Source organism: Phoca vitulina, unplaced genomic scaffold (genome assembly GCF_004348235.1).
Source record: "Phoca vitulina isolate PV1807 unplaced genomic scaffold, GSC_HSeal_1.0 scaffold49, whole genome shotgun sequence".
Classification (NCBI taxonomy): domain Eukaryota; kingdom Metazoa; phylum Chordata; class Mammalia; order Carnivora; family Phocidae; genus Phoca; species Phoca vitulina.
Window position 1 is genome coordinate 4,968,189 of NW_022589752.1, and position 144,179 is coordinate 5,112,367.

The 144,179-nt window shown below is 37.4% G+C and overlaps 4 protein-coding genes and 1 pseudogene across 7 annotated transcripts; 3 read left to right on the forward strand and 2 right to left on the reverse strand.

The window, feature by feature from the left end:
- Positions 1-3,596: 3,596 nt before the first annotated feature.
- INTS13 (integrator complex subunit 13) lies at positions 3,597-30,553 on the reverse strand. 2 transcript variants are annotated; one of them, XM_032432779.1, is made up of 17 exons: positions 29,978-30,553; positions 28,773-29,008; positions 26,726-26,800; positions 22,640-22,842; positions 22,185-22,265; positions 20,916-21,006; positions 19,425-19,553; positions 17,814-17,898; positions 14,999-15,088; positions 14,704-14,793; positions 13,446-13,624; positions 12,177-12,347; positions 11,777-11,931; positions 11,183-11,413; positions 9,720-9,859; positions 4,713-4,848; positions 3,597-3,959 (listed from the first exon to the last, which is right to left on the reverse strand). In XM_032432779.1, exons 2-17 carry the CDS (start codon positions 28,995-28,997, stop codon positions 3,920-3,922), a joined length of 2,121 nt encoding a protein of 706 aa, XP_032288670.1. In that variant the 5' UTR covers positions 28,998-29,008; positions 29,978-30,553; the 3' UTR covers positions 3,597-3,919. The 2 variants fall into 2 exon arrangements, with proteins under 2 accessions (XP_032288670.1, XP_032288669.1); XM_032432778.1 differs by having other exon boundaries at positions 14,704-14,811; positions 29,978-30,526.
- A 74-nt stretch (positions 30,554-30,627) lies between these two features.
- FGFR1OP2 (FGFR1 oncogene partner 2) lies at positions 30,628-63,602 on the forward strand. 3 transcript variants are annotated; one of them, XM_032432726.1, is made up of 8 exons: positions 30,628-30,930; positions 47,681-47,717; positions 50,902-51,050; positions 53,559-53,676; positions 54,993-55,135; positions 57,487-57,600; positions 60,041-60,154; positions 61,579-63,602. In XM_032432726.1, the coding sequence occupies exons 3-8, from the start codon at positions 50,916-50,918 to the stop codon at positions 61,714-61,716; spliced, it is 762 nt and encodes a 253-aa protein (XP_032288617.1). In that variant the 5' UTR covers positions 30,628-30,930; positions 47,681-47,717; positions 50,902-50,915; the 3' UTR covers positions 61,717-63,602. The 3 variants fall into 3 exon arrangements, with proteins under 3 accessions (XP_032288617.1, XP_032288616.1, XP_032288618.1); XM_032432725.1 differs by lacking the exon at positions 47,681-47,717 and having other exon boundaries at positions 30,629-30,930; XM_032432727.1 differs by lacking the exons at positions 47,681-47,717; positions 57,487-57,600 and having other exon boundaries at positions 30,631-30,930.
- An 8,049-nt stretch (positions 63,603-71,651) lies between these two features.
- On the reverse strand, positions 71,652-105,937 carry TM7SF3 (transmembrane 7 superfamily member 3). The gene is made up of 12 exons (XM_032432728.1): positions 105,680-105,937; positions 95,872-96,026; positions 92,805-92,955; positions 90,158-90,278; positions 89,269-89,440; positions 84,892-85,069; positions 79,766-79,852; positions 77,677-77,757; positions 76,905-77,057; positions 74,148-74,245; positions 73,201-73,363; positions 71,652-71,914 (listed from the first exon to the last, which is right to left on the reverse strand). The coding sequence occupies exons 1-12, from the start codon at positions 105,768-105,770 to the stop codon at positions 71,652-71,654; spliced, it is 1,713 nt and encodes a 570-aa protein (XP_032288619.1). The 5' UTR covers positions 105,771-105,937.
- An 8,706-nt stretch (positions 105,938-114,643) lies between these two features.
- Positions 114,644-120,578, forward strand: MED21 (mediator complex subunit 21). Its single transcript, XM_032387465.1, has 4 exons — positions 114,644-114,715; positions 118,535-118,649; positions 119,204-119,304; positions 120,109-120,578. The coding sequence occupies exons 1-4, from the start codon at positions 114,674-114,676 to the stop codon at positions 120,283-120,285; spliced, it is 435 nt and encodes a 144-aa protein (XP_032243356.1). The 5' UTR covers positions 114,644-114,673; the 3' UTR covers positions 120,286-120,578.
- A 3,546-nt stretch (positions 120,579-124,124) lies between these two features.
- On the forward strand, positions 124,125-124,394 carry LOC116649647 (annotated as a pseudogene).
- The last annotated feature ends 19,785 nt before the right edge of the window (positions 124,395-144,179 follow it).

Genomic DNA, 144,179 nt, shown 5'->3' on the forward strand with positions numbered 1-144,179 from the left:
TTCATTTCAGCTTGAAGAACTCATTTCAGCCTTTCTCATAAGGCAAGTCTAGTGGTGATGAATTCCCTCAGCTTTTGCCTGAGAAAATTCTTTACCTCTCCTTCATTTCTGAAGGACAGCTTAGCCACAAAGTATTCCTGTTTGGCAGTTTTTTTGGGGTGGGGGAGTTTGTTTTGTTTTCTTTCAGCACTTTTGCCAGATCTCACTCTTCTGGCCTGTAAGGTTTCTGCTGAGAAATCTGCTAATAGCTTTATGGGGGTTAACTTGAAAGTTACAGTCCTTTTTTCTCTTGCTGCTTTTAAGTTTCCCTGGTTTTGATTTTTTTTAGAGTTTTAGTATAATGTATCTTGAAGAGGATCTCTTTAATTTTGTTTGGTGACTTATGAGCTTCATAAATTTGGATGTCCAAATTTTCCGCCAGGTTTGGGAAGTTCTCAGCCATTATTTCTTTAAATAAGCTTTCTGCTCCTTTCTGCCCCTTCTCCTACTCTTGTCTTTCTGGAATTCCAATAATTCACGAATTGGTTCTCTAGATGGCATTCCATAGAACACCTAGGCTTTCTTCACACTTTCATTCTTTTTCTTTGTTCTCCTCTGACCGGATAATTTCAAAGTCCCTGTCTTCTAACTCAGAGATTCTTTCTTCTGATTGATGTCCTATTGATGCTCTCTGTTGTTTTCCTTTTCATTCATTGTATTCATCTCCAGAATTTTTCATTCTTTGATTTTTTTGTTCTACTTTTCATTTTATTCATGTATTGTTTTTCAGATATTGTTGAATTGTCTGTGTTTTCTTACAGCTCATGGGAGTTTTCTTAAAAGTTATTTTGAATTCTTTATTGGGTAAATCATAGGTCTCCATGTCTTTGGGTTCAGTTACAGAAAGACTGTGATCCCTTGGTGAGGTTGTTACTTTGATTTTTCATATGCCTGGAAGTTTTGCATAGCTGACTTTGCTCTTCAAGTAGCAGTCAACTCTTCCAATCTTTACTAACTGCCTTTGGAGTGATAGATACTCTTAGCCCTCCTAGGTTCTGAGGCTATCTCAGACCATATATGGGTACATCTGTCCACACTTCTTACTCCCCCTTGTGGCAACATTTTTAGCTTTGTATGCCTTTTCTGGATCCTGCAATGCACTGGGCAGAGTGCTGTCAGCCTCTCTCATTTTCCCAAATGTGGCACTAAAGTTTGTGATCTCTCTTTGGCCTGCAGATTTGAGCCAGCTTTCTGCATGTGTTCACTAGCTAGCTATCAGATTTCTCACAACTGCCATCAGGAGTGTGCACAGCAAGGTGGCCAGAGTGGTAGGGGTGTGACTGAGGCATGTGGAATGCTGGGGGTTGCCCATGGGCCAGTTGGGGGGAGCCATGGGTGAGACATTCCCGACAGCTTGTGTTTCTTCCAAGAGTTTGAATGCAGTCAGTAGGATCCACATTTCTTCAAGGCCCTCCAAGAGTTCTGTTGCTCTCCCAGCTTTTTTCTGCCTCCCAGTCATGTACCTCACGATTCAGTACTCTGGATGGGTAGAGAAAGGAGACCTGTTGGCAGTGTCCTGCACAGCTGGGGAAGCCAGGTGCATACTCACACATTCTCCCTTTCACCTGTGGGACAAATAGGCTGAGGTCTCTCTCAGCCTTAGGCTGTGCTGCCTTGGAGGAAGGGTGATATAGGTAAAGTCAAGCTCTTTCTCACACCAACTTCAATGTGTCCAGACTTGTATATTTTTTTTTTTTTGCTCCGGTGAAACTTCTCTAGAAATCTGGACTTCCACAAAGGCTCTTTTGTCCATGGGTAATTGTCTCAGGTAGTATATTCTAGGGTTCCTGGACCATGGCTGAGAGAGACTGGATCCAGTTTATGGTCCATAGTTGGGACCAAGATCTGTCTACCTATTACCTGACACACAGGTAGGCGACACTCCTCCCAGGTTCTTTGGCATACGATGCTGGATCCCGCACTTCCCTCAAAGGCACTTTTGTCTTGGGTGAATGCCAAATTTTTGTTTTTGGGGGGTGGGAAGAGGCAAAAATGAGGGATGTCTTTTGCTACCATGATGCTATTGTCAGAATCTTTTAATTTAAAGTGCACCTGTTCTCTCCAGGGTAACTTTGATTCCTGCAATCATTAAGTCTGGACTTAATCTTAGATTCCAGTTTTGAATGGGTTACTTTTTAAAATTTAAATTCTACTTCTCTTGACTAGTAAGTCCTTAATATGGTTACTGTTTCAAAAGAACCAACAACTAACAGTCATTCTTCTATGTTTGTCCTAAAATGGTCGCTTTCATCAAAAGGCTGGAATGTGTATCTCCACATGAGTCCAAGTATAGCCTGACCCTCTGTAGGGGTGGTGAGTTGGGAGATGCTCAAAAGACATCGAGTTAAGCAGGTTGAATGAATTAGCTAGATAATGTTCACAACCAACAACATGGGATAATACAGAAGGCTACTGGCACAGTTCTAAATGCAGCCATAGAAATAGCTCCCCTATTCCTTGGTAGAGCACAGTAACAACCAGTTCATAAATAGTACTTAAAAATGGAGAGTGTGATGTAGATAAGACTGTCAACAAGTAGCATGGTCTTAGCACACTGGAAAGGGAAAAGCATAAGTCAAGAGTACAAAAGCATCCCAAGCCTTTGAAGATGCATTGTGAAGGAAAGATTTTGGATGAAGAAATAAACCAGGGACCCCAAGTGGGCACAAGCTGAAAACTGGGTATCAAGAATAAGACACAAAAGATCAGAACCCAAACAGAATTATATATAATGCATTAATTCAGGACTGGATTATAGCTCCTTAAATCTTCAAGGCGCTAACCCGGCCTGGTCATTCTTGTGCGTAGGTGTATATTTACACATGGCAGTAAGGATAAAAATGGCTCTAGCTTAGGGGAGAGGACAGATGCAAGGGCTGGGACCAAGACAGGAGTTGATATAAGAGCAATGTAAATTTCACTGGCTTGACAAGGGAGCCCACTGAACCCTTGTTTAAACACCAGTAGTTTTAATAGAAAATACTGAATCTCTATGTTTAGACAAAGCTTTCGTCCTTCTCTACTAAACACTCAAGGAAAAATGACAAGCCTAGAATTAGCATTTAACACTGAAACAACATGTTTCTTGTAGCATGTTATGAGCCTCCAGATGAAGAAGCACAAGAAGTCTCACCAAACATACACCATATAACCATGACATTTCTGACAGGTAAGGAGACCAAGATTCTATCCTGGGCTAAAAACAAACAACCTAGTAGCTTCCTTTCTTCTGAGTCTATGAAGTAATGTTTATGATTCTCTTCAATATGAAAAGTCAATGGACAGTACACTTTTAGCAGAAAAAAAACGCAACATTATTCAAATGGGTAAATTTAAATTCTGCTTTTAAATGGCCAACACCTACACAAAATAAAGTAAAATATAAAATAAACAAAAACAACATTCTTATTTGGGAAAGCACTGTATACGTTGCAGACTAAGAGAAAAGATTTTATATTAAATATTACAAATCTCACCTAAATCCTCATAGTTTTTTTTAATTTCTAAAAATTGTTAGTCATCAAATGAATTATTTCTTCTAAAAGAATACTCCAATATTTTGCATTTCAGAAATTTTAATAGTTTTATTTGGCAAAAGAGAAGCCTAAGAATTTTTTAAAAAACATTTCCGGAGGGAACATCCTTTTACCATAAAATAAATTTGTGTGATTTGGGAGGACAAATTTCAAATGTATATTTTTTGATATATGTGCCAATTTTACAATTAATACAAAAAAGATAAAGTTAGTTGAAATATTTTAAAAATGTAAAAACCAGTCCAGGCAACATAACTATACAATCTTGCTGTAAAAGTACTTATATCAAATTCTGCCCAAAATATGTATGCAATATAGTAAATTTTAGTTCCTCAAGTCATTCTTCACTGCCGGCTGGCTTTGCCATTTTCTGTTGTCTCCATTCTGAAAAACAGAAAGAAAAAATGAGTGGTAAAACAAAACATTCAGTAACTACCGTATTTTTTCTCCAACTTTCACATGAAATTAAACTCTATATATTCATAGGACAAAAGAACATCAGTCCTTTAGAAAAGGACTATAGTTAGGGTCCCTCTGGTTACTCTACCTTCGTTGTTTCACAGAGAGAAAACTGAAGCTCAGAGAAATAAAGTCACTTTCCCAAAGTTTCATTTCAAAAGTCACTTTTTTCATGATACCCACTCAAGCTTAAAACTAAGGAAAAAAACCTCTACCATTTAGTCAAAAATTTATTTCCTTTTCCCTTAAAGAAACTCCTTTACCAATACATTTTCAAGAGGATATTAAAAGGATATTAAAATAATCATACCTGAGACTTATTCAATTAAAATCAACATTCCTAATACTGTATTACTTAATAGAAAAGTATTTTCCCCCATTTTTTATAAGATTCAGTATTGTACATTAAGTGTTCCCCGATTTTTCCCTCTATGATGTTTACTGAGCAATGAAATCCTCTAAGGAGTAAATACTTTCAGGGTTACGATCAATATAATCAAGTCTTTTATAAGTACCAAGAATCAAAGCAGTTAATTTTTTCTCTTTATAAGTAACATGTATCAACTCATTATATTAGTAATAAAAAATTGCTGAACCCAACAAACAAGCAGAGTTTATTACTTTAAACTTATAATAAAGCAATTAAGAAAACCAATTTCTACAATAAATAATACAGACCCATTTTCCTCTTTAAGATGTTGATATAATTCAGCTCTGTTATTAACAGAGTTCAAACGTCCAGCAAACTCCTGATGTTTTCTAGAATTGGCAGTATTGATTCTATTACTCCACAGGGATAATAAGGACACTGGCCCTGGTGTTACATGTGAAAGAAGAGGAAAAAGGTAGAACAATTCATTACTTCAAATTTTCAAATTTAAAAATTTCACCTTTAATTCTATTGTTCATTTTATATAATTAAAGCAATATCATCTTTCCCTTATTCTAAATGTTTAGGGGTTCCCTAAGACCAGCTACTAGTTTGGTGATTTGCTGGAAGGATTCAAGTAACTAAACATAAAGTTACAGTCTGAGCTAAGAATCACTGCAGCAACAGAATAAGGATACACAGCCAGATCAGTGTAAGAGCAAAAGATACACTAAGCAAAGGACAGAAGAATCCACTTGCAGGCTTTCCATGCTCTCTCCCTACAGTGAGGGTTCACACCAAGTGCATAGTCCCTCCAGCAGCAAAAATGCAGCCATGTGTGTACAAAATTTCTGCCGGGAAAGCCGGTGTTAAGACTCAGAATCCTGGGTTTTTATTAAGAGCTGGACCCAAAAGCATTCTCTGCCAAACTAGAATTACCAAAAGTCCAGACTCTCAGGTGGAAGGCAAGTGTTCAGTTCAGATGTAAAACAAAATAACTTCATCATTTAGGGAATGTTTTAAAAGCCAAGTTCCCGGATGCCAACCAAGGGCCAAACTTGTAAGCAGGCTTTTATCTTAATGATAACAGTTTCAAGCTTGCTATGTTATCTCTTCCCTGCACAATGTGAAAAAAAGGCAAAGCACTAGCATAGCCAAAACAATTTTGAAAAGTAGAAAAAAGTTAGAAGACTCACTACCTGATTTTAAGACTCTGCTTATAGTGATCATGACAGTATTGTATTGGCAAAAGGGCAGACACATGGACCAAAGGAACAGAAAAGAAAACCCAGAAATAGATGCCCACGTATAAAATCAACTGATATCTGATAAAGGTACAAAGGCAATTCAGTGAAGAAAAAATAGTCTTTTCAACAAATGCTGCTGGAACAATTGGGACATTACATTAAAAAAAGAAAAAAAAAAAAAAGAACACTGACTCATATCTTACACCATATGGAAAAAATTAAAAAACAAACTCAAAATGGATCATGGCCTAAATGTAAAATCTAAGTATAAAAATATGTAGGAATAAACTTCTTTGACTTTGGGCAATGCAGAGATTTCTTATAGATAACACCAAAAGCATAACCATAAAAAAATTTTTGATATACTGGACTTAATCAAAATTAGAAATTCCAGCTCTGCAAAACTCACTGTTAGGAGAAAGACAAACCAGACTGGGAGAAAATATTTGCAAATCACATATCCAACAAAGCATGGTTTCCAGAAAAAATAAAAGAATTCTCAAAATCCAACAAAAAACTCTCGGACAACCCAATTTAAATATAACCACAATATCTGAATGAGCCCTTTATTAAAGAAATATATACAGATGGAAATCAAGCAAATGAAAAGAGGCTCACCAACATCAGTCATGAGGGAAATAGAAATGAAAACCACAACGAAATACCACTACATACCTATCAGAGGAGAAAAAAAAGAAATCCAACAAGTGCTCTCGAGGATGCAGAACAACCAGAACTCTCATTAATTGCTGGTGGGAATGCACAATGATACACCCAGTTTGGAAAAATGAGTTGGCAGATACTAATAAAGCTAGTTATATACAATGGGTTAAAAAAAAACCACTGACAAACACACAATACAGATGAATCTCAAATGCATTATGCTATTATCAAATAAACCAACCTCAACAGGCAGCATACTTTATGATTTCATTTATATGGCATTCTGAAAAAGGCACAATTATAGGAAGAGCAATATATCAATGGTTATGCGGGACTGGGGGTAAGGAGAGTATAAGATGATTACAAAGGGGCAGTCCCAGAGAATCTTCTACGTGGTGGAACTGTTTAACTCACAGAATTGCACACCAAAACGAGTTAAAATTACTGCATATACATTTTCCAAAACTAAATTAACAAAAGTCTTTTCTTTTTCTTATTATAAAACTAATACATGTTCATTAGATAAAATTTAGAAAACAACATATAAAGGAAGAAATAAAATCATCCATAATACCCCTGGCTCTAACAACTATAAATATTCTAGTCTTTCTTCAGTGCCAAGAAAATTACATTTTGGTTTTTCTGTTATTGCATCATACAAGGACAGCTAAAGAGATTTTCACCAAATCTAGATGGCCTGTTTGGAATAGCCCAACCTTATATGCAGAGTTTATGTCAAGCACAAAATTTACTTTGGAGAGTCTTGGGAAGTCATTTTCCAAAACAGATGAAACTGAAGTATATAATAAAGGCCCACATAAGTTGTTGATCAGAAGAGACATGTGACTTAGGTTGTAAAATAGAATGGAAGAAAAAACAAATTTCAAGTACCAGTCTTGAAAGGAAAGTTACAAGGGTTGAAGACAGCGATTTGCAACCAAGCTGCTTCTCATACTGGACACTCTATTTAGTGCTTCCAGTGTGTGAAGCATCAGGGATCTATTTAAAGTGACAAAAAAATAAAGTGACAAGCAGGTGTATGTGTGTATACAAACTTTTTAAAAATAAAATGGAGATCATGGTATATATGGTTTTGTAGCCTGCTTTTTTTTCTTTACCTTATATATTCATTCATTCACTCATTCAACAAGTAATAGTTAAACTTCTACTATGGGCCAGGAAATTGAGTGGTAGTGATATAACAGTAAATTTATTTTATTATTTTTTGTTATTTTTTAAAAGATTTTATTTATTTATTTGTCAGAGAGAGAGAGACAGAGGGAGCACAAGCACTGGGAGTGACAGGCAGAGGGAGAAGTAGGCTCCCCGCTGAGCAGGGAGCCAATGAGGGACTTGATCCCAGGACACTGGGATCATGACCTGAGCTGAAGGCAGACGCTTAACAGACTGAGCCACCCAGGTGTCCTGAACAGTAAATTTTAAAAAGCCCCAGCATTTTGGGCAGCCGGCTGGCTCAGTTGGTAGAGAATGAGACTCTGAGTCTCCAGGCCGTGAGTTCAATCCCCACATCGGGCATGAAGCCTACTTAAAAAATAAAAAGTCCAGTCTTTTAAAATGTTTCAGATTAGTAGTAGAGGCAAGATGTCAATAAGCAATGTCAACGCAGGACTCTATGTGTTACCCCAGTGTAATCCTGGGGTGCAATGGAAGCACCTAACTTAATTATGAATGGAGATCAGGTAAGTCCTTCCTGAAAAAGGACTTGCTTAAGTTGAAATCTGAATGATACCCATTAGCAAGAGGGAACAGTAATCATTATCCTTGGGCTATATAAATTCCAACCCATGGACACATAGTTATTTAGTTATTTTCTTACTAATAGGGTTTTGGTTGCTTGTAACTCTACCACTAATAAATAATTTTTAGAGTTCTATTTTCCAAGCAACATCGAAGCATTGTTTAGATTAAACCTAAATTTCTCATCCTAATCAATTGGCCTATTTTGGCCTGTGAGAAATAGAATAATGTATCAGATATTTATTTATTTTCCAGGCACTCTGGCAAATGCCTGAAAGGCAAATATGACAAGATCACCCTTATCTCTGACTTCAAAGAAATCAGTGAATGGAGAATATTTACATGTATCACATTATATATACGCTACAGGAAAAGTATATAAAAAACAAACAAGGCTTCTCCCTAGGATGAGCTGCAAAAATCATAATATGGCCAGCCCCCAGGTCTTATTGCCTTAGGGAGGCATAGTGACAAGAAAACAGACAGTCCTGGGCGCCTGGGTGGCTCAGTTGGTTAAGCGACTGCCTTCGGCTCAGGTCATGATCCTGGAGTCCCGGGATCGAGTCCCGCATCGGGCTCCCTGCTCGGCAGGGAGTCTGCTTCTCCCTCTGACCCTCCTCCCTCTCATGCTCTGTCTCTCATTCTCTCTCTCTCAAATAAATAAATAAAATCTTAAAAAAAAAAAAAAAAAAAGAAAAAAAAGAAAACAGACAGTCCTTTGTTACACCATTTGCCATTTATCCTAAAAGGACTAAATCTAATTTATCTTCAAGACAACTAAAGCCTACAATTTCAGGAGCTCCCAAACCCAATTCATATTTCTGATACCCAGAATTCCTTCAAGAAGAAATTAAGCATTTCAGTCTATAAATAAGAGATAAAATGAAATTAAAACATTGTGGCTTTTTTTTACAATGAAAAGGTATTACTTATAATACCTTTACTGAAACTCATCCACACCACATTGTACATGGGTAATATTAGATCTTTCCCTAAGTTAAGTAGGAGTTTAAGGAAAAGAGTTTGTGTTCAATAAACCTAGCATACCTAGTATAAAGTCAGACACATAAATGAATTCCAGTTTACATAATTAAAATTTCTTAAAACATAGACTTTATAATAAAAGTGCTTATTTCCAAAGGCTTCATTAATGAAGGTTTGACACTACTTTTCTTTTTTTTTATTATGTTAATCACCATACATTACATCATTAGTTTTTGATGTAGTGTTCCATGATTCCTTGTTTGCGTATAACACCCAGTGCTCCATTCAATACGTGCCCTACTTAATACCCATCACCAGGCTAACCCATCCCCCCACCCTCTCCCCTCTAGAACCCTCAGTTTGTTTCTCGGAGTCCATAGTCTCTCATGGTTCGTCTCCCCCTCCGATTTTCCCCCCTTCATTTTTCCCTTCCTTCTATCTTCTTTTTTTTTTTTAACATATTGACACTACTTTTCCTTTAATGCCAACAAATACATTTTCTGCCTGTATTTTCCAAGGCTATAAAGAGAATCTCCAAACAACATCTAGGAATAGTTAGCAGCTCTTCCTCACATATGCAACAATATTAAATGACACTGCAGAAAACAAACTAAATTGGAAAACTTTTTACAAACACAGTTACCACCACAATTCTTACCCTACCTTTTGATTTTTCTACTGGTGGAGTTTCATCCATCTCAACAAGGGGCTTTTTGTTTGGAGGTTCTGGGGAATCAGGTGAATCTTTTATAATCTCAGCTTCAGCCAACTCTTCTTTTCCACGTTCTAAGATTCCTTTTAATCTTTTAGAGGGACAAACAATAAAATTTAAAGTTTAAATTTTTAAAAATCTAACTGGTTCAATAATTAAACTAGACTCTACAAATTGGTTTTAATAAAAGATAGCTGCTCTCACAGAGGAAACCTAGAAACTAATCAAAAGATAAACCTCAACCTCAAATCAGGTAAGAGAACTTAATGAATTAAAGACAAGTTTCTCTTTTCCTTCATCATAATAATATAGTAATTCAGTAATATAGTTCGCTGTAAAGTAAGAAAAAATGGGAGGAAAATTTAAGAAGTTAAATTTTAAAATGTCAGAAATGTGATCTTCGGAAGAAATGTCACAATTTTAATTTTTACAAATATGGACAAAATACTTCAAATTACAAATAAGATTAAGAAATCTACTACCATTTGTGTCCTGGTTTATATACTGTGGAAATGTATTTACATTCCACAAATTAAGAACTAAACTCCAAGCTCATTTTGAGTTTCAACAGAGAACAGAAACACCTCAAAATATATAAAGATCAGTGGTGTCTGAACGAGAATACCTTTTCCCCCCATTCTTAAAATGAGTTAATTCTGTTTCAGAAGTTCAGTAGCCCAAAGAAAGAAATGAACTTCTATGGTCAAAGAGAATAAAATGTTCTACTTATTTTTGGATGAAATGATATGATTTCTAAATTATTTTCAAAATACTCCCATCTTCCACATTTTGCTATAATCAATAACTTACACGCCTATCTCTACCACAACACTGTCCCTTCTCCCAGGGCAAGAATCTTACACCAAATGCTTGACACATCCAAGGCATTCAGTATTTACTGAACAAAGAAATAAAACCATGTCTTTGATATTCATAACAGATAAAGCAAAGACTGATACCAAACATGGTATATTATGACTTTCAGAAGTTCATTAGGAAAAAATTAAACACTACCTTTGCCCCAACAGTAAAAAAAAATTACAACTCTTTTTTTTTTGAGAGAGAGAGAGAGCGCACATGTGAGTGCGCACGCGCACGGGGGTAGCATGGTAAGGGCAGAGGGAGAGGGAGAGAATCTTAAGCAGGCTCCCTGCCTAGCAAGGGCCTGACTTGGGGCTCCATCTCACAACCCTGAGATCATGACCTGAGCAGAAACCAAGTCAGATGCTTAACCAGCTGAGCCACCCAGGTGTCCCTACAACTCTTAACCCCAACAAGACATCTTAGATTTTAAAAATGATAAAATCACAGTTATAAAATGAAATAAACACATATTAAATGAATGTATGAATGTGCTTTATGCAGCATGTGATATGCCAAAAGACACCATGGTGCTATATTATCAACAGGTCACCTCTCTGAATCTTGCCAAGATTTCTCCTGTTCATAATCTTTCACTGCTTTCTCTGATTTGTCCTCTTTGTCCTCCCTCTTTCTTCCTCGTTTCTTTCGTTCTTCTTCTTCTGGGGGTTTGCTCCTACACGCCATCAGACATTCCAAAACTCTCTGATGTTTCTCCGAGTTGTTGATATGAGCTCTAACAAGGGTTTCTAATTCATTCCACATGATACGGTATTGTTCATCTCTGAAGTAAAGATTTAAAATAAGGTTCTTAGAAATACTCTTTAAATAATAATTGAAGTGTCACTAGCTACTGGTAAAATAAAGTAAAAAGGAATCATTAAACATGGACTTTTTCTTCCGAGACAGTTCATGGTGTAATCCTAAATTATAATATCCAATTCTGCTATTCTGTATTTTATATCGTCTCAATCATATCTATGTGTATACATGTGTGGGTGTATATATATATATATATATATATATATATATATATATACACCTATATATATACCTCCAACCATATAATTTACATATGAAATAAGTTAGCTTAAAAAACAGTATTATCAAGTGATGTGATATATAGAGAAAGTAAGAAAAAAACTACCTCTTAGGGCCTTTTCCTCTTGTACCAACTGTGGAAATAGGCAGAGGATCATTTTTCCTTTCCATATCAACTAAGTTGTATATTGTTTTTTGACAGTTTAACACATCTTCTTCTGTCAAAGATTCTTTCACAATAACACTGGCTAATGGAACTACCTGTTAGAATTTTTTTAAGAAATAAAAAGAAAATCTGTCTTGAAAATCAAGTATCAAAGCATCTAGGGAGAACATCAATTGATTTTAAACATCACCATGGTGACCTATAATCATCATTTCAATTTTCTATTAGTAATTCTTTATCTGTAGCAAACTCATGTATTTTATTCTTTGCTCAAGGAATGGTATCTGTAAAGAACATGTAACTAATCTAGAAGAAAGGTTGAAAACTATTTAATACTTACCGCTTGCATGTTAAAAATGGTGGTTTGTGAAATAATCATAGGCCAGTAACGGGTGTGTTTTTCTAACTGATCTTTTGCTCGTTCCAAGGGGATCTCAAGACTTCCATCGATTTTATATCTGGGGTCTAGAAAAGGAGTTAATCTGTTTTCCCTCATAAATTCACCAAAATCCTAATGATAACCAAATAAAATAAAATTAGAAACTATTTTCTAATGTTTCAGTATGGATTACATGTAATAGTCTGTTTCCCTGATGTCTTCTGTCCTGTGATATGCAACTAAGTATTTTCTCTAACAGTCCCCTTACTAATTTTTTCCCTTCTTTTTGAACATGAAGCCTATCAGCCTTTGTTACAGTGGAGATGAAGAAAGCCTCAAACATAAATGCATTCATGGTTCTTTCTACTTTTTAAAAACCAAGGAACACTCATTTTTCTTCACTTCTATAATTTAACTCTTTTATATCATGCACAGATAAAAGAAAGGATTAATCATATTAGAATACCAATGCTTACTTAAAAATTACCTTGACATAACATCAAAATGTTAACAACGGTTATCTTTAAATGATGGAATAACAGGTAATTTATAGTCTTTGTTTTTGACTAAAAAAAAGGTATCTATATTCCCTAAATTTTCTACAACAAATATTAGTTTTCTCCTTATTAAAAAAAGACAAAAAAATAATAAAGGAAAACCTAATCAAAAATAATTACCTGCAGTATGTAACATTTTCGTGATTTACAAAGTACAGTCCTATACAGTAATCACATTTAATTTTCACAACTACCTCAAAGTAAAAGACCATGAAGTACTGAATGTAAAAGAGGGGAGGGGGACTGAAAAATTAAAATCAGAACAGAATTTCTACCCAAAATAGACACAACTTCCTCGCATATGCCTTTAAATAACAAAAATTTAGTATTATTTCAAAATAGCAGCAACCAAATATTGAAATGTTTTTATTTGCCATTAAGTTACCAGAAAATAAACTTCCACCTGAAATACTAGTTCAAACCAATTTCCATTCTTTCCTACAATTCCAGGTGTCATTGCTATCCATACACTGAATACATAAGGAAGACTATATAGTGATAAGTAGCTCTTCTAAGTATTATAGAAAAGTCACCTAATCAAAATAAGAATATATCATCAACTTCTCCAAACCCCATTTTGTCACAGATCTTAGCAATGTAATAGGCATTCAATAACTACTTGCTGAATGGTGACAGAGTCAAAACATAAAATTTATAAATATTAGAATCTTACTGTGATCCGGTAGTCTGTAACTCTGCCTCCACATCCTTCACTAATTGAAGGTGGATCTTCTAGAATGGATCGAGAACTGCTAAGGACATGCAAAAAAATCTCTCCTCCATGGCTACTAAGCATATGACTAATGACTTTGGAACCTGACTTTCGTGGTTGTTCCAATAAAACAGAACGACCTGTCAAAAGCAAGATTATTCTATCAGTGATGAAGTTCAATTTAAATTCTTATTTTTTCCCTTAAAATTTATGTCTAGATTTTTCATTTCATTAAACCTCATATTTTAAGTAGCATTGGCTAATTCAGTATATCTGCATTTCAAGTCCCAAAAGTCTGAATTCTAGCCTTAGCTTTCTCTTGGTCACTCCAAGCTTACATAGTTATACAGTTTTCCAAAATAAGTACAGTGGTCTCTGGTATATATAATGTTTGGTTACATTCTTCATACATTACAAGTACATAAAATTTTTCTCCTGGAAATCAAGAAGAAAAGTGAGACAACTGTTGGGTAACTCTCCAATTATCAAAGCTACACAATATTGGGGGAGAAAGCAAAGTCTCCATTCACTTCCACAATACCTCCTATATATCAGCATGGTTATCATAACTACTTTCTATTTCACATGACTGAAGGTTATTTAATCTGGACTTTATACAGTCTGATTATCAAATTTTGTTTAATTTTGACCCATCACATCAGTGGTTTCAAACCTAGTTGATCACAAGAATCACTGGAGAAGCAATTAAGAATTTAAATCTAGTAAATGAACTCTAATAATTTTTTTTAAATTTTCACACAAGGAAACCATGGATTTGAAGTCCTATGTGTTAAGAATCATATGGTATAATGTTGAAAATATAATATTTATTTATGATTAAGGTAAACTGCGCAAAAAAGAAGTCCATATATACTTCGCAATTTAAAATTCAAGACTAAAATAGTCTGTATTATTTTACCAAAAAAATCAACTTAGACTCTAACAACCAAATTTTTAAATTAAAAATACTTAAATATATTAAATAACACTTTTTTTAGATACAACAATCCGAAAGGCATAAAATCATCTTATTTTTAAACATCAGTAAAACTGCTAAAAGAGTACTTACGATTACATAACTTTAGAAGAGTTTTGGGAGATAAAATATGTTTAGACTATCTTAAAGAAAAGAGCTTTCTAGAGTTCAGATTTTCAAGTTTCTTACTAATAATTTCACTTGTGATATTCTCAGACAAAACAACTAAATGTTGAAAATTACCATTTAGAAGAAAATTAGTAAGGCAGGAGGAAGGTCTACTATTTACGTCTACAGGTGAAATTCGATAAGCGCCAGTGCAATAGTGTAATTCTGAAATGGAAGAAAACACTGATTTGAAAGAATATAAAGGAATATTTCCACAATTAAAAGAGAAAAAAAAAATGTTCACTGACCCCCTAAAACAATGAAAAACAAAAATTCAAAAAGAAACAAACTAATGATCCCTATATATAAATATATACTTTAAGAACCTTTGATTTATTCTTTTCTCTTTTAATTTCTTTAAAATACCTACCAATGTTATTTGTCCTGGGTGTGCACCACTTTAATGTTATCGTTTCTTTAAATGAACCTTCTCTACTGCTGCCACCTATGTGGGTATCACCTTTAAGAATAAGCCAGAAAAACATTACTAAATAGGTCACAAACTTCAAATTGTTAACCCAAGACTTCCAAAACATTACTAAATAGGTCACAAACTTCAAACTGTTAACCCAAGACTTCCAAAACTCTAGAAAATACTTCTGGGAGAACATCATTTTTATACAGTCTCCTAGAAAAATACTAAATGGAATTTGGATATTAGCTCTGATTAAAATAAATATTCAATTATCTCCAAATTTCTCATTAATTAATCTTATCATTTCAGTCACTGCACTGAAAGTCGATAGCAAAAAATTTAAAAATCTACAACTGCTCCCCTCTGACACCATTAAATGATAAGATAAAATGGTTAAATACTGAAAGATGGCTTCAGGAATCTAAAATACACAACTGATCTTACTGAATCCTAATGAATTTATGAGAAGAAACATAAAATGAGGGGTCTAGAAAGTAAAAATATAAAAGGATATAACAGTGAGCATGTTTTGCCTTAATGAAGTCTACAGTAAAATAGAGTGAACAGATGTTAATAAAATAATAATGAACAAACACAAACTATAAAGTTGACAAAGCTTTGAAGAAGATGTATACAGTACCATGAGCATCTATATAAAGAGATCTGACCTAATCTAAGACATAAGGGGAAGGTTTCTTTGAGAAGTGAAAACTAGTTTCAGTCTAAAAGGATAAGTAGAAATTAACAAAGAAATGAAGGAAATTGAAGGAAATGAAGAGTATTTGAGCAAGAAAGAAAAACTGCAGATACCAAGATACTGTGACAGGAAGGAGAATGAAGAGTTTCAGGTCTGCATGGTTGAAATAAAGAAGTACATTGTGAGAAGAGAATGGAAAGGAGGATGGACCAGGCAATGCAGGGCCTGGTAAGACATTTAAACAGTTGGGTCTTTATCCTAAGGATAACAGAAAAGCAATAAAAAATTGTACGCTGAGGAGAACAGGGTCAGGATTAGCATTCTGAAAGCTATTCTAGCTAGCAGGTCAAGAGTAAACAGACCATTTAGGGGGCTACTATGGGATACTAGGTAAGAAAATAATAGGCTGGTAGTAGAGATGCAGTTATATAAATGTATTTTAGAGATACTTAGTAGATAAAATCAAGAAAATGTGATGATGGACTAGACATGAAGAATGTCAGATGTCTCAACAATGACTGAGGTTTCTGCCTTAAACAGCTGAGCAGACAATAGGGTCATTCACTGAGAGAGGGAACATTAGAAGACCAAGGGGCACCTGGCTGGCTCAGTAGGTTAAGCATCTGCCTGCGGTTCAGGTCATGATCTCAGGTCCTGGGATTGAGCTCAGCAGGGAGTCTGCTTCTCCCTCTCCCTCAGGGCTTCCCCCCCACTCATGCTGTCTCTCTCGCTCACTCTCTCTTAAGTAAATAAATAAATTTTAAGAAAGAAAGAAAAAAAAAAAGAAGACCACAATGACCACTTCAAGGGGCAGAGCTCCTTAGTTGTTTGGGGAATGTTGAGTTTTAGGTGTCTGAGAGACATCTAATAGATAAAATTAGGCTGGAGCTCAGGTAAGGTATGTGGGCTAAAGTGTAAGCTTAGTCATCAAAATCCAGCTCTAATGTCATCTCTGGAAAGCTTGCCTAACTCATGGAGGCATAATCACATGCAATCCCTGTGTTCCCACAGCACCCTGTTCCTACTGCCACTCTAGCATTTTTACACATGGTGTCCATGTGTCACATATACAACAGGTCAGTCAATAACTATCTTAGAGAATTATTTTGTGTTACAAAGAACACTCTTAACATTTTTTGTTTTAAAAATATATATTTCAAAAGCTGATAATACCTCACAGATTTTTAATAATTTCTAGGTACTATATTTTTAAAAACAAGTTCTTTACATTCCTTTGTTAAACATTAATATATCCATTTATCTTAATAGTTTTTCTCGTGTTAGAAATCTGTATTAGGTTAATTTCAAGATTTCTTATACATGTAACAAATGTTATGACTGGTTGAAATAGTATTAACTTCAGAAAAGATGCATACAACATGATCAAAGTCAACCATTTAATTCTCTAATAGCATCGACTTACATAGAAAACATTCTAAAGGATTTAACCAAATGTCAAAACTTAAAGGCAATGTCACTGAATTTTAGGAATGGATGGAATATTACAGTTCATCTAATCAGCATCTTTAATTCAGTGAAGTGTGCAAACTCAAGTCTAGAAACATGGGTCTTGTTAGCTGGTGGCAAAGATTTAGCTAAAACTTTTATCTATTATCTCCAGAGTCTTCTCCTCCAGACCATGCTGATACAGTTACAGAAATCATGATTTTGGTGATGAGACCTACTGACTCAAATAATTTTTAGAGGCAAGAAAACGAATTTAAATTTCAAAACAACTGGTTTTTATGCAGGCAAGCTGGGAGTCTATCACTTTTTCAAGTCAGTTCTCGTTTTTTTTGCTTTCCCAAAGTAGTTTGCTTGCAAAAGAGAAACTATGACATGACCGTCATGGCGATCTTTCTCAGTATTTGTTCCAGTAGCCTCGTTTTCCCAGAGGAAAATTCTACAGAATGCTAGTTCCGTGGTCATTAATAGATAATACTGCGGAACAAATTTGGAAAGAAATGAACTACTGTCCATCAGGTTTGTTTACTGACAAACTTCTCAAAGTTGTTAATATGCTTTCATATATTAGATCTTACAAAATATTAATTTCCAACGTCTCTTACTTACCACTTTTCAAGAAATCCACATGTGCATCTTTGTGATGAAGCAGCTCCACATCGTAATTGGCAGATGTATTAGCATGTTGTTCTTCCTTAAAGCAAAATTTAAAATAACTTGGTTTTATTTTCAAAATAATTAAGTTATTAATTATTCGTTTTGCTTTTGCTTAAAGTGAGGTAAAATATACCCAACAATAATTAGCTATAATGGGACAGTTTGCTCAGTAATTAATCTATTTAAAGATGCAATCGTTTTCCAAGGCAATATGAACTCTATTTAAAAACTACTAGCTATATGTAAATAATAAAGTATTTAATGATTTTTCTTACATTACATCAGAATTAACATAAATGACTCTTCCAGAACTTTAGATTTTTTACTCCAAATGCAGTCTTGCCAAAACATTTTATACATAAATATTATGTAATTGAAATAGTTTATACAAATTAAAAGTGAAATAGTTGTTTAAAGGAGGAAATAGCATCTTTAAATACCTATAGGAAATTAGCAAACACCAGTTATATAAAATAGAAAATACAGACTAATAAACAAGTTTAGTAACTTGTTTTCACTAATTATTAAATAAGAACTCCGATATTATCTATTTACAAGAAAAAGACAAAGACTGAAGAGTCACACCAGTCGCACACAAATATGGTCAAATTTAAAAAGCAAGGTATCTGTCACCCTCAGAGTATTTTTCTTCTAATTCATGAAATTACATATATTAAAATATATTATGCTAATTTACTTGATAATTGCTTCTGCATCCAAACCATTCTATTAGATAAGGCTACAATTTCTATTAAAGAGCCAGCCATTGGCATAAGGAGGAAATTAATAATGAACAGATCATATTTCTCATGAAATTTAGTGTTGATCATGTGGTGGCAAAACAATGAAACTGGATTTAAAGACAATCTGAATTTTTAGATATGGTGACTACTTCATATTTGCAAACATAACCAATAAAATTAAATTCAACTCCACTCAGTAAAAATTCACATGAAGCTTATTATGGGCCAGGCATTGTGCTGGTCCTAGGCAACTAAATGATAAAATAATGGAAATGAACAGATACCAACAGATTCCTAAGAAAATCCATTAGTAAAATCATACGACTTATATCTTCAGTTTTTCAGCTAGAATATAATAAACTTTTTAAAACTATGAGCTAGTTTTACCTGTCAGACCTATTTGTTACAAACACCTTCATACTAGATGAGAAAGAACAAAAATATAGGAAATAAAAAATCCACTAGGATGCAAAGTAAAATCTACTAACATAATTGTCAGGAAAAGAATCACAGAAAAAGTAATCATTTAAGATATAGATTATATTTTGATGAAAATAATGAGAACATAGGAAAAAACAAAAAAGCTGATATACAGTGCTTTTACTAAAAAGAAAAATACAGAATTTTGTTCTGTGATCCTTTCTTGTTGCTTTTCACTATGTACTGACCTGGTCAAAGACACTGAATGTGGGCTAGCAAAACAGAAAATATGATATGGGGAAAAAAAGTTAAGGTTCAATTAAAATAAATAATACATGTCAAACAAGTATTTAAAAAGCAAAGCAGAGCTTTCAAAATAGCAAGAAAAAGAGCTGCCTACCTTCATTGGAATATTTGTAATAGTAGTTGAAGCCAAGTCAAAATGTTGCTGTACTAAAATATTTAATTTGGTAGCAAGATGCCGTCCTGCACGAACACTATGAACTTCACTGGTTAAAACAGGAGATAACTACAAAAAAGTATTAAAAAAAAAACCCATAAAACATTAACATAGTGTGACCTAGTGCCAAAATGTTTATAGATTGAAATAAAATGTTTTTACTTTTTAGAATTTAGAAAAAATAAAAAAGCCCATAAGTTAACTATGATCGTTATTTTAGCAAAAAATTTTCATAAACTCATTCACTCAACAGATACATTTTAAGAACTTACTATATTACGTGCCAGAAACTATGTGAGCTATTAGAAGATACAGCAATAAACAGGCAAAGTCTTTGTCCTCTTGAAACTCAAGAGTGGAATAGTCTTTAAATATTTAGTTTATAATTTTTACTCCTATTTATCTATATGCAAAATGGATCTGAAATGGCCCAGAGAAATACTGTAGAAAAATTATTAATTTTGTGGAGAGGAAAAACTCCTGTAGATAAAACTACTTATTATAATAAGAAAGTGGAAATTGCCACAAACATCATATTTCGTCACCAATAAATGCGATTAGGCAGCCAAAAGTTACTTACAACAAGATAACATAAACCTTCACTCAGTCCAGGGTATAATATTTGGTTTAAATAAATTTTTAGTTATCACAAAATAAAGCCAACATGCAGCCACATTATCAAAAGAGGCAGAAAAAAATTAACCAAAAAAAGGGCTTACACTGGAAACCACCTAAAAACAATGATAGAGCTAATGACCTAAAAACACCACTTAACTATAAAACACTCAGACTAAAGTAATACTTCACATGTTTACATGAACTAAGGCTAAATGAAAAAACCAGAACATAAGAACATACACATTTAATATAATTATATAAATACATACATCTATATTTCTAAACACACCACTAATGAAGAATATTATGTTATGCAAATCCATTTAAAAGTCAAGAGACTCATCTTTTCCTTTAAAACTATTCGAATTTATTTAAAAAGTAAAACCAAGATTAGAAATTAGTTTTAGGCTTTTGTCCTCTGGGTAGGTAAAATTAATTCGTTATTGGAGTCTATTTTTGTTAAAAAGTGTATTGTCTTTCTAATGATGAAAAAAAGATTTTTATACAATAAAAAGTCATTAAAGCAACTGAAATCCATTACAGTAATTGAAATTTTAGGAACAATACAGACTATGCATGGTTTTGCAACACATTTAATTAAACTTCAACAGGCAAGCAAAACAGAAAACATTTTAACATCTACAATTATAACATAAAGAATCAACCTAGGTGTTTTGCCAGAGAGATTGCTTTGAAAACTCTAAACATCTTCTTGGCAGAAAATGTTGGCAATGTGATTTTTATGCTAACCCTTCTTAGCGCATATTATTAATAAATAACAGTGATCCTTCCTTCCATTACTTCTGCACTTACCTCCTTTTTAGGACGATCAGATACAAGGCTGTCTTCACCAACTGCGTAAGTATGGATCAAGACCAGCTCACACTTCTGAATCTGCATGAGACTTAAAGAGAAACTTTTTACTTAGAATATAGGAATACACTGTATTTAAAGAATCCAGGTAGGTAAACTATTAAAAGTTTAATATACCAAAACAGTGTATCTCTATAATCAGATATTACTGTTAACACAAAAGCTAAATATTTAGAAAAACTGTATAACCGCTGTACTAGGATGAACATTTAATGAATATATGAATTTAGTTCAAATGCAAAAATGATACTTTTTTGTGTGTTTGAAAATAAAATAAAGGAAAATCTTATAATCGGGAATAATTTTCAACAGATATCTGCCACAGAGACAATGAATATATTGTATATTGGTTTCCCTTTTACTAATGATTTTTTATTTTTATTTATTTATTTTTTTTATTCTGAGTGCTTTTATTTGTTCCCCAAACTAATCACCTCTGTGGAGATAAACAAAAGATCACCCACATGAGAACTGGAATCATTTCTTACTTAATGATTTTTAAGGACAAAATCAGGTAATAATTGAAAATAATCCTACTCATTAACAATACTAGTACTCCACTTAAAAAAATTAGTAAGAGCTCAATCTAATATAAACTCCACATTGCAACTGTCCTAACCTTGTCTTTAATAGCTTTATTTATTTATTTTTGAGTGGATGGGGGTGGGGGAAGGAGCAGAGGGAGAAAGAGAACCCCGAACCCTAAGCAGGCTCCATGCTCAGAGCCAAGACCAACACGGGGCTTGATCTCACGACCCTGAGATCATGACCGGAGCCAAAATCAAGAATCGGATACTCAACAAACTGAGCCACCCAGGCGCCCCAGCTTTATTCTTTCAAAAAAAATTCATACAATGCAATTGTTATGTTTTGATTTGGTACATATTAAATAATGCTACAAATAATCTGTTCATTTTACAAATTTGTAACACAAAGTATGAGAGCAAGCCATCAAAACAAATATGTTTTATAAACATATAGTATTATTTTATCCTTCTGATCACCTTTCCTGTCAAAAAAAAGTAAAATTTTAAAGTGAAAGAGAAAATGGAAAAATTTTCTGATCAAACATACAGTTTTTGGCTAATCTGTAGAGCCAGTGGAGAATTCAAGGGAATGCCACCCATTACTATTACAATTATTGGAATAATTATCATGAAATACATGACTATAAAATGGAATATTTATTTCACTTATGATTATACTCACTGATCTGAATTTGCAGCAAGCTTGTTATGCTCATGAATTGTTTCCTGGACACAGTCCTCAAGCATACGCACATGACTATCACTACGGCATAAAAAAGAACAAACTTGAATAAACAGTAAAAAAAACTAAATACACTATTCAGCTGTAGTATCTTTTTATAGGCACTTAAAATTACTTCAGTAAGGACTGTCTTTAGCATGTTCACTCACAATACCAAAGCATCAGCTGAAAAAATAAATGAGAAAAAAGTCAAATTAACCTATATGATGACAATCTAAACAGCTTTCACTGAAATGAGTCTTTATTTTAGAACTGGATAAATATGGCTTCAGTATTAGAAAGGCTACTTGAGATATGCTTAGATGCTAAGATACTGTCCCTGTTTTTTAAAATAAAAATTGTAATAAGACATTAAAATTCCCTCAGTGAAAGAATTACTGTGATTAATGTCTCACCTTTTTGCATTAGTAATGCAAATTATTCGTCCTCTATTACCAACACGTTCTGCATTTTCCATTAGTAGAGTACGAGCCTCATGTTGGTATTCTGTAATTTTACACAGGGTTTCCACTGCTGCAACGAGACCATGCAAAATGCTGCAGCATTCTGGATCTGCTCGTGGATTAGGAGGCCCAACAGCAGCTAATGCTGCCATTAGCTAAAGTAAAAGAGAAAATAATTATGTTGACAAGAGTATGCACAAGTCAGACAAAGACATCACAAGAAAACTACAGCCAGTATATCTCACAAATATGGACACAAATATCCTCAACGAAATACTAGCAAACCAAATCCAGCAACATATAAGAAGAATTATACACCATGACAAAGTGGGACTTATATCCCAGGAACGCGAAGTTGACTTAACATCTGAAAATCAACGTAAATACCAATAGAATTTTTCAAAAATCACATGATCATCTTCATAAACACAGAAAAAGCATTTCACGAAATCCAAGACCTTTCATGATAAAAACACTTAACAAACTAGATATAGAAGGGAACTTCCTCAAGCAGAAAATGGCACCTATGAAAAACCTACAGATGACAGCATGCTTAATAGTGAAGACTGGACATGTTCCCTCTAAGATCAGGAACAGAAGAAGGATGTCCTCTCTCATCACTTCTATTCCACATTATACTGGAGATCCTAGCCAGGGCAATTAAGAAAAAGAAATAAAAAGGAATCCAGATTGGAAAGGAAGAAGTAAAATTATCTCTATGTTGCAGATGACATGATCTTTTTTTTTTTTTTAAGTTTCTCGGTGTTTTGTTTTTGTTTTGATATTTTTATTTACTTGAAAGAGAGAGGGAGAGAGAGAGAGTGAGCACAAGTAGGGGGAGCTGCAGAAGCAGGTTCCCTGCAGCAGAGCAGGGAGCCCGATGCAGGGCTGGAGCCCGATGCAGGGCTCGATCCCAGGATCCTGGGATCATGACCTGGACCAAAGGCAGATGCTTAACCAACTGAGCTACCCAGGTGCCCCATGTGATCTTGTATGTAGAAAATCATAAGGAATCCACTAAAAAGCTATTAGAAATGATAAGCAAGTTCAGCAATTTGCAGGATACATAATACAAAAAACCAAATTGTACTGCTACACACTTGCAATGAACAAGCCGATGAAAACAATTCCACTTACAATAGCACCAAAAAGAATAAAATCAACAAGAGAAATGCAAATTTTTCAATCTGAGAACTAAAAAACGTTGTTGAAAGAAATTAAAGATCTAAATGAATGTAAAACATCCCATGTTCATGGGTTGGAAGACTTAATATTGTTAAAATGGTAACATTACTCAAACTGAACTGTAGATTAAACTTAATCCATGTCAGAATCCCAACTGATTTCTCTGTAGAAACTGACAAGGTGATTCTAAAATTCATATGGAATTGCAAGGGTCAGAGAACAGCCAAAACAATCTTGAAAGAGAACAAATTGGAAGCACTTTGCTTTGTATATGCATAAAGACACTCTGGAATGAGCCATAAAAAACTAATAGTGGTGGGGATAAACAGTGATTTGCTGGTAAATCAGCTCTACAAAGTCAGGGATGGGGGGAATCCCTAATTTGTGTTTGCCAATATCTATGGATAAATAAAATACTCCCACCATGGCAGATTTCAAGCTTCACTGAACACAAAGTTGATAGGAGTTGAACATATTCATCTCTCCCAAGTTGGTATAAGTGGGGTCTAGCACATCACTAATTGGGTCAGGGGATGAACTAGGAAGTTTTCAAGGTTTACCTTTTACCTCACATACACATATGTATAAGTGTACATAAGTACATGTGTATGTATATATGTAAACTTAATTTCTAAACTATACAGGTATTACCTATTCATAAAAAGTAATCAGAAAAGAAAGAAAAAATATAGATGTATAGATGACTATACGAAGTCCCTGGTACATAGGAGAAACTCAATAAAAGTTTTTAGGGATGTTGTGGTCCTGCGGAAAGCAAGAGAAAGCAAGCTTAACTTTTGGAGTCAGACAGAGAAGGAATGAAATTCTGGCTATGCCTCTTAATACTGTGTAACCCTGGTCAATCTCTCCTAACCTGAAAGTGAAAATAATCTAACCTGTCCCACATTAGTGCAATACTTTCAAACTGTATTTGAGCCTACAAAAACCAGACCCAAACTTCTGAACTCCAACAATTTTTGGTGATAAAATTTAAAATGTATAGAATAGAGTTATGTGCTATAACAGAAAGAGCCCTGGGCCCAGGTATATAAGTCAAACAACCTCTGGCTCCTGTGGGCCTCTGTTCCTTCACCTGCACATCGAAGGAGTCGAAGCAAGGATGTTTACAACCCTTCTAGCCCCAAAATTCGTCTTCAATCTACTTCACTTGTTACTCATGATTGTTCACAGTAACTAGGGAAAGGTGTGACATGGATAACCAAAGCTAAACATTAAATGTGTTAACCGAAACAAGATTATACACAACTTACACAAAATGTCAATGATTTTATATAATCTTAAACACAGTGATCTGCTATATAGTTGCCTTCCTAACTAGTTTCCCCTTCTGTTCACAATTTAAAAGCAATCAGCATGATACAGTATGCCTTCACATTGAGAAAGCAGAGGGAAGTAGCAATTCTCTTATCATTAGCATACGTACCATTATCAAATGCCAAATTTTACTGCACTGCAGAGGTGAAGTAAGGAAAACCTATACAAATTTGTACTCATTTTTATTCATACACAACTAGAGAGGCTTCAAGCTTCCTTCATAGTACCTCTTAAAAGACATAAGGCAAAATACATGCCCTTTCAAAAAACACAATGCAGAGAGAATATACAGAATCCTTAACATTATTTTTTAAAGTAAATAAAGAATAAAGAATACTCTGGAGTAATATTAATGCAAAGCCAAACCAATAAAAGCCTACTGCTCGAGTGAGTTACCTCAAAAGACTAAAAGATTAGATATGTTTACATATTATAACACTAATCACAACATTTTAAGACCAAATACAGTGATAAACACATTTTCTTTTAAAATGTTCCATTTACAACACATCTAGATGAGATTATTTCCACTGAAGGATATCCATCAACAAAAAAATTTTAACATGAAATCATTCAAAAAAATGTATTCAAATATCTAATGCCTGTCTCTCATATTCATATTCATCAATAAAGAACCCAGTAAACTGAAGTCTTCCATCCAACTCAGCAACAACAAAGAATATAATCTATCACAAATCTCAATATCCTTAGACAAATAATTTTTAAAAAGCACCAGGCCTAGTACAAACTAGAGGAAAAGACTGTGCTCCAAGAAGTTTTTCAAGAAAAAAAACAAGATGCTAAATTTCTCATACATTTATGATAAAAATATGGAAAGTTTTGTAGAGACATGAGGAAATGCAGCAACAAATACACATAAAATTAAGCAAATTAAGCAAAAAAGGAAATGATAAATTGCAGGAAAAAACAAAAAGTCACACAAAAAAGGACAAAATATGTAAGTCAAATCATTATGTTGTACACCTTAAACTTATACAGTGCTGTATGTCAATGATATCTCAATAAAACCTAAAAAAAAAAAGAGAAAGGAAATAACCACATATACTACTTAGCTTAGCAGTGAATAACAGTTTATATAGATATCATAATGCAAATATGCAATTTTAAATTAACAAAAATTCTGATGTAACAACACTGAGAAAATGAGGGAAGGGAAGAGGGCAGGCATAAGGGCATGGTGGCAGGAAAGATAAAAGTTAAATCTTCATTAACAATAACGATAAAAATAAAGCTTAAATTGAGAACTCTATCAAGAGCAGCAAAAACTGTTATTTAGAAATATGGAAGTACATACTAGATGAGGTAGAGTTGAAAGTTTGCTTCTATGAAGTGAGAAAACACTGGAATGAAGATAGCTGTTTTTCCTTTAGCATTAGTTGTTTTAAAACTATGTGCAAATACTATACTGATAAAAAATTTTTTAAATCATTTTTCAAGAAAATATTACCACATTCAGATAATTTTCAAAAATGGCCACAGCTCAAAACCTAACCATACCTCCTGCAAATTTTGGTCTTCTTGAGTCCAAGAATTTAAAACATGTGCTCCAGAGTCACTCACAATGAAATTCACCTGATAGATTTCAAAGACATAATTAGTATTCACATCCAATTCCACTCAACCACATCATATTTTAAAAATAATATGCAGTCTCTAGCACTGGCTTGCTGATTCATTCATTCACTTTAAAGTTACAGAATGCCTAGTATATGCCAAGTGCCATCCTTGGCACTGGGGATTTGGGAATACAGCAATGAATAAAAGTTGTATTACCCACAATGTGGGGAAAGTCAGGGGTTTGGGGGTAGTGGTAAGACAGAGGGCAGTACAGAAAGAATACAAACAAATAAATGCACAAGATAATTTCAGTGAGTGATAAATGCTATGAAAACGAAACTGGTTAGCTGCTTTAGGTTGGGTGGTCAGAGAAGGGCTCTCTATAGAACTGGAAGTTGATTGGAATCCAAATGACCAAAAGAAACCAGCCATAAATGGAGCTGGGGATAGGGAATTCCTGGTACAGCAAACAGCAAATGCAAAGGCCTCTAAATGTGTACCCTCAAAAAGGTGAAAAGGTTAGAGCAGGCAAAGGGGTGGGAGATAAGCTCCGAGAAATAGGTAGTAGCCTATCACAAAAGGCACTGAAAGTCAAAATAGTGCATTTGGACTTTATTCTAAAGTAAAATGCAAACCAAAAAATACTATTGAGAAAGATGATAATGTTAGGAAGGATATATTAGAAAATATATAAAATGATGATCGCTCCCTTTTGAAGGAGGGTGAGATTCTTTCTTTCCCCTGGACTATATGATCTAATCCATGATCTTTTTTCCTACTATCCATGAAATATGAGTTGTGCATCCCTAATAAATCTGATTAAGTAGTCTTCTCTCCTAAGGCTTCTCTGACAGGGACATATTCTACTAGCCACTTTAGTTATATTATCTCATTGAAATCTTACATCATAGAAAGAGGTGTTATGCTTACATGGGAGGAAACTGAGGCTTGGAGAAATTAAGCAATATGATCAAGGTCACACTCTGGTAGCTAATGATGCCAGAATTTGAACCAAAGCCTGCATCCTAAATTACTACTTATCCTCCCCCTTCATGTTCCTTTACCCTACATCATGCACAATTTACAGAGGGACTAAAAACAACTACATTTTAATTTGGATTATATCTGAATGTATTAGATTCTCCATGTTCAGCCTTACTGTTACTGCCCTGCCTGTGCTAGTCTAAGAACTGGCTAGTCCCAGCCTAGGCTGCTCCAAAAGAAACAAAGCAGATCATCCACTTGTGGCTAACCAAATGACTCCCAAAATAAAACAGCTGAGATGATGAAACCTGAAGATAATTTTCATATTTGGAATCTGTCAATCCTCAATCTCTCTTCTTGGGGAAAAAACAATTTCCACTTAGCATTCTTAAGAGCTTTTCTTTCTAATAAGGCCAAATCCTGCAGCAGTTTAGTGTGCATTCACTAAAACTATAAGCAGCCAGCCTGCTTAGGTTCAAATGCTGGTTCTGCCTCTAACTAGCTGTGTGACTCAGGACAAGTTTCTTCTCTTTACCTCAATTTCTAGATCTCCAACATGGCAAAATAAACAAAGGTGATATTCAGATGATACATACCAACACAATCTGACATTGCTTACACCCAACATCCCTTCTGCTTAGGCCGGCAACAGTTCTCAATGGTTATTCTCAATTCTATTCTGGTTATTATATACTTTGAATATTGTCCCAGTGATTACAGTAGCTACCTTATAGGATTGTTGTGAGAATTAAAAAAGTTAATAAATATGAAGCACTTTAGAAATGACTGGCACGTGTAAATGCTCCATAACTGTTAGCTTTATTATTGTTGGCCTCAATTAAATACACATAGCATGTTAATCCTCAAAGAGTTCTACATACCACATTTTTAAAGTAGTAAACAGTTTTAAGTCAAATCTACAGTAAATTCTTACGTAAAAAAATACAACAGGCAGTTAAGTCCATCCCCCAAAATCATGATTTTGCTTGTACTTCACACTCACCAGCTTTTTGAAAGGAAATATATCATACATTATTCTACAATATTCCATGGAAGATTCTACTGAACAAGTCCACAATGATTTAGATATGGGTGCCAAAGGGATGATTCCTTGGGTCCTATTCTTCACCAGCATATCAAACTCGACATGCTGTCTGCATGATTCTGCCATGTAAGGGCAGTGATCTACAACAAATACTGTTTTATGAGATTCAGAAAAAATCTTCATTTTGTTTTAACCTGTAAGGGATAAAATATATTAGCCAAATGTCTCATACATGACATTTAATACCCTTAAATTGTTCCTAATTAATGTCTTTTCCTCAAAAAGATTTGGTAGAGAACATGAATAATCAGTATTCAAAGAAATTTATCCAACAAAAGACAAGATTTAATGAGGTCATGACCAGAAAGTAACTATCAATTGAAGGGATAAGCTACACCATATTAAGCTGTCACTCTATCAGTCACAGGCAAAATTACAGTCCATATATATTTTTTGCTTTTTGAATGAACTTAAAATTGTCAGAAAAAAATGTTTACAAATAATTGTACTTGATTCCCTTACATAATACCAAACATAATAAATGACAAATACTCTTAAAATACACTTCTGATGATTCTTGCTAATTGACATCAATCACATATAAACCCCCAAACTAACCCAGGTCAGCAGTTTGGACTTCCCTCCAAAGTCTCAAGACTTCTGAAAAAGGTTGAGGTGGGCCAGAATTAACAGGAAAGAGGAGTGACAGCAAAAGGAAAGCCCCGAATATAATAAACATCTCCTAAGACAACTGCATATCGGGTCTTCAAATTAAGATAAGGACCCCAAATTCACACTCTCCCCCTTAGCTTTTTGTAACACCACAGTAATTTATCATGTAGAACAGAAAAACTTAGTTGCTACCATTCACATTGCTGGGGAGGAGAAACTTTTAAACTTTTTCTTATAAAAACTCCCTTGCTTCGCTAGTAAAACCTTATACTGAATAGACAATCCACATTCAAAAAGCACATGGTAAGCAGAGCAAAAGTGTTCATCAACACGAACTGACTTTTTACGATCTAGCTATTTTCTTCTGCTTTCAAACGCATTTCCCCTTCATGCAAACTCTTTGAGAAACCTAAACACACTCTGCTGGAGGGTGGGGGTGGAAAGTACAAGGTGAGTGGATAGGGAAGACCTCAGGATCGAGGTTCGCTTACTTTCGTGCCTGGTCCTGCAGTGAAAACGAACAGAGGCTATGTACCACAGCCTCTCTGGAAAAGGCTGCTGGCTGGGTGGGGAGGGTCAGCGCACAGTCAGGAGTGTCTGGTACCAAAGACAGGGGACTATGTTTTCCCCGCTCATCTCCTAGCACACCGGTCCTTCCCAGGCTTCCTAAATGCAGGAGCGCGCGCGCGTGCGCGTGAACACAAACACTCACACACTCGGACACGCGCGTGCGCAAAGCCCTCTTCCTCAGCCCCGCCAAGCTGCCCTTCCCCCTCGGTGGGCCAGACGCCCAGCTCGCAGAACGGGAAAAGGGCGGGGCCAAGGAAAAAATGCCTCCGACCCTCAAGATTTTCTACCCGCTAATTTTTCCAATAACCCATTGGGAAGATTGATCCGGGCGACCTCAGAGCCTCCCCAACAGCGAAGTACCAACCACAGCACCGGCTAAACGAGCCACGGCCCCTTAAGCGCAAGGCCCTCCCACCCGGCCTCCCCTTCTCGGTCTCTCCACCCAGGTCGGCTTCCCCTAGCAAAACTCGCGACACTTTGCGAGAAGGCAAGCAAAAGCCTGAGTAGACTGATGGGGAGGGACGTAGAAGGGAACCGCCCCACCTCTCGCGCATGTCTGCGAGAAGCCGCAAATAAATCTCTCGGCTCTGCCCCCCACGGTAACGTGAGGCAGGAAATCTCGCGAGGCTTGAGCGCTCTGAGCGCTTTGGTCCGAGGCGGTCAGTGGAGGCTTTCCTCCGGCGAGTGATGGGGCTGAGCTCCGCTGACCCTTGCAGCCGCCCTTCTACTGACTGTCTCTGCTGGGTTCTGCGTCTGCTCGCTGAAGAAGCTGAACAGGCGAGAGGAGTCTCTTCCCTTGGGTGCATAGGCCCCTGTTAGCAGAAGCTTTGAGTCCTAACGCCACAACTGACGGCTGCGAGGGATTGAGACCAGAGTAAGTGGAAATAAATCGAGGGACAAGAGCGGGCGTAGGGAGTCGGAAGTTTCCTTTCCCTGGGCCGCTGTGGTGCTTTGCATCTCTGGAACTGCTGGACGCCCGCCGAGCCCTAGCCGTTTCCCTGTGCTGCTTACCCGCTCCTTGGAGCGGTACTTCCTTTTCCCGGGCCCCAGCTGTGAGCTCCTCTTTCCGGGTCTGGGGTGCGGAAAGTTTCTTGAAGCCTTGCCCTAACCTTGTCTGGACGCATCTTCCGTTTCTCTTTTCTTCCTGCCTAAACCCACCTGGGAACTTACCACTGAGAGGAGGGAAGAGGGACCCTTTCGGTTTTCAGTTTACAGCTTTGCAGCATATTACGTGGTTATAACTATTCCCTCTTTCTTGAAACTGCCTTCCAAGGAATACTACTCTTTTCCTGTTTTTCTTCTGTATCCCATCTCTGATAATGGTACCAGTATCCACCCTCCTGTCCCAATTGGAAACCTTTATCCTTGATTCTGCATTTCCACTCTCTCTGCTCTATATTATTCCTTCTTTCACCAGAATAATTGCAGTTGCCCAACCACCCCCCCACACACACACACTAGTTTCTCCACCATCATCCTTCCATAGAGTTATCATCCTAAAATCTGTTTATATCACTCCTTTCCTTAAACTTTCTCAGAACCCTATGCCTAATGGAATTAAGTCTTAATTGGTAAGCATATCATTCAGGACCTTTAACTATCTGTTCCAGTCCATTTTATATTTTAGTCTCCTCTTGCTTTTCCTTCAAATACCTTAATATCCAACCATACCAGAACTTGCTGCCCAAACATGTCATGCACTTTCACAACTCTATGCCTTTGTATGTGCTGTACCATCTGTCTAGAATGCTTACTCTTTCTACCCCACTCCTCACCTATCAAGACCCAATTCATAGATCCTTGTCTTCTCAGACTCCCCCAGGTGATATTAATAATACCATCGTGCTCCCAGAACACTTGAAATAATTCTTCTGCAGTATTAGGCTGTGTTATTTGTTCATGTATCTGTCTCTTGTGTCAGTTTGAGATTAAGTCTGGAATCCTGGCTTGTTCATCTTTGTAACAAAAGCTAGTCCAGTGCTTGGGGGCATAGCAGGCATCATTTATATATATATTTGTAAATTTGTATAGATACTTATAATGTAATAGTTATAAAGATTCATAATAGGAGTCCTTAGTGCTCTTAAAATCACAGAATTTTAGAGCCAGAAGGAACCTTGTATGTTAGCTAAAGGCCCCTGACCTGTTTTGAATATGAGAAACTCTGTACCCCTAACATACAAGTAATTGTACTTATAGTATTCATTGATTGAGATTATGCATAATGGAAAAAAATTGCTGTGCTTTTAAATGATTTTATATTTTATTATACTAGCATCTGTCTATATGAAAAATAGAGAAATATTTATATGTGTGAGAAAAATATTTTAGACTAAAGATCATACTTGGTGTGTGTACATCCATGTTACTCTACCAATGATTCCGTGGCCCATAGGTTATAAATAACTGGTTTGGATTAGGTTAGTTCCTTGACCTGTCATACCTGTTTGAATCTATATGTATATGCAACTTATATTTAGCTACAATTCTAAGGTAAAAAAAAAAAATTCTCCTGTGTCCTTTTAAATTCTGTTCCTTCCAACTTTAAAATTTTATCTTCGGGGCGCTTGGGTGGCTCAGTCATTAAGCGTCTGCCTTCGGCTCAGGTCATGATCCCAGGGTCCTAGGATCGAGCGCCGAGTCGGGCTCCCCGCTCTGCGGGAAGCCTGCTTCTCCCTCTCCCACTCCCCCTGCTTCTGTTCTGTCTCTGGCTGTCTCTCTCTCTGTCAAATAAAAAAATCTTTAAAAAAAAATCCTTTAAAATTTTATCTTCTTCATAAAGCTTCTTCATAAAGCTCCAAATGTTTCCATCATTTTCAGAGATCGTGAAAATTTTCTGTGCTTTCAAATACAGTAACATATTGTCTGTATAAGATGCTTATTTATATATGTAATTTACATATATTCATGATTTCTTTAAAGTTTCTAAGAAAGCCATAACTATGCCTTTTTATTTTTCTCTTTCCATATGTGTCTTTTTTTTAAAAAAAAAAAAAAGATTTTATTTATTTGTTTGAGAGAGAGAGAGAGGGAGGGTGAGTAGGAGAAGCAGACTCCTCACTGAGCAGGGAGCCTGATGTGGGACTCCATCCCAGGACCCTGAGATCACAACCTGTGCCAAAGACAGACGCTTAACTGACTGAGCCACCCGGCGCCCCTCCATATGTATCTGTTAATATTCTCTACTAATTAATATTTGTGGCACCTGCCTGAACAGTCCAATAAAATTTTTTAACTAAACTAGGTTGTTAATATTTAAAGACAGATTCATGGTGTATCAGTAGTCACAGTATTTCTGTGTATGTCCAGCTATGGGATAGTGGATTTGTGGGTAAAAGAGAAAGAAGAGTGACTTGAATTTCTTTAAATTTTTCTTGACCAAAATGTAAAACTAAACAGCTGGCAGTTGCTGTCTTGAGTGGGTGGTGGTTTCTCTTTTATGAGCAGCAGAATGTTCTGAATCCTCTGCCAGGAGTCTGCCGATATCTTTGGGTGGCAAAGTGGGCGAGAGTGTGGCTAATGCAGGCAGGGGAAAACCTACTTTAGAAAAATTTCACTTATAATTTGGGCCTACCTATAGAAAATAATGTAAGTGCACCATGACCAGTTATGACAAGCACTATAAAAACAGGCAGATAAATGGAAAATACTCCCTTTTTTTACTGGAGTCTATTTTTAAATATTTAACAATTGTTAGAGAGTTTGGAAAACAGTCTTCTTCCCACTCCACTTACTAGCCAAAAAAGGGGGAGAAAACAATGATTTTCAAAAAAGGTGGCAAAGTAAATGCATGTTATAAAATATTTTAAACTTTTCTGTTGTTTCACATACAGGAAATGAACATGCAGATTCTTAGAAACTCTGTGTCACTATCTTTCTGAAGTGTTAACAAAATTATGCTTTCAATTACCTAATGTTTATAATTCCTTTTTCTGAATAGGTATATTTTTGTAGTTACAAAGCAAATTTTAAATATAGTTCATTTTGACAGTATTTCATTATGCAGTCTAAGAGTAGGTTTTTTTCAAAGTGGATGTTAATTGTAATTTCAAAAAACCTGTCAGTAAACATTAATTGGTTTTATAATTGTGATGCCTAGTTAAAATGGATGGTAGGTTTTTATTAACCATAAGGGAAAGTAATTTGGAATTTGGAGGTTTTTATCTTTTCTTCATCTACTTTTTTTCTATTTATTTTCTATTTATTTATTTTTATTCCTGGCTTGATACACAGTTTTTCTAATATCTTGGAAATCCCATTGGTGAAGCAGGTTCAGGGAATTTGCTTTGTTTTTTCACCCAGGGAGACAGATGGTTTTTACATAGCTAAAAGCAAACGGTCCTGAGGATCCACCTGGCTTGAGTAGAGCACTAGACTCAGGATCAGAAATTCTATTTCTGGTACTAGCTTGGCTCCTTCCTTGCTGCCTGGTACTGTCATTCAGCTGCTTACATTTGGGATCCCTGAGTCTATTTCCTTATTGATGAAATGGGAATAACACTTGTCCTCTTGACCAAAAGAATTTAAGGTAGTATTCCTTGGGTTCAGAAATCTACCAACAGTTTGAATTAATTAAAATTAATACCTAGCAGTCTGAACTAGAGTGCTCTGGAGGTCCATTTGGTTTTGTTGTTGTTGTTGTTGTTGTTGTTGTTGTTTTAATTATTTTTTAGAGAGGGAGAGGGGCAGAGGATGAAGGAAAGACTCTTAAGCAGGCTTCACCCCCAGCCTGATGCAGGACTCCATCTCATAACCCTGAGATCATGACCTGAGCCAGAAATCAAGAATTACCACCCAGGTGCCCCTGGAGGGAAATAAGAGTCCAACGCTTAGCCGACTGAGCCACCCAGGCGCCCCTGGAGGTCCATTTGGATTGAATTAGAAGAGAAATCTAAGAATAAGTAAACAATTTTGAAAGAGAAAAGGGTTACTTGCCGTGCCAGATAGTAAGGGTATATTTTACAACTATAACAGTGGAGGCAGCATAGTACTGATGTGGAGATAGATAAAAAGACCCAGAGGTAGAATAGAGAGCTCAAAAACATACCCATACATTTATTGAAAAAACAAGTGTGGCATTAAAATGAGTATGGGTATTCTAACCATAAGAAAGAAAGAATGTGACATGGTAGAGATGCTAATTATCATTACAATGGCAATCATATTACAGTATATAAATACCAAATCAGTGTGTTGTACACCTTAAACTTACATAATGTTATATGTCAAATATATTTCAATAGAAAAAAATTCAGTGCTGGAAAAATGTACTGTACAATAAATGAGACTGGGGCAACTAGTTGTCCCCATAAGACAAAGAAAATATAAGTAGATAGCTTCCTTATACCAAACATGCAAATAACAACCAGATGAATTAATGACAAAGGCAAAACCTTGGGGACAGGAAGGACACTGTAGTTTTGTCTTTTTGGCAGTGCCAGGTAAATGGAAACAGTATGTAACCTTTTGAAACTATCTTCTTTTACTCAGCATTAATGCCCTTGAGACTCATCTATATTGTTGTCTATATCGGTACCTCATTCCATATTATTGCTGTACTACAGTTTGCTTATCCACTCATTTCTCTACAGTAAATGCCCAGAAGTAGTAGTGTGAGGTCATATGGTAGCTAGATATTTAACTTGGTAAGAAGCTGCTAAACCATTTTCTGAAATAGCCATATCATTTTGCATTGTCACCAGCATTGTATGACAGTTCCAGTCACACTGTATCCTTGTCGCACTTGGAATGTCAGTACTTTTTATTTTAGCCACCTTAATAGGGGTATAGTGGATCTCATTGTTCTAACTGCATTTCTCTAATAGCTAATGATGATGAACATATTTTCATGTGCTTATTTGCCATCTTTATCTCTTTTTGGCTAAGTGTTAAAGTTTTTTGCTCGTTTTAAAAATTGGATGATTTTCTCACTGTTAGTTCTGAGAGTTTTTTATGTATTATAAAGTCCTTTGTCAGATATGTGATTTGCAAATTTTGCCTTCCAGTCTGTAGCTTGTCTTTTCAGATTGTCTTAAAGTGCCTTTCCCAGAGCAAAAGTTTCTAGTTTTGATGAAGTCTAGTTTATTATTTTATTTTTTTTTATGAATCAGGCTTCATGAATCATGTCTAAAAAATCTTTGCCTAATCCCAGGTCACAAAGATTTTCTCCACTTTTCATTTTGAATTTAGATCTATGGTCCACTTCGAGTTAATTTTTGTATAAAGTGTAAGAATTATGTTGGGGTTAGTTATTTGGCACGTAACCATTTGTTGACAAGACTATCCTTTCTGGGGCCCCTGGGTGGCTCAGATGGTTAAGCTTCTGCCTTGGGCTCAGGTCATGATCTCTGGGTCCTGGGATGGAGCCCTGAGTCGAGTTGGGCTCCCCACTCAGCAAGGAGTCTGCTTCTCCCTTTCCCTCTGCCTCTCTCTCTCTCTGTTTCAAATGAATAATAAAAAATCTTAAAAAAAAAAAAAAAAAAAAAAGACTGTCCTTTCCCCTGTGAAGTGTCTGTGCACCTTTTTCAAAAAACAGTTGACCATGTTTCTGTGGGCTTATTTCTGACCTCTATTCTCTTCTGTCTCTGCCAATACCATGCTGTCGTGATTGCTGTAACTTTATAATAAGTCCTAAAATTTGGTGGTGTGACTTCTCCAACTTTGTTTTCAAAATTCTTTTGGCTATTCTAGTCTCTTTGCATTTTCTTTCTTTTCTTTTTTTTTAAGATTTTATTTATTTATTTGACAGAGAGAGAGCGAGAGAGGGAACACAAGCAGGGGGAGTGGGAGAGGGAGAAGCAGGCTTCCCGCTGAGCAGGGAGCCTGATGCGGGGCTCAATCCCAGGACCCCGAGATCATGACCTGAGCCACCCAGGCGCCCCTCTTTGCATTTTCATAGAAATCTTAGAATTAGCTTGTCAATTTCTACAAGGCCTGCTGTGATTTTGATTGGAAGTTGCAGTAAGTCTATAGATGAGTTGTGGAAGATTGTCATCCCTACTATGTTGAGTCTTCCAATTTACGCACATGGTGTGTCTCCATTTATTTAGACCCTCTTTGGTTTCTTTCATTAGCATTTTGTAGTTATCAGTGTGCATATCCTACATATGTTTTGTTAGATTTATACCCCCAAATTTCATTTTTTGAATACAGTCTTTCACTTAAGTATGATATTGGCTATATTGAAGATGCCCTTTCTCACTTCAAGGCAGTCCCCTTCTGTTTGCAGAGAATTTTTTTTATGAAAGGATATTGTTGGGTTATTATTTTTTTTTAAATGCACCAGTTAGTATGATGAAGTGTTTGTTGTTGTTGTTTATGGTGGATTACACTGATTGATATTTAAATATAGAAACAGCCTTGAGTTCTGGGATAAACCCTACTTGGTCATGGTGTATTATTCTTTCTATATGTTGCTGAATTTGAGTTGCTAATATTTTCTTGAGGATTTTTACGTTTATGTTTATGAGGGATACTGGATTGTGGTTCTCTCTGTGTCTCTGGAATGTATCTGGTTTTGGTTTTAGAGTAATGCTGGTATCATTCTATGAGTTTGGAAGTATTTTCTTCTCTTTTCTCAAAGAGGTTGTACAAGATTGGTATTTATTTTTTATATGTTCGGTAGAATTTGCCATTGAAATCATCCAAATAGGGATTTTTTGTGGAAGATTTTTAACTACAAATTTAATTTCTTTAATAGTTATAGGACTCTTATGCAATAGTTATAGGATATTAGTAATTATAACTATAATTACTATACCTAATGGTTATAGGACTATTAATAATGATTTCCTCTTGTGTGACTATGTAGTTTGTGGTTTTTAGAGAATTAGTCCACTTCATCCAAATTATCCAATTCGTGTGTATGAAATTTATTATTGTATTCACTTATTCTTTTAATGAGTTAGGAGTCTGAAGTGATATCCCTTCTTTCAATCCTGACATCGGTAATTTGTATCTTCTCTCTTTTTAATTTTTTTTCCTCTTGGTCAGTTTTGCTGGAGGTTTATCCACTTCATTTGCTTTTTCAAAGAATTAGGTTTTGGTTTCATTGGTTTTTCTGTGTTGCTTTCTTGTTCTCAGTTTCATTGATTTCTGCTCTTTTATTATTTCCTTCTTTCTATTTACTTTGGAGTTTATTTGCTCTTTTCCTCGTTTCATAAGTTTGAGGCTTAGGTAATTGATTTGAGATCTTTTTAATTTTATAATAAAAGAATTTAATGCTACAAATTTTCAAAGGACTGCTATATATGCATAACAAAATTTTGATATCTTGTATTTTCATGTTTATTTAGATGAAAATATTCTCTGATTTCCAAAAAAACTTTTTTTTTTTTTTACTTCTGGATTACTTATGTGTTTTTTAATTTCCAAATGTTTGGAGAATTTATCTCTCTGTTACCTATTTTAATTTCATTATGGTCACAGGACATAATTTGTATGATTGCAATTCTTTAAATTCGTTAAGGTCTGTTTTGTTATCTAGGATAAGATCTATCCTAGTGAATGTCCTATCTGCACTTAAAAATAATGTGTATTCTGCTGTTGTTGATATTAATTCAATCCACCTCGATGTGGTTTGTTCATGCCTTCTGTATCCTTGTTGATTTTCTGTGTACAGATTCTGTCAATTACTGAAAAAGAAATTCTCCACATTCTAACCAATTCTTATTATCTGTCTTCTTTGTTAATAGCTGTCCTAGTGGGTGTGAAGCATCTCATTGTGGTTTTGATAGCTAATCATGTTGAGCATCTTTTCCCATGCTTATTAACACCCTGACTTTATTTTGATTAGTGTCTGTATACTATATGTTTTTCCATCCTTTTACTTTTAACCTACCTATGTCATATTTGAAGTGAGTTTCGTATAGATTATTTATAGGTGGATCATGTTTTATTTTTTTTTAAATTTCTATTCTATGCTCTTTCTTTTCTCTTTTTCTTCTTTTTATTGAATTATAATTAACTTACAACGTTATTAGTTTCAGGTGTACGGCATATTGATTCAGAAGTTCCATACATTACTCATTGCTTACTATGAAAAGTGTAGTCACCATCTGTCACCATATATTATTACAACATTATTGACTGTATTCCCTATGCTATACTTTTCATCTTTGTGACTTATTTCTTTTATAACTGGAAGCTTGTACCTCTTAATCCTCTTTATCTATTTTACCCATCCCCCACCCAACCCACCATCCCCTGGCAACCACCGGTTCTCAGTATTTGAAGTCTAGTTTTTTGGTTTGTTTTGTTTTGCTTGTTTCTTGTTTTTTTAGATTCCACATGTAAGTGAAATCATATGGTGTTTATCATTCTCTGATTTATTTCACTTAGCATAATATTCTGTATGTCCACCCATGTTGTCACAAATGGCAAGATCTCATTCTTATGGCTGAGTACTATTCCATTCTATGTATACACCACATCTTCTTTATCCATTCTTCTATTGATGGACACTTAGGTTCTTCCATATCCTGGCTATTATAAACAATACCGCTATAAACATAGGGGTGCACATATCTTTTTGAATTAGTGTTTTTGTTTTCTTTAGGTAAATACCCAGTAGTGGGATTACTGGATCATGTGGTAGTTCTATTTTTAATTTTTTGAGGAACCTCTAGACTGTTTTCTACAGTGGCTGCACCAATTTATAGTCCACCAACAGTGCATGAGGCTTCCTTTTCCTCCATATTCTTGCCAACATTTGTTATTTGTCTTTTTTTATTCTAGCCATTGGGGCGCGTGTCAAGTGATACCTCCTTGTGGCTTTGATTTGCATTGCCCTGATGATTAGTGGTGTTGAACACTTTTTCATGGGTCTGTTTGACCATCTGTGTATGTTCTTTGGAGAAGTGTCTATTCGGGTCCTCTGCCATTTTTTGGTGTTGAGTTGTGTTAGTTCTTTATATATTGGATATATTAACCCCCTATCAGATATATCATTTACAGATATCTTCTCCCATTCAGTAGGTTGGTTTTTTGTTTTGTTGATGGTTTCCTTCACTGTGCAAAAGCTTTTTAGTTTGATGTAATCCTAATAGCGTAATTTTCCTTTTGTTTACCTTCTCAGAAGAGACCAATCTAGAAAAATGTTGCTGTGGCTGATGTGAGATTACTGCCTATGTTTTCTTCTAGGAGTTTTATGGTTTCAGGTCTCACGTTTAAGAAATTAATCCATTTTATTTTTATGTATGCTGTAAGAAAATGGTCCAGTTTCATTCTTTTGTATATAGCTATCCAGTTTTCCCAGCACCATTTATTGAATAGACATTCTTTTCCCCATTGTATATTCTTGCCCCCTTTGCCATAGATTACTTGATCATATAAATAATGGGTTTGTTTCTGGGCTCTCTATTTTGTTCTGTTGATCTCTGTGTCTTTTTTTGTGCCATACCATAGTGTTTTGATTATTACAGCTCTGTACTACATCTTGAAATCTGGGATTTTGATACCTCCTACTTTGTTCTTCTTTTTCACAATTGCTTTGGCTAGTCAGTGTCTTTTGTGGTTCTGTTCAAATTGTAGATTTATTCTAGTTCTGTGACAAATGCTGTTAGTATTTTGATAGGGGTTGCATTGAATCTGTAGATTGCTATAGGTAGTATGGACATTTTAATGATATTAATTCTTCCAATCCATAAGCATGGAATATCTTTTCATTTGTTTGTGTCATCTTAAATTTCTTTCATCAGTGTTTTATAGTTTAGAGAATATAGGTCTTTCACCTCCTTGGTTAAGTTTATTCCTAGGAATTTTATTATTCTTAGTGCAATTGTAAATGGGATTATTTTAATTTCTCTTTCTGCTACCCCATTATCAATGTATAGTAATGCAACAGATTTCTACATATTAATATTCTGTCCTGCAACTTTTACTGAATTCATTTATTCTGATAGTTTTTTGGTGGTGTCATTAGGGTTTTCTATGTATAGTATCATGTCGTCTGTGCATAGTGAACAGTTTTACTTCTTCCTTACCAATTTGGATGCTTTTTCTTTCTTTTTCTCATCTGATTGTTGCATCTAGAGCTTCTGGTACTGTGTTGAATAAAAGTGGTGAGAGTGGATATCCTTGTCTTGTTCCTGATAGTAGAGGAAAAGCTTTTGGTTTTTCATCATTGAGTATGTTAGCTGTGGGTTTTTCATATATGTACTTTATTATGTTGAGGCATATTCTCTCTAAAATTACTTTGTTTACACTTTATATCTTGCATAGATGTTGTATTTTGTCAAATGCTTTTTCTGCATCTATTGAGATGACCATATGGTTTTTATCCTTTCTCTTATTAATGTGATGTATCACATTGATTGATTTGCAAATATCAAACCACCCTTGCATCCTTGGAATAAATTCCACTTGATTGTGTTGATTTTTTTTTTAATGTATTGTTGAATGTGGTTTGCTAATATTTTATTGAGGGTTTTCGCATCTATGTTCAACGGAAATATTGACCTGTAGTTTTCTTTTTGTGTGTGTGGTGTCTTTGGTTTTGGTACCAGGGTAATGCTGGCCTCGTTGAATAAATTTGGAAGATTTCCTTCCTCTCTTTTTTTTGAATAGTTTAAGAAGAACAGGTATTAACTCTTCTGGTGTAATGTTTGGTAGAATTCACCTGTGGAGCCTTCTGGTTCTGGACTTCTGTTTGTTGGGAATTTTTTGATTACTGATTCAATTTCATTACTAATAATTGCTCTGTTCAAATTTTCTATTTCTCCCTGGTTCAGTTTTGAACGAATCTATGTTTCCAGAAATTTATCCATTTCTTCTAGCTTGTCCAATTTGTTGGCATATGATTTTTCCTGATTTTCTCTTATAAGCCTTCGTATGTCTGTGGTGGTGTTTGTTATTTCTCCTCCATTTCTGATTTTATTTATTTGAGTCCTCTTTTTTTCTTAATCAGTCTGGCTAAAGGTTTATCAGCTTTGTTGATCTTTTCAAGGAACCAGTTCCTGGTTTCCTTGATCTTCTCTATTGTTTTCTTAGCCTTTATTTTCACTTATGTCTGATCTAATCTTTATTATTTCCTTCCTTCTGCTTGCTTTGGGTGTTGTTCTTTTTCTTTTAGGTGTAAAGTTAGGTTGTTTGAGATTTTTCTTGTTTCTTAGGTAGGCCTGTGTAACTATAAATTTTCCTCTTAGAACTGCTTTTGCTTCATCCCAAATATTTTGAACCGTTGTGTTTTCATTTTCATTTGTCTCCCATGTATTTTTTGATTTCTTCTTTGATTTCTTGGTTGACCCATTTATTAGTAGCATGTTGTTTAACCCCCATGTATTTGTGTTCTTTCCAGATTTTTTCTAGTTTCATACACTGTTGTGCTTGGAAAAGATGCTTGGTATAATTTCAGTCTTTTTAAATACATTGAGACTTGTTTTACCACTTAATATGTGATCTGTACTGGAGAATGTTGTATGTGCACTTGAATGCGTATTGTACTGTTTTGAGATGTAGTGTTCTATATTTCTGTTAGGTTCATCTCATCTAATATGTCGTGCAAAGCTATTGTTTCCTTGTTTTTTGTTTTTTGTTTTTTAATTTTTTTATTTGAGAGAGAGAGAGAGCACAAGCAGAGGGAGGGGCATAGGGAGAGGGAGAAGCAGGCTCCATGCTGAGCAGGGAGCCTGACGTGGGGCTCAGTCCCAGGACCCTGAGATCATGACCTGAGCCGAAGGCAGACGCTTAACAGACTGAGCCACCCAGGCGCCCTCCTTGTTGATTTTCTATCTAGATGATTTATCCATTGACATAAGTGGGGTGTTAAAGTCCCCTACTGTTATTGTATTACTGTTCATTTCTCCCTTTATGTCTGTTAATAATTGCTTTATGTATTTGGGTGCTCCTGTGTTGGATATATAGATACTTATAATTGTTATATCCTCTTGATGGATTGATCCCTTTATTGTTATGAAATGCTTTTCTTTGTCTCTTGCTACAATCTATGCTTTAAAGTCTGTTGTGTCTGGGGCACCTGCCTGGCTCAGTTGGTAGAACATGAGACTCTTGATCTCGGGGTTGTAAGTTCAAGCCACGTTTAGAGATTACTTAAAAATCTTTAAAAAAAAATAATAAAGTCTATTTTATCTGTTAAAAGTATTGTCACCCTGGCTTTTTTTTTTTTCCTTCCATTTTCATGGTGTATGTTTTTCAAGTCTTTTCAGTCTGTACAAGTCTTTAAGTCTGAAGTGAGTCTCTTGTAGGCAGCATTTAGATGGGTCTTGTTTTTTTATCCATTGAGTTATCCTATTTTTTTTATTGGAGCAGTTTATATTTAAAGTAGTTATTGATAGGTATTTGCTTATTGCCATTTTGTTAATTGTTTTCTAGTTATTTTTGTAGTTCTTCTCTGTTCCTTGCTTCATCTCTTGCTCTCATCCCTTGTGGTTTGATGGCTTTCTTTAGTGTTATGCTTGGATTCTTTTCTCTTTATTTTTTGTGTGTATTAATAGGTTTTTGATTTGTGGTTACCATTAGGTTCATATATAATAACTTATATGTATAGCAGTCTATATTAAGGTGGTAGTTACTTAAATATAAACACATTCTAAAAGCACTAAATTGGTACTTCCCCCTCCACATTTTATGTATATGATGTCATATTTTACATCTTTTTATTTTGTGTACCCCTGAATTTTTGTAGACATAATTGATTTTACTAATATTGTGTTTTAACCTCCATACTTTATAAGTGATTTATTTACTACCTTTATTATAGATTTGTTTTTACCTGTGATTTTTTGGCTTTTCATAAGGGTCTTTTCTTTCCACTCAAAGAATTCCCTTTAGCATACCTTGTAAAGCTAGTTTAGTGGTGATTAATTCCTTGAACTTTCTTTGGGAAACTTTACCTTTCTTTCTATTCTTAATGATAACTTTGCTAGTTTCTCCTTTTAGCATTTGAATATATCATGCCACTTTCTTCTGGCCTGCCAAGTTTCTGCTGAAAAATTAGCTGATAGCCCTATAGGGTTTCCCTTGTATGTAATTGCTTTCTTTTCTTTTGCTGCTTTTAAAATTCTCTGTCATTACTTTTAGCTACTTTTAGCCATTTTAATCATTATGTGTCTTTGTGTACACCTCCTTGAGCTAATCTTGTTGGGGCTTCTCAGTGCTTCCTGGATCTAGATGTCTGTTTCCGTCTCCACTTAGAGAAGTGTTCAGCTATTAGTTTTTCAAATAGGTTTTCTGTCCCCCCCCCCTTTTTTTTTCCTTTTGGGATCTCTATATTGCAGAGGTTATTATGCTTGATGGTGTCAGAGTTCCCTTAATCTAATCTCATTTTTAATTCTTTTTTTCTTTTTGATGTTCAGCTTGGTTGCTCTCCATTACCCTGTCTTCCAGATTGCTGACCCATTCTTCTGCCTCCCCTAATCCTCTGTTGATTCCCTCTAGTGTGTTGTTTGTTTCAGTTATTGTGTTCTTCATTTCTTGCTGGTTCTGTTTTATATTTTCTCTTTGTTGAAGTTCTCATGAGTTTTCACTTTTTTCTCAAGTTCAGTGAGTATCTTCATGACCTTATGCCGAAGAGTTCTGTGGTGCCCTATAGCAGTGTCCCCTGGTCACCAGGATCAGGTATTCCAGCAGTGTCTCCTGTGTGGGCTGTATGTGCCCTCCTGTTGTGGCTGAGCCATGTTTGCCTTCAGCCTAGTTGGCTGCAGTAACCTGCTTTGCCTGCTGTGGGTGCACTGGACAGGGTTTAGTCCGAGTTGTTGAGGAGCCTGTGTGAGATTGTAGTTGGCTGAGAGGTGGGCAAGGTCAGCAGTCAGGCTAGCTGTCTGCAATTAGCCTCTCTTTGGTACATTGAAAGGAAGGGCTTTCTCCCTGTAGAGCCCACAGAGGGTTTTGTTGAGGGCCAGAACTGGCAGTCAGAGTAGGTATCTATAGCCTGCTTCTGGCTGCAGCTGCAGGCACACCATATGGCAGAGCATTTTTCCTGCACAGTCTGCTAAAAGATTTGGCTCCTGGAACTGTGGGCAAGCTGGTATGTGGGATTATCTGCCTCCTCCCCAAGGCAGGAGTTTCTTTGGAATGGCACCATTCCCTGCCAGGGCTGCTTGCAGGGTGTGGAAGAGCAGGAGCCTCTTTGGAGGGATGCCTACCAAGGTGGGTGGGTTGGAACAGGCAGGTGACAGGGGAATGTGGGGGCAGGGCATGCAGTGCTAGCAAGTGTGGAGAGTGTTAGTGCTAGTTCCTGCAGGTGTCCAGCTATCTAGGCTAGGGGAGGGTGAGAGGAATGGTCCCCACCATCACTTTTTTCTTAGAGAAATCTCCTGAAGATCCCTGCTTCTCCAGCATATGTTCTGAGACTAGTAAATAAATATCCTTCACATATACCCCAGGCACTTTTCAAACTGCTGCTTCTGTGCCCGAATTATTTGTTATGCTAGCTCTTTAAGGGCAGGGACTCAGTTTCCTATTGCCTTCCACCTCTTTTGTTAAGCCCACTGATTTTTAAAGTCCCCAGAGTTAAGCCCCACTGATTTTTAAAAACTCCAGAAGTTAAACCCCATTGTTTTCCATAGCCAGATGTTACTGGGATTTGTCTTCAGAGTGCAAGTCCCCAGGGCCTGAGGTGCCTGCAGTGTCTGGGGTGGGGTCTGATACTCTTAATTCTCTGTGCTAATGGTATCCCTCCCATTTGTGGTTTGTCTCACCAGGGGTTTGGTTCCCAACGAGTCTCTACCTCTCCTACCTTTTCTAATGTGGCCTCATCTCTGCCATTAACTGTGGAAGGTGTGTTCTACCAGTCTTCGGGTCGTTTTCAGAGTTAGTTGTACAGATGAGACTGTTGTCTTGGTGTGTCTGTGGGACAGGGTAAGCTGAAGATCCTCCTACTCCACCATCTTAGCCCCTCCCTAGGTTCTGTTTTTTAATTCATTCTGATAATATATCTTTTAGTTAGTGTGTTTAGAACATTTACATTTAGTGTAATTACTAATATGTTTGAATTAAGGTCCAACATCTTGTAATTTGTTCCTTCAATATTTTGTTCCTTTATTTCCCCCTTTCTGTTCTTTTGGGTTATTGAACACTTTTTACTTTATTTTAATTCATCTGTTGTGGTTTTGACTATTATCTCTGTACAGGTTCTTTAGGGGTTTCTCTAGGAAATATATATATACACACATACATAAAACAGTTTTATTTGCAGTTGACATTTAATAATTTCAGGTGACATGTTAAAATGTTATCACTATATAGGTCCATTTATCCTCCCACCTTTATATCATAGTTATATATTACATATACATAAACTGAAAATTCAGACAGAAGTTATAGTTCTTGTTTTCAAACATCAGACATTTTAAAGCATTCAAGAATAGTTTATGATATTTGCCTATTTATTTATGTTACTCTTCCTTTATTCCTAATGCTCTAAGTTTCCTTCTGATACCATTTTGCTTCTCTTTGAAGAAATTCTTTTAGAACAAATCTGTTAGGAATGAATTCTTTTTCTTCTGAGAGTGATTTTTATTTCACCTTCATATATAAAGGGTATTTTTGCTGGATATGGAATTCTGGGGTGACAGTTCTGTTCTTTCTGCATTTTAAGTGTTTCGTTTTCAATTTGAATCAGTTTGGCTTCTGACTGTCCTTCAAATTGTTGGTTCTCCATAAGTGTCATTTGTCTCTTTCTGTTTTTAAGAATTTTTCTTTCTGTTTAGTTTTCAGAAATTTGATTATGGTGTGTCTGAGTTTAGACCTTCTTGGATTTATCCTGTTTGAGTTTTACTGAGGACCGGGAATGATGAAGACAGATTTCTGAGGAAAAGAGAGTGCTGCATAATTTAAATTCATAAATAACTGTGCCAGTTAAATACATTTCCATAATACTTGATTGAGAAGTTAGAATGTCGTTGGTGGGAAGTACAGACTATAGTAGTATTTTAACTATTGCCATTATTATGGCTTTTTAACAGGGGACTTTTTCAACCCATTCATAATATAAACATACTAGTATATTAAGGAGTGTTACGTATTGCTAGAGCATAGAGAGACAGCCCTATAAAATCCACTGGAAGATGTTCAAAAAATTCTTTAGGAATGGTTTTAGTCCTCACTTCATCTTTTAAATTTTTCCAGATTAATTTATTTGCAAATAAAACATGCACTGGGCCATATCCCCTGCTATCCAAAAAATTTTCCCATCAGTGTTTCTAATGTTGTGGCCAAATTTTTTTCCTACTGGAATGTGATGTTTCCTAGAGTTTCTAGTGTCCATTTGAGGTTTCATCTGGTGCTATCGAGTCACCATTCTGATTGTGGCTGCTCTTATCCTCGTGGATTTTACAACTTGATCATCCCATGTTTCTTTTTGGAATTTGTCAGGCCAGATTTTGAGTGTCTATGATGGAATCTTTGAACTTCTCCATAGATTTATGATTTTGTTGTTTTATGTGAGGCCCTTGCATAAGGACTTTGAGTCAAAGAAATCTGTTTATAGCATAAGGTAGTTCCATAATTATACTATGTATACTAGTACATACATAGCATCCTAGCTTGTATGGTGTTTTTTTTAATTGTGTGTCTCTGTTATTTTAGGTAGTATCAAGCCATTAAATAGTTAATGTATTCATTGTTTATTAAGGGATATCTGAGGAACTTTTTTTTTTTTTTTGCAGTATTTCAAAGAAGTGAATTATCCCAAAAATGATCCAGGTAATAGAATATAAATTCACTTTTTTTTTTTTTTAAAGCAAGTTGCTCTATTTTAGACAGCTACAGTTAAGTCATTTGATCGGTTTGGCTTCCAGTAAGAAAACTAGTTTTATCAGAGTGACTAAAGTACCTATTGTATATCAAGTCTGGTATTGTCACTTTTTGTGCTTATTATAAAACCTATTAACAAGCAGTAAAGTCAAGATTTGTGCCTAGAGAATTCAAAAGTTTTGTTTGGGGCTTGGACATTTCTTGATTTATGGAATGGAAACACAATCATGAGATTTTCGTTCAGTGGGTTGGTTATTGGAGTAAGAGTGTTACTAGTGGATGGTAATATGAAAAGGAGAAAGTAACAATATTTCATAATTATTCAGCTAGTAGAAAACATAGAGTGGTTTTCCTTTACCAATAGGGATTTGCGACATGGCAACATTAGGTTTAATGACCTAGTGTAGGGGAGCCTGGGTGGCTCTGTCGGTTAAGCATCTGCTTTGGCTCAGGTCATGATCCCAGGGTCCTGTGGTTGAGCCCTGCATCGGGCTCCCTGCTCAGCGGGAAGCCTGCTTCTCCCTCTCCCACTCCCCCTGCTTGTGTTCCCTCTCTCACTGTCTCTCTCTGTCAAAAAATAAATAAAATCTTTAAAAAAAAAAAAAAAGACCTAGTGTAAGTTAGGAAGATGTTGAATCAAGGCCTGTGATTGCTCTGAGGGAAGAAGGCTATCTTAGCTCCTCAATTAAGGCATAGGATTTAATAGGCAGTGACTCTGGTGCCATGTTGTGAAGTTAATATCCCCAGAACACAGCATAACTTTTTTGTATTTTAAAAAGAAAGATTTTAAAAAGAAAGATTTATGATTACCTAGGAAGACTCCATCTAGATTCAGGGCTCTCTTCCAATTAATCTGTCAGTCTCTGTGGATTCTTTTGCCCAGAGGAATCTAGGAGCTCAGTTTTTTTTCTTCTCCCCTTTTTTTTGGGAGGGCAAGGGGGGGGAAACTTATTGAATCATACACAGTATAGTTTTTTTAATGTCTGTATCACCTATCATCTAATCGTATGTAGGAGCCTTAGTGTCTTCTGTTTGGAAACAGATCCTGTGTATTATATTTGTAGATGTTGTGTTACAGAGCATAAAGGAGTATTTTTCAGATAGTAGTCCCAATAATATTATTTACAGGTTGGGACCTGGGATTGTTAGAGGTTCTTAGCCCTTGAGTTGTTCTGTTAAGCCAAGATAAACTTTATGTCTCTAAAGTCTTTTACAATTTTCTCTAGACTTTCAAATTTGTTTTTTTTGTTATTATTTTCTTTGACCATCTGTTCCATCCAATTATCTTTACTGTAAGACAAATATGTCTTGTTTTTATTTTTTTTTTAAGATTTTATTTATTTATTTGACAGAGACACAGCAAGAGAGGGAACACAAGCAGGGGGAAATGGGAGAGGGAGAAGCAGGCTTCCCGCCGAGCAGGGAGCCTGATGCGGGACTTGATCCCAGGACCCTGGGATCATGACCCTAGCTGAAGGCAGACACTTAACGACTGAGCCACCCAGGCGCCCAAATTTTTTTTTTTTTTTTACTCATTACAAGTCAATTTGCCCCCACTTCCCCCTCCTAGTTTTGTTTTTTTTGTTGTTGTTTTGCTTCTTTTTGGTGAGGGGGCTTTAAATAACTTCAAAATTCTATTCTGAAGGATCTGGTGTTTCATACTAGTGGGGTTAATGGGAGATATGATGGCTCCCATATGAATAAGAAATCTGTATTGTTATCCATCTATAATTTTAAGTAATTCTCCTTGGAAGTTTAGAGAAAGGACAGGACACTGTTGTTTGCTAATGTCTTCCTTGGAGCAGCATCTTGAACAGATAATGGATAGTTGTCCTTTTGTGTTTTAGCCAGTATGGGACAGTTGTAACTTTAATGACCCCTTTGCTTATCATTTTTTCAAGTACCTTTTTCTGAATCTCTCAAATCTTAGAAGACAAATCTTTTGGTTGTTTTATCTGGAGAGCCAGAAATTGTTTAATTTCCAGCTTTTTTTAATTCTTAAAGCTCTCTGGAAATGTCATATATTGAGTATTTTCTAAATTGGCAGTTTTTCATTTTAATTCTGATTAAATCCTCTTATTCAGGCTTGAACTAGTACAGTAGAATCTAACAATCTTGCATTCTGTAGCAAATTTGTCTTCCTACAGTTGATGAAATCCTTAATTATAGCCCTTAGCTTTGATCCATACCAGAGTTTTAATTTAACTTCTGTAGACCTGGCTTCTGGCCTAGTAATTTTACCGTGTGACTTTACTTTTTGAGAAAGCCCTGAAGAAAGGATGGCTCATATAGAAGGTAAGGTAAAACTAAGAGAAAAATTCAAAGATAGTAAATTTCAGAAGGTTAAAGTCTTTGAGAGATTATTTTAAAATTACGATTTTGTTTTGAGGTCTCTGCATACTAGGGAAGAAAGAAGCTAACTATTGAATGTTTCATATTTTGTCTCCTAATTTTTTGAGCTCCTCTTAAACACATTATTTATTGATTTTAACGTATCAAAAATTTCCCATAATGGCTGGTGTTCTAAGTCATATTTTTTTAACCACTTACTAAGGAAGTGCAAGAGTTAGGATTATAGTACTTCATATAAGATGTAGTTCCTCCAAAAGAAGGACACTTTGACATAGCATGACACATAGAGACCAGTTTGGCTGGTCAATAAGTGTGTGTTGTAAATGGTATCTCAGGTCACCTGACCAAGCAGAGGCTAGGAAGGATCTCATAGTTAGCAACTCAAAATCATGGACCACAGAATACGGACTAATAAAGTGACCTTCTTCACAAATAACAAGATAAGGGAGTGATCTCCTGAAGAGCACAATTTTTATATAATATAAAATGTATTCACTTGATCTGTACTTTTTTCCCCACCATAAATTCAGGGTATTTTAAATACACTCTGATTATGTCTGCAAATCATTTATATATGCTCTAATTTTTTTGATATTATAAATTCACTGTCAGGCTTGTGCCATCCTAAAAGAAGCAACACCACAAGTGTTCTTACATGTTTTTTCTGCGCAGTGAACAATCCTGTAACAAATGTAGCTTAAGCATATCTATGTTAACATGAAACTAAAATAGTAATGACGATATACTGGCTTTGTTTTGAGTCTTGATTTTAATTTTATAGGTATTCCTTTAGAAATGAGTTGCACAATTGAGAAGGCACTTGCTGATGCTAAAGCTCTTGTTGAAAGATTGAGAGATCATGACGATGCAGCAGAATCTCTGATTGAGCAAACCACAGCTCTCAATAAGCGAGTAGAAGCGATGAAGCAGGTTTGATTTTTCTTTCTTGTTGATTCCATTTTGAAAAAAGCAGACATTTATGTATTGCTTGAATCATAAACTTCTGCTTAATTAATAGTTATTTTTTTAATGTTCTGTAAAACTTAAAAGTAGTTTGACTTGTAGGTTTTAATTTTACTTTAGACTATCCTATAATTTTGTCATGTTCAGGTAATATATATATATGTATGTATATTCTAAAAACTGTATATTTGATTACTTGTTTTTCTGACAAAGTTGCACGTTGGAGTTTAGAAAATATATGAATATATTAGGTTCAGAGATACTTGACAAAGACCAAATAATATCTTTTACTAATAGTGACATATTTTGCTCTGTCTCATATTTTTGTAATGTAGAAATGTTTATATTTTTCTTTATAAAAGTACTTAGGTGATGTTATTTAACAACAAAGTAGTTTTCGAAAATGATGTAAAGCAATATCTGGTTTATACTGTACTTCCTACCTTAATTTTCACTTAATGCTACCAGTTAAAGAAGAAATGAAAAGGGCTTCACTTCTTATTATCCTTATAATACGTGTAAGAATTTTCTTATAAAAGAACTTGCATAAAAGAACTTTCCAGTGGTCTATGGAGTTTAGCTACCATTTTAAAAGCCTCCTTATTGACAAAATTTTCAACTCAAAGAGAATTATACAATTTCTTATATTACGATGGAAATCAGTTGGGGGAAATGTATATTCATAGCCTATTCTTGTGAAACTCATCCGTCTTGTAAAAGGAAGCAACCCTGGGATACTGCTTTTAACAAAGCTACTGGAAATAATGGAGAAAGTTTACTTGTTTTGTTGCCCTAAACAGATTACATATCTCCCTAACTGTCCAGCTTGACTCATGCATTCCAAGGAACATATATCTGGTACTGAGTTGTAAAAACGAAGGAGTTTGACAATTAAAGAACCAGAAATGTTATAATGAATACATTACTAAGCGGCACATCAAAATGCCTTGAAAATGAAGGAGTACAGTTTTAAAGTTAGACTCACATTTATTTATAGTTTTTTTCATTTCTTTTGCACATGTTCTTTTTTACTATTGTTATTGAGCTATAGTTCACAATACCCATAAAATTAACCCTTTTGAAGGGCATAGTTCATTGGATTTTAGTACATTCACAGGTTGTGCAGCCATACTCACTATCTAATTCTGGTACAGTCTCATCACGCCAAGAGCTCACTTCCACTAGCAGCTGTTCCCTAGTTCTCCCTTCCCTCAGCCCCTAGCAACTAATCTTTCTGTCTGTGGATTTGTCTCTTTGGGACATTTCATATGAATGGAATCATACAATATGTGGCTTTTTGTAACTGGTTTTTTAATGTGATTTTTTTGAGGTTCGTCCAAGTTTTTTATTCCTTTTTATTGCTGAATAATATTCCATCATAAGGTTATAGTGCATTGTGTCTATCCATCAGTTGATAGACGTTTGGATTGTTTCTTTTTGGGGGCTATTATAAATAATACTGCTATGAATATTAGTGTACAAGTTTCTGTGTAGACATATATTTTCAGTTATCTTAGGTATATACCTGGGGGTAGAATGAATGGGTCATATAATAGCTCTGTGTTTAAATTTTTGAGGATCTGCCAGACTATTTTCCAAAGCAGCTACACCATTTTACATTCCAGTCAACAGTACAATTTCTCTACAATCTGTCCAACACTTGTTATTTGACTTTTTGATTAAGAGCATCCTAGGGGCGCCTGAGTGGCTCAGTCGTTAAGCATCTGCCTTCGGCTCAGGTCATGATCCCAGGGTCCTGGGATCGAGCCCCACATCAGGCTCCCTGCTCGGCGGAAAGCCTGCTTCTCCCTCTCCCACTCCCCCTGCTTGTGTTTCCTCTTTCACTGTGTCTCTCTCTGTCAAATAAATAAATAAAATCCTTAAAAAAAAAAAAAAAAGATCATCCTAATAGTTGTGAAGTGGTATCTTACTATTGTATTGAATTGCATTTCCCTGACGACTAGTAATATTAAACATCTTTTTATGTGCTTATTGGCCGTTTGTATACCTTCTCTAGAGAAATATCTCTTCAGATACCTTGCCCACTTTTTTCCAGCTCTATTGAGATAGAATTGACATATAACATTGTGTAAGCTTAAGGTGTGCAAGATGATTTGATACACATATATATTGCAAAATGATTACCACAGTAAAGTTAGTTAACACCTGCATCACCTCACATAATTACCATGTGTATGTGATGAAAACATTTAAGATCTACTCTTACTGACTTCTAAGCATATAACACAATCTTATTAACTATAGTCACCATGCTGTACATTAGATTCCCCAGAACTTACTTTGTTTGCCCATTTTTTAATGTATTATTATTAAATTAGGATTATTGTTATTGTTATTGAGAGTTGTAAGAATTCTTTATGTATTCTGGATATTAGACCCTTATCAGATATATATCTGAGATATATACTTTCAAATATTTGCTCCCCACATGTTCTTTTTTGATCTTTTCATTAGTATCAGGAAGAAATTCAAGAACTTAATGAAGTTGCAAGGCATCGGCCACGGTCCACATTAGTTATGGGAATCCAGCAAGAAAACAGACAAATCAGAGAACTGCAACAAGAGAACAAAGGTAAGATATATAGTCTTAAAACACAAAAGAGTTTGACAACTAAAGTTAAGAACCAGGAAATTATGATGAATTATGTTACTAAGTGGCTCATCAGAATGCTTTGAGAATAAAGGAGTGGGCTTTAAAGTTAGATTCAAATTTATTTAAAAAAAATAATTTTTCATTTCTTTTGCACATGTTCTTTTATTACACATTTGAGGTGTATTTCACATACCATAAAATATACCCTTTTGAAGGGCATAGTTCATTGGATTTTAGTTAAAATTGAATTTAGTTAAAATTAAAAGAGCTGTAATACACAATTGGACTCTTAATATTTTCAAAAATGGGGAAATAGCCAACTAAATTTCCTTTTTGGTATTCTCATTTCTGATCCATATGCCCAAATCATATGTATTAATCATTATCCTTTTGTACATATGAATGTCTACCTTGCATGGAGTCATCCTAGATTCTTACCCTCAATATTCAGTTTGTGCCATTGTTGTTACCTATGAAGTAACTCACTTTCCTTCTCTGCAGAACCACTGCTTTGGTCTCTTGCTTTGGTGTTCATGGTCTCTTGAACTGATGGGAGGCCCTAATTGGCCTCTGTGATTTTAGTCTCTTCCCCCCCTTCAGTCTGTCTCCAAAACAGGCATCAGATTCATTTTTCAAAGATATATCTAATCATGGTATTTTTTTGCTTTAGAACCTTCATTGTATACTTATTTCCTTATCCAGAGCTTTCAAAATCAACTCAAGGCCTTTTTCTCTGTCTTCTTCCCATACCTCTCTTCTCCATGAAACCTTTGTTCTTGCTGTCCTGAACTAGTTCCTGAATACAACATCCGCTTTCATGCCTTCCTGTGTAGAATGCCCTTTCCTTTTTCAACTTAAGGAATGCAAGTTCATCTCAATAATGTGAAACTTTCACCAGTTTCTCCTCACAGACTTTGTTTATATATATTTGGGTAGAGCTCTACGCTGTACTTTACACATTGTATTATAATTATTTATGCATTTGCTTTCTCCACTAGACTCTGAGCTCCATGGCCTTTTGGGTATTCTTAATATAGAGCATTATCTTGTACTTAATTATTATTCAGTAAATGTTTGTTGAAATGATTCTTTAAAACTGAGTTTTAAATGGTCATTTAAAAAACTAATAAAGGACTCCATTTGGTGTGCTTGCTTTCTTTATGTCAAGGTTTTTACACGTTTTCTTTTTGAAACACCGTCTTTTTTTTGGTAAATACAGTGGGGAAGAGAATATTTTGTACATCTTTAACTCAAGTTTGAGTAAAATATACTGTTATTCTTGTGATTCTTGATAGAATTGCGTACATCCCTGGAAGAACATCAGTCTGCCTTGGAACTTATAATGAGCAAGTATCGAGAGCAAATGTTTAGACTGCTAATGGCTAGCAAAAAAGATGATCCGGGTATAATAACGAAGTTAAAAGAACAGCACTCCAAGGTAATCCATTTTATAAATATAACTGAAAATGAAAAAGAAGCACAATTGGTTAACTTGTGTTGAGATTTTTTTTTTTTAAATCACAGGTATCTAACATGATATTGAATATTTCATCTTTCTGACATTTTATGCTTTTCCTTATTTTTGTCATTTCTTTTTACATATTTTGTTTGATTTACTCTCCTATTGTTCCCTAGTAGCTTTAACATATTTTCAAAAATAAACTTTATTTGGGAAGTAAAGGTAAGTATATTCAATTCAAAATTATTTTATAAGGTTATCTGCTTTTAAGAAATATTTCTTCTAATTTGTGTGTTGACATTTGTTGCAAAAACAAAAATTGAAATGCTGAAAAACTTTTTCAGAAATCTGAAACCAGCTAAAGGTAGATTTATTTTCCTTAAGACTGTTTTCTGAATGAGGCTAATTAATCCAGACTATAAACAATACTGATTATGATGGAAAAACCATAGGGGGCAGGGAGGAAAAGAGCCAGCATATTAAGATTTGACCCCACCCCCAATCCCCAATCACATATCACTTAACACCATTTTTAGAGACAGAGCTGACTGAACTGGTTAGAAATTAGTGTTTTTCCCTCTGTTCATTTTACTTATTGACATCCCTGTGTCTGTTTTCTTTGTGTATGTCCCTATGTTCATTAGCAAGTGCTATGAAGACAAGTCTAATAATCCTTTCCTATTTATATTTTAAGCTGAATTTTAACTGCTGATGTGAATAAAAATATTAGAATATTGTGATTTCTAGCTATTACCTGTATTGGATAATGGTGAGCTAACTATTATTAGTTAAAACTAACATTATTTAAGAAATACTGTTTTAAGACATGTTTTTATCTCTCAATTACTGAAACACATTTTTGAGTCCTTAAAATAATTCTTCCATCTTGGTGCTTGTAGGTATTTTTAAATTATTAATTATTCTATTAAAATTAAATACCTAGTAAATAGATCTTTGTGTGACAAGTTTGCATATTAAGAGAATTAGTAATAGATACCTCTTGTGTCAATTGTATAATAATAAATTAATAAATATGGGTTAATGTTATCTAACTATACTATTCATCTTCTAACCAAAAGGAATAACCTTGGATATTTAAGTGGCAATCTTTTGAATATAAATTTATCTATCATTAATGAGATCATTATAAAAACATATAAATTTAAATGTATAACTTGAGTGTTTCTTTTAAAGGTACAAAGATGAATTGACTTAAATTAACTTAAATTATTGGTAAAATATAATCTTGAGAAATTCCAAAAGGCCTTTATGTTTAAAACCTAAGAAATAAATTTGTTAAGATCTAAAGAGATTGCTCTACCAAAAAATGTTGAGCATAAGATACTGCAGGTTGCTAGTTCCATCTGGTAGCAGCTATGCCAAAAGCAAGTATTTTCTAGAACACATTAGAACACATTTAGCAAAGTTAAACATTTCTTAAGATAGCTGTAAACCATCCTTTATTATGTAGATTGAATTCATCTAAGTGCTGATCCTTCCATAAAATGACTGTTCAGTTACTTGTTGTTAATTCCAACTAATACATATTAATGTTTGTGATTTTGATTTTTCCCAAAAAGGAGACACTTCAACTCAATTAAACAAACATTTATTAACACTTGCACTGGCTTAGTTATTATTAATAATAAGATGAATAAATAATAAGTTCCATTACTTTGCCATAAGAGCTTATAGTGTAAAGGGAGATACAAACATATAAGGTAGGATGTGATGAATCCTAAAATAGAGATATGATTTAATAGAGGAATACTAGTGGAAGCAAGATTAGTTCTCTTGAGGAGAATCTGGGAACCTGTCAAGAAAGAAAGACAAATCCATCTAAATCTAGCCTTGAATTAATTATTGAGGGGGGGGGAAGGGTCAACAAGCAGAAGTGGGTGAGCAGAGAAACTTGTATGATAAAGGTGGAAAAATACGAGATTCCAGGACGTGTTTAGGTACTGACACTCTGATGAGCCTAAACACAAAAAAATTTTATAACACATTTAGGGGTAACAAGCGGAGTTACACATAACAGCATTTTGGCATAAGAGATCATTTTGAGACCACTGTAGTACAGAATTTCACCCTCACTTAGAAGTTTTTGAGCACAGATTGAAAAATCAATAAAAAGTTTGAGAAGAACTCATTTTTGTCCAAATACAGACGCAAATACTTATTTTTACATTATTTTTGAACAGATGCCTTTTTGGAAATCTTAAAAAAACAAACATTTCAAACAGTTGGCTAACACGCATGAACTAACACTCATTCAGTTTTTAAATTACGGATGATATCCGTATTAACATTATAATGACTCTATACTACAGATTGACATGGTACATCGTAACAGCTCCGAAGGATTCTTCCTTGATGCATCTCGACACATCTTTGAAGCATCTCAACATGGACTGGAGAGGAGGCACTTGGAAGCAAATCAGAATGTACACTAAATAAAACAGTCAACTTTCGGGGTGTGGATGGAAGGGGGGGGAGGTCCATTTAAAACACTCTTTGACACTGAATTTTCCTGCCAGTTTAAATCAGCAAATAAGTGAAATTGCTTTAAAAAAATATGCTGTGCTTTTGATAGCCATGCAAAAATATTCAGTGTAGAAACTTTAAATCTGTCATTAATTCTCTGTGTATTGTATCATACCCAGCCTGTTAGATAATTGCAGGCTTTAAAGGTTGTTCAAGCCAGATATTCATTTTGTTGCTACAAAATTTTATAAACAGCTCTCATCTTTGTGGACATCAAAGTGTTTTCTTGGAAGTCATTTTAGTCTGATTTCATAAAAATTTTGTTTGAACTATTAAAGGAACAGTTTTAATTCAGATTTTTGATAGTTTGTAGTTCTTTCGTTTGAGTTCTCAACAACCTAAAAATGCTTTGTTTAGGTTTTATACTATATGTATATATGCTATATTGTCTTTATTATTATTATTATTATTATTGTGGCAGGTCTTTATTGAGCAAATTTGAAATAACCCTAAACAAAAGTTAAAAATGAAAGGCATTTCAAGAAAGTTCAAGGATTATATTACTGACACTTCTTGCCTTTCAGACAGTTTTGAAAGCACAGCTCTTGGCCTCTTGTGTTCATTAAAAGACCTATGATACTTTCCTAAAGATTTTATTATAATAAATGAACCATCCATGAACTAGGCCTATAAAGATACTATTCTGTTTGAAGTCTTGGGGTGTTTTTTTCTCATGATTTAATTAGAACAGACTGTCCTGAAAAAATTAGTGGAATCTCATTTTCTTCCATTTTAAAAGCAAAGAATTACTTGCTTCCTGTACAGCCTTTTACCCTAAAAGGACACTAAATGATAAACTGAAGAAAATGTTGGTATTCAGGATTTTTATTTATCATCCTCAGTCTGTTGCTGCAGTTGTCTGTACTTAACTTGCTTTTAAACATTATGCTCCCTTTCCAGAGGGAAGGATATTAGTCATTTTTAAAATACTATTTCAGAATATGACAGATGTTTGTCTTGATATTATTCTTGCTACCATAATCTAATCCAGGACTGTCCACTAGCACTTCCTGAAATGATGGAAATGTTATCTGTGCTGTTCAGCACCATGTGGCTTTTGAGCACTTCAAGTGTCAATAGTGCAACTCAGGGACTGAATCAACTTTTTAAAAGGTGTTTAATTTTAATTGACATTTATATAGCATCATATTGGGTAGTGTAGTTAGTCCTTTTGTTTTGCCTTTCTGCATGCTAGCATTGTATAGGTGTCCCCATTAAAATAACCTAAGGACCTGCATTTTTGTTGGTTAGAACATACTAAATGTGTGGCTTGCTAAAGATACTATTTGTTCTCCATATTTCTTCCACAATTTACTAGTTTTGTGGGTTTTGGAGGTCCTCTCCAAATCCTTTATACAAATCAGATATGTACAGTTATTTAAGAGACGGGGTTATTGGGGAAGTTTTTAGCTTTTGAAGTTTGACCTTAATATAATAAAATCACCCTCAACTGCCAGTGAATAATGGTCTTAGAAGCTGTTTGTTGAAAAAATGATTATTCTCAAGTTTCTGTTGATTTTTAAACCTCGTGTCTGTCTCTTTCACTTGACTCTAAGCTCCTTGAAATCAGGGAACATGTCTTGATAGGTTTCAGATTCCTATTGCCTCGCAGGTGCGTGGCATATCATATAGGTGTGCAAAACAGAATAATAGCATGAGATTGGAAGAAATTTATGCTACCTGCTGCACCAAATAAATGTGGCTATTTTATACCTAAGTGATACTTTGAACAGTTTGCAAAGAAGGACATTTAATATTTTAATACTCAAAAGCAGATGTCTGTTCATTTTATTCAATATTTATTATCCATTATGTACCAGACACAGGCAAATATAAACAAGATACAGTTCCTGCTCTCAAAGAAGATTATAATCTGGAAAAGTTTCTAGGTTGGATTGAGATCAGTTTTTAGGCACGGGATAATACAGAAAAGATTTGTAAATCATGAAGATGTTAGGGGTAAAGAGATCGAATGTGTCAATAATTTTTGTCTTCCGCATTACTTTGATTAGTAGTATATGTAGGTATAAAAAAGGAAAAGGTGTTGATCATTTGTGGTGAGAGGAATATGAAATATGAGTACTCTTCTTGCTAGTGGGTTTAGTTATATTGTGCTGCTTATCCTTACTTGTAGCCCTAACAGAAGTCTGATTTCAAAAGCACATTCATGGTCAGTCAACTTTCTTGTAAATATGTTTGATATAGTACCTCCATGTTAAATGGCAATGTAAGAATATTACATTCATATTAAGTGGCAATGCAGATCTTTTTAAAAAGGAGAGGATCCAAAATAAAAATAAAGTATTTCACTGATTTGCAACCCCCATCTCTTTTTTTCAGGAATTACAAGCACATGTTGATCAGATAACGGAAATGGCAGCAGTAATGAGGAAAGCCATTGAAATTGATGAACAACAGGGTTGCAAGGAACAGGAGCGAATATTTCAACTTGAAGTAAGTTTTACATTGCAAATGTGGGTGAAAACTGTCCATACAAAGATTTATGCCAGAAAATACATCCTATTTAAAAATACATGTATACATTTCTCTGGAAAACTGGCAATGTTCTCTTTCTTAACCTGGATACTGGTTATATGGGTATATAATGCAAGACCATTTCCATAGTAATAGAAGAGTCTAGGATCAGTAGTAACTTATAGCGATATTTGAGAAAATTGATGTTTTGATCCTATGTTGCTTCCTGTTATTGGGTGAATATGCTTTTTAGTTTAGTAATTTAAAAAATTCCTTCATTCTGTTGGAGATCATGATGATGCAGGGAAAATTTTTTTAATCCCCAAATATTCTTTGGGCACTCGTATTTTTCTGGGGAATGTAAAAGCTTTTCTGTCCTTTATTTTGTGGTAGCAAAGGCATAAATCATTGTTGAATAATTCAAATCAGTAGAATAGACTTTTATACTTTAAAAGCTTCATTTTGAAATCATGGTGGAGATACTACTGGTTATAAAGGGCCAAAAGTGATTTCTGTCTCTAAGCATTCTTTAAAACAGGGGTAAGCAAACTTTTTCAGTAAAGGACAAGACAGAAAATATTTTAGGCTTTGCAAACCAGACATTCTCTGTTGTGGCTTCTCAACTCTGCCGTTGTAACACAAAGCAGCCATATACACAAAAAAGATTGTATATTCCTATAAAGTTTAATTTACAAACAACAGATCTCAAGCCAGGTTGTATGTAGTTTGCTGATCCCTGCTTTGTACCAATGAAACTTGGAAAGTAAGACTGAAGACAAAGTGGTTGAGAATTATAAAAGTTATTTTTAAATGTCTGCTAATTTCTTACAGTAGCTAATCTAGGAAAAAAAGTTGGTTATCAGTGCTAGATCTGGTCACTTCCCTTGAAAAATATAACGATTCACTCAGTCAGCCCTGCTGCTTTCAAATTCCAGTGAAGAAAACAAACCAAACCAGATGGCTTGTCCTGCATTCCACGCTCTCATGGAAAGGAGTAAAAGTACTAAAGTACAAAGAGGTTCTAGTCCCAGGGTATTATTCACAGGCTTTGTTGAGTTTATAGAACTATAAATCTAGGTGTTATTTTTTTCATCTATACTGTGAGTGTAAAATAAGGCAGTTTCTGAGCTTCCATCTACAATCACAGCTGCATAAATAAGGCTTTGCACTGGTGGAAAACACTGAGCAGTTTCTATCTCTTTAAAAAAAGTATTCTCTGGATTCAAGTTGTCAGCTTCAACTGCATTTGTCATTTAGTATATGTCTGCCAATGACAGAGCTTTCTTTTTTGTTGTTTTTGAATGATAGAACCTTCTGTCACAGCTTCATATGTTTGGCTTAAGATACGTTTGTATTCTTGGGGCTATCTTGCTGACTACATCTTTGTTTTTGCCCTCTTTTAGCAAGAAAACAAAGGCTTGAGAGAGATCCTTCAAATAACTCGAGAATCATTTCTGAACCTTAGGAAGGATGATATGTCTGAAAGTTCATCTTTGTCAGCATTAGTGACCAATAGTGATCTGAGTCTGAGGAAGAGCTGAAGAGCCTGTAAGTCTGTGAGCTTCTTATAAGGCTCCAAATGGTGACTGGGACTGGCCTACTAAAGTGAATGAATGAACAGAAAAATCTGTCTCAAGCTACCCTTTGCTTTATTTTTTTCTGTAGTATGTACAGTGCACTGGCAATGACATTCTTGAGATAGCAACCAAAAAATGCATAGTTAATGGTCATAGACTTTATTCCAAAATAAAATTTAAAATAGAAACTTTGTTAATTGATGAACAAACTGAAGATTTTCTGAGTGCTGAACTGTCAAGAGCTTTCAGCAGTGCAGTTGGCATTCTGTATGATACTTGGGTAAGTGTGATTGTCCCCAGTAAATGCTTGGGAATTCATAAAATTATCCACATTTTGCCACAGTTTTGTGAATGGAAGATTGTCATACTAAATTTTATTTCTCCTCCCTCTATGGTGTCAGAGTTAACAAATAGCTTTATGTACCATGAAACTTCAGCTTTAATGATTGCCTGTCTACCTTCCCATAAATGTAAATTTTTATCAAAGAAAATTCAGTTAGCAAGGCTGTAGGAATGTTTTATATATGCACCATAAACAAAAGAGGTAATTTAATTTTAGCTAATTTACCATAATTAAAATAGTCAGCTAACAATTGTCCATAAGTTCCTTAAGTATATGAAATATCATTTCAGGAATGAAAGAGAAAGAATATTACTTTCTAAGAAAGAAGACCTTATAAGAGACATAATATTAGTAGGTTAAACTACTCCTTTGAAAGATTAAGTTTTGGTTCTAAATCAATAATGAAGATGAGATTTTTCTCTTCTCTGGTTGATCGTTAAGTATATTACACAGCTCTTTTAGCTAACAGTTGAAATGTTAGATATAGCAAGCTAGGTATGGTAATTTCAAAGTAAACAAATTTGCTCTGCCTCATTGAACCCTTTTTTAAAAGTGTTCTTAAGAGATACAGAAAGTAAGTTAAAATTTCAAAAAAAAAAAATTGTTTTCTGGATCTATTCTTAAGCTCTATCTGGTCCTCATAACCTGTTAAGATTTTTCTTGTAACCTCTCAGTCCATAGGGGGATTGGGGGGTAGGAAATCTATGGATTTATAAGTATTTGTTTTATTTTTTACAAAATAATATCCAGTATTTAAATTTTTAAAAGCCACTAGAAATAGAAATGTACTTTAACATCAATTGAAATCTAAATTTTTCTTATTTTGTGATTATAGAATAAAAGGATAAAAGAAAAATATCACATATGATTAAATATACTCATTTATATTAAAATTAGCACAGTAGCAAATTCTACTTTTGGCTTTGTAATTTGTTAAAGAAATATTCACATGGTGATTTTTGTGTATAATTTCATATATTGGTAAAATTCAAAACCACTTTTCACTTTGAAATTTTTCTATCTTAAGTTTGGAGTAAGTGGGGTCGATGGGGCTGACTGAAAGGGCTAATGGCCCAAACACTGAATAGATTTCATTTCTCAGAGGCCTTAATTGATATTTTATAAATGACAATTTTTATTTTTAAACTTTTCTATTGGTTTTGGGGGAACTATCTATTAATTTGGTGGCACATTCATTCATACAGTTTTTATCCCAAGTCAGAATTAAAGAAAATAAGCTACACAGTTGAGATTAAGTCTGAGGCAATTCATTGAGGCAGCTCTATTACAGAATGTTACTTGATAATTATTTTTATAAACAAGTTAATTTATTCTTAGTCTTCTTACTTGGATATAATTTTAAGATCTTGGTGTTTAAAGATATTTACTTTGTTACATAGCAACATCCATACTTTTTTTTTTTTAAAGCAAAACCTTAAATTTATGTCTGAGAGTGTGTACTGCATACGAGCCTATTTTATCAATAAAGATGAACGATTGAAATTGATACGGTCTCCAAGTTAATTTGAGAACAATGCTTACATTTATTAATAGTTTATTTTTATGGCATCTTCTCTCTTACCACAAAACTAGTATTTAGCAACAACTTCTATCTGTATTTCTTAGGAATTGGCCAGCAACTTATTCCTGATCCTGCAAGCCTTTTTATTATATGTGGTGGGTTTAAGAGTGTCCCCGCAAAGGTATGTCCAGGTTCTAACCTCCTGTACCTGTGAATGTGACCATATTTTAAGTTTTTGCAGATTTAAGGATCTTGGAATAAGATCATCCTGGATTTAGGATGGGCCCTATATCCATTGACCAGTGTCTTTAGAGAAGGATATTTGAAACAGAGGCATGAGGGAGAAGGCCATGTGAAGACAGAGGCAGAGAGTTATGCAAGCCTCGGGGCCCTACGATGCCACCAGAAGCCAGGAGAAGGGTATGGAATGCATTGTTCCTCAGAGCCTCTGGAAGGGGCCAGCCCTGCTTGATTTCAGACTTCTGGCCTTCTTGATTTTTCAGAACTGTGAGAGAATAAATTTCTGCTAAGCCACCCAGCCTGTGGTGATTTGTTATGGCAGCCCTGGAAAAGGAGTATCTATTTATCATCTATCCACTACTTTTTGTTTTATATAGGAAATACAGTTCTAAAAAAACAATTATATACAACCTCACAGATAAAGGGTTACCTGCTCAAATTGATATTCTTTAATATAAAGGTGACTTCCAAAATTTATTATTTCTAAACTGCCTCAATGATTGAAAGATTATAGATCCATAACTCAATTTTTGGTGATCTCTACCTTTTCTGATGGTCAGAGTAAAATAGGATTGCATTTTTCAGTGAAACATCGATGAAGAATAATTTCTAATTGGAATTTGAAGGGGCTTTCTTTTTACCTCAGTGGTTGCTTTTGTTCTTTCTTCTGACTTAAAATTAGAGAGCCCCAGGGCTCAGTCCTTATTTCTACTCTGTATTCCTACTCACTTCCTTGGTGATCTCATCCAGTCTCATGACTTTATTTTTTTTTTTTTTTTTTAAAGATTTTATTTATTTATTTGACAGAGAGAGACACAGCGAGAGAGGGAACACAAGCAGGGGGAGTGGGAGAGGGAGAAGCAGGCTTCCCGCGGAGCAGAGAGCCCGATGTGGGGCTCGATCCCAGGACGCTGGGATCATGACCTGAGCCAAGGCAGACGCTTAACGACTGAGCCACCCAGGCGCCCCCAGTCTCATGACTTTAAATACCACCTGTAATGCTGATGACTCCCAAATTTACAGCTCTCATTAAACCTCTCATTAGCTCCAGACTCCTTCAACTGTAACTATCAAAGAGAGATCTCAGACTCAACATGCTCAAAGCAATCCTTACTCTCCAGCCATCTCAGCTGATAACAACTCCATCTTTTTAGCCGCTAAGGCAAAAAACCTTGGTGGCATCTTTGACTCTACTTCCTCTTATGTCATACACCCAATTCATCAGCAAATCCTACTGACCCTCCCTTCTAAATATATCAGAATCCTACCATTTCTCACCATCTCCACTGCTTCCCCAGGTTAAAGCCACATTATGATAGGTGCTACAGTGAACAAATTAGATTCGACCTAAATATCATACAATAGGGAGATAGTAAATTAATTTAATAATCTGGACATAAACTATCAATATCTACCCAGTGCAGTTTATTATATACTACGGCTTAAAAATTCTAGCAACAGTAACAAAAATATGTACCTAAATTTGCATAACAAAAACCTTAATACTAAATTGCACATATAATTACAACTATGTAAAAATCAAATGCATAAGGGGAAATGTCCAGAAGAAAATAACATCAGTATACTTCCAACTAATTCCCTTGTTTTACATACACTAGTCAATTAGTTACAAAAAAACTTTGGTTTGCAGGCAACAGAAACTATCTTTATATAGATGTCATAATTTAGTCAATTATTTCTCCTACTGATGGATATTCAGACTGTAATTTTTGTTAACATAAAACAATGCTTCTTTAAACATCTGTGTACATATTTTCTGTACTGTACCTATTTCGCGTATATAAATTCTCAAAAGTTTGTTATGTTCCTTTTTGTTACAATTTATCTTTTACATAAAGGAAAAAATAAATGTACACGGTTAAAAATCCAGCATACAGAAAATACTACAGCTCAAAGTCAATCTCTTCCTACAACTTATGTCTTCCCAGGGGTAATTACAAGTTTCTTGTGAATCAGAAAAACTTAATCTATAAATGGTTTTATTTTTAATTTTTTTTTTAAAGATTTTATTTATTTATATGAGAGAGAATGAGAGAGAGAGAGAGAGAGCATGAGAGGGGGGAGGGTCAGAGGGAGAAGCAGACTCCCTGCTGAACAGGGAGCCCAATGCAGGACTCCATCCCTGGACTCCAGGATCATGACCCGAGCCGAAGGCAGTCGCTTAACCAACTAAGCCACCCAGGCGCCCCTATAAATGCTTTTAAACATACACATACACACACAATCGGAATCTCAAATACACCTTGGTTCCTCAATTTTTTTTTTCCAGTTAATGATATCCCTTGCAAGTTTTTTTTTCCATATGAGGAAAAAGGAGTAAACCTACATAAAAGGAAAAGCATAAACCCACTGCTTTGGAATAACTAAAGCCTTCAGAAAATTCACTATATTGAAATCAGTATCAGTAGGTAGAACTGGACCCAGAGTAAAAACATCTTACTCTTGAAGCACAGGATATGTATTTCTTGATCAGACATTGCTGGGAAAGCTACATTTGGGCTTTCTATAAAACTAACAAAGAAGAAAGCTGGTTAGAATCAGTGTTCCAAGAGCTTGTCCCTGTCGCAGTGTATAACCCCAAGCCTTAGCACATTGCTTCTGTCTGTATATACAGTTGAAGATGAATAGGGCTAGACCTTGGCTACTTTAAAATGCCAAGGATTTATCAGCTTCATCTCAAATTTCAGCACCACTCAGTGGTCAAGTACTCAGTGTTATCAAATCACAGGTTGATGTGAGATCAAGTGAATGAATTCTTCAAATGTTAACTTCTAGAATATGTTCATTTTAAGACCTATCTCTAACTGGAATATAAATAAAAATTTTATAAGGATTTTATTCTTGGTCATGCAGACTCTAGACCTATAGAATATAAGAGGTTAAAAACATCATTCAGGAGAAAATTCTGTAGAGAATCACTGGTATATATCATAAAGGAATTTAGGAGGGAGAGCTGGTTTGGAAGAAAAGTAGCTCTACCTGTGAAATGGAAGACTGTCCTCTGTTGAAAAACTTTCAGGCATTTTTTTTTAAGATTTTATTTATTTATTAGAGGAAGAGAGCATGGACAGAGGAAGAAGCAGGCTCCCCGCTGAGCAGGGAGCCTGACATGGGGCTCCATCCCAGGACCCTGAGATCATGGCCTGAGCCAAAGGCAGATGCTTAACCGACTGAGCCACCAGGCGCCCCAAAACTTTCAGGCATTAATAAGCAAGATGAGAGAGATTTTTTTTCAGAGGAAAGCCTTTAATTCTGTCCATGAGAGTAGTCCTCTAGAACTGTAGGCCCAGCCCTCGTAATACATATATTTTAAGCAATTTTTATATATGGATGGTCTGCTCCAAATGAGGTGGCTAGTTTATTTTAAAAAGGTGTTGGGGCGCCTGGGTGACTCAGTTGGTTAAGTGTCTGACTCTTGGTTTTGCCTCAAGTCATGATTTCAGGGTCGTGAGACTGAGCCCTGAGCCAGGCCCAGCGCTCAGCGCAGAGTCTGCTTGGAATTCTCTCCTTCTCCCTCTGCCCTTTCCCCCTCCTCATGCACTCGCACTCTCTAAAATAAATAAAATCTTTAAAAAAAAAAAAAAAAAAGGTGTTAAGGTCCAGTTCAATTGCTGAAAACACTGAACTGGGGAACAAAGGCACACTTAATGTGTCTCAACTACTTCTTCCATCTGCATCATTTTCTGATCTTCCACCCCCTTCCTTAAAGCTCTGCCCAGTTCAGGCAAGCCAGAGAACATGCAAGCCAGTCTGGACAATAGAGAATCCATTAGCAGGAGGAGCCATGAACCATGGTGAATAAGCCTTCTAGCTCCTAAGAACTTCAAAGTAAAAAAGCTATCGTGGCCATCCTTTAACCTCCTTCCAAGGGAAGGAATCCACACAGGGGGTGGGGGTGGGGGTGCGGAGTCAGGTATATTATACTTGTATAGAGGTGTATTAATAGGACTCTGTAGCAGAAGGAAAGAATTTGAGGACCACAGATTGTAGATCACTCAAGTGTTCTGACCCCCCTGCCAGGAAACAACTGCTAAATTCTAGGGACTTAGGAGAAAATGAAAAAGAAAGGTAAATAGACAAGGTATGCTCTGTGCAGTTTTATAGTATAGATAAAATTTAACAAGGAAGACAGACAATAAAAAGAGAACCATCTGATCTAATAATCCCACTTCTGGGTATATAGCCAAAGGAAATGTAAAGCAAGATCTTGAAAACAATGGCTAATTCCCATGTTTACTGCAGCATTATTCACAATAGCCAAGACAGGGAAACATCCTAAATGTCCATCAGTGGGTGAATGGATAAAGATGTGGCGTGTATACATATATAATTGAATATTATTCAGCCGTGATAAAGAAAGCCTGCCATTTCCAACATGGATGGACCTTGAGGGCATTATGCCAAGTGAGAGAAGTCAGAGAAAGACAAACAATGGATGATATCACTTCTATGTGGAATCTAAAAAACCCAAATATCTAGTAACAAAGTGGAATGGCGGTTACCAGCAGCTGGAGGTGGGAGAATTGGGGAAATGTTATTTAAGGAAGGAATGAACTCACAATTAGATAAAATCTGGAGCTCAAAGGATTATGGTCAACAATACTGTATTATAAACTTCAAGGTTGCCAAGAGACTACATCCTGTTTTCACAAAAAGAGTAATGATGTGACATGACAAGAGGCATTAGCTCACTCTGTGGTGGTAATCATACTGATACTGTAACATAAATGTATCAAATCAAATACTGTACTCAAACTTACATAGTGTTGTAGGTCAATTACATCTCAATTTAAAAAAAAAAACCACCACCAACAACAACATCCTTTCTGGATCAAAATGTGAAAAGCAAAGAATGGGCTCACTGACCCCACCAAGCACCAAAGTGAAGGGCCGCAAGGACTGGCAGGGCACACAGGGGAGAGACTCCTCTGGGGGCTTTCCACAGAGAAGGGAAGGCCTGGAAGCTTTTCATTATGCTTTCAACCCCACTACATGGGATGCACTCAGCCTCCTTGTGGTTTGGTACTCCTACTCCTCTTCCAAGTCTCAGCTTAAGTGTCATTTCAAGGAATTCTTCCCTGGCATCCCGGATTCTACCCCCCATCAATTTTAAAGTTCATTGCATATTGTACCTCCTCTGTGTAACTACTCTAGTATATGTCTCATAACACTCAAAACCAGGAAGCGGGGGCCATGCCAGTATATTTTGCCGTCTTCTTCCTAGTACCCAAGGCATGGCCTGGCACTTAGGAATTCAACACATATTTATGTAATGAGTAAAGGTGAGATCCAAGTAAAAACTACTATCATTGTACGTGGGGGGTTTCTTGTTGTTTGCCTCTTATGCTGATGTAGCCGGATCCAGACCTGCCAACCTCCCCAGTGTAATGATTATATGGTAGTCCTTGAGTAAGCCCAAGTTTCCACTAGCTTGAGCCCCTCTTTACCTCCATTTCCTAGAGTGGTCCTTGCAAACACAGTGGCCAGATTGCCCAGAAGTCTTCCAATCAATCAGGGTAAAATGATTTCTGAAGTGTATTAGTTTCTAGCTAGCACTGCCATAAAATACCACACACGGGGTGCCTTAAACAACAGAAATTTATTTTCTCACCATTCTGGAGGCTGGAAGTCCAAGATGAAGGCTGGTTTCCACTGAGGCCTCTCCTCTGCTTGCAGAAGGCTGCCTTCTCACTGTGTTGTCACCAATTCACCAGCAGAAGAAAATTGAAAATTGAGCAATGGTTTACATTTTCATTATGATACAGTGTAAAGCACACTTGGATGGAAGTCAGGTATCCCAGATTTTGATCTGGGCACTATTCCTGATAATAGTGACTTCATATAATTGACTCCTTCATCAAGAATTTCCTTAGTTATAAAGTAAGGGGTCAGATCACATGATCTCTTAAGGCCTGTACCTGGTCTAATAGTCTAGCAATTTCCTTGGTAGAATCCATTTTCTATCCCAAACTCCTACAGAACTCCACTGGTCCATAGCACTAGTTAGCTGCTGTGGTTTGGCAACCTGGTAGCTAACCTGTAACAGGTTAATCGGAACTAAAACATTTAAGGAATAGTGTAACTAATTTTCTGGTAATACTAGTACTTCTTTTCTTCAGTTGGACAAACCTGAAGTGCTAAGGACACCAACACAAATTAGTCCACCAAAGACACCAGGTTTCCTTCTAACAAGGGATATAAATGTTAATACACTGCCTCAGATTTCCTTCATTTCCTATTACTTCATTTAGGCTTAAACTAAATTTTTAAAATAAAGATTTAATTCTCCAGATGAAGTAATTTTATACCTATGAAACTTCTCTCATGTCTTTGTTGCTATGGTACAAATACAGTTGGTTAAAAAATTTAATAATAATGAGACTTTCAGCATTTTTTTCAAAATAGGTATTTATTATTAAAAAATTATACAAATTGGCTTTTTATTACTCAAATTATGAAAATTTTTAAACACTTTGTCTCAAGCCTCCAAAAAAGTGTGCTCTGTCTTTACAGTCTTCAGTGGCAATACACTGTGATGGTACAGAAAATAACTCACAAACATTCCAAAGAACTTCGTTAGAATGTACAAGGATATGGCAGAAGCCAGAATCCTTAGTGTGATTTTAAAAAAATTTCAAGTTTAAGTATTACTGAAGTTATATAAACAGTTACAGAATAGTAAACACCTATGTGTAATTTTGCAAAGGAAAAATGATTAGTTTTGTATGTCTGCACTTTGTTTCAGCCTTTCCAAAAACACTTTTAAATGCAAAAACTGAAAATTTTCCAGTTACCTAAAACTTCAAAAATGTATTGTACTTTTAAAAAACTCTTAAAAGCAGCATCATTTAAATAGTGGCTGACTCTCAAATGTGTGTGCAACCAACCACAACCATCCTCACTATGACTCAGGCTTGTCAGAGTCCCCAGCTTACAGTCCACAGCAGAACCAGAGGCAGCAAGCATCTCTGACAGTTAAGAGAAAAGGCCATGAGGAGTAGGTATGCAGCCCAGGGTATCCAGGTGCTTGCTTGTGGGGAAAAAGGGTCAAAACTGCAGGGACTTTCCTTACAGAATCCAAGGTCCTAATTCAAAGCAGCTCCTTTAAACACCTAATTCCTTTTTGACCCCCTCCTCATCACTAAAACAGATGGTACAAAGTCTTTATACAAAAGAAAATTTTTGAAACCTGTGTTTTACATCAATGCTAATTACAACCAATTTAGCAGAAAGAACTACAAAATGCAAATTTTAAAAGATTTCCTTACTAATGGGACTATAGATTAGGGTAGGAGCCAACTGGTTTCCCAAGAAACAATTCTAATGCACTTTAAATTGGAAATCAGATGTCAACACTACTTTAAAAGGCCTTTAAAGAAAAAAAAAAAAGAAATGAGGCATTGTATACATATCAAAGTTTTATTATCTATATAAGTTGACCTATTTTCAAATAACTGACATAATTTAGTATTTAAATTAGCATTTTAAGCAATAAAAGGCAAAAACAAAGTGCCTACTGAACTATACACTTTATGATTGATACAGTAAATGTGTAATTTTACCACAATTAAAAATAAACAAAAGAAGGGTACCTTTTGATAATATATCAATGAGGACACCACAATATTGTGCAAAGCACAGATAGATACAAAAGCCTGTTTTGTTCTCAGACTTGCACCGGAGATGGCTGAAGCAGGCTGGGCATACACACCAAAGCTGGGGCACCGCTTGAGTTGTACTGAACAAGATCACACTGACCGAGCCCTTTGGCATCTAAAGAAGCAGAGGTGTTCTCTCTCCAGCTGGCTGTTCCTTCCGGAAGAGTTCTTTGATCTGGGTTAGTTGGCCACAGAGCCGCTCTCTCAATGGAGGGATGTGGTAGCTAGGGTCCAGAATGTTCGTTACTCTGCGCTCCCTCTCTCGCTTCCATACCTTGTACGGGTGGGGAGGAAAAAACGGTCGCCCTCTTTCTCTTCGAATCTGTAATGTAATTCCACTTACGGCAAGCATCCCCCATACAGCCAAGATAATAAAGTCTAAAAAACAGCAGGAAAGAAGTTTGAACTCTTGTATTTTAAAACCTAACAGAGCTCTAACACTTAACCTTTCATAGTTTAAATCTGTGTCATTCTTTCTTGGCAATATTAGACTTTCTGGTGAGTTTGGCCAAACGTGTATTTCCTCACTTACAGCCGAGGAATGAAGAAGGAAGCTACAGTCTTAAATTTTAAAATAGGAATTTTCTATCATAGTCATTTGAAAGTCCAGAGAGGCTGTAAGAAATCAGTTGTTTGGATCCCTGGAATTCCAATATTCTGTGACCAGTGCCCACAGGCGTGGTTGGTTGTTTTGTTTTTCTGGGGCTGGGGGGGAGAAAGCAGTCCTCTAGCTACACCTCACAAACGTACATCACGGAACATTAGATGCCACCCTGCTATCTTTTTTCCCCCACTCCACTCAATATGGGGCCCCACCCCCCTCATGCAGAGTGGATATAGAAATGCATGAAGAGATTCAACAAACTGTAACTGCGCTGCTAGTAAAGGCTTGACAAAATATTGTTTTGTATGTAAAACTTGCAAGACACATGGATTTCAAAGTCTCTACATAGCATCAACCTCCTACCCAGTGAGGGCAGGCTCAGGATGGTAGAGGGAAAGATTTGTCCTTAAACAGTCACAGCAATCATGACTATGCTTATCTATCTTCAACAACAAGACATAATTTTCCATCTTCCATATTTTTAACATTTCTGAAACCAATACATCCTACATTCATTGTGAACATTTAATTTAGCCATTTTTTTCTTCAAAAAGTCTATGGAGATGACTTTTCTACTTTAATGGGTAGAATCTTACAGTTGCAGAAACAATAACACCTTCTGATTGAAAATCACTTTTTCACTTTCAAGTAGCAAATTACATGCTTCTTTAAAGGAAGGAAACAAGGGAATAACTTTAACAATCAGGCTGTCATTCTCATCCCTCATCCCACCCCAACCAAACAGCTTTGTTTCCAGGATTTTTCTCACCACTGGGAATTGACCAGGTAACCTAAGTAATCCTGGTTGAGAAATTTCTTAAAGTTCATTTAGAAGATTTTTAGAAGTATGAACTTCAACCACCTTACAAATTTAAATTCTTTTCTCCCATGGTTATTAAGTTATTATTAACAGAAGGCTCTAATACATTTGTATGGTGTGAGTTTCCTCCTCTTGTCCAGTTAACCTTCTTTCAATCTAGAGCTAACAAGTGCTCTTGTTAGCACAAGTGGGCCAGTATTCTTACTTGACTATCACTCAGGTTCTTTGATTTAGTCTTACCATTAGTTTGAACAGGCACATTTGTGAAAGCTCTGTGGAAATCCACGTTGAGTGCTCTCTTGAGTACATTCAAAGTGATGTAAGAAAGGCTTGTATACAAGTAACTGTCAAAGGCTAAGACCACCGAGTAGGAGCCAATGAATCCACAAGTCAGTATGTTCAGCTGTGGAAGAGTGAAGCGTTTAGGCATCGCCGCTAGTAGAACAAGGAATAGTTTCTAACCCTCCCCAACTGGCCTCAATCACAGGGAATCCCTTCTGCTCCCTCAGGGCACATGAAATGGGGTCAAGTCTCAGCGCTGAATAAAGGTTACCTGGAAGGTTAAACTGAAAACCACCTTCCACACCCACAGTGAGTTCTTACTCATAGGAAATGTCTTCCCTGGGGCGCCTGGGTGGCTCAGTCATTAAGCGTCTGCCTTCGGCTCGGGTCATGATCCCAGGGTCCTGGGATCGAGCCCCATGTTGGGCTCCCTGCTCGGCGGGGAGCCTGCTTCTCCCTCTCCCTCTGCCTCCCCCCCTTCTGTGCTCTCGCTCTCTCTCAAATAAATAAATAAAGTCTAAAAAAAAAAAAAAAAAGGAAATGTCTTCCCTGTGAAAGAACCTCAATAATAGTCTAATTAGATGAAGAACACTTTGTCTGGAGAGACTGTTGAAACTAATGATCCATCAGCTTGTGCATTTACAGTGAGCTCAACCTCTCTGCTCCCACTGTTCAAAGCATACTGACAGCAGTGACCAGCCCCACTTGATGAAAAAAACACTGTGCTAATTGTAATCAGAACTTCTCTTGCTTTCACAGTAACAAGGCTATTTAAAATTAATCATTTCCTAAAGATTCTCATGTAGCTCTCCCTGGTAAATAAAACATGCAAAATGATGCAGTAAGTGAATGACTGAAGGCCCGGGACAATAGGATGAATAAATCTCACTTGATGAAACACTTACTATTCTTAGGCAGCCCATGAAAACTACTGGAATGATAACAGCTATACAAGAGAAGGTCACCCAGAACACACCATCGTCTTGAAAAATCTTCAGGTTTCCTGAAAAAGCAAAAAGAAAGCAAGAGTTAACAGGTTTACCAAGTTCAATTTCATTTTCTCAACATCTAAACACAGACATGCATCAAGGTTTATTATAATCACCAGGGAATAGGTTGACAATTAGAAATGAATTCTGACTTTTTTCATTTAACTGCCAATACAATCAACTTTTAAGGATGTGTCTTAGAAGGTTGAGGGGTGGGAGGAAAATCAAGCAGGTACATGCTCTGCATTTATTCCCAGGAAAATTTAGAAGAGGCTGGACTAGTCCAAGCTCTTCCATTCACTAGCTGCGATACTGAGCCTGTTTCCTAACCCGTAAAATGAGAAGATTGAACTATTTCATGGCCAAGCTCCAAACCATCCTTCCTTGCTCTGTTTCTATCACTCTATGATTTTGTACTGCAAAGTAAAAAGTGCAAGTAAATGGCATTCAGAGCTAACTATCTGAACTCCTACCCAAAATGAGCAGCAAAATCCATTTACTAGATTTTTACCATCAATGCATTTCCTGCCCAGCCACTGCATCCTGGAAGATGTGATTCCTCATGCATCAGGAAAGATGGGAGCTAACCACTTTCCTGCGCTTCTACTAAACCCTTCTCCAAAATGCGGCACGTCTACAGTGACCCAGGAAGACTCTATCAGAAGTCCTATTTATAAATTAAATTTAAATAGCAAGAACATAAGCCTGACAATTATACTGATACTGGCACCATCGTTCAGTCCAACTGGAGGTGGCCCTGTAGCTTGAGGCCCATAAACCCCGGAAGATGGGGAGAGTTCCATAGTAAGAAGATGTGACCTTAGGACTCCACATTCTTAGAAAGTGAACTACAACATGTTGCAGTGAGGTGAATTTATGGATCATTTTCTGTAGCTTAACTGTATTAACCTTCACAAAATACACATGTAGCTTTAAAAAAAAAAAAAAGTCGAGGAATCCAGGGATTGAAAATAGTAGTTGTGATGCAGGTATGTGAAGACTGACCCCTTCAGAGTATAAGCTCTTTGCTGTTGACATCATAAGGGGAAAACAGTAGTAATTTAATTAGATCTGAGAGGTTAGCCAATATTTTTCAAATTTTAATGCTTAAAAAATATGATTTTGCACCCACTGGAGATGCTCAACACAACTGTCCTTCATCAATGAGACAGTTCACAAATAAATACATTAACTATTAAAAATTCTAACCAATCATCCCTCCATTCTCCAAGCATTAACAAAGAAAGGGAAGGGAGCTCATTAAATAGTTCATTTAGCACCTTTAGAGTAGGGCCCTGAATCTGCATTTTCAACAAACATCTGTGAACCTGTCCTTTAGCCAAATCTAAACATTGCTACTTTGCATCAGACTATCTAGATAAAAAGCTACCTGCAAGGGGGCCTGTGGGAATGAACCTGACTATAGGTTTGGCTAAAATCAGAACAAAGGGCCTTGGAATGGTCAGTAAACACACCATTTGTCAATTCTTTCTGGTCTTGAAAAAAAAAATCCTCAGAGAGCCAACTGCACTCTGTAAATTACATCATGCAAGAGAAATTGCATCATCAAGAGATGACAGCCTCATCTAACATTTCCAACTTTAATCTGATACTGATATACATAATAGAAGAACTAAACATTATCTATCACAAGAAGGAAATAGCCTAAAAGAGTACCTTAGAATATACTTTTTTTTTTTTTTTACATTTTTGACAACAATCAGGAGATGTAAATTATTATACAACCACAAAGTGAAGGGGGGGGCAGAATATGACACTCCAAAATGTGCCACTTTGGCATGTGGATTATTTTTAGTTGAAGGCAATCAAGACCCGGCAGGGTCAGGAAAAACTTTAATAGCTTCACTAACTGCCTAAAAGAATTTACATAGGGAGCCTGACCCAGAAAGAGCGCAACTACTGGTGGTAACTATTTTATCTGAAATACTTAACTGCCTGGTAGCACAGACATCTGATTACCGAATGTCTGCTCTTCTTCTTTTCTTGTGACTTGCCCTCCCCACCTTTGAAACCCCAGGCACCGACCCCACTCCTTAGCTCCGGATGACAAAGAAGGCTCAACTGCCTGACTGCCTTTGGGTCCCATATTTTTAAGGGGTTCCTGTACATACAAAATTAAATTTGTTCTCTTGTTAATCTGTCTTTTATCAATTTAATGATTAGACCAGCCGAAGAACCTTAGAAGGATAGAAGGGAAATTTCTCCTCCCCTACAAAAGAAAGTTAACTTACAAGTTAACCACATTCTAAGCATTCTAAGTAAAAACTGAATTACTTAAAAAAAAAAAAAAAAATTCCCAGAACCATCCCCTGTGCTGCTGCCCTAGATGACAAGTAGGTATGTTAGAACGCCTGGGGTCTGGCAGACGGTGGGAGTGAAGGCTGGGGTATAAGACAACCGGGAACGAAGCACCAGGTTCCCAACTCGGCTGCCAGCAGAGCAGTGCCAAGTTGATCTGTGGGATATACTGGGCTTCCACTTAAGATTCACTGTGTACTGGCCCTCCCTAAAGCGCCACATCATCGATAGAAATTTCCAGAACTCTACAGGCAAGGCCCCAAGTCCCTGATGGGGCAGTATTTGTACACAGAGAACCCGAACAAGGTCTTGCAAACAGTAAACTGAACACAGAAAACATGACACATCTCCTACCCAGCGGAGTGAAGAATGTCACTGAGGAGATGAGGAAGCCCAGCACTAATCCAACACACAGCATGCAGAACAGGAGGATTCCAAATCGCCACCAGGCAGCTACCAGGAGAATCCCCCCAACGCTTCCAGCGACGGCTGTCAGAATCAGACGAACTGCACAGAAGGAGACGGACTGTTTGACCAGAGGCAGCTTTTCCTACCACATGCGTTAGACACACACCACCATTACAGAGGCAGCCTTAGCCCTTCTGTAGGTCAGGCCCCGAGGCAGCGCCGTGACACCAGCACGGAAAGGCCTTCTCTGAGGAGGGGCTGGTCTGAGCTGTGCAAGCTAGCAGGTGAGCGAAACCTCCCAGGCAAGTGATAGGTGTGGCTTGGCACAACCCATAAATCGGGCCTAAGGAAGAAGGGGCAACAAGCATTCTGTTAAATGTGACAGGGAAGGATGGGTTGTGTTTGTTTTAAGGTAAAGAAAATCTTAATATTTTGATTGTTGTAAATTTCGTATCTTCAATATACCAAATAGCTGGAACACGGGTTTATAATCAACATAGCCCTTCAATTCCCTAAGTACCAAGGAATTCACCATGCAAATTAAAAACCCAGAAGAGAAGGTCTAAATGAGTAGTCTAGAAAAGATGTTTCGAGTATAGGTGGCCCATTATTTACACACATAACAGGCTATCTATCACACAATACGGTCAAACTATAGAAAGAAAGGGGGAGTATGAACACAACCCCTTTCTTCCCAAACTGTATTGTTTTCACGTACCATCATACGTAAGAAGTGTCAGTCTTGTAATCAGTATATAGAAGAAGAATCCCATGAAGATAAAGCCTATGAAAAATAATTCTAGTAGCAAACCACCAGAAAAAGAAGAAAAAAAAAATACAAGCTATGGTTAGGTATTCTTTTCACAGGGCAATTTAAATTTCTAACCAACAAATACATGCTTAAGCTTCCAGAATTTACTCATATTAGGACATTCAGGGGAAAGAAATACCCGAAAGACAGGAAAAATTTAGAAGTCATTGGGAGTATTATTAAATGAATACAGTATTAAAATATTAACTATTAGATACACTGCATTAGGCGCCCCTAAATTTCAATTTATTACATGAGCAAAAATAAAAGGAAAGGAAAAATAACAAAATATTCCAAAGTAAAAAGTGACTTTTGGGAAGCCTGGGTGGCTCAGTCAGTTAAGCATCTGCATTCAGCTCAGGTAATGATCCCAGGGTCCTGGGATTGAGCCCCACATCTGGCTCTCTGCTCAGTGGGGAGTCTGCTTCTCCCTCTGCCTGCCGCTCCTCCTGCTTGTGCTTGTGCTCACTCTCTCTGACAAATAAATAAATAAATCTTTTTTTTTTAAGTGATTTTTATACCTTCCTTTAATTCATCCTTCCCTATTTAGGATGAATAATTAATCATTGTCTTCATCCATTAAAATACCTAGTAATATCTTTGGGACCTTGCCTAGAGCTTGGCAATTAAATTCTTTGTTCTAGAATCATTCTATACTTTGAGGAATTAAACATTCTTCAGAATATTTTCTACTCAATCAAGAAAAAAATATAATAATGAAGATGGAGTTGCATATTTCAATTCATAATTTTTTTTTTTTAAGTAGGCTCCAGGCCCACGGAGCCCAACACAGGGCTTGAGCTCACGACCCTGAGACCAAGACCTGAGCTGAAATCAAGAGTCAGACGTTTACCTAACTGAGCCACCCAGGCGCCCCCACAATTCATAATTTATTAAAGCAAGTTTAAAAAGTTTGAGATCGGGATTATTTTCACTCTTTCCTTGATGCTCCGTTATACTCCTTGTTAATGAATTAAATAAGGATTTTTTTTTAGTAATTGCAAACATTGTTACATAAAAGGCAGCCCAAAAATTCAAATCAATTCAGCGAGCATAATTTATATAGTTGCCCCCCTATTCATGGTTTTTCTTTTCATGGCTTCAATTACCCCATGGTCCAGAAGCAGATGATCCTCCTTCTGAGGTTCCATCAGAAGGTCCATAGTAGCCTAACACTGTCACAATTCTTACCTACATCATTCCCCTCACTTCATCTCATCATATGGGCATTTAATCATCTCACATCAGCACAGGAAGGATAAGTGCAGGATAATAAGATATTTTGAGAGAGAGGGACAACATTGACATAACCCTTATTACAGCATCTTGCCATAATTATTCTATTTTATTATTAGTTATTGTTAATCTCTTACTGTGCCTAATTTATAAATTAAATTTTATTGTAGGTATGTATGGATAGGAAAAAAATATATATATATATAGGGTTCAAGTACTGTCCACAATTTCAGGCATCCACTAGGAGACTTGGAAAGTATGCCCCACGGGTAAGAGAAGACTACTGTATTCCACTCCCTGAATGGGTTTCACTGCAAAGATTGTGGAGTTCCTATTTGCAGTCTGAACCTCCCGGGACTAAGCAGACATTTCAATCTACATATACCACAGACCTGCAGCTTGATGTATTTGAAACCACGTCACAATCACCATCATCAAAATCCACACATTCTTACACAAATGTCCTGATTTCCAACCCCAGTTATTTTTAGTCAGCTGGCCGACCTAGCAATTGAAGAAGTCTGCTGCATAAATCCAGTTTTGCTCCCCTCTTAGTAAGAGGAGGTTATACTCCATTGTTAAGAGAAAAAATTAAGATGCATGGCAACTAAGTAAAGTCTACTGAAAAGAACCCAGTCACAAATCTATGAAGATAGCTGGAGATAAGCAGTTGCCTCATCTCCTTAAAGTTCAAATTCCCCAGCAGAATTTAAGCAAAACAACCGATAAGGCACGTAAATAGCAACTACATCAGTAATACCTGTTTTCCAGAATCTGTGTCCAAAAAAACAAATGAAGAGACCAAGCAGGGCAAAAAGGGTGAAGAACACTTTCGTTGATACTCTTCCTAAAAATAATGAAAATTTAGTGGGTAATATATCCAATTTAATACTTTGTATTTAATTACTAGAACAAAGCTTCATGAAAAAAGCCAAGTGAGCTGACAATAATATACACTTTAATTTATAATATATATCATATACAAATATAAACACATAGATTATAAACCTACTTTTGGAATTACCCTTGCCACCCCTAACAAATTATTTTGTGTGGGCAATGAATATCAATGCTACTGCTATGACAAAAAGAGGAACCAGACAATCTATGCTTCCTGACGAGGTATGCAGCACTACTTTTGACATATCCTTGGGGTGTCGTGTGTACATAAAATGGTTTTGTTTCCTCACAAACTGCAAGAAAAAAGGAGGGCAACGGAAAGGAGAACTAGGGATTAAAAGAGATTTAAAAGACACATCAACTAAATACGATGTAGAGGTGTCACCTGAAACCTGATTCAAATAAAAAAACTGAAAAACAATTGGGTGATTGGGAAAATGTAAGTACTGGCTGTTAATGTGATGCTATTAGGGAATTATCTTCAATATTTTTCACTGAAATTTGTGTTGGTGATACTGTACCTATATGTTTTGAAAACAGAGCTTATCTTTAGGACAAATACACACATGTGTACACATACACACACTCCACACTGAAATTTTGTGAGCAAAATGATGGCCACGGATTTGCTATTTAAAAAAATCCAGTAATAGGGGCGCCTGGGTGGCTCAGTCGTTAAGCGTCTGCCTTCGGCTCAGGTCATGATCCCAGGGTCCTGGATCGAGCCCCACATCGGGCTCCCTGCTCCGCGGAGAGCCTGCTTCTCCCTCTCCCACTCCCCCTGCTTGTGTTCCTGATTTCTCTGTGTCTCTCTGTCAAATAAATAAATAAAATCTTAAAAAAAAATAAAAAATTAAATTAAAAAATACAATAATAAAGGAGGGCTAGGAGGCAGAGACCCAGGTGGGTATATAGCTGAAACCAAATCACGCCATGAATCAAAATCGTTAATGCTGAAAAATTAGTATATGAAGGTTCTTTGAAGTTCTTCATCATAAAAAATTTTAACCAAAATTCACATTAAAATAAAAGAACATGTACTACACTGTAAATCACATATGAACAAATTATTGCCCATCTTCTTTACACATATTGCTTCTGAAAAAAAAATGCAGCATTATAACTAACAATAAAGCACAATATACTTCATGATGCCGAAGAATCCCAAATCTCATGGTCCTTAATAGGCACCAACTTAAATATAAATAACATGAACCAAAAGATACAGCTTACCAAAGAGAAAAATACACTAAATTCACCGTCAGGACTCCTTTGAGATTTATCACAAGAAAATAATCCCTGAACTAAAAACGAAAACAAAACACCTATACAATCTCATGTGGAAAATGTTAAATGTTACCACAGATCAAAACACATAAAATGCTTAAGAGTGCTCAGATGGAGATACCATGAAGACCTACATTTAAATAAGAAACACAAGGCAGAAGACCAGAATTTGCAGGGCATGAGACATAACCCACACAGCAGCTTTTCTGAGAACAAAGCGCCCCAAAGAAAGATGAAACAAAAGATAAAACGCCACATTCTGCTTATTTCAGACCTGTGGTTGATTGCTGTTCTATGATTTAATCTTTACACCACAAGTGTGGAGTTGGCTGGGATAGTTTTTTTTCCAAATGAAAATCTAAGTGGCAGTTTCCAGCAAGTATAATCATCAAGGTTAGCAAGATCTTCCAACCCAATAAAAACGACACACACAGTTAGCTTTCCTCCCTGCTATCAGACAGCAGAGAGAAACTAAATGGAATCCCCACTCACAGCACCAGGAAAGGACAGAAACAAATGATACAGGAAAAAAACAAAGAGCAGGTTTCATAAGAAGCAGACTCTAGAGACAAAACTAGAGAGAAAATGGGCACTTTGGGGGGCAATGAAGACAAAGGGGTCAATGGACTGGGAGGATAGAAGACAGTCCAAGTAGAGCAGTCTTTAATCATCACAGTATCATCTAGGTTATGATACACAGGCCAAAGTTTTAATTAAAAAGGCAATGTGGATACCTCTTCTCTACTCCAAGCTCAGGAAAGATGTCCTCATACACATCAAGCTCGAAAATGAAAGCAACAATAGGACCAACATCATCACTAGGAGGGGTCAACTGAGGTTGGAGGAATAGGATCAGAGCTCCCTTTCTCCTCGGCTAACACGTAGAGATGGAAACCCAGGGGAGGGGAGCTTTCGGATTAGGAGGGGCTCTGGTGCAGAAGGACTCAAGGGAAGGGGACTAGAGAAACCTAGATTAAGTCTACCAGTTAAAGACACAGAACTGGTATCTGCCTGGGTCCCCTACATTTTATGTCTCCAGGACCCTGAGCATGGCAGTGGAAGACTGGTTGGGATACAGCTCTACCAGAGGAGAGGAACCCTAGTCCCTGAACACAATGGATAGACTTTATTCTTTAGAGCAAAACTCCTGGAAAGTGCTATCTGGACTCTTCTCCAATTTCTTTCTTCCTATTTGTTCTTGAACATACTCCAGTAAGGCTTACCCCAGCACTCCACTGAAACAGCTCTGACACCAACAGCCTCCATGTTGCTAAATCCAGTGGTCATTTTTCAGTTCCTAATTTCCTGACCTCTAAGCACCAGAGTGCCCAGGGCTCTGTCCTTAGACCCGTCTCTTTTCTACTTGCTCACTTCACAGTAAGGCCATCTAGTCCATGGCATTAGATGCCATCGATTTAATTGGATGCATTTCAAAGTAATCTCCAGCCCACACCTTTCCCCTGAATTCCAGCATATTTATAACCAACTGTCAATTCAACATGTCCACTTGAATGCTTCCTAAGGTTCTCAAACTGAACAGGTCCAAAACTGAACTCCTGATACATGCTCCCAAACCCGCTCCTCCAACAGTCTTTCCCATTTCAGTGAATGGCAGTTCTAGCTCTCCAGGTGCTCCGGCCAAAATGGTAGTCATCTTTTACACCTTTCTTCAACCCCCTCATCCAACCAGCAACTATTCCTGGCTCTATTTCAAAATATATGCAGCCACTCATTGGCCAAATCTGGGATGATTTAACATGAAAATAATGATAGTGATGGATTATCCAGAGAATTAAGAATCCATGGGTTCATGTATATAAATACATACATAAATAGGGGAGAAGAGAAATCTCTTCCTTACAAGAGAATGCAAAATATGAAGAAATGATGACATTAGAAAATTGCCATTTGGCAACCACCTAGTAATAAATGTTTCAGGCAAAAATCATGGGATGCTAAAACTAGCAAGTGAGAGTTTAAGAAGGGCCTATCTACTAGCATTCAGAGTCTTGCCCAAGAATACTTAAAGGGAAAATAGTTACTTTACAGTGGAGAAACCTGGCAGACACTACTAACCAAATATTCAAGGTTATACCACCACCAGTCATGGGACAAATAGGTATCAAATGCCTCCTAAGAAGGGCACAACATTGCTTTTTTGTATTCCCACCAAAAATGCATAATGTGAATTTAATCACGAGGAAACATCAGACGAACCCAAACTGGAGGACGTTCTAAAAAGTCAGCCTGTACCCCTCAGAAAGGTCAAGGTCTTGAAAGACAAAACAGACTGAGGAATTGTTTCAGATTACAGAAGACGAAAGAGACAGGTCAGTTAAATGCAGTATGTGACCACATTTTTTTTAAATAAAGGACATTAGTGGAATAACTAGTGAAATTCAGTAACATCTGTAGGTTAAATAACAGTACTGTATCAGAGTTAATTTTGTGAATTTGATCATTTTTACTATGGTTACATAAGAAAATAAATAGAAATATTTAAGGGAAAAATGTCTTTCTGTCTGCAACTTACTCTCAGGTGGCTCAAAGAAAGCAGTGTACGTGCACATACATATGGAGAGCACGCGTACGCGAGCGCTCTATAAATAAAAAGCAAATAGCATAGTACGTTCACATTTGAGGAATCTGAGTGAAGATTATGCCGAAATTCTTCGTATTTTTGCATCTTTTCTGTGAAACTATTTCAGAATATAATGTTACACACAGAATGAGCTTGCAACGCCTCCGCTGTCACCACCCTATCTAAACCACTGTCCGCTCTGCCCTGAATTACCGCGACAGCCTGGTCCATCTCCGTTTCTGATCTCGCCCCTGACTTTTCTCACAGAAGCAGCCAGAGTGATGCCGTCAGAACGGGAGTCTGATCACGGCACTCCCTGCTCAAACCCGCCAATGCCTTTCCATTGCGCTCTGAACAGAAGCTTCTGCCCATGCTGTGCCCTACCAGGCTGCACCTCTCCCCCTCCTCAGGCTCCTCCGGCCGCTGTTCTCGCCGCTGTTCTTCGAACACACCAAGAAGGCTCCCGGCTGAGGGCCGTTGTTGCCTCTGCCTGGCAGTACTGCCCGGACACACGCAGGGCTCCCGCCTCGCCTCGCCCCGGGTCTCCACTTGCCCCGTGTCTCCACTCGCCCCCCCGCCTCTCCACTCACCCCCCCGGGTCTCCACTCGCCCCGTGTCTCCACTCACCCCCCACCCCTGGGGTCTCCACTCACGCCCCGGGTCTCCACTTGACCCGTGTCTCCACTCGCCCCCCGCCTCTCCACTCACCCCCCGGGGTCTCCACTCAACGGTTAGCCTTTCCGCATGGGCCTCCCTGGCCATCGCTCTCAAACTTCTTCCCTCAGTGTCACTTGTTATTATCCACCTTTCCTACTTAATGTTTGCTTCTTAGCACTCAGCAGTTTCTCACATGATGGATATTTTACAAATTTATCTTGTCTGTCTCATCTCCCCTGCTAAAACATAAGCTCCCAGAGGGCACGTAGTCTGTCTGTTTTGTTCACTGCTGTATCCCTGTGCCTAGAACAGAGAGTGGGACAATGGAGGGCTCAAAAGGCATTTGCTGAATGAATGAAGACTAGACAAAAGCATTTTTTAATATTTTTGAGTTCTGGATTGGTTGACATGGATCTGCAAAGCCAAAGAAGAAATTTCGAAGTTTAAATCCATATACTTACTGAGGGAAGAACAATTACCCTCCTTGGCCTCAAAGCTGCAAGCATATGTGTGAGCAGGAACATAAGCAGCAGATGTATTGAGAAGTGGGTCGCGGACAATGACATTATAAAGGACACCTTGTCCTCGGAGAGAGGAGAAGGAAACACTTGTCTTATCATTAGCTGTTAGGGTAACCACCTGAAGCCAAAAATAATGTATGATTAGTGTTCAGATTTTTTTTAAAAGCTATTCTATTAGAACCCCACCTACATGTGATAGTAAATTATAATATTAAATTATAAATCTTGTTTAAAATATACACCAACCCATTTAGCTCTCTCAAACTATTGTCCTGCACAGTTTATACATGCTAATATAAGCAAGTTCTTACACAAAATGCTTCTAAAGTTTTTGTACAGCATCAAATGTCAATAATTTAAGCAAAATAATGATATAAAATGTAAACACTAGTCAGGACAATAAAAAAAATTTTGTCATCTACTACATTGTAAACAACACAATGGCAAGAACTATATTTATCTTGCTCCCTAGTCCTTCTTTCCTCAGTACTTAGCACAATGCTTGGCACAGAGTAAGTGTTCATTATTACTACTAGCTATGGAACTGTCAAAAGACAAGTGTTTATTAACATCTCACAGAGAGGACCCGTTTATCTTTGTCTAACAGACTCTGCAAAAAAGAAAACATTCCATATAGTTGTTATGCAGTGGTCCTTCACTTCAAAACTTCCATTTTAAAGGTGGTTTTTTAGATAGGTAATATATGTAATAGAAGAAACAAAAGCCCTACATAGCTAGAATACACTAATACATTCCTACTAATAAAAGTGAGAATATTTTAGAGTTTCAGGAATAATTACAAGCCTCTTAGAAAACTTCTGCTTAAAAATATTGCTTAGCCTTCAAAAATATGTTTCTGGCAAAGGACTGGTCAAGTTCAACAAAATGTTAACATTACCTCTTACTCCATTTTTATTATGAAACATTCAAACTTACAGAAATGCTGAAAGAATAATACAATGAATAAACTATATACCACCACTTAGATTTAACAATTGTTAATATTTTATCCTATGTCTTTTTTTTTATTCCTCCTTCTTTCCCTCTATTTTTTCCTGCTGAACCATTTTACAGTAAGTTAGATATCATGACATTTCACTTCTAAAGATTTCCAGTGTGCACATCCTAAAACAGCGTTTCTCAAACTTAACGTGCCTATAATCACTGAGGGAGGGTGTTATAATTTAGATCCTGATTCTATTGCTGGAGGAGACATCTGAGAGTCCACTTTTCTAGCAATCTCTCAGCTGATGCCAATGCTACCATTCATCTACTACACTCTGAGTAGCAAGGTACTAAGTAAGGATATTCTCTTTTATACCCATATACCTTAGCTCACCCCAAAAAATCAATAATCTCTTATCTAATACACAGTCCATATTCAGATTTTCCCATGTCTTTTTTTTGTTTGAAGATTTATTCACCTATTTGAGAGAGAGAGAGAGAGAGCACCCACACAAGTGGGGGGAGGGGCAGAGGGAGAGAGAGAGAATCTCAAGCGGACTCCCCACAGCCACATTGTGGGGCTCCATCTCACAACCCATGAGATCATGACCTGAGTGGAAATCACAAGTTGAAATCACAAGTCGGACAGTTAACCGACTGAGCGACCCAGGCGCCCCTCCTCCCCCCACCATGTCTTTCATAGCTTTTCTCTCCTTTAACCAAAATCCAACCATTTCATGCATGGTGTTTATCTCTGATATCTAGGACAGTCCTTCCCATCACTCTCTCCCACCCACCCAATGATTAAGAGCAGTTGTCTTTTTCTGTTTGTTTTTTTTATCGGGGGTGGGGGGGAAGGGGAGAGGGAGAGAAGAATCTTAAGTAGGCTCCATTTCCAGTGCAGAGCCCGATATAGGGCTCAGTCTCACGACCCTGAGATCATGACCTGAGCCGAAATCAAGACTCGTTATTTAACTTACTGAACCACCCAGGGACCCCCAGAGCGGCTGTCTTATAGGGGTACCTGGCTGGCTCAGCTGGTAAAGCCTGTGACTCTTGATCTCATGGTTGTAAGTTCAAGCCCCGGGTTGGGTGTAGAAATTACTTAAAAATAAAATCTTAAGGGGCACCTAGGTGGTGCAGTTAAACCGCCCACTCTTGGTTTCAGCTCATGTTGTGATCTCAGAGTTGTGAGATAGAGCCCCTTGATAAGCCCCTCCTTGAGCCCCTTGTCGGGCTCCACACTCAGTGCTGGAGCCTGCTTAAGATTCTCTCTCACCTCTCCCTCTGCCCCTTACCCCCCACCACCTGCTCACACTTTCTCTCTCTAAATAAAAAATAAAATCTTAAGAAAAAAGAGCAGTTGTCTCATAGAACATTCCACAATCTGGATTTGTCAGAGTATGCTCAAGGTGTCCAACTTGCTCTTTTACCTCACGTATTTCCTATAAACAGAAACTCCAATGGACTGAATTCAGGTTAAACATATTTTGCTAAAATATTTCACAGGTGATGGTGATGATGTCAGATGGAGTCATATGAGCACATAATGCAAGCTACCTGCTATCAATGAAGCTAAATGACCACATGGATAAGACCGAGACCATCAAATCATTCCACTCCAAAAGTAAGTTTTCTCTTTGCAATTAGAATTCATCTGAGCATGCTGAGAATATCCTTTTCCCCAAAAGTCTTTCACCTGCAGATCCTTGCCTGAATTATTTCACTAAGGGTGGAAAATGGTGATTTTCTAATCCTATTATTCCTTCTACATTTACTGGTCGGTTCTTCCACGTAGAGCCTTCTCTCATGAACGAGGATGAATTACAGTGCCTCTTTTAAAAAAGGCAGTGTAAATTCCTCCCCGTATCAATTTCCAGAATAATTTGGTATAGGAGTCTCCTCCAATGATAGCAACTGAAGAGTTTTCTTTTCCTCTCCCTTTTTTTAGTATCAGTAGGACTTGTTTTTATTTATTCAAAACTTATAATCAATCATTACTCTTTTTGATGATTGAATTGCCCCAAAGTGGGCCAATGCAAGCCTCTTCAAACAGGCTCTGACTCTTCTCAACATGCCCTCACTAGTCAACGACAGCTCTTCACTGAAAGTTAAAAAGTAACCTAAAAAGTTCCTGTTATATGAATTCTTTTATTCTCTTCATGAGAATAAAAATGATCTTCAAAATTTTCTATGTAAAAATGGCAACTGGTAAACTTATCCAAAGGAGCTTCCAAATTTGTGAATAAGCACAGTGAGTTTTCTTGTATCAGGCTCCTTCTTAGCATGGGACCATGACATCCTAGGTGACAACAAAATGAGATCTTGCTCTGCAATAGACTGAGGGCCTAGGCTAATCACATAGGCCACCACTTCCCTATAAAATCTGGTAACCTATCAACCTTCTGGGAAAAATCAGAGCAGTCTAGAAAAACTCTAGCCATAAACCATTAGACTGAAGGATGAACTTCTATATTAGACTGCTCTCAGGTAACTTTTAAGACATAAATCCTGCCCTCCACAAAAATCATCCATAGCATGAATCTCAATTTTTAATACGCATAGGAATCACCTGGGGACCTCAAAATGCAAATTCTGATTCAGTAGGTCCAGGGTGGAGCCAAGGAGTCTACAATTCTAACAAGCTCCCGAGTGGTGCCAATGCTGCTGGCCCATACCCCACACTTGGTATTCCAAGAGTTTACAGGGGTTCCAAAGATCAGAGAAAACTTCTGCTTCAAGTTAGAGACTTCTGAGTTTGGGTTTAAATACTAATGACAGGGGCACCTGGATGGCTCAGTGGGTTAAGCATCTGGCTCTTGGTTTTGGCTCAGGTCGTGATCTCATGGTCATGAGATCGAGCCCCATGTGGGGCTTTGCACTCAGCGCAGAGTCTGCTGGTCCCTCTCCCTCTGCCCCTCTACTCTCTCCACATGCACATGCATGCTCTCTCTCCCTAAAATAAATAAAAACAAAATCTTTTAAATAAATAAGTATTAATGACAATGTGTATATCCTTAAACAGTTTCTCATTGTTTTTTAAAAAAAACTATAACTTTTATACTTGCCAAAAGTTTTTATCTAATAGTTATGGGAGTACATAGAAAAATCACTTCCATCCACAGCTGAAGATTACCAGATCATATGTGTGACAGCAACTAAAACGTAACATAATTTACATGCACCTCCCCAAAAGCCAACGTTACTTTGGGATATCACTAGCAAGACAATAACAGAATGAAGGAGAATAAAGTGAGAACCCCAGAAAGAGCAAGGAAACAAAAGAAATAAGCTCCTGGGAGCTTCTCCTCTTCTCAACTCTTACAAAAAGTGTCACAATCTGGCCACATAAATTCTAAGAACCAGATTTACCTTGATAGCATTGGCCTTCACCTGAGGCACCTCAGCCATCCTCTGCAGATGCTTGAGCAACGCCTCTTGGGTGAGGTCATTCTCGGGCAGAAAATACTGATAGACATCATACAGCAACCTCCACCTAGAGTCCCGTCCCGTCCCAATGTCACACGGCAGAGGATTTGTGCCTCTAAAGTCAACCAACAAAACTGAACATCAATCTCTTGTGGTGCATGTCGCATCTATAAAAGGAACCAAAACCTCAAATTTCAAACTTCTGCATTGATTCCAATTTTGGTGTTATGGAGAAAAGTACCATCCTGAGAGGCGGTATGGTTAAATAACCGGATGTTAATGTTAGTCATGCAGCTTTGCCACCATGTCACTTAATCTCAATAACCCTTAGGGAACCACTCTGTAAAGTAAGAACCACCGCCCCTTCTGAGTAAAATTGTCAGGATTAAATGACCAAGAACATAGAGCACTCAGCACTATGGATGATACACAGACAGCATTCAAATGTTACTCAATGTTAGCTACCATTACTATTAAAGTAGAAACTAAGGCAGAGTTTTAATTAAAATAACAAAGTCCTTACAAAAATATAAGGGTGTTTCATGGCTTCAGAATGCTTTCCATAATCAAAACTCTACAGAAACTAAATGTACTTCTAAGCTCACAACAGAAACTCAACATCTGCCTCTTCCTAAGAATGGAGGGGGGCAATATTAATTGTAAGTGACATATCAAGTATTACCCAACAATGTTTAAATTAAACCTCCGTTCCAAAAAAAATTAAACAATTTCACTAAAGAGAACCATGGATTTGGGGAGTTCACCGAAGCTACACAACAGCTAGTCATGCATGTCCTAAAGGCAGTTTTAGGAGATAGGAAGATAGACATACCTTGCATAGCCTAGGTTTGCTGGGGCAAATTTAATAGTCGTCTCAAAGAAATTGTATTCCAAGTAAATGTTGGGATCAATATCTAAATCAAACTCCAAATTACAGCCTCCAGGGACAGGATCTGGATGAAAAATAAGGAAGTTACTCAACACAGAATTCTCCTACACTCAAATCATACTCAGAGAAACAGAACTCTACTCTTATAAGAACTTTCCAGACAGAAGTTAAATATAATAGAGCTTCTGGTTTTGTACTACCTCATGAACTGACGTTAAAGAGGGAAAAGTTAATTGAGGTTGCGGGCTCTGGAATAGAGGTCAGCAAGCCTTTTCTGTAAAGGGTAAGACGGTGAATATTTTAGGCTTCTCACAACTGATGGTTTCTGTAGCAATTACTCGACCCTGCCTTCGAGGCATGACAGCAGCCAGACAATATACAAGCAAAGGAACATGGCTGTTTCTAGTAAAATTTTATGTACAACACAGACAGAGGCTGGATCTGGCTCACAGTCTGTGTTTGCCAACCCCTACTCTAGAGTTGAAGAGGTCTGGAGACAGATATTCTCAAGTTGGTATCCAAGAATGGGCTTTGGAGGTCCCATGAACACCTTGAAATTGTATGCCAAAGGTTGAATGTGTGCATTTCTTAAGGAGAGAGGTTTTTATTAGATTTTGGGGGTCCCTGATCCCATAAAAAGAGCTTAAGAACCCAGGGACAGAGGGGGGAAAAAACACTGCCAAAGAGAAAGGGAACTCCATGGGCAGTAAATAAAGGGGTGTCCACTTTTCACATGCTTTTTAAACCGGAAGAAAGATGGTGTCATCCTCAGTGCTGGAAGAGTCTGTGTATATAAAAGAGTAAAAATTAAAAAGGCCTCAAAAGACCCCCAAGACCATGTATTGGAATAGCATTTGGATATTTAATACAAATTTTAGGTATTTCGTTTACATTAATAATGTGGCTGAAACAGCTCTTCTTTTCTTATTAGGAATCCTAGTCATGACCTTAAGCATGACAAAACTTAGAGAAGTCACTTAACATGAGCTCATTCTATGCAAACAACTGTCCATGGTAGACTCAAGTGGAAAGGTTGAGCTAAGACAGATCAATTTAAAGATCTACAAGATCTCAACTTCATACACTCATCCAATCATTCCCACAGCTGGGTCCTGGTTTCCATCAACTGCTGGAATTCCGGTGGTTGATTTCCCCCGGCCAGATCTGGAATGGAGAAACCCCATGTGCATACCTGTTTCAATGCTGCTCTTCTTTCATACTCTCCTTTTCCTGCATTTACAAATCTTTACCACACCTGAGAAAATGATGTGGATTGCAATGGAAACTCTACTCTAATTTTTCTTTGTACACTGTCCTTGATGAAAACCCGAAGTCTATGGTTTTCTATCAGGTCATTACCTTTGCTACATAGGACACTGTGTAAGAGTAGTCTAAATACCTTCACCTCGCCTTCACTCCTCAATCACTGTAATCTAGTTTTCACCCCCACTGTGCCACTAAAACAATTCTCACTAAAGGCCACTCTTCATTGCACTATCATATGGACAATTTCTGTCACTTCCTTGACCTCTCTGCAATGTACTATTTACCACTCCTTACTTAAACCAGAACCTCCGGGCTCTTCTCTTACCTCCTCAACTCCTCCTTAGTCTTATGCTTATTCCTCAGCAGTTAGCGTCGCCCAGAAACAGTGCCTGACATGTGGTAGGCACTATGAAAGTATCCACTATCGTTTTTCCCCCTAAATCTCTAAGTACATGCCTGGACAATCTTACTCGCTTCCATGGCTTTTACTCAGAACCCTGTAGGTGGACATCTAACCTCAAGTCTCCACTCCACGCCCTTAAACTCCCTACTATGCATTTCCATCCAGATGTCCTATAGCATCTCAGATGATGTCCCAAACTAAAGTCACCATCTACCCCATCCCGACCGCCTTAACTGTCCAGCACCACCACAACTCCCTCTCAACCCTATTTTGCATCACTATCTCCTAGCAGCCCAAATGGGAAGCCTATGTTCCTCCCTTTTATAATCCATAACCACTGGTCACTGTGTCTCATTAATGCTACCTTCCAAACATCTTCTCACTCTGAGCTCTTAAAGGTGTGCTGAGTCCTGATCCTGCTATGCCCTCTCCAAGCCACTCCCCATGCTCTTCTAGCATTAACTTTCTGATGGATGAAATGCATATCATTCCTCTGCTTAAAAATTCTGTGCTCCTTCAGAATAGAATACAAACCTCAAATTACATAAAAGGCCCTTCACACTCATGGCTCCAGCCACACCCACTATTCTGCCATTCTCCAAATATTCTCCATTCTTCTTCCATGCTCTCCTCTGCCTAGAATAACCAGCTAAAGTATTCAGGACTGTGTCCTGCCTTTCTGTTACTGCTTCTCCAAGGGCTCCTTAAATTTTTTTTTGAATTAATGACTGCATTCTCCTACACCCCTATCCGGGCTTTCAATCATCATGAAATTCTTTGGCTCCCTTGTTGTTAAAATCTTTGATTCAATATACCATACTTGCAATATATACTTTTAAAAGGATTATAGTTTCCTTTGGATTTTCATGAATAAGTTCCACATTCTGGGAGTCAATAGGGAGTCAAAGATAGAAAGGTTACCTCTTTCTGAATAGGTGAGTGGGATGGCCATGTTTTGGACAGGCTCAGCATCTAAAGTCTCCAAGTGCCAAGTGCACATACTCTGCTCTGGTCTAAGAATGAAAACCAGTCCTCGGTCAGTGCCTGTTCCTGAGGTATTGCGAAGGAGAGTCTGCAATAAGGTAGAAAAGGGTCATCATGAATAGAGAGTTGAGCAAAATATTTAAATTCTAGGCTGGATCTCATCTGCCTGTCCTATTCCAAGCCTTCTCAAAACAAGAATGAAGAAACACAGATCTTCCTTATAAAGAATTCATCTCTATATGCAGGTGCCCATGCATATGCATGGAAGAACTATTTAAATATATGATCTTTGATAGGAATAGGAGATGCACAGTGAAATTCCCAAGTTTTTCAATTCCCCAAATTAAGATTTACTATGTCAAGTACTAAGACAAATGACAAAACTGAAAACAAGTCAGTAAAGAGTTTGGTGTCCTTTATTCAAGGAAAAACAACCCACACATTAGGGGAGTACCGTGCCTTACAAGCAGTGAAGAAGCGCCTGAGGGATTTGGGGCAAAAGTGAGTTGTACAGTGTTAGAAAAAGCAAAACAGAAACAGGGCATGATTGGCTAGAAGGTCAGGAATTTCCTTATAAGGAAGGTGAGCAGGTCCTACTCTAAGGTAAGGCAAAAGAGCTAGAGCAGAGTTGGAGGACGGTGACTGTCATGGTAGGTTTCCTGGACAGGTGTTTCCCCGTTAGTGCAAGCTGACTCAGGTTTAGATTTGTGACATGGACCAGGTCACTGAGGCAGCCTCCATCTTGTAGGTCCAATATACAAATTCACTTTATCACTACGAAAACAAAAACATGAGCCCCGGCCCTAAAGAATTCAAGTTCTAGAAAGTTTCTTTAAAAAACTGAGCTATAATCGTCATATTATAAACTACACATAAAGAATACCATTTGATAAGTTTTGATATAGTAGACACTTGTAAGCCATCACCATAATCAGGACAGTGAACAAACTTATCCTTACGTGCTCCTTTCAAATCCTCCCTCACACCACTCCACTGAACCATCCCTCCCCTAACCCCATCTATTTGGAAAGCTTTTCGAACAACAAAATACTAAGTTAAGAGGTAGTAGATTCAGAGTGTTTTCTTAAGGCTAAGGAAATAGGAAGAAAAAAGTGCCAGATGGGTTTCAATTTGACAAGCACAAGGGAAAATGATTCAAATACTAATTGATGAACTGCAGAGTCGACAGTTTCAAAGAACCAACTTCTATGATGACCCCAAAAAAATCCAAAGTGCCACACTTCTGGAAGGAAACAGGAACTACTCTCTTCACACAGACCACTCATTTCTAGAGCTAAGTGCAGTTCTGGTCATCATCGGCTCAGCAGCATAAATACAGTGAGAACTAAGGGCAGCCCAAGAAAGGAACATTCAGGATAGCTAAGATCTGCTCTGCATGACAACTGAGGCCCAGCATGCTGTCCATTCAGGCCACTTCACTCACATTAGTTATGTCGACATTCCTTTATCCAAGCTCTGTTTCCTCAAATGTAAAAACATGCATTGTAAGTACTTTGTTGAACTGTTGTGAGAATTAAATTAATTACATGGAAAACCAAACACAGGGGTTCCTAACTAGGAGCCCCAGAGGCCCAATGAGTTTCCAGAGGTCCCCATGAAATTATACAAATATATCCATGCATTTTGAGGGGTATAGAGTCCAGAGATTTTAGCAGATTCGATGTCTATGGCCCTAGGAGAGCTTAAGAACCACTGGCCTAGCCCCTAGTAGGCATGCAAAAAAATATAAATGGCTTTTTTTAAAAAATCTTTTCTCTTCCTTCAAAGGTTGTCTTTGCTATGATGTTATGAAGAAGGAAATCATCCGTGTAGCATTTTACTTTGTCTCCTATGTAAGGGCCTGAATAGAAAGTTTCCTTCTGAATTTAGTGCCAGGAACAAAGGTTGGCTTTCCTGAGGAACTGGAATGATTTTTCCTTCTAAGAAAGTTATGACATTTAACATGCTTTGATTTCTCCTCTGGCTGCAAAGAAGGCAGACAAAATCTGAGTGGGGGTCATAAACACTGTTAACTCTTTTGCAATTAACATAATTTATTCCTTCCTCTTTTCCTTGATCAAACTCTTCCATTTCTAGTCTATTACACTACCAAACACACAATTTCAAAACCTTCATGGTAGGGGCAGGAAGGCTAGAATACAACATGTAAAGTATCTAGTTTGAAAGATAATATGACCAATGCCTATAGAATATATATGAACTGGACTAAGACCGCTTTGTTTAGCAAATTCCAGAATATTAAAAGAGAGGCTTATAACAATAGATATGCTGAGGACAAATAAAAAGCAGCACAACTTCATAGAGAGTGAAATTCATTTATTAGTCTAAGGGGGTCATATAGGCTGAATATAAATAGACTTATAAAAAGTTAATATAAATGGCAGATTCTTCATGGGTTAAGCTAATCCAGGGCATATGAAAAACTTCCCAAAGGTGAGGCTGAGGTTGAAGGGGTTAGTGATGATCTCTGAAATAGAGTCTTAAACGCAGGAAGCTGAGCATGGGGCTAGAGGACCTGAATATTGGGCTTCTTTTGTTTCCATGAGACTCCAAAGAATAAAGGTGATCCTACAGGGGTCTTAGTAAACTTAGTAAACACTATATGGCTGAACAATGATGGAAACCCATTAAAACATATTCAGAGGTAAAAATCATTAAGGACCCAGCAGAGTAAGAAAAAAAGGTGAGATATCATGAAGAAAGCTAAACTGCAGCCAGGAGACATCTGGTAAAGGCCATCCTACCCCAAATTGGCACTTGCTCACCCCCTCTTTAAGTCAGAGGTCACCACACTCAAGAAAGGCCTGAGACACACACCTCTTAGCCAGTCTAAACCACTAACTTGAGAGGCTCCAATCTTGATTTTTTTTCTTTTAAGGATATAAAGTCAAACATAAAGAGGCATCAAATTCTAATGTTTCTACTAAATATAAGACCCCAAAATATGGAAATGGTGTTTACAGAAATAACTCTCCGTACTTACCTTAGAAAAAGAAATCGTTGTATTCTGATACTGTGAGTGTATCTGGAAAATAAGGAAAGATGCATTGCTCGAAATATGACGCAAAATGGCGTCCTCTGGAGAGGGCCTGTTGAGCTTGAAGTATCTAAATTTCCCTATGTAAAATTCAAGAAGACCTGCAATGGGAGAAACATTCACTGTAACATTTGTACCTGTAATATCGATTTGTAGAAATCTCAGACATAAGCATACATGCACTCCTAATTTGATCCTCAGAAAAACCTGGGGAGATAAATATTATTATTACTGCCCCTATCTTACTGATGAGGACAGTTAAGCTTAAGAAGGGGAAGCAGCTAGTAAATAGTGGAACTGAACACTAAAATGTAAGAAAGGTGTTTTGAAAAACGCAAACAAAAGAGTGCTCAGGATGCCTAAGATGCCCAGCGCCCAGAGCCAGAACATTCCCCACTGTAAGCAGCCATAACAATTCCATTCAAAACAGAGCTCCAGGCGGTGCCTGGCTGGCTCAGTCAGTAAAGCATGTGATTCCTGGTCTCAGGGTCATGAGTTCAAGCCCCACATGTGGTGTAGTTTACTTAAAAAATATTTTTATTAAAAAAACAGGGGCGCTGGGTGGCTCAGTTGGGTAAGCATCTGCCTTCAGCTCAGGTCATGATCTCGGAGTCCTAGGATCGAGGTCCATGGCTGGCTCCCCACTGAGTGGGGAGCCTGCTTCTCTTTCTCCCGCTGCCCCTGCTGCCCCTCCTCCCCAATGCGCTCGCTCATGCTCTCTCTCTCAAATAAATAAAATCTTCAAAAAACAAAAACAGAGCCCCTGAACTTAAGGTTTTAACAACCCTAAGGAAGCACTAACAATTGTGAATACACTGATATTAAAAACAGAACCTGATCTAGTGAATTCTGAAGTCAGCCCAGCCCAGAGGGATATAGGGGGCTTCAATTTTATCCCACCAATTACGAGCTGTGTGATCTTAGGCAGGTTACTTAATTCCCTTAAGGCTCAATTTCTTCATCTGTCAAATGGGACTGTAATTACCTAGCTTGCAAAGGAAGGCGCCATCAACACTGACAAAAATGTCTGAGTGCCTACACCAGGTACTTCATATAGAGTCATACAGTCATGAACCACAGGCATTCTGGAAAAAGGAGCTTTTTAAGGATCAAGTTCAGAGTCCACACTAGTTTTGCAACACCTCATCTAGGCCTTTCTCATCTGTCTGCTCGTCTCCCCTTGTGTTTCACTCATCCACTCACTGTGTCTTTCTCCCAGCTGCACCCCAGTTCTTTCTTTCATCAACCTAATTCTCAAACAATCCACTAAATAGGTTGTTTTACTTGTGTGGTCCTGGATGCCCATCCCATCCTCTACCCTGTAGTTAGCATCTCTTGCTGAAATAGCACAGGAGCTCCCACATATTATACAAGCAGTCTTGGGGGATTCAAGTCTAAAAATAGGAAAAAAGATTTAAATTTAATAAAGATGAAACAGAGTTGACAATAGATTATAAGTCACCAGAGTCCCACTGTGGAACTATCATCTTATTTTACAAAGAAATTAGAGTCAGTGGGTGGTAAAGGAAAATACTCCAGACATTAAACAACTTCAAATTCATTCTTATGTACTATTTCCCAAACAGGCTAATTTTCAACACTTTTTTTTAAACACAAGTACTCCATCTGGATGATCTAAAAAAGAGACTATCAACAATGGCTAACCAAGAAAGCCACCCAGAATATATGAATAATGCTAGGCTGAGATCAAACATTACTCTGCATGAATTCCCCAAACCGTGTGATGCCATTGTATTACCTCATAACTTTTTTATAATTGATGATAGAAAAAAGTTACTGGTGGCTATGATTTAATTTCTGAAACTCCAGGGAGAATTTTAATTAGTGGCAACAATGACAAATGAAGATGGTATATTTCCTCCTATTTATGTTAGCAGAAACATGTTTTACCTTTTATGTAGAACTAAATTCCAGCCAGAATAGAGGTAAAAATATTAGGAAGGATTTAATAGAATCTGGATAGGGAAGTCTAGAAAATGTGAGGGAGTTTTTTGTTTTCCTTTTCATAAAGGGAAACAAGAAAAACATTTTTACATTTTCCAGGCTTTCCCATCATCATGATTATTTTATTAGGAAACCAAATTATACATAAAATTAAGTGGGTCTCAGTAAGTGGCACTAAAAACATTGCACGTATCGTACTTTAATTTTGGTCCCGTCTACCCTCTGTCTTCCAAGGCTTAAGAATATCCACAAATCCTAGTCTGTCAAACTAAAAGCAGTATGTTTGTTTTCCTAGGAACTAATTGGATTTCCATCTTTAATTGAGAGCTGAAAAGCACTCAGCTCATTTTTTATTTTGCATTTTTTTTAAATCCCAGTGTAGTTAACATACAGTGTAATATTAGTTTCAGGTGTAGCACTCAGCTCATCTACCATCTGCTTTTTCTAGTTACATTTTCAGTCTTTAAGGTTTTTTTCAGTTTTTCCCTTTTCTTCCCCATTTTCTCTATTTGACAAATATTTATGAAGTTCTTATGGACCACCTGTTCTGCCTATTGGGTACTGGGATCAAAACTGGTTCAAATGATAATGCAATATATGTTAAGAAAGAAAAAAAGAAGAAGAAGAATGTAGCAGGAGGGGAAGAATGAAGGGGGGGAAATCGGAGGGGGAGAAGAACCATGAGAGACGATGGACTCTGAAAAACAAACTGAGGGTTCTAGAGGGGAGGGGGGTGGGAGGATGGGTTAGCCTGGTGATGGGTATTGAGGAGGGCACGTTCTGCATGGAGCACTGGGTGTTATGCACAAACAATGAATCATGGAACACTATATCTAAAACTAATGATGTAATGTATGGGGGTTAACATAACAATAAAAAAATTAAAAAACAAAAAAAACAAAAAAAAACTGGTTCAAATGAACTTGTGAAGGTTGTCCACGATTTCTGTAATTCTCACTAATTTGCCGGTAAGTATATCTTAGAAACTGTTCAGATAATCTGTATGTTTATCCCCCATTAAACAGGGCTTGAATCACAACTCTACCCAGAACGTTTAACAGCCCTGGAAGAGATTAAAGTTATCAACTAGGGGCACCTGGGTGGCTCAGTTGGTTAAGCATCTGCTTGCGGTTCAGGTCATGATCCTGGGGTCCTGGGATCGAGCTCCCTGCTCAGCGGGGAGTCTGCTTCTCCCTCTGACCTCTCCCTTTCTTGTGTGCGCGCGCTCTCTCTCTCATTCTCTAATAAATAAAAAAAAAATCTTTAAATAAATAAATAAAGCTATCAACTAGTTAAGTCTTGGTGTCAAGCTTTTCTTAACCTTCCCTTAACCTATCACACAGGGGTGAAAATAAATCACAACTCAGAAATACCTGGAGAACCCAAAATTTCAGTGTTTTAAAAGACAGTAAGGAAAGAGAACCACAGAAATTAAAACACATTATTAAACAACTGATAAGGTAAATAGGGGTATTGAAAGTAGGTATCACTGCGAGTATATTTTAAGGGATTTTTCTTCTCTTTACAAATTTCACTGTTTATCAAATTTCTATAATGATGGTGAGATGCTCTTATCGGAAACTACACAATTTGGAAAAAACCTCCATTATTGATAGCACTCAAAACACAGATTCTACCTCAAGTCTTCATCTCAAATTTATAAAAATAAGAACATACCCTAGGCAAAATGATGACACTCTCTCAACATTTTCATCATTTGTTTTCTTTTTCCCTTAAAATGGTAATATTTTTCCAGATAATCTATAACCTTTATTATAGAAAGGTAAGAAATGTAGAGAAAATCAATACCTAAAGCAAATATACTGTGCAGAAATAATCACTACATACATACGTATCAGGCAGTAAAACCTATCTGAGAAGGTTTTTGCCGTGACAGTGTTAACAGATCACCTTTGATCCTAAATGGTTAAACTACCTAAGAAGTCTCATTCTCATTAAGAAAATCAGAAATGAAAACAAGCAGTCCATATGAAAATATATAATGATCAGGACCAAAACATTAAGTTACAGTCTCTGCTTCTGAATTCAAGAAAAACACCTGGCTACAACTTTCATTTATTACTTCCTGGATTTCCAGAAGTTATGAGAAAGATGACGCCTCACTAATCCTCTTTCCCCAATCAAATACCTGTAGCAGGAACCTGGCAGATGCAAGATAATAAAAGAGACACGGTATTCATGACTTAAAAACCTGATCACCTGACAAAATAAGTAGTATTAAAAGCAGGTGCCTCTGGGGGTGTATTTTAAATGATTTTTTTCCTTTTCTTCGCACATTTCTTTATTTTTCAAATTTTCTATAGCACTCATAAGATTTCCTTATTAGAAGGAAATTCTAATACAGTGGTTATCCTTCCTGGCTGTACATTACAATGATCTGGAGGTGCTTTTTAAAAACTATTGCTGCCTGGGCCCCTATCCAGACTGCTTAAATAAAAATCCAAGGGGTTAGGGTACAAGTGTCAGTTAAAAAACATTAATTGAAATAACATACATACAGAGAAGTGCATGAAGTTTACACTGTAAGTAAAGAAAGAGCATTCTACAATCTTAGAGGTCTTGTGGTCCCTTCCAATCACTAAGCCTTCCCTCCCGCCCAGAAATACCACGATTCTAACTTCAAACACCATAGATGGGCTTTGCCTATTTCCGAAATTTAATTAAGTAGAATCATAAAGGATGAATTCTTTTGTATCTAGCTTTTTAAAAATCAATACCATACCTGTGAAATTCATCCAAGCTACTGTAAGTAACCATGACTTACTCATTTTCATTGTTGTATACTTCATAAAAGGAATATACCACAATTTACTTATCTATTCTTCTGTTAATCAACATTTGGATTACTTCTAATTTGAAGTTATTATGAATAACTCCAAATATTTTTTTGTAGTCCTTTGGTGCACATATGTACACATTTCTATTGAGTAGAACCTAAGAATAGAATTATCAGGTAATAGGGTATACTTATGCTCTGCTTTAGTAGATACTGCCAAACAGTTATCCCACATGGTTTTGCCAATTTACACCCCTATCAACTTGTGGAAAAGTATTCTGGTTGCCCAACTGTCTCACCAACACTTGGTATCACCAGTGTCTCTGTTGGGTACATAGTAATATCTCACTGTGATTTCAATTTGCATTTCCCTAATTATTAAAGATGTTAAGAACATCTTGTTTGTTTATTAACCATTTGGATACTTCCTTTGTAAAAGGGTCCGTGTTCAAGACTTGCCCACTTTAAAAATAGACTGTCCTAATTGAATTTTAGCTCTTTATACATCATTGACAGGAGCATTCTGTCAGTATATCTTCTCCCATTCTTGTAGCTCATCTTTTCACTCTTGTTACCTTAGATTAAAAGAAGTTTTAATTTTGGGGCACCTGGGTGGCTCAGTCGTTAAGCGTCTGCCTTTGGTTCAGGTCATGATCTCAGGGTCCTGGGATCGAGCCCCACATTGGGCTCTCTGCTCAGCGGGAAGCCTGCTTCTCCCTCTCCCACTCCCCCTGCTTGTGTTCCCTCTCTCGCTGTGTCTCTGTCAAATAAATAAATAAAATCTTCAAAAAAAAAGTTTTAATTTTAATGTAGTCCAATTTCTTGAGTTTTTCTTTTATGCTTAGTCCCTTCTATGTCATTCTAATCCAATCTTTGCCAACATATTCTAAGATTATGAAGACATGTTCCCCATGTTAACTTCTAGACCTTTGTTTTACCTTTGACATTTAAGTCTAAAATCAATCTAAAGTTGATTTTTATATATGGTGTGAGGCAGGTGGTCAAGGTTGATGTTTCCATATGCATATTGATTTGACATAATACCCTTTATTGAAAATACCACCATTTCCTTACTACTCTGCAATTTCAGTTTTCATATAAGTGAGCACATGTGTTGGTCTGTTTCTGGACTCTTAATTGTATTCCAGTGGTCTATTTGTCTATCCTAACACCAATATTACATTGTCTTCATTTCTGCCCCAAATTTGTTCTTTCTCTTCAAGACCATCTTGACTATTTTGGCCATTTTTCATCTCCATATATATTTTCAAAAGCAGCCTGTCAATTTCCACAAAAAAAGCTGCCTGGAATCTGATTGGGATGGCAATGAATGTATTAATTTAGGGAGAAATGCTATCCTTAAAACATAAAATTTTCTGATTTATGAATCTGAGATATCCCTCTGCTTATTTGGCTTCTCAATTTATCTCAAGAATGTTGTATGGTTTTTTTTCTGTAGAGATCTTTACATATTCCATTATAATTACCACTAAATATTCTTTTTTTTTTAAAGATTTTATTTATTTATTTGACAGAGAGAGACACAGCGAGAGAGGGAACACAAGCAGGGGGAGTGGGAGAGGGAGAAGCAGGCTTCCTGCTGAGGATCATGACCTGAGCCGAAGGCAGACTCTCAACGACTGAGCCACGCAGGTGCCCCAACCCCTAAATATCCTATGTTCCTTGATGCTAGTGGAAATTCATTTTTCCTCTTAAATTTCAATTTCTAGTTGTCTCTTCAACAATCTGCCTTTTTAAAAAGTTCTCCAGGTGATTCAAATGTTCAGCCAGGTCTGAGAACTCCTAACACAGTGTTTGATGAATTAGGAAAAGATAAATATATTTTTTCCTATTCTTAGTCAACTTGAACCTAACTTCTGTGTGCAAATCCTTTGGCAGTATTACCTTGGCAGTCTATCAGCCATTTCACAATTTTTATAGAAGACTGCATATTCATCAAACCAGTAGTGGTTTGACTCTTGGCTGTGCAGGGCTTTGTTATATTTAACATCCTTGTGTCTAGTACAGTACCAGTCACATAGATGGCACACAGTAAATGTCTGGTGGGAAGGATGGTTGAATGTTATGACCTCAGGAAAGTAATTTACTTCCTCTGAGCCTCAGTCTCCCCATGGTGAAATGGAGGTGATGTACTGCATACATCATTTGGCTGCTGGAGGTATAAAACAAACAGGAAAACAAATTTTAAACCGTCCAATGCTACACAATAACGTATCATTACTAACTTCCCTTAGCTTTCCAGCATTTCAGAGGCTCATCTCCTTATTAAAAAAAAAAAGAAGTCAGGCATTCAAAATGGCCCTGCGAATAAACTAGTAGAAAGAAGGGGACTATACAAGCCCAGCATGTCCATCACAAACATCAAAATGAGAAAGAGACTTCCATGGAGCAACAAGGAAAAGTACTAAAAATCAAGATTTTAACAGTACAGTCTGGCAGAAAATGCATTTGATTTCTACTCATAAAAACAGACACAGCAAAAGGAGACATGTATCCAAAATATATCCTGAAGGAGAAGGAACTTCTCCTCTAAGCCATCTGGAAAAGGATTCACTTTATGAGGCATAATTAGATCTTATGACTGTGAGTGGGAAGGAAAAAGACAGCACATCAAATGATATTGCAGACAAATGGCTAACATGGAGACAGAGCACTTAGGCTGTGGCTCTCTTCTAAAAAACAATGGCTCTGCTTTTTCTGCCAAAGATATTTTTTGCCATCTGACCCATAGCCAGGCACTCTCTTCTATTTTTCATACCCTTCCTCCATTCCTACCCAGAGTCATTTTTCTTTCCAATAATTTCTTTCTAAAAAGAGCTGCCCGATCCTAATCTTTTCCTTTTCTTTCCCAATCAGATCCTAAACTCGAACCTTAAAATTATCCAACTCATTTTTTTTTTTACTAAAATTTACCTGTTTGTGCTCTGACACAACCAAATTCCAGATCTGTGAAAGCTTAGTCTTTATAATTCTCTTCAGATGAACTATCAAAAAAAAACAGTTCGGATACTTAAGTTGGTCGGCATTCAACTGCCTCTCCCCATGTTTCATTTATGTTATAAATTTTCATTAGCCCTAAAAGCTGAAACACAAATGTAGACAGTACCTTTCACATACTTTTAAAAGAGATCACTTGCAACGAACTACACCAATGGCCTGCTACCTTAAATTCAGCAACAGCAATAACACAAATACTAGAAGGCCCACGTGACATTCTGCTCAACTCCAATTACTATTGTAATTCCATGTAAATTACTAGATATGAATGTAAAACAAGAATGAAGATAATATTAAATACAAAAGTACAGAACTAGAAAAGATGTGGATCACAGCCCTCCCGACTCAGAAGCCTTGATCAAGTACAAACTCAATCTTTCAAATTCTTCACCTGTTAAAATGGAGATAGTGGGGCACCTGGATGGCTAAGTCAGTTGAGTGCCTGACTCTTGGTTTCCACTCAGGTCATGATCTCAGGGTGGGGTGGGGGGGTGATTCAGCCCGACATCAGGCTCCTCGATCAGCTGGGAGGAGAGTCTGCTTGGGATTCTCTCCCTCTCCCCCTCCCCCCTTGCGCTCGCTCTCTCTAAAATAAATAAATTTTTAAAAAATAAAATAAAATGGAGATAGCATTACCACTACCTCTCTCATAAGGCTATTTTGAGGAATGACAATTCATAGAATTAAGTGTAAAGCACCATACTAAGTAAAATATTCTTATTGGAGGGCAGCTTTGTTGAAGTGGAAAGACCATGAAAATTAAAATTGCAGCAAGACACACTTGGGTTCAAATACCGCCTGTGCCCCTATTAACTGTTCACCTGTATAATGAACATCATCCAGGGCCCCAGCTTCATCCTCTGCCAAGTGAGGAAGGTAATTATCTCATAGGGTTGTGAGGATTAAATAACAATGCCATGGAAAGCACCTGGCACTTACTGCACACAGTGAAATGTCAGTGTCCTATTATTAACAAGGCTATTTTTTCTGCAAAAATATAACTGCCCTTTTCAGCTTTGGCCTTAACTCCTGTGCAATGATTCTATGATTCAGTTTGCACAAGAGCTTTTCTAAGATGAGCAATTAGGAACACAACCACGTTATTCAGAAAATACATTGGTTCAGAACTGCAACTGGTCTTTTTTTTTTTTTAAGATTTTATTTATTCATTTGAGACACAGAGATACAGAGAGAAAGAGAGAGCATGAGCAGGGGGAGAGGGAGAAGCAGGCTTCCCGCTGAGCAGAGCCCGATGCGGGGGCTCGATTCCAGCACCCTGGGACCATGACCTGAGCCGAAGGCAGACGCTTAACCATCTGACCACCCAGGCGCCCCTGCAACTGGTCTCTTAAGCTCAAAATAAAACTAAGAATGTGATTAACCTCAGGGAAAAGCACATGATTATCATCAGCCTAGCACAATTAATGCTTTTTTATGGTTTATATTAACAAACCAGGAGCTACCGCTAAAATGCATACACCGAGCACATGACCTATCCAAAGTCCCATTCTGGGTTCACTTTTCCTTTCAAACTCCGTCGAGCATAACCAATTTGAAAAGCATCTAGATTTTGGAGTGTAAAAAACCGCAGCAGCTTGGAGGAACATTATTAATAAAGCCCTTAGTTCTGCACCAAGCCTCACTGTCGAGTCTCAGATATACCACTGGAGAGCAAAGAGGTGTTTTAATGCGTTAAACCTACAAACACATGGCTGCTCCCTAGGGAGATAAAAACGTGTCTGAACAGGAGAGTTACTTAATTCTTCCCATTTCCTCGGCCTAAATTAGGCGGTTGACGGTGAGGCCTCCTTGGCAATGGGAGTTTCCTTCAGCAGGAAAAGACCCTGATCCACTCCTGCCGGTTCTGAACTACCACCTGCCCTGCGAGATGCACAGATCCCGAGGTGGACTGCGACCCTGCAAGAAATGCAAAACCAACTTGAGGCTGCAGAAGTGAGGCGCCCCTGACCTTACCCTCGCTGGAATTCCCGACGGTTTCGGCTCCACCGGCCATGCGGGGTTCGGACGCCAGCACCGCCAGAACCAGCAGCCGAAGGAGCCCCATGGCTGCCCGGGTCCGGCCCCGTAGCCTCGCCCGCGCTACCCCGGGGCGCTCGCGCCCGGTCCCATCACTTGCGAGGCGCACACGCCGCACACCTGCCAGCCCCACAGGGCGGGCGTCCAATGCCAGCCGCACGCCTGCGCCCCACCGAGAGGTTTCCTCTTCCGGCAAAAACCCTGCAACCCCACACCGCGCCTCTCCCCGCCCCCTTTACGTCACCGCCGCGGGTCTCCCTCCGCCACGAGCGAAGGCGGAGGGGGGCGGTTCCAGCCGGCGTGCGCCTCCTCCGCGCGCCCGGCGGGTTTGCTGGGCGCTGCGCTCTCCCGACTGCCCGCTGCGCTCTCCCGACTGCCCGCGGCACTGCGCGCGGGGGTGGGGATAGAGGAGACCCCGGAAAGTTCTGTGGTGTAACCTGTACTTCTCACTTTTGTATCTTTCCCACTTACGAAAACCACCGTTAGAGTAAAAAATAACTTTCTTTTGCGGCCTAACGTCTCCAGGCTCTTGTTCCTGGGCTTAACTGCCGTTTGCAAGAAGGACGAATACGAATCCGGTACTCAAAACCCACGAACAGTGGTCGTTTCCCTTAGCTGCTCAGGCGGATGTTAGTACGAAAGTGCGGCGCGAGTTATATTTCTGTAGTAGTGAGCTCCACATATTAAAATAGTTTCATTTTCTCAAAGCGAAATATCCTAGAAGACTCCAGACCTTAACCCAAGTTCCTCTCTCAAATTTTATACCTGAGGGCTGTTTAAAGGACAGCAGTCCATGTGACAGATGGTTCGTGAGCTAATTGTGGAATTAGATATTATAGACTCAATTATTTGGGGGGAAGATTGCTCTGTTTTTTTTGCCTGCTCTTTAAACTTTCATTTAGATATTTTAATGAGCAACTATCTTGAAAAATACATTTTGGGTTATTCCACTACTAAACTACAAACCTGTAGCAATCACCCTAGTCTAAACAGGCACAACTCTTTTCCTGTTTTCCCTCTGCCTGGTCCAAAGGTTCACACCTCTGGTAGCACTGTCTATCCCTAATGGTGCTTGTTCACAGTCCCACATGTCCTCATTCCTGTAACTCTCAGTAGATGAAATCCCAGGATGATGATAAGAGTGGTTATAATAAGGGTAGCATTTGAATCAATGGATAGAGTTAATAAACTGTTTGATAACTGATTAACTGCACCCTATTGGGGAGGAGGGTTAGAATTCTATCTCACCCTAGGCAAATGAAATCCCAAAGTATTATTTAAAACCATAAGAGAGAAGAAATACATGCTTCTTATTTTTTTAAGACTTTGTTTGGGAGACAGAGTAAGCAGGAGTCGGGGGAGGGGCAGAGGGAGAGGGAGAAGTAGACTCCCAGATGAGCTGGGAGCCAGAGGCGGGGCTGATCCCAGGATGGCAAGATAGGACATGAGCAGAAGTCAGATGCTTAATCACTGACTGAGCCACCCAGGTGACCTGAAATAAATGCTTAAAAAACAAACAAACAAACAAAAGAAACAAAACTTGATCTCAAAATGGAAGGAACCTCCTTTTAAAACAGTTCATTTAAGCAAAAATCTATTTGAATCTGGAAGCGACAAGCAGGAAATGGTTAGAAGCATTCAGGGGAGGAATTTTCTAAGCAAAAAAAACAAAAACAAAAACAAAGGAGGAAACCATAAAGGACAAGATTGATAGATTTGGCTTCTTAAAAATTTAAATTGTATGAAAGTCAAAAAACACCAACAGCAATATGAAAAGTCGAGGGGCACCTGGGTGGCCCAGTCCCATGAGTGAATGACTATTGGTTTCAGCTCCAGTCGTGATCTCAGGGTGGTGAGATCCACCCGGCCGAGGGCTCGGCACTCAGTGCAGAGTCTGCTTAAGATTCTCTCTCCCTCTCCCTCTGCCCCTCCTGCTCATGCTCTTTCTCTCTAAAATAAATAAATAAATCTTTAAAAAATAAAAGCCAAGTTAATGACCAAAAAAAAAGAAATACAAATGGCCAATAAATGAAAAACATTCAAACTCACTGGTAACAAAAACAACAAAAATCAAATTAAGACACTGAGGGGGTGCCTGGGTGGCTCAGTCGGTCAAGCTTCCGGCTCTTGATTTCAGCTCAGGTCATGATCTTGGGGTCGTGAGATCAAGCCCTGCCTCAGGTTCGGTACTCAGGTACTGCTTGAGATTCTCTCTCCCTCTGCCTCTGCCCCTCCCCCGACTTGTGCATGTGCACCCCCTCTCTCAAAATAAAGAAATTTAAAACAAAAAAAAATTTTTAAGATTTTATTTATTTATTTGACAGAGAGCGAGAGCACAAGCAGGGGGAGCGGCAGGCAGAGGGAGAGGGAGAAGCAGGCTCCCCGCTGAGCAGAGAGCCCAACACAGGTTTCATCCCAGGACCCCAGGATCATGACCTGAGCTAAAGGCAGATGCTTAACCGACTGAGCCACCCAGGCACCCCAAAAACAAAAATCTTTAAATAAAAAAAGACCTCAGACATAAATATTTTAGAAGAATATCCAGTGTGGGTACAAGAGCTGAGAAGTAGACATTCTAAGGACCAGTGGGAGTGAAGTTGACACAACTTTTTATAGCATAATCTGCATCAAAAATCTTAAAAATATTCATACCTTTGGTATGATAATTCCACTTTGAGATTTAAGAATGTATATATGTACAAGCATTAGATATCTGTATAAAATTAGTGCAAAAACTATCAAGGTATTAAAGATTTTATTTATTATTTATTTGACGGAGAGAGCACAAGTGGTGTGAGGAGCAAAGGGAAAGGGACAGACTCCACACTGAGCACAGAGCACCCCCGTGGGGCCCGATGCCACAATCCTGAGATCACGACCTGAGCCAAAATCAAGAGTAGGACACTTAACTGACTGAGCCACACAGGTGCCCCTTCATCAAGGTGTTAGAGCAACAAAACCCAATCTAAATGCCCAACAATAAGGAATTGATTAAATAACCCGTGATGCATCTATATAATAGAATACTGTGTAGCACTTCAAAAATCATGTTTTAGAAAGCAACTGATTGTGAAGTGTTTATAAAAAGGCAAGTCACAAAGCAAATATATATGTAGTATGAGCTTTATCTTGTCATTTTATTCATGTTTATACGCATAGAGAAGTTGAAAAAATATCAATACGTTTAAAATAGTTATCTCTGGGTGATTGGATTAACAATGATTATTTTTTAATTTTTAAAATTTTTAATAATTAATTTCAATGGGGGGCTTGAACTCATGACCCTGAGATCAAGACCTGAGCTAAGATCAAGAGTCAGATTCTTAACCGACTGAGCCACCCAGGTGCCCCAAGAATGATTTTTGTTCCACATTTCTGTACTTTGTAAAAATTCAACATTGAATATGTATTGCTTTTGAATAAAACATTAATTTTTAAAAGATATGTATAATTTTAAAGATTTTCTTATAAAAGCATTCAGGATAACAGTCTACCTTCCTGAGTATGACACAATGGTTTTCATGATGTAGCCCCTGTCCACCTCTCCAGGTTCCTGCTGCAACTAAACTCAATTCCTCTATGCTGACCACACTGAATTAATTTCAGTTTCCTGAACTTACCCTACTGTCTCTCCTCCATACCTTTGTATTGCAGTTCCCTTTGCTGCAGAGGACAGCTGATGACAGATGTGTCAGCAGTCAGAAGAGGGCTTTAGTACTTTGGCTCTGAAATACTGTGACAGCTTGGGAAGAATATTGGCTGAGGTTCCTTGCTCATGTCAGAGTTCCACTGGCAACCTGTGAAGCAAATGGGCTCAGCAGCTTTGCAGATGAATTTGTCATTCCTATGAATTGAAAGGAAATGCAGGGGCACCTGGGTGGCTCAGTCTGTTCAGCGTCTGCCTTCAGCTCAGGTCATGATCCCAGAGTCCTGGGATCCAGCCCCCACATTGGGCTACCTGCTCATCAGGGAGTCTGCTTCTCCCTCTGCCTCTGCCACGCCCCCTGCTTGTGCTCACTCACGCTCTTTCTCAAATAAATAAATTCTTAAACAAAAAAAAAAAAAAGAAAGAAAGAAAGAAAGGAAATGCAAAAACTGAGAAGATCCCAAATCGAAGATATAGATAACTAGAGCCTTAAAGTCTGCCTAAAATTTAGAAAAGGAAGGAAGAAACACAAGCAACCTATCCTAGATATTTTATAAAACCCAAGACCTTGGATAGAGATGAGGACAGGGCTCTAGGGGAAAGGCAAGAAAGGCACTCTGTGAAATTTGCCCATTTATCCTATCCCACTCTAATCTCACCTTTGCTCTGTATATTTTTTAACTCTTTTGTTCCTATGGGTTACATTATTTTGACTATGTTTACTAAATTAAATCCAAAAAATGTTTACTTAGTAATTATTATATGAAAATCATTATGATAGAAAATGTATTCATTTGGTCCACAAATATGCATTCATTGGCTTCTATGTGCCAGACTAAATGCTAGGTGCTAGGTATTGGAAATACGGAGAAAATTAAAATGTTTTTTGCCCACAAACAGCTCATGGTAGTGAGGGAATTAGTCATGTATGAATAATTACATCTCAATATGCTAAGTGCAGTAACAAAAGTATAAGGAACAATTGTGAAGATTGGGAGCAATTTTTTTTAAAGCTTTTTTTTTTAAAGATTTTATTTATTTATTGGACAGAGAGAGACACAGCAAGAGAGGGAACACAAGCAGGGGAAGTGGGAGAGGGAGAAGCAGGCTTCCCACTGAAGAGGGAGCCAGATGTGGGGTGCGATGCCAGGACCCTGGGACCATGACCTGAGCCAAAGGCAGACGCTTAATGACTGAGACCCAGGTGCCCCTCATTGTGCTCTGAAGAATATTAAAAAAAAAAATTGAAAGTCTAGAGAAAATTATAAAAGACTTTAGAGACATAAAGTTTATCTTGGCTTAATAGAACAACTCAAGTACTAAGAACCCCTAATAATCCCAGGTCCCAACATGTAAATAATATTATTGGGACTACTATCTGAAAAATACTTCTTTATGCTTGGTAACACAACATCTACAAATATAATACACAGGATCTGTTTCCAAACAGAATACACTGTCTCCTACATATGATTAGATGATAGGTGATGTAGACATTAAAAAAACGATACTGTGTATGATTCAATAAGTTGTTACCCCCTTGTGCCCCCCCCAAAAAAGGGGGAGAAGAAAACAAACAAAGCTCTTAGATTCCTCTGGGCAAAAGAATCCACAAGACTGACAGATTAATTGGAAGAGAGCCCTGAATCTAGATGGAGTCTTCCTAGGTAATCATAAATCTTTCTTTTAAAAATCTTTCTTTTTAAAATACAAAAAAGTTATGCTGTGTTCTGGGGATATTCACAACATGGCACCAGAGTCACTGCCTATTAAATCCTATGCCTTAATTGAGGAGCTAAGATAGCCTTCTTCCCTCAGAGCAATCACAGGCTCTTGGTTAAAGAATTTTCGGAACTTACACTAGGTCTTTTTTTTTTTTTTTGAGATTTTATTTATTTTTTGACAGAGAGAGACAGCGAGAGAGGGAACACAAGCAGGGGGAGAGGGAAAAGCAGGCTTCCCGCTGAGCAGGGAGCCCGATGCGGGGCTCCATCCCAGGACCCCGGGACCATGACCTGAGTGGAAGGCAGACGCTTAACGACTGAGCCACCCAGGCGCCCCAGATTGGGAGCAATTAACTTACAGTAGGGTTTCAGGAAGGGTTTTATTAAAAAAAAGAAATGTTTAAAATAAGGTGAGTGGATGGTCAACAAGGGAATAAAGGGAGTCTAGTATAGCAAATGCTTATTTATAGTATTTCAGCCCAGTGCTTGGAATGTTTTAGATGTTTAATAAATTGTGACTGAGTAGGCAATAAAGGTAGTTAAGAGTCTAGAATGCTAAGTTGAAGAATTGTTAATGATTTTTTTTTTTAAATAAGGAGTCACTACAGATTTTTAAAAAATCAAAGTACTTACAAGATTAGCTATGAGTTGATAATTGAAGCTGGGTGATGAATACATGAGTGTCCACCTTATTATTCTATTTTTGTATATGTTTGAAACTTTTGATAATATGAAGTGTAGAGGTGCCTAGCTGGCTCAGTTGGACTGAGTGACTCTTGATCTTGGGGTTGTGAATTCCAGCCCCACACTGGGTGTAGAAATTACTACAAAAATCAGTAAATAAACTTTAAAAAATAATATGAAGTTTAAAAGAACATACTTACCAAAATTATGTGTTTAAGAGATATGTAATACTGGGTTTCTGCTCTTCAAACCATATAATCCAGTTGGGGATGCAAGAACAGCAAGTGAAAAAGCATATGAAAAGTGTCAAAATCATAAAAGGGAAAAGGAGTGGTCCATGTGGACTCCAGGAATTCATAGAATTTACATGAAAAAAGGTAAAACTGTAAAAGAGTAAAGAAATAGCAGCAAAGCAATTATTTGGATAAAGGTAAAGAATGAAGAAAGAGCTAGACAAGTGGTTCCCAAATGGGAGCAATTTTGCCCTGTAGGAGACATTTGGGAATATCTGGAGATATTTTGTATTGTCACCACTGGAAGGGGAGTTTGCCATTATCACTTCATGGGTAGAAGACAGTGATGACGCTAAACATTCTATAAGGCACAGGATAGCACTCCAGAAAAAAAAAAAAGAAGAAGAAGAATCCAGCCTAAAATGTCAATAGTGCTGCTGCTGAGAAATCCTGAGCTAGACACAAGAAGACTGTTTTTGGCAGGTGGGTTTTTCCCTGAAGTCCACAGCTTCAGAAGATTCATAAACCCCTTAAAAATGTATGAAAAATTTTGAGCCTGGTCTGGGGAAAGGGTCCGTAGCTTTCATCTCATTCTTAAAGTTGTCCATGGCCAGAAGGGTCTTAAGAAGCTCAGGAAAACTAAGGGTTCAGGGACCATGGATGAAAAATCTGATTTCACTCAATATTATTGGGAGAGATGGCTGGATCTGTTCTCTGGAGACAGATTATTGTGACCCTTGAAAACCAGGCAGAAATGGCTATACACCAGCCTGAGGTCTCAGTGGAGCTACTGAAAACCTGTAAGAAGATAATGACAGGACAAAAGCTGTGTCATAACATGATTTGTCAAGTGGCTCCTCTCCACCAGGTGCCCAAGTTCTCTTCAATCAGGCAGCAAAACAGTATTCTCTCTCATTCATCCCTCTGTATCTAACCGGGCACCAACCCATGCTAACATTTCCTTCAAAACGAGCCTTTCTTCTTCTCTTATCAGAGTCAACACCCTAGTCTAGGCCCAACCCATTTCATTCTTGGAACTGCAAAGCCCTTCTCCTAATGAACCCCTGGGTTATTCACCTTTGCAAACCCAGCACCTAACACATTCTTGGTAGGTGGCAAGCATTCAATAAGGTATACTCTCAACTGAGGATAGGAAGAGACAGTCAAAAGATTACCCCATATTACGATTAAAACAAATTAGAGTTATCTCTCATTAATCCCATTATGGGGGGGTGCCTCACCTGGAGAGGTTCCTAATTAGGTCTCAGCAGATATGTAGATTGGGGATTAAGGGGAAGGAGTGGTGAAGCAGAAGTAGAGCTTCCCAGCTAGCGTTGGGGTAAATCTGACAAGCTGAGTTTTCAGTGGATAATTCCCCCACCTTCCCCCAACCCCAGTAGGGTAATCAGGAATAATCACCCAGAGAAGAAGGGTATATGAGATGAGTTTGTCCAAAGTCCACAAACTAGTCATTTGCTGATCCAGGCTCATTTCTTGCCACACTGTCCCAGGCTTTAACTTTCCTTAGATACCAAGTTTCTTTTCTTTTCTTTTTTTTTTTAAGAGTAAATTCTGTGCCCAACCTGGGGCTCAAACTCAGGACCAGGAGATCAGGCGTCACATGCTCCACTCACTGAACCAGCCAGATACCAAGTTTCTATTATCTTCCTTCACACCTAAACCCTCAACAGGTCTCAAGGCTGTCTAAATTGCACATCCTATCTGTTTAAAAATTGTCCCTTCCCTACCTACACATAAGGCTCATTTTCCAGGAACCTTCTTTCTCCCAACTACACACTGAACTACTTTCCACCAACCCTCTTCTGCTCTTCACACTGAGTTCCTCGCTGTCAAAGGAACGAGATTCTTATTAGTTACCTACACTCACACCTTACCTCTGAACTCCAAATGGCTCTTCTTCTGCCACTCACCTTTGCCCACAGAAACCTTCCTTTTCTAACCATTCTCTTCTTACACAGTCAATACAGCTCGATTTAGTACTTAATTTTTCGAATGCTCTCCATCCCATGTGTGTCAGCTTCCCCAGCACACCCACACTCAGAATTAAAGCACGCACCCAGTCTCCACTTGGGAGGACCCCCCCCCCCCCACCAAAAGCAACAGAGGAGGCACCCTAACGCAGCCAAGACTGCCTGGTGAATTTTAATTTGGATTTGTTTAAGTTAAAATCGGTATCGCGACCCCCAACTATCTTGAGTTGCCTGCTGTGTATGTTTTGTGGTCCACCTGGAAATCCAACGTAACACAAGTATTCAAGGCAATGTTTAAACATGAATACAAGGGAGGGTAGGGAAATTTACTTTTAAAATTACTTTTAAAACCGCAGAACCTAAAATATTTAACACCCAAAAACCTCGAGAACAGTACGTTGGATCCAAAAAACGAACGGAGTCAGAACAACCGCTAAGTTACTCAAAATACGCGCAGCAGAGCTCCTTGGCTGGTGGAGCTAACCTACATAAAGCCTCGAAAAAATCCCACCCTCCCTCTTCTCACCAGCCGTGGAGTTCCACTGACTCCACCCCTTCCAAGAACGCTGCCCTATGGTTGGCCACGACGCGTCCTGAAGCTGCCCAATCGCGTACGAGCAGCTGCTTTAGCCTCCTTAGCTTGCAGGAGGAACATGGCGGACCGGCTCACACAGCTGCAGGACGCGGTGAACTCGGTGAGCAATTTCGCTCTATTGGTCTCTGTCTTCCCCTTTCCTGAGGTAAAACAAGAGAGGAAAAGGGGCCCGAGAAAAACACCCGCAAGTGGGGAAGCGGACTAAGGCAGGGCTTGGGCAAAAAGCGCTGGTGGCGGCGGGAGGCGGCGCGGCGTCCTGGGAGGTTTGAGGCCGGCTGCCGGCTTTGCGGAGAGCTGAGGGAGGGAGCAGCCTCTTTCGCCTGAAAAGTAGAGGATCTCTATCAGGACACTTAGGCGTCACGGTCCTGTCCTGTTCTCTGGGAACATTTTTATCTTATTGTCAGTAGTGCTTATGGGATCGTTTCTCTTTCGGGGATAAGGGGAGAAGAAGCAGAAGCTTCTTTTTCCCTTATCAGCGTTAAGACGTGGAAGAGAAACTGGGCTCTCGATGATTGTAGCTTTTTCGTTAAATGTCAGTCGAGGGTATTCCTTCCCCTGGACTTTCAGGTTGAGGCTAGAGTGATGGTGAGGTGAGAAGTTTTGTTTCATCTTAACTGGTTCCTGCAGACAAAGGGTTTCGTTCCGTCTCTTGGCGCTCTCTAGAATAAATCAGTTTGGGGAAAACTGACGTCTTTATGAGAGTGAATCTTCTAATCCTTGTGTATGTTCCCATTTATTTAAGTAGTCTTTAATGTGTCTCAAAAAGTCTATTCCTGTTAAGGGCCCCCTTACTTTGATCCTTCTTATTATTTTTCCTTTTATGCCTAACTGGAAAGTATACGCAAACCAAAGGATTCATATAATCATTACCATTAACAGTTAAAGAGTTTCCCATTAGTAGTTACATTTCTGATTGTCATTCTATTTATAATTCGATGTCCCAGGCAAAATGTATAGAGAGAGTATGTTGACTGGAAAATCTTAAGTATCTGGTCCCTTGCCAGCTTTTTCACACTGGAGGCTAAGAAGTTAGGATTCTTATTGTTGCATCAATCTTTGTTTGCTTCAAGGGTATGAATCTACTTGTGAAAAACTGATCTACTCTGTAAGTAAGACCATTTAGGACTGAGAGGGCTAGCCCCTAAATGTTGATGAATTCACTAAGATAAATTCTACTTTATGGTGACTTGCCTGGGCTGCCAGCCAACTTCCCTCTGGGAGATACTCCTTTGAGGCTTTTCAAAATCAAATTGTAATGATGCTGCTGGGTAGAAATGTTATTTTAGGAGAAATGTTGCATATTCATACATGTCTTGTAACCAGAAAGATAGTAGGAGAAAGTGAACATGGCCTTAACTCCAGGGTAAGCATGCTGATAATTGGATTTTGGAGAGAAACCTCTAGGTTAACTAGTATGAATGCCTACTGTGTATGTAAGTACTATCATGTTTACAGAGAAATACTCCTTAAGGAGTTCACAGTCTCATTAGAAAGAAGTCATATACTCAAGAGACATTTAAATAATGTAAAAGTAGTATTTGGTTAGGTAGTTATAATGAATCAAGTGTCTTCAACTGTAAGTGCTGAGATAAATTGGAATATAGAGTGATATGAATTAAAATAGAGAAAATCTTAGCATTGATCTGAATTATAATTATTTGTAAAAGTATTAAAATAACATTTGTTTTGCCCTCTTGAGAACTCCATGAGGGCAGAAACTATGTCTTATACACTGTATCGCTATGTTTATATACAATGCTTGTCATAGAGTTTTATTTTTGATAAATATTTGTTGAATAAATGGATTTTGAGAGCTTTTGAAGAACACAACTGATGGCCACTGTGTTGAATATTTGTGCATGCGTGTTTTCTCTATTCCTCAAAACAATGGTGTAATGTGAAAATGTTCCCAATTTAAAAATGAAAAACTCTACTCAGGTTACTAGAACCAGAATTGGAATCCACATTTGTACAGCTTCTGAGCACTTACTACTGCTCCATTACAAGTAGCAAAATGTGAACAACACAATATAGTCAGGAATGAATTTATCACTAGTTAGGTATATATGAAGGATTAGTAGAAAATGAATAAGTAGAGTTGAGTTAGATAATTGAAAGCTTTGAAATAGCTTGAAGAGTTGGAGATTAATCTTAAAGGCCAAGTTGGGGTGAGCTCAAAATTTTTTTAAAGGTTTATTTATTTGAGAGGGGGGGGTGCACAGGAGCAGGAGAGGGAGCGAATCTTGAGCAGATTCCGCACAGAGCCCAACACAGGGCTTGATCTCACAACCCTGAGATAACTACCTGAGCCGAAACCAAGAGTTGGACACTTAACCAACTGTGCCACCTAGGCACCCCTGAGCTCAAAATTTTTAAGCAGGTTAAAATAACATAGTGAACTAGAAAACAATAAGGAGGCTATTGTAATAATTACATTGTGAGATAATTGAACTAACACAGAGGCAATGATGATAGAAGGAAAAGGGAATAGAAGGATTTGAATATGAAAGGAAAGTGAGTCTGCAAGTTAGACTGGCTAATAACTAGGAGATTCTGAATACAAATTAGATAGTAAACAAAGGAAACAGTTGATTTTGAGTTCTGTCATTTAAATAATGGCAGAGAAACTTAGTGGAAATGGTCATTCACTGATTTGAGGAAGTGAGGTTCAAGAGATCAGGACTATTGAGGGAAGTTGGTTGGGAAGATAGGAGTCTTAAGTTTGCTGATTGTAAGGAATTGGTATTCTCGGTCTTCAGAACTGCTTAAGGAATACTTTTAGAGCAGTGGGAATTTACAACTTGAGTCATGGAGAAAAACATTTCCAAATACTTAAGGTGGAGTCCTTTTTTTTTTTTTTAATTGAGGTGTAATTGAGATAGAACATTAGTTTCAGGTGTACCACATAATGATTCAGTATTTGTGTATATTGTGAAATGATCACAATAAGTCTAGTTAATATGTCACCATACTGTAGTTACAAAGTTAAGATTTTTTCTTTTGATGAGACCTTCTAAGATTTACTCTTAGCAACTTTCAAAAATACAACACAGTATTAACTGTAGTCACCATACTGTACATTATATCCCCATGACTTACTTATTTTATAACTGAAAGGTTGTACTTTTTGACCCCCTTCACCCTTTTTGCCCACCTTAACCCCACCTCACCTCTGATAACCACTAGTCTGTCCTCTGTGTGAGCTCCGTTTTTGTTTTGTTTAGATTCCACATATGAGTAACATCATGTAGTATTTGTCTTTCTCTTACTTCATTTAGCATAATGCCCACAAATGGCAAGATGTGTCGCATTCATTCATGTCACAAATGGCAAGATTTCCCTCCCCCTTTTTTTAATGGCTGAATAATGTTCTTGTGTGTGTGTATACCACAGTTTCTTTATTCATTCATCTATCAATGGCCTTAAGACTTCTTAAGGTGGAGTCTTTTCCACACTGTTTCTTTATACTTGTAACTACTTTAGTCTCAAAAAAAAAAAAAGGACTGTGTACTTTGTATATGAGTTACACATTTTTAAAATTTATCCTAGGGCCATACTTTTATTTGCCAGTCATATTTGCTCTTTCTCACCCCCCCCCCCCAAAAAATCCTTACTTATGCTTGTAACAAATACTGGCATATATTTCTCTTATTCTATTACCTTGGGAAGAAAACAAAGATTATCTTGTATTTCCTTTTAACTGTTTCAAGTATGTTGATACCAAACCTCATTTCTTTGCATGATTAAAACATTTAATCATTGTTAATAATAACTGGCTAATTTTATCCAAAATTATTCCTGTTCTATTCCTTTGCTCAGAGATCATTATTATAGAAACTTATTTTTGTTGCTATTACTGATAAAATCCTGAAAACTGATAAATCCTTTCTAACTCTGACACGTTTTCTTTGGCCTCAAGCTTGCAGATCAGTTTTGTAATGCCATTGGAGTGTTGCAGCAGTGTGGTCCTCCTGCTTCTTTTAGTAATATTCAGACAGCAATTAACAAAGATCAGCCTGCTAATCCTACAGAAGGTAAATAGATTTTCTTGGCTTCTCTTAGTTTGACCATCATATATATTACTTGTAATCCTTTAAAGTTAAATTTATTGAGAAATGTAGCTTACTTACGGCTTTCTTACAGTCTTGTTGTTTGAGAGTATTACTGCAAGTTTTGTTATAAAAGAAATGAATTTGTTACAGTCAATTTACATAACATCTCATAATTCCATTCCTGTCAAATACCAGATTGTTACTCCTTTAGAGATGAATTTGTATGAATGTAGCTGAATTTCACTTGAGGGACCTTAATAAGGAAGGCATCCCATTTACAGATTTCTTTATTCAATTGACTGGCATATTGTCCTAAAAAATGAAATAATTATGTTTACTTCCCAATTTGAGTTAATAGTAAGGCTAATTCTCAAGCATGTAATAGGATTGGTGTGTTAAAATTACATTTTAATCATTCAAAGCCTAGTACAGAAAAAGTTTATCAACTTTGCCGGTTTCATTAGCTTCAAATTTAATTTCTTTTTCTGAAAACTTGACATTTCCTAATACTCTGAATGAATGATATCTTTCTTTAGAATATGCCCAGCTTTTTGCAGCACTGATTGCACGAACAGCAAAAGACATTGATGTTTTGATAGATTCATTACCCAGTGAAGAATCTACAGCTGCCTTACAGGTAAAATCTTTTTTCCTTTGAGAAATTTGCTAGTAGAGAATTTTGATTAAAGGAGATAGTTTTTTTTGTTTTTTGTTTTTTGTTTTAAGTAATCTCTACCCCCAACATGGGGCTTAAACTCATGATCCCAAGATTAAGAGTCATACGCTCCTCTGACTGAGCCAGCTAGGTGCCCCAAAGGAGATTTAATACCTTTTGTTATGGTATTCAAAGTTTCATTATGATTAAGTTTTATTTATTTATTTATTTTTTTAAAGATTTTATTTTTAAGTAATCTCTACACCCAACATGGGGCTTGAACTCACAACCCCCAGATCAAGAGTCACATGCTGCACTGACTGAGCCAGCCAGGTGCCCCAAAATTAAATTTTAAAATTAAAGTTTTGTTAATTGTAAAGTACTGTAGTCTATTAAAGACCATGCTGTGTATATATGGTTGTCCAATTTTGAGCTATAAGGAAACTTCTATTTTTCTCAGTTTGGCTCTTTTCCTAGCAAAGAATGAGAGGAGGGTGGTATTCTGGGTGTGGAGTAGAATAGTAGTGTCCAAAAGCAGTGTGGAGGAGAGTCACATGTAGACATCCTGAGATCTCTAATTGAAAATTCATTCTTTTAAATAATTCATACAGGGAAAACTCTTAAAAGTTATCTGATTTTAGAATTTCTGACACTGAGAAATCTATCATAATGGTTTGAGAGTCATCCAGATTTAGAAATAAATACTTCTGTAGTTTTTTTTTCTTCTCTTACTAATCTCCAAGTTTTTCATTTCTCAAAAGATTTTTTAATTTGTGTCTTACAAAGGCTGCTAGCTTGTATAAGCTGGAAGAAGAAAACCACGAAGCTGCTACATGTCTGGAGGATGTTGTTTATCGAGGGGACATGCTTCTGGAAAAGATACAAAGTGCACTTGCTGATATTGCGCAGTCACAACTGAAGACAAGGAGTGGTACCCATAGCCAGTCTCTTCCAGACTCATAGTACCGGTATATACCATGTGGCTGAGAAAACTATTTCAGTGCCATTAAGAATTCTGCATCAAATTTAGATGTAAGCCTTACCAACAGTTACAGAAACATTAAGCACTATGACACATGTTACCTTTTTAGCTATTTTTTAATAGTCCTCTATTTTCACTCTTGATAAGTAAGCCTCTAAAATTGCGATTGAACCAGCTTTAAACTGTCATTATACCATCATTTTTTATTATCGAAATGAAATTATTGAGGCAGATGTTGCATTAATGGTTATAATTAAACAGATGTACTTTAAAATTCTATTGTGACATTTCTATCTTTATTTTATCAAATTTCTACAGTCTTTTTTGCAAATCAAAACATCCCTCAAGTCAGAGGAGAGATGGTAAGTGTAGAGATATGGGACATTTCAATTTAGGCTGGTGTCCTCCCTCTTCAGAGGTGACATTATATACGTTTGGAGCTTGAGCAAGGAAAGTTTCTGAAACCATGTTGCTTTTGAGAAACAGAGGATTATGGGGTACCTGGGTAGCTCAGTCAGTTAGGTGTCTGACTTCAGGTCGTGATCCCAGGGATCACGTGATCCCTGCTCAGCTGGGAGCCTGCTTCTCTCTCTCCCTCTGCCTGTCACTTCCCCTGGTTGTGTGCTCTCTCTCTCTTTTTCTTTCTCTCTCTCTGTGTCAAATAAATAAAATCTTTAAAAAAAGAAAAAGAAACAGAGGGCTAGTGTGGCTGGATGAGAGATAAGATCACTTTTCTGGAAACATTCCTCTTTTCCCAGAACCTCATACCCATTCTACTTCATCTCCACATGTGTTTCTACTAAGAAATCATCTTCTCTATCTGTAGATTTCCTGTGCTATTGTGAGAGGATTTTTCTTCATCCTGAACTATCCTTTCCCATATCTTTTGACCTGCTTTTTTCATTCTTCTTAATTTGAATAGTGAAGTATGTTCTGAGAGTCATCGATTCCTTCTCATCCTTTTTATTTATCTGAAGTTTCTGTCTTCTGATCTTGTTAACCTTTGAATCTTTATTCCTGAATTCTAGTCTGACCAGAACATAATTCAACGTCAGTTACTTTAATTCATTTTCTACATTTCACCTTATTTTGTTACTGCTAACATTTGTGTCAGTATTATCAAGTATGATTGTGTACTCAACTCTTCTTCTCTTTGAATCCTCTGATTATTTCCAAAAGAATGCTGGAGTTGAAATATATTCTATATTGTAACTAGTTCTGTCTCCTGAGGCTACGTTTTTCTGAATATCCTGAGCTACATTTCCTGCGATCTGTTACTACTATCAGGAGTTTAAGAAAGTGCAAGAACAGTAGTCTGAGATTCTGCCTGTTATTCCCATCATAATCAAGCTCTTCCACAGTTCTCGAAAAATACTGCTTAGGGGCACATTTTAACTCCAGAATACAATTTATAGAGTCATTAATTTTTAAAGTAATATTAAATGTTATCTATACTAATAGATATTTAAGATGTTGGCTTATTCTGTCTGGCATCACTTAAAATGCATTTTATTTATTTAAGATTTTTTTATTTTTAATTAATCTTTCAGGCTTACGCTCACAACCCTGAAATCAAGAGTCACATGCTCTACCGACTGAGCCAGCCAGGCATCCCATGAGTAATCATGCTTTCTTTTTTAAGTTTTATTTTATTTAAGTAATCTCTACACCTAACACTAGGCTTGAACTCACAACCCCAAAATCAAGAGGCACACAGTCCCCTGACTGAGACAGTCAGGTACCCGTTTAAAATGAATTTTATTTTTATTTTTTTAAAAAGATCTTATTTATTTGAGAGCAAGAGAGTGAGTGAGAGAGAGCATAAGCCAGGAGTGGGGAGGGGGGAGAGGCAGAGGGGAAAGCAGACTGAGCAGGGAGCCTCCTGCGGGGGGCTTCATCCCAGAACCCTGGGATCATGACCTGGGCAGAAGGCAGATGTTTAACTGACTGAGCCACCCAGGTGCCCCATAAAATGAATTTTATTTTTAAATACTAGCATGAGATAGAAGATAACTCACAAAAGAAAGTAATATTCAAAGTACTGAACAATACAATTAGCCCCAAGAGAGAAGTACAAAAAGTTTATAGCCTTAAGCTGGTAGACTGCTGTTATCCTTACCTGAGATTTTTTTATATTTGAAATTGCCTATTGTTTTCTAGTTTAAGGTGTTATAGAAAAAGGACAATACACATTCTGAAATATTCATAAAGATTATATAACATAATTCATAAAGACTGTATATAACAGCTTCTCTTAGCCATCATTTTGTGGACATGGCTGTTGGATGAGGAAGTCCTGAAAGCTGAAATGGATGTATGGGCAGTGATGGTTTTGCTACCTGGTACATGGCTTTGGGAGGACAGAAAACAAGGGATGTCTGTGTCTTTCATCTCCTGATTCCTCCCTCCCTTCCCTTCTACCCAGATCTAAGTTGTTTTAAGGAGAAAACTCATTAAAGGTGGGGCTATGGTCTCTCTCTTCCCAAAAGACCATAGACTCTCTATCCCTGTTGGAATTTTCTGGAGAATTAAGGAAAGAAGGGACACAACCCTTCATGGCTTTGTTGGATGTGGGTGCCCAAGTGACTGTCATACTTGGTCTAGTGGGGAGAAGGGACATGCAAATTCAACTTTGGGTCTAGGCAAAGTAACCAGTGAGGACATTAAATATAACTTTATTGCTAAATATAACTTTGAGGTGGAGCTGATAACACTGTGGTCATGGCTTCTACTGTGAATGTATTATTGGAATAGACATCCTGTACACTTCCTGTAATTCCTATAATTCCTCACACAAATGCCAGAGATGATACTCCCATTTAGGACATGCTAAAGGTAGAGAGGTAGTCGTGTGACATATAAAACAATCCCCAACCCATCTCCCTGTCCTTTGTCTATGAAGCGCCTGGCAATTGACAACTGAACACTGGGCTCCTGGAAAACAGTTAAGTTCCTCCATCCTATTGTATTCCTGGCAATGGCTTACTGCAAAGAACCACCTTTCCCTGTATGACTTTGTTCACATGTGACGAAGCTAGACCCAGACCTCCAAATTCCCATTCTTTGTCTCATAAATGGTTAGTTGAACTGTTTGTCCCCACAGACCAATCTGGACAAAATGCCGTAAAACGACCTGATCAAACTTTAGGCTTCTCCCCTCACAAACCCCTGAACTTTAACCCACCCTCAGTCTGAACCTGCACTGGAATGTGGAATAGTATCTCCTTGGTGACACCGCCTGAAAATTAACTGACCACTAAAAAAGACTTTCACCAATCAACCGTCCCATTATATCACCTGCTCATCTCACTCCTTCACACTCAGATTTTTCTATCATTGTTTACATATTCCTTTCTATTAAAGTTCTTTTCCACCTGATCTTTGAGACAATTGGAGATCTTATGGTCAGAGCATTCTCATTGCCACAATATTTTCCAATAAAGTTTTTCTGTACCTAAGTCTGGATCTGTTTTTACTTGATACCACTTGTGTAGGAAAAAAACCTCATCTTTCTCATCACATACCCCCAGGGGCTAAAGCTGGGGCAAAGTGGTCTGAGGCATTCATTCATTGTGAAGTAATAAGAAATCTCTCAGAACATCTTATGTATACATTTAGGATAAAATTCATAAAGAAAGTATTTATAGTAAATACTAAAAACCCAACCTTATGAAGTGTAAACTCAGGGATGAAAGAAGAAATTACAATGGAGATTAGGACATAATTCAGAACCTAATGAAAATATTATGCATAGAAATGTGGGGAGTGCAGTAGGTGTGCAAAGGAGGCGAACTTGCAGCATAATAAATCATTAGTCAAGATGTCTTTAGCGTCTGAGCCTCCCAGCTTTAAAAAGGAACCACCCAAAGAGACAGACTTTCGAAACTCAGGGCTCAGAGGTCCGTACAACCTTATTTTGAGTTGTGAATCCAGAACTCTTCATTAAACCTAACAAACCTGTAATGGCTTTTGGATTTGCGTAGCTTCATTGGTTATCTACATCCAACACAAGAGAATACAAAGAACCTCTCTGAAGCTATTGATAGTGAGGGACACATCTATGAGGAGGAAAACATACAAATGGGATTAATAGTGCTGGGTACTGCAGTGGGACTTTTTTGAGGGCTCTGAAATCTTCAGATGAAAGACAGTGTGCAGTGTCATGCTTCTTGTTCTAGGATGTGTTGATGAGGAAAGAAAGTAGCAGTTGCAACCAGGCCACTAGAGTAAATTTCATCCTTGCAGAGCTGCAGCCCTTACCCCACTCTCCACAACAAGAGCTTCTCAATATTTTTCTTAAGTCCTTGCATAAAAGTGCCATGAGAATGGAAGTCATTTTTGTTAATTATTAAGTTCTATATAATAAAAGTATCCAGTGCTGTTAAAACGAAAGAACTTGTGGCATTCTTCTAAGCATTTAGGAGAAAATGCAAGTATTACCTTCCTTATATTAGGAAAAAAGGCTGATAATTCATGAGCTAAGCTTCCAATGGAAAGAAAGAAGGAAGGAAATAATGAAGGCAACAGAAGAAATAAAACAACCATACCATGAGAAAATAAGGAAAGCCCAAAGTCAGGCTTGAAAAAGTAATAAAATTGACAGCTTAGGCAAGTTTGGTCAAGGAAAAAAGATGATGTAAATAAACAATATGAAGAGTTAGAAAGTCATATGCATTGATTTTTAAAATACTTTTTAAACAAAGATTTTATTTATTAGAGAGGGCGCACGTGCACGTGCGCAAGCAGGGGGTAGGAGCAAAGGGAGAGGGAGAAGCAGACTCCCTGGAGAGCAGGGAGCCTAAGGTAGGACTCAGTTCCAGGACCCGGAGATCATGACCTGAGCTGAAGGCAGACGCTTAACTGAGCCACCAAGGCGCCTGCATTGATTTTAAAATATTGAGAAAATTTGAGTAATGTTATGCCAATAAATCTGAAAATTTTTGATAAATAGGGTCTATTCCTAGAAAAAAAAATGTAGCAAATAGGCTCAAGGAGATATATAAATCATGGTCATATAACCTTTAAAAAATTTTAGTCAAAAGTCTTCTCCACAAATAAAGCATGAAGTCTAGAGATTAGTTTTGTTAAACATTCAGAAAAATTCTAATTTCACACAAAATAAAGCTCATTACCAAAATTTCACGGACAGTACAGAAATGATAACCAATCTTGCTCATGAATATGGAAAACTATTAGCAAATTAAAAGCCATTAGGTATTACAAATTGAATATGTCACAAATTTATGTTTAGTCCCAGGGATACCTGGCAGTTTTTATAAATTACTTTGTATTTTTATGAATGATAAGATGCCCACAATTTTTTTTCTTGATTGTATCTTAAATTGGAATATTCAATGGGTGTTTGTTTTTTCCTTCCTTATTGGAACATATAATGGTGTGTTTTATAATTGCTAGAATCTTTGATTAAAAATAGTAATTTGCACAGTAGGTTAAAATCAGAATCATATGATCATGTAACTTGTTGATAAAATTCAACATCTGTTTATGAAAAAAGCTTTTGGCAAAGGAGAAACAAAAAATTTTAAAATATAAAGGGTATCTTACAAAATACAGTGAGCATCATCTTGAAAGTTCAAATGTATTTCCTTTCAGTTTGAGAACAAGACAAGGATGACTGCTATAAACATTATCTACTCATCTTTGGCTGATAGTCCTAACCAATATATCTAAGCATGAGAAGGAAATAAAAATTATGATAAAAAAAAAAGGAAACAAAATTCTTATTATTTAAAGATGAAATAATAACCCGGAGAGAAAATCAAGAGGATTCCATAGATATATTTTGGAATGGTTGTTGAATGTAAAAACGAAGTGCAACACACCAACCACAAATAGTAGGAAAAAATACTTTAAAAAAAAAAAGATTTTATTTATTTATTTGAGAGACAGCATGAGATAGAGAAAGCATGAGCAGGGGGAGCAGCAGAGGGAGAAGCAGACTCCCTAATGAGCAGGAAGCCAGATATGGGACTCAATCCAAGGACCCTGGGATCATGATGTGAGCTAAAGGCAGACACTTACCCTACTGAGCCACCCAGGAACCCCGGAAAAAAATACTTTAAAAAAATATTTTCCAGGGCCACCTGGGTGGTGCAGTCCCGTTAAGTGTCCAACTCTTGTTTTGGGCTCAGGTCATGATCTCAGGGTCATGGGATGGAGCCCCTGTCGGGCTCTAAGCTCAGCACAGAGTCTCCTTGAAATTCTCTCTCCCTCTCCCTCTGCCCCTCCTGCTTGTTCTCTCTCTCTCAATAAATAAATAAAACCTTGAAAAATTTTTTTCCATAGTATCAAAAATGATGTTTCAAGGAATAAGTACAACTCAAATGTAAGAAAAATTAAGGAAAAAATTCTAAAACTTAATTTTAAAATATTTTTAAAAACTGAAAAACAGTAATACTATCTTTATGGAACAGAAGAGTCAATATTGTAAATATGACAATTTTCCTTAGCAGATTCATATAAATACAATTTTAACGAGGCTTCCAACTGAGATTTCTGTGGAAATTGACAAGTTATTTCTAAAATGTATTGAAAGTACAAAATGTCAGTAGATATCAAGATACTCATGACGAAAGATAACATAATGACAGAGTTGCTTTAATAGTAATTAACACAGGGGCACCTGGGTGGCTCAGCTGGTTAAGCGTCTGCCTTTGGCTCAGGTCATGATCCCAGGGCCCTGGGAATGAGCACGGCATCGGGCTCCCTGCTCACGGGGGAGTCTGCTTCTCTCTCTCTCTCTCCCTCTGAGGCTTTCTCGCTCTATCTCAAATAAATAAAATATTTTTAAAAAATAGTAATTAACACAGCATATTAGTACAGGGATAGACAAATAGACCAATGGAAGAGAACGGAGATATCTAACAGAAATCCACACAGATAGGAAAATTTGATTTTGACAGAGATGATGCTATAAATCACTGGGGAAAGAATAGAAATGGTGCTGGAACATTGGTTATATCTATGCCATATATTAAAGTCAATGACTATGGGGTTTCTTTTTGGGGTGATGAAAGTGTTCTGAAATTAGTCATGACAGCTCTGTGAATATACTAAAGACACTGAATTGTGTACTGTAAGAAGATTAATTTTATAGTATGTGAATTATATCTTAATAAACCATTATTTAAAAAATCCATGCCAGGTGGATTAAAAACATATGTGAAGGACAAATACCTAAAATGTTTTAGAATACATTGTTAGGAAAATATTTTTATGACTTCAGGATAGGAAAGCATTTTTAAAAATAGATACAGAAAGTTCACATCATAAAGGAAAATAACACAAAAATTACAATAAGCAATATGTGTCAGACACTGTTTCAAACGTACACATATTAACCAATTCAGAGAAGGTTAAATTGAACTGCATTAAAATTTAGACCTTCTGTTCATCAGAAGACTCCATAAAGAGAGTGAAAATGCAAGCTCAACTTGGAAGCAGTTATTTGCAACACTTGTAACTGCACAAAGGGTTAGTATCTAGAATAGATAAAACCCTCCTATGAAATAAGAATCAATAGGAAAAAGATGAACAATCCATTAGAAAAATTGCAAAATAGTCATTTCATAGTAGAGAAATGGCCATTAAAGAAACAGAAATCCTCCACCTCATTGGTAATCAGAGAAATTTGAATCTGGCTTTCTAGGTCTTTAGGAAGGTTTGCTTTTCAAGGTAGGAAGACAAGCATACTTATTTTTTAATTTAATACTTCGCTAGCTTGATTTATAAACTTTACACATTTGGATATGTGGTCCATAGATTTCCATGTATTCTTGAACAGGACTACATGTATTCAGGGCAGGCCTATAAATGTATGTTTATATAACTTAAAAAAAAGCAAGTTGATTCCAAAGACAAAATTTACGGCGGTGATTAATCTCTGGTGAGGGGGAAAGGATGCCATTAGGGAAGAGCACAGAGGAACTTTTAAGGTAATATAATTATATTCTTGAACTGAGAGGTATGTATTTAATGCAAACTATATTTATTTTCTTTCTTTCTTTTTTTTTTCAGAGAAAGAGAGAGCAAGAGAACAAGTGCCAGCAGGTGGGGAGGGGCAGAGGGAGAGAGGGAATCTTTTTTTTTTTAATTTTTTATTGTTATGTTAATCACCATACATTACATCATTGGTTTTTGATGTAGTGTTCCATGATTCATTGTTTATGCATAACACCCAGTTCTCCATGCAGAACGTGCCCTCTTTAATACCCATCACCAGGCTAACCCATCCTCCCACCCCCCTCCCCTCTAGAACCCTCAGTTTGTTTTTCAGAGTCCATCATCTCTCATGGTTTGTCTCCCCCTCCGATTTCCCCCCCTTCATTCTTCCCCTCCTGCTATCTTCTTTTTTTTCTTAACATATATTGCATTATTATTATTATTATTGCATTACTTATTTCACTCAGCATAACACCCTCCAGTTCCACCCACGTCGTTGCAAATGGCAAGATCTCATTCCTTTTGATGGCTGCATAATATTCCATTGTGTATATATACCACATCTTTTTTATCCATTCATCTGTCAATGGACATCTTGGCTCTTTCCACAGTTTGGCTATTGTGGACATTGCTACTATAAACATCGGGGTGCACATACCCCTTCGGATCCCTACATTTGTATCTTTGGGGTGAATACCCAGTAGTGCAATTGCTGGGTGGTATGGTAGCTCTATTTTCAACTTTTTGAGGAACTTCCATACTGTTTTCCAGAGTGGTTGCACCAGGGGAGAGAGGGAATTTTAAGCAGGCTCTACGCCCAGCGTGAACTCACGTGATGCTCAATCTCATGACCCTGAGATCATGACCTGAGCTGACACCAAGAGTTGGATGCTTAACAAATTCAGCCACCCAGGTGCCCCTGATGCAAGCTATATTTAAAGGTCATGTTTTCTTTTTTTTTTTTTTAAAGATTTTATTTATTTGCGAGAGAGAGAATGAGAGACAGAGAGCATGAAAGGGAGGAGGGTCAGAGGGAGAAGCAGACTCCCCGCCGAGCAGGGAGCCCGATGTGGGACTCGATCCCGGGACTCCAGGATCATGACCTGAGCCGAAGGCAGTCGCTTAACCAACTGAGCCACCCAGGCGCCCTAAAGGTCATGTTTTCAATAATAAGGTATAAAGCAGCATAATTATATTGTTTCATCTGTGTTTGAATTTAGGCAAAACTTGTTTGCTCTTAGCTATTACAGATACTATTGGAAGAGGCTGTTCAATCTTCCTCCACATGGCTGACTCACATTCTGTCTGCCATATTCCTTCTCAAAAGTTCAACAGTAGGTAGAATTTAGAGAAATAAACTTCCCGTTACCATGTTCCTGCTCCTCATCCTGTCTCTGCCTATTTAGGGTTCTCATTTTTTTTTTCTTTCTGGTTGCTGTAGGAAGGCCTCAGATAGGAGGAAGACTCCATTAAGGCCCTGATGCTGCAGGTTGGAGCTTCTGAGACCAAACAGCAACACTTCACCACAAGAGGGCAGTTTGACCCTGACTTTTGGTTCTATTCGCGAAGTAGTTGGATAGGATATTTTGTGACCCAGAGGGATACCTGGGATTTAGCTAGTTTGGTAGCAGTAGCCACATGTGTGTGTTCGTGTGTGTGTGTGTGTGTGTGTGTGTGTGTTAGACAGGGCGCACATTAAAAATCTGCTACATCCTAGCTGAAGGGCAGCCCTATATGGCAAAGCAATGTAAAAACTGCTTAAGCACTGCCACTTACTAGCCATGTGACCTTGGGCAGGTTACCTGTGTCTCAGCACAACTGTAAAATATATTTTATATTATATACAAGGATAATATTACTAATTACCTCATGAGATTGTTATCAAGAGTAAATGAATTTATATATGTGCAGTAGTCCAGCATCATCCTCTAGGACATATATGGTTTTTGTAGGAGCCAGACTAGTGAATTATATAAGGATGTGGTAGATCACAGTCCCTGGATCTTTCAGATCTTTAAGGGTGGCTTTATTTTTTTATTTTTTAAAATATTTTATTTATTTATTCATGAGACACAGAGAGACAGAGAGAGAGAGAGAGAGAGAGAGAGAGGCAGGCTCCCCACGGAGGAGGGAGCCCGATGCGGGACTTGATCTCAGGACCCCAGGATCATGACCTGAGCCGAAGGCAGATGCTTAACCAACTGAGCCACCCAGGTGCCCTTTAAGGGTGGCTTTAATTTCTGCCATAGTTCCAGGCAATATTGTTTTTTTTTTATTTACAATATTTATAATGACATTTTATAATATTTTTTCAAATTTTTACTATATTTGTTTTTATTTATAATATCGCATTGTTTTTAATTTACTATCTGGGCCAAGGTAGAGTGGGAGGGACAGTTACAGAGCTTCCACTGGCTTTTCCCACTTCCATAGCTCTTATGCTATGGGCTGAAAAACTAATGTGGGAATCCTGCTCACTATAAAGTTTAGTGATGGGGAAAATGATCACTGGATGAGTCATGGAACCGATGAATCTACTATGTGTGAGATCTTGGCCAGGACACCATTTATTATTTATTATTAACTTCCCCAACAGGGGGAGCATCATAATGCTTTGGATTCTCAGGTATTAATGTCAAATCAGATCCTACAGCCAACATTCCTCAAGATGCCTTGGTATTTCTCTTTCCCTTGTATACAGTGACCTGAATAAATGCCCATAGGTCCCTTTGGGGTAGGTCTGAGAGAATTATCTAAACGTTTGCTATGGTGTTGTATGGTTTTCTCATGGCAGCTCCACATAAAATCAACGGGTTCTGAACCTGAAAGGGGGCTCAGGCTTGGAAATAGGGAAGAGACCATGACTTTCTATTGAGACAGGTGCTCTCAGGAGTTTAATCATCCATCCTTGGTTTCTTTTGATTGTATTGACTGAGCAATGCTGACTATCTCTCTTGCCCTTAAGGACCTGTGCTCTCTTAACAATCTCCATAGCTCTCTGAGTCAGGGTCCCCCTTACTAGCCACCCTGACTTTGCAGCTCATTATGATAATTGAGCCCACCTTTCTTCTGATAGTTAAGCACTGCCGCATGGTCCGTGTTTTTTGGGATCCTATCATTCCCATTCTGTCAAGTAGCCCAGTGTGGTGCCAGTCTCCTACCATCAGCCTTGGCCACTGGTGAGCTAGCTCTGGTGTGCTAGCTCTTCTCAGCTCTTACAAGGGCTGACTGTTACATTTTTTAGGAATATTATGAGCCAGTTGTTAAACAGAAGATGTTAAATGTTATAGGACAGGAGAATGATCCTATATTGATAAACTCTTCCTTGTCCAACTTTATGTTCTATCTTCTTGATTCGATAACCTCCTGTCATGTCCCAGTCCCATACATATTTTCTCAGCTCCTGCCAGTACATCTTTGTTAGGTCCTATAGCACCTTTTCCTCCTCAGCAGGGTTTGCTGTGTCAGATTGTGATTGATGCTAGGTTATTATCTGGTAGCTGGGATATGAGGTATGGTTATATCCTGTACAAAGGTGGATGGGGATGGCATTTGTCCTGCAAAGCAGAGACTCTGCATCACCTTCCAGGGACTAGGTAAAGCTAGCTTTCAATGGGGAGGAGTTTGAGGATTTAAGATTTTTGAGTGCTTTAACCACAAAGTCCCCATTCTAAGTCTTAGGGTCACTCCTTCCTAATCAATGCCCCGACCTTGGTAAAACTGACTTGCCTGGGTTGAGAATCAAATATTTCTGGAGCTTCACTTATCTTATAATTAAAGGCTGAATCTGATTTTCACCTTCTTCTGCCTTTAGACTACAAGAACTGAGTGTCTACTACCAAGGAAGACTTCTGGCTTTTATGCTTTGCCTTAAATTGGTAAATAATACCTCTAGCCTTTCATTTTTCTCCCCAGTGCATTGATTAATAGCACTTAGCAACAACCATCATATTCCAGCCCCCCCCCTTTTTTTTTTTTACAAATTATTCAGGTACAATTGATGATAATACTATACATGTGGATGGGAGATAAGTTTTGACATACACATACACTCATGAAACCATTATCAAAGTCAAGATAACATTTCCATCAACCCCAACATTTTCCTCCTGAATCTTTTTAATTTATCCCTCTTTCCATCCCCATTCTCAGGTAACTTTTGATCTGTTTTTTGTCACCATAGTTTAGTTTGTATTTTCTAGAATTTTATATAAATGGAATCATACAGTATGTAATCTTTTTGTCTGGTTTCTTCCATTAAGAGTAATGATTTTGAGATTTGTACAGGTTGTTGAGTTTATCCAGTAATCCATTCTTTTTTACTGTTGAATAGTATTTAATGGATATACCAAGTGTTTATCCTCCCACTTGCTGATGAATATTTGGGCTGTTTCTAGGTTTGGTTTTTATGAATACAGCTGCTATATACCAGTCTTTGTATGGACATATTTTACTTTTTCTTGAATAAATATCTAGGAGTGGAATGGCTGGAGTACTTGTTAGGTATATATCTAACTTCTTAAGACACTGCCAAACTATTTTACAAAGTTGTACCATTTTACTTTCTCATTGGCAATGTATGAGAGTTCCAGTTGTTCCACACCTTTGCCAACACTTAGTAAAGTCTTTGAACTTTAGCCATTCTAGTAGATGTGTAGTAGTAACTCCTGAAAGTTTCCTTGCGCCCCTTTAAAATTCCTTCTTTTATCCCCTCCCTGTAACTGTTTCCTGTCCCCAGGCAACCACTAATCTGTTTTCTATCACTATAGATTAGTTTGTATTTTCTAGAGTTTTATATAAATGGAATCATACAGTATGTATTTTGTATGGCTTCTTTCACTTAGCATAATTATTTTGAGATACACCCATGTTGCAGCATGTATCAATAGTTCATTTGTTTTACTGCTGTGTATTATTCCATTGTATGGATATACCACAGTTTACCAATTCATCTGTTGATGGACATTTAGATTTTTCTAATTTTTGTCCAACAGAAACAGTGCTATGAACATTTATGTACAAGTGTTTGTATGGACATATGCTTCCATTTCTCTTGGGTAAATACCTAGGAGTAAAATGACTGGATCGTATAATAGGGGTATATTTAACTTTTTAAAAGAATCTGCAAAACTGCTTTCAAAGTGGTTGCATGGAAATAAGAATGAGAAACAAAATAAACATACAAAAAACAGCATTTAATCTGTCATTTCAATGGAGAGGGAACATTTAACAATGAGTAAGAATATGCATCTGCATTTGGAAAGAAACTCCTCTGTATAGGACATTTGTATACATTAAGACATTGTACAAACATATAAGACATTTTGATAACAGATGTTTGAAAATATTTCCATCATTGTGGGATTTTTTTTTTTTTTGCCAAAAGTGATTTATGTCATCTATAAAATTGTATTATCTAAACTCTTAAAATGTATCTAAAATAAAATTATCTAATCTATTTTTAAATATTCCAAAAGGTTAGTTTGAACCCATTTGTTTAAAATATGAAAATGCAAAAACTTTTAGTGCTTGCAAGAAAAACTTATTGATATTTGGGAAGACAGAAATTTACTACCTAAATGTCAAAAAATATTTTTAAAATAGATAGATGGATTGATTTAGTAAATGCATAAATTCAACTTGAATTCATAATTCTTTGCAAGATCTTTTTTAGTTGTGCGAGCCATTAACACCAAATATTTAAATAAACTAAATTTGTAACCAGAACTTTGTATCACTTTATCCCATGGTACCAAACCAAATTTTATAGAAACAAACTATTCCATTACATTTCTCTCACTAAAATTTCTTTGGTGAAGGCAAGGAAATGTTTTATTTATAATAAAATAAGCTATTTTATTATAAATTACATAATTATTATATACATATAATTGTATATATGTTATATTATATATAAATTATTATTCCATTTAAGAATAGGTGTTTATTTCTATCTCATCCTTTCAAAATTTCTATCTTTGGAGGTGTGACTTATAATGTATAAAATATATTACTATAGCACTAACCTATATAGTTTATAAAGAAATAAGTATGCATATATCAGGGATATCAGTTCAACATTGCTTAGATGGGGTGTCCAATTAAAAAGTTTGGGGATCATAGGCCTATGTGATGACAAAAAAACCCATATACTTAAGTAAGTATCAGGTCATCTCAATGGCAACATTTAGTCAAAATATTTTTCTAGGGCAGTCCTCCTCTCAAAAAAAACCTAGAAAGCGGTACTTTTAATTCAGGTATTAATGTACTATGTTATTATTAGAGAACCATTTTTAAAGTGTGGCCCACGGACCCGTGGGTCTGCAAAGTCAAAACTATTTTCATAATAATGCTGACATGACTCGCGTTTTTCACTCTGTTGGCATTTGTACTGATGGGGCAAAAAAAAAAAGGTGGATAAAACTGCTAGAGCCTTAGCATGAATCAAGACCCTGGAACCAAACTAGTCATGATATTCTTCACTGTCATACACTCACAGAAACAAAAAAAAAACCTAGTTCACTTAAGAATGCCCTTGATGAAGCAGTAAAAATTAATTTTATTAAATCTTGACTCTCAAGTATACATCTTTTCATTATACTGTATGACAAAAAATAGGAAGCATACATACAGCACTTCTGCTGCATATCCAAGTATTATGGTTGTATCGGGGAAAAAGAACTTACACAATTTTTTTGACTTGTGAGCTCTACTAGCTGCTTTTTCCAGGGAACATCACTCACTAATGACTAAGAGACAAACTATGGTTATTCAGACTTATGTAACTTGAGAGAGAGTGTCTCAAAAATGAATCACATAATCCTGTCACTTCAAGGAACACAATTGACAGTATTTGATACCAATGATAAAATTTGAGTTTTCAAGTGAAAATTAGAATTCTGGGGGCACCTGGGTGGCTCAGTCATTTAAGCGTCTACCTTCGGCTCAGGTCATGATCCTAGAGTCCTGGAATCAAGATGCGTTGGGCTCCCTCCTCAGCTTCTTCCTCTCCGTCTGCTGCTCCCCCTGCTTGTGCTCTCTCTCTGTCTCTCTCTGTCAAATAAATAAAATATTTAAAAAACCTCACTACTTATAAAAAATTTGAATTCTGGAAAGCTTGTGTCTTCTGCATGCTCTTGACAGCTTCCCGACACTTAAACACTTTACTGATATCTTTCTGAAGAGATCAGTGGTGATATTAACAACTGTGATTTTTAAAATATTGTTTAATGAAATGTGTTAATATATGGAAGATCTGAGTAGCTCAGCAAACCAAATTTCCCCCAGTTGGCCAAAATTTGATGTTACAAAATAATCTGTGGATAAAATATCCATTCAAATGCAATGGATTTTAATGTAATGCAGTTAAGAAAGTTCATTGATAATGATTTTGGATTCCACATGGAGACTGACTTTTAATAAACTGCCACTTGTTGATTCTTAGTGCAGTATCAAAGAGGAATATCCATAATTATCTGAAAAGGCAATTAAAATACTCTTCGCTGTTCAAATTGCATATCCAGATTTTCTTCACACACTTCAACCAAAACAGCATATTGAATGCAGAAGCATATATGACCATCCAGAATTTGCAAAATCTTTCTGTTCCCACTAATTGTGGGTTTTTTCTTTTTTTTGGAAAATACAGTTAATTTCCATAAAACCTATATCATTCCTATTTACATATAATGGGTGTATTACTTTTATGGTAAGATAAATCAATACCTTACCAGCTTCTCAATTTTAATGGATATAATCCACATGACCAGGAGTTCTTTGGAATCCTCGATAATTTTTAAGAACATAAAGGGGTCTTGAGACCAAAAAGTTTGAGAACTGCTGTCTCAAAAGAAAGATAAGACAGCATGATCCCTTTACTTTGCTAAGATTGGTTAAGGGTAGAGGGAAAAGAAGATGCTTACATCAAATAGTGATGGGATAGATAAAATTAGTGGTTACATTTTTCTTTTTACCCTCTTCTCTTGCATTTGAGGCCTGTTATGGCTTGGTATTTTATCTTAACTGTTTTATCATGGCAGGAAGCATTCTGACAATATGAGTGAGCCTCTTAAGTCACATAACCCTGCTGAGGGTGAAAGTGGAGCATTTCCTTGTCAGTTATACAGACTATGTACATTCATCATGTTTATGTTTCAGACCCAGAACTGGCTAAAATTGGAAAATTCTTCTTAAACTACAATTTTCTCTTTCTACAGCTAAAAATTTAAGAAAATCCCTAGATACCATGGTCATATCTATGATCTTGAAATTATTGTTCTCAACCCACAACGAAGAAATTGCTTATTGAAGACAATTCTTTTCCAAAGAAAAAAGTCCAATAAGAGATTAAATATGCACTTTAATTTTGGAGGAGAGTTAAGTTTCACCCTGACATAGCATGCCCTTTCAGACGGTGGCTTATTCTCAGTGCTTCAGCAAATAACGCAGAACAGTACAGTAAATTTCTATCCTTCCTGAGAGCCCTACTGGGAGAGATTTCTCCCTAACCCTGGCTGAGGCTCTCTTTATTTATTAGAGGGATTAAACTTAATTCCCTTGATTTGTACTTATTCTTTCTAACAATGGTTGATACCCAGGAATTCAGAAAGACTTTTTCAGAATTGAGATGCAAGTTCAATGTCAGCCTTTATTTCAGTTTGGCTAAATCAAAACAAAGGAATAGTTGCCAACTAAAGCATACCATGCAGAATGCAGGACTTACATGGTGACTGAGCATTGAATCTCACTCCCACGATTTTGCTGGAAATTAGATGGAGCCACAGAAAAATATCAAAAGCATTGGCTTTAAGTTCAGTGGGCATAAGTTGAGCTTCAGGAAGGTAGAATCTTACTAGGCAATCTCCTGATTATTGCTGCAAGAACTTCTTGGTTGAAAGATTATGGATACATCACCTTTGAATAACTCTTTACTATTTGGGAGACATAAGAATGATTTAGAGCATAGGCTCTGGGTTTGAACCCTGACCCACCACTTACATGTGACGTTGGTTAAGGTACATTACTACTCTGTGTCTTAGATTCTATATCTATAAAATAAGAATAATCATGACCTACCATACAGAATTATGTGGTTGATATGAATAAATGTAACATATTTATGATGAAACTCAAAATTCTTAAGAGGTCTTTTTTGTCCATTGAAGAAAAATACAGGCTTTGGATCATGAACTGCATTAGTCATTTTTATTTACCTTCTAGAAAACAGGATAGGAGTGGCTGAAGTACTTTGAAGGGAAAAACTGGTTTCAGCTTGTTGACTCTTATTACAGTGCTAAAATATGTACAGTTTTTTGTCAGCAGATATTTGAGAACCAAAACTTTTACACTTAGGAGTATTGGTTCATCTGTGAAATGTTAGTTTCTCTTAGTGAACTTCACCAAGGACATGAAATTCAGTACCCTTATTTATAAATCCGATCTTTAAGCACACATGATTGTTCATGCTCAAAAAATATAAAATCTTACTCTATCTTCACTTTTAATTTCTTCCCATTTTTCTCCTCACTCAATGTGTTATTCACAACTTCTCCTTTTTCCTTCTTAGTCTCTTACACATACATACAAACACACATACAGACACACTTACAAACACACTAGATAATACCACATTGATAACCATTGAGTTATCCCATTTATATGAAATGCCCGGAATAGGCAAATTTATAGAGACAGAAAGTAGATTAGTGGTTGTCTAGGGCTGAGGGGATATGGGGGATAGGAAGGTGATGGCTCAGGGTTATGAGATTTCTTTTTGAGGTAATGAAAATGCTCTAAGAGTGATTGTAGTGATAGATGCACACCTTTTTGAATATACTAACAGCCATTGAATTGTATACTTTCAGTAGGTGAATTGCATAGTATGTAAATTGTATCTCAGTGAAGCTGTTTAAAAAGCTAACAGAAGGGGCGCCTGGGTGGCTCAGTCATTAAGCGTCTGCCTTCGGCTCAGGTCTGCCTTCCGCTCAGGTCATGATCCCAGGGTCCAGGGGTCGGGCTCCCTGCTCGGGCGGGAAGCCTGCTTCTCCCTCTCCCACTCCTCCTGCTTGTGTTCCTGCTCCCGCTATCTCTCTCTCTGTCAAATAAATAAATAAAATCTTTAAAAAAATAAAAAATAAAAAGCTAACAGAAGGGGAAAAATGGAATAATAATTGTGTGATACAAGACAAGGCAAGAAAGGAGAAATAAAGGAATAAAAACCGATGGACAAATAAAAAAGCCGGTAGAAACAGGGTACAGTTAAACTCAAGCATTTCAATAATTACATTAATTTGGACTAAAGACTCTCTTTGAAAAAATATATATGGAAATGCAAGGGCTGAGAATGAAGGAGGCAATCATGGAGGTAAAAGATTAGAACTTTAAACTATCATATCAAGAATAACTTTAAAGCTACAATAAGACAGTGTAATATTGGGGCAAGAATAGGCAAATAGAATGCTGAATTTAGAATAGATCTACATATATATAGTCACATGGTTTACAATCAAGAGCCCATTGGAATTGAGGAGGGGAAGGGATGGACATTTCAATAAATGGTGCCAGATCAATTGGATATCTATATGGAAAAAATTAACCCTCATCTCTACCTAAAAAATTATTTTGAGATGATCAAAGACCTGAATGTGTCCCAAATAAAGATTTTCAAGAAAACAAAGGAAAATATCCTCATGACCTTGGTGTAGACAAAAATATCTTAAACTGTCCATTACAGAGAAGACTGACGAGTTATACTTCATTAAAGTTGAGAACTTCCACTTATCAAAAGATGGAATCAGTTGAGCGGAAATATAAACAATAGACTGGGAGAAGATATTTTCAATACATGTATCTGACAGAGGACTCATCCTAGATCATAAAAACTCCCACAATGATAAAAAAAAAACCCCAAACAATCCAATATTTAAAAATGAGCAGAAATTTATACCTCACAGAAAGAAGATGTCCACATAGCCAGTAAGTGTAAAGGGCTCTCATCATGCTTAAATATCAAGAAAGCAAATATAAACCATAATGAAATACCAAGGTTGAAATACCAGAATGTCAACACCAAGGTTTGATGAGAATGTGGAGCAAATGGAACTCTCATACATTGCTTTTGGGAATGCAAATTTGTACAACCACTTTGAAAAATTCTTTTGGCAGTATTTACTAAAGCCAAATGTGCATATACCTTGTGACCCAGCAGTTTCACTTTTGAGTATGATGCCAACAGATGTGAGTGCTTATAACCATCAAAAGATATGTATAATAAGAATGTTCATAGCAGCATTATTTGTAATAGCTCCAACCTGGTAAAAACTCAAATGTCCATCATGAGCTGAATAGATAAATAACTTGTGAATGAATGATAAACTGGTATTACAATAATAATATGCCAATAAAAACGAGCAAACCACTACTTCATAGCATGGATGAAAATCGCATACAAAATCCTGAAAGAAACCAGATGTAAATGAATATATACTATATAATACCATTGATATGAAGTTCAAAACAAGCAGAACTAATCAGTGATAGAGTTCAGAATAACTCATTATGTTTAATGGAGTATTGACAGAGTGGCATGAGGAAGCCTTCTGGGATGCTGGAAATGTTCTACATCTTTAGTTGATGCTTATACAATGGGTGTGTATGTGTATATATATATGTATATTACATATATATGTAAGCATTCATCAAGCTGCACATTTAAGATTTGTGTACTTAACTGTGTGTAAGTTATCTCATAAGTAAAATAAGTTGGTTGAGAGTTATATCTATCTCTGTATCAGTGCACAGAATGATGGTGAACAAAATAAACGATATTTGATCTTACAGGTATCAATGAGAATTCTTAGGTGGAACATGTGAATGGAATACAGAATTTAAGTAATACTTGGGTCAAAAATATGTAATAAAATGTAAGGACTAATAGCATTAACAAAGTACTTATTTACAGAAAAAGCAACAACTAGAAAATAGAAGAAAGGTAGAGAGGATTTGGGCTGTTGGCATTTCCTAAACTCTGTCAGGCAGAATCCTATAGTCCTAAAAGTTGTTACGTTTTCTGGGAGGAAAATACCATGTTTGTTTCTTTCTGCTGCCGTCAGAACAATAGAAACAACTCCAGGGATTTCCAACCTTTAGCCTGGAATGCAGAGAACTGTTGGCCAAAGTGTTAGAAGGGCCGAAGCGGCGGAGGTGAAAGGATGCCACCTGGATAACAATAACCCTGGGAAGCCAACCCCTAAGGCTAGAGGAGCAGAAGGGAAAGGGGTGTTGCCCACGTCCCACGAGCGCTGCCCGGCTGAGGCTGCCGGAGCACCACGGCTGCAGCCGCGCCTTTGCAGGAAGCCCGGAGTCCCCCTGACGGTTCACGATGCTGGAAGCCGCCGCCCCATCTGCGCTGACCGAGCTGCCGCTGCTGCGGGAGCTGCTAACTGTCCTGTGCCGCTGTGGCTGCACCTGCGCCGCTCTTACAGCAACCTGCCCTTGCCCGGAGTGGCCCGCCGCTGCTACTGCCCAAGCCAGAGCAGAAGAGGGAAGGCAAGGGCTCCGCGCTCCGCCTGCTTCCTGACCTGGGGCCAGCGCCTGCAGCGCCAGCGCCTCATCGGGAGCCGGCTGAGGAGACAGTCTGCGATAGGGGGCGTTCAGGCTTCCGGCCCCCGCGGTGTGGAAAGGAGGATGGCAAGGAGTGGGGCCAACACATAGCTAGAACCATACTCTAGTCAAGAATGGTCGCGAAGCTGAATTAAAACTAAATCCATTTCTCTACGTCAGCATCTCCCAGGGGCGCCTGGGTGGCTCAGTCGGTTAAGCGTCTGCCTTCGGCTCAGGTCATGATTCCGGGGTCCTGGGACCGAGCCCGCATCGGGCTCCCTGCTCAGCTCAAAAGGGAGTTATACTTCTTAATGCTTCTCCATTTTACATGACTGAAGACCTGTTTTTTTCCCCCAACGGCACACATTTTTCACATCTCAAACTAGGACCTCAGACAGGATAAAAAACAGGGACAAGCAAAACTGCTATTGATGCTAAAGAGTAATGAGGACATAGGAAGGGAGATTACATAAAAGATGCTTTCCTAATATAAATTATAAACACCGCAGAGGGACAAGTTAGAGTGGCAAGAATCCAAGTATACCAGTATTCTTAAAATTAATTGTGCTCAAGGAATACCACTGACAAATGCTTACATTTCTTGGATATTTTTCTATAGGTCATTTATTGTTTTGGTAGCCCAGTACATGAACATCTTTTTTTTTTGGCAGGGAGAATCCCAGGGAAGAAATAAGGAATGGAGGGCTCTGATTCATAGCATGGAAGCTGAAAGGGAATGACAGTCTTTCTGGTTAATAGTTAATTCCGGTAACATCAGTATAGTTACTGTGTCCACGGAGGCTTCCTGAGTTCCAGGGATGAGGGTAGGTGTCCAGAGGCAGCAGATGCCAGGGGCACAGCTGTGACTCTCCAGCAGGGTCAGTGCTGGTAAAGCATCCTACGCTAATGACTCTTTTAGCAGCATCTTGGCTGTGCTTTCTTTGTCCACTTCCATTCCTGCCCAAGTCTGTCTTTTCAGCCTTCTTGCCTAAGGCGTGACCTTTAACCCTCCCAAGAATACTTTTTCTCTTTCACTGGATTAGATTTATTTTTTTTGTTTGCAGCCAAGAGCTCTGAAATATTTTTTGAAAGTAGAGAACATCAAAGGGCAAACTAATATTCTAACTTGTTTCTATCCAATGAGGAAGGAAAGATTGGTTTGGTGGGGAGAAAACTGTATGAAATAATTGCATTCTATCAGAATGGATAGGTTTAGAAAAGCAGGTTTACAAAGATTCAAACACCATATGTAAAAGGGAAAAAAAAGAAAATTTGAAAATAATAATTACATAAATGTGAGTAATTAAAAAAATAGGGGAGACATAAAGGTATGGCTGCGATAAGATGCTCTCTGATGTAGAAGAACGAGTAGGAGAATGAAAAGAAGGGAATCTGTCCCAATATAAAAGTCCCCCCAAAACTTTAAGAAGAATGTAGGGGCACCTGGGTGGCTCAGTTGGTTCAGAGTGTCTGCCTTCAGCTCAGGTCATGATCCCCAGGGTCCTGGGATTGAGCCCCGCATCGCGAGGCTCCCTGTTCAGCAGGGAGTCAGCTTCTCCCTCTGCCTCCCCCCCTGCTTGTGCTCTCTCTTATTCTCTCTCTCTCAAATAAATAAATAAAATCTTTAAAAAGAAGAAGGATGTAGGTGTTACGTTCCCCACCAGGACCCCATCTTGTACTCCTTTCCAAGCTGCTGGGAATATTGGCTGTTCCTGGCTCACAGGTGCATACCACATTTGAAATTGCCCTTGGCTGCAGGGGACTGACCTGACCCAAGTGTAAAGGTCTCCCAGGTGTGGCTGATGCAGCAATAAAAAAAAAAAGCCTTGCGTCAATTTGGAATAATTCTAGAGCAGCCTGTAGAAACCTGAGGCCTCAGTTATGACCACTTCTCCCACTGCCCAATCCTGCCTTCCTTACATCCCTACAGGTATATCTCCCGAGATCACTCTTCAGCAACTTCCTGTATGAAACTCCTCAGAAACTGTTTCCAGGGAACCAATCTAAAACAGAGATTAAAGTCCAGAATAAGCATAAGTTGATGAATAGTCTTAACAAAAATAGACTTTTAAGTCATGATCTGAATAAGAACAAATGAAGGATAGGCTCACATCCTGGGAAGGACAATATGTTAGATGAAGGCAGAACTCATAGACTACATGATCACCATGGTCCCTACCATATGTAGAACTTTATGATTATCAGTTTACTCAATTTCTACTTTTCCCCTGGGTTCTCTAGCAAGAAGGATTGTCTTCAACCTGTAAATGGAAGAACAATCAGCCTAAAAAGGAAGCTCAGTCCAATTAAGACAAGTAAGATAATAAGAGCACCCCGTCACATTTTTAAATGAAATCATTAATGAAAAGAGGATAGATGTTCATTGTAAAAATGTGAGCCAGAGCTGTTCAGCTCTGTCATGTGAAAAAGTCCTTCCAGGAGTAGGATATAATGAAGCCAAGAAGCTGAAAAAATTAGGGGCACCTGGGTGGCTCAGTCAGTTGGGCACCTGCCTTCCACTCAGATCATGATTCCAGGATCCTTGGGATTGAGTCCCGTGTCGGGCTCTCTGATTAGCTCCCTGCTCCTGCTGCAGCTCCCTCTGCTTGTGCATTCTTGCTCTGTCAAATAAATAAATAAATCTTAAAAAAAAAAAAAAAGCTGAAAAAATTAGAGATAGGAACTGTGAGAGTCCTGGAGACTCAAGTCCACTAGATTATAGCTCCATCCCTGCCCTTTTCAATTACATGAATAAGTAATACTTTTTTTGCTTAATTGGGTTCCAGTTGGGTTTTTTCTTTTCAGCAAAAAGGCCTGAAAAATAATACATTCATAGATGAGGATTCTGGTGCTAAGTTATAAGAAATAAACAGCAGATTCGGGCATCTGAGCCACACATGCATTTCTTTCTATTTGCCTCTGTTGATCAGTAGTTCTCCATCAATCTATCATGTGCTGAAAGGTAGCAAAGTCCTGTAGGAGAATCCCCTATGTAGATTTTATTATTGTTTCTAGTCATTTGCTCCTCTCCCAGTAAGAACATACATCCTTATAGTGCTTCACTGTGTGTGAATATGCATTTCTGTCTATGAAGCCCACCATGGGGGTATTCTTAGGTTCAACTCAGCATTTAGATGCACAAAACTACCATCGGCCACTTTGGCATCAGATTCACTCAGAAAAAAACACAGGACAGGAACCACAGTTTGCCAGCAGGGCAGCATCAGATGTCCCTCTTTTGTGGGACATCAAATCGCACAGCTGCCCAGGAATAGCTCAAATGCAGGAAGACGAGATCCATCTGGGGCAGGTG

What these genes read in the sequence shown, in the direction of transcription:
- MED21 (XM_032387465.1), top strand. Translation starts at nt 114,674, where the DNA reads ATGGCGGACCGGCTCACACAGCTGCAGGACGCGGTGAACTCG. An exon ending in GCCTGCTAATCCTACAGAAG is followed by an intron (nt 118,650 to 119,203) that starts GTAAATAGATTT and finishes ATCTTTCTTTAG; the next exon opens with AATATGCCCAGCTTTTTGCA. An exon ending in AATCTACAGCTGCCTTACAG is followed by an intron (nt 119,305 to 120,108) that starts GTAAAATCTTTT and finishes TGTCTTACAAAG; the next exon opens with GCTGCTAGCTTGTATAAGCT.
- INTS13 (XM_032432778.1), bottom strand. Translation starts at nt 28,997, where the DNA reads ATGAAGATTTTTTCTGAATCTCATAAAACAGTATTTGTTGTAGATCAC. An exon ending in ACCCAGGACAAATAACATTG is followed by an intron (nt 14,812 to 14,998) that starts GTAGGTATTTTA and finishes CTTTCAAATCAG; the next exon opens with TGTTTTCTTCCATTTCAGAA. An exon ending in TACTAATTTTCTTCTAAATG is followed by an intron (nt 13,625 to 14,703) that starts GTAATTTTCAAC and finishes TGCTTTTGACAG; the next exon opens with GTCGTTCTGTTTTATTGGAA.
- TM7SF3 (XM_032432728.1), bottom strand. Translation starts at nt 105,770, where the DNA reads ATGGGGCTCCTTCGGCTGCTGGTTCTGGCGGTGCTGGCGTCCGAACCC. An exon ending in GCAAACCTAGGCTATGCAAG is followed by an intron (nt 89,441 to 90,157) that starts GTATGTCTATCT and finishes GGTTGACTTTAG; the next exon opens with AGGCACAAATCCTCTGCCGT. An exon ending in GACATTCTTCACTCCGCTGG is followed by an intron (nt 74,246 to 76,904) that starts GTAGGAGATGTG and finishes TTGCTTTTTCAG; the next exon opens with GAAACCTGAAGATTTTTCAA.
- FGFR1OP2 (XM_032432726.1), top strand. Translation starts at nt 50,916, where the DNA reads ATGAGTTGCACAATTGAGAAGGCACTTGCTGATGCTAAAGCTCTTGTT. An exon ending in GAGTAGAAGCGATGAAGCAG is followed by an intron (nt 51,051 to 53,558) that starts GTTTGATTTTTC and finishes TCTTTTCATTAG; the next exon opens with TATCAGGAAGAAATTCAAGA. An exon ending in AGCGAATATTTCAACTTGAA is followed by an intron (nt 60,155 to 61,578) that starts GTAAGTTTTACA and finishes GCCCTCTTTTAG; the next exon opens with CAAGAAAACAAAGGCTTGAG.